The 144179-nt window shown below is 41.2% G+C and overlaps 3 protein-coding genes across 3 annotated transcripts; 1 reads left to right on the forward strand and 2 right to left on the reverse strand.

The window, feature by feature from the left end:
• Positions 1 to 12161: 12161 nt before the first annotated feature.
• Positions 12162 to 71262, forward strand: CDHR1 (cadherin related family member 1). Its single transcript, XM_032804778.2, has 17 exons — positions 12162 to 12340; positions 13084 to 13179; positions 21564 to 21709; positions 23086 to 23136; positions 27048 to 27137; positions 27833 to 27919; positions 30980 to 31096; positions 32738 to 32881; positions 37005 to 37083; positions 41542 to 41642; positions 43539 to 43742; positions 46813 to 46965; positions 49968 to 50132; positions 52223 to 52290; positions 56348 to 56576; positions 57635 to 57889; positions 70330 to 71262. The coding sequence occupies exons 1-17, from the start codon at positions 12280 to 12282 to the stop codon at positions 70879 to 70881; spliced, it is 2598 nt and encodes an 865-aa protein (XP_032660669.1). The 5' UTR covers positions 12162 to 12279; the 3' UTR covers positions 70882 to 71262.
• An 11605-nt stretch (positions 71263 to 82867) lies between these two features.
• LRIT2 (leucine rich repeat, Ig-like and transmembrane domains 2) lies at positions 82868 to 87125 on the reverse strand. Its single transcript, XM_032804873.2, has 3 exons — positions 87016 to 87125; positions 85874 to 86655; positions 82868 to 83957 (listed from the first exon to the last, which is right to left on the reverse strand). Exons 1-3 carry the CDS (start codon positions 87123 to 87125, stop codon positions 83149 to 83151), a joined length of 1701 nt encoding a protein of 566 aa, XP_032660764.1. The 3' UTR covers positions 82868 to 83148.
• Positions 87126 to 103347: 16222 nt separating this feature from the next.
• Positions 103348 to 117579, reverse strand: LRIT1 (leucine rich repeat, Ig-like and transmembrane domains 1). Its single transcript, XM_032804858.1, has 4 exons — positions 117458 to 117579; positions 113579 to 114045; positions 107242 to 107547; positions 103348 to 104360 (listed from the first exon to the last, which is right to left on the reverse strand). The coding sequence occupies exons 1-4, from the start codon at positions 117577 to 117579 to the stop codon at positions 103348 to 103350; spliced, it is 1908 nt and encodes a 635-aa protein (XP_032660749.1).
• Positions 117580 to 144179: the final 26600 nt, after the last annotated feature.

Here is a 144179-nt window from a genome sequence, read left to right on the forward strand (position 1 = left end):
AGAAAGAGAAGGCTTATGTAGAAGGTGGTGTTTCAAGCTATTTATTTTGAATGATTTAATATGAATATACATCTTTTCACTCATAAAAAGGTACAGAGGTTAGAGCAGGTGTGTGTCTAAACTTTGTCCAAGTGAAGGCTGCATTAATAACTTGCAGAAGACTGAAGGCCACAGCTAGTTCACATGAAGCAGAGCAGAAAGCCGATACCCTCTACTCCATTTTTTTGTTTGTGTCTCTCTTTAAAGTGTATACTTTAATTTAGCGCAGGTGAAAGGGACCAGATTGGCAACCAAGGAAAGCAAAATCCTGTATTTACCCACTGAACAGGTACAGCATGGGCACACTTCTCCATCACATCTGGCTAATGTGATGTGCTCTGACATGGAGTGACCACCTGTGATGCTGAAAATATACTTCATCTCCATGCCCATTCAGCCTTTGGCCTTTGTGCTGAGACTGCCAATGCAGGAGACAATTAGTGCCTCTTATGGTGATAGTGACTAATCTGGGCACTTGTTCGTTGCTCCCGAGCTCTAGTACATCTCCCTTCTGTGAGCAAACAACCATCCAAAAGAGTCTCCCTATACTCCATTACGGGAACTGCTGTTGCAGAGAGACTCTTGAGAGTGTTATTGTACCTCTCCTGATAAGAAGAGTTTTTATTTGTACCTACTATGCTCAGATGGGCTGGGGCTTCGTGGAGGTTTTCATTCAACTGCAGGAGTGTTGACTGCAGCTGTTACCGATATTACATCCTGTTTCCTCTGCTTTATTCGTTTATGTCTTCCAGGGCATTAGCCATGAGGTCCTGGAATGGGACATGCTCACACAGAAATGTTAACTGAAATATAGTAGGTATTAGAAATGGTTGGATAATTGGTGGGAGAGGAAAAAGTTTGCAAAAATATTTGGCTTTTTTTTTTTCTGGTTTCCATCAATTTCAAAACATTCCACATTTTCCAGCTCTGCCAGGTGTAGGTAGGGGGGTGTACACACAAAAAGAGTATTGGCTAGGGCAGGGGTTGGCAACTTTTCAGAAGTGGTGTGCCTAGTCTTCATTTACTTACTCTAATTTAATGTTTCACGTACCAGTAATACGTTTTAACATTTTTAGGTCTCTTTCTATAAGTCTATAATATATAACTAAACTATTGTATGTAAAGTAAATAAGATTTTTAAAATGTTTAAGAGACTTCATTAAAAATTAAATTAAAATGCAGAGCCCCCCCGCCCTGACCGGTGGGCAGGACCTGGTCAGTGTGAGTGCCACTGAAAATCAGCTCACGTGCCACCTTTGGCACGTGTGCCATAGGTTGCCTACCCCTGGGCTAGGGTTTCCAAATGAGTCTAAGAAATTAGGGGCACAAATCTATTGAAATTCAAGGGGAGTTTGGTGCCATGCGTCTTTGAAAATCCCAGCCCTAGAAACTAAGGATTTGATCCTGTTCCCTCGAAATCAATGGTCATGCTCCCACTGATATCAGTGGGGCAGAATCAGGCACTAGCAGCAGGAAAAACCTCCTGCCACTCTTGCTGGTAAAGTACCCTATAGAAGGAACTCACTGCATGTTTTCTTTATGCTGCCATTGTGTCCTTCCCTTGAGATACTTGTCTCATACTTTAAAGGCCCGAAGGCCACATTTGGGCTCAGTGGATGAAGAGCTTAGAACATGACCTTTTAGGAGCAAGAAGAAGTCAGTTAAGGGACAGATAGCATGTGTGGTGAGAGCCATCCGTCCTCAAGAGTAGTACTGAAAAGCAACACAGCTGAAGGGAACAAATCAAGACCTTGACCCTGTAAACTCTTATGCAAGTGTGTGGCTCTAAACTCTTATGCAAGTGTGTGGCTCTACACACACACACACAGACACAGACACAGACACACACACACACACACACACACACACACAGAGTCCCATTGACTCTGTTGAGGACTATGTTTTCACGTTGTGTTTTGGTGCTAGCTACCTGAGCTGGCATCATTGCCTCTCATTTTGAACTACATTGCAACTGGCAGGCTGGTTTTCTTCTCCTCTCTTGGGAGTCACATGGTTCCTGCTTGTAGGCCATTTTGTATATGTTGGTGTACTGTCACTGTTGCGTTAGTATTGTTGTTATTGCTAATAACCTAACTTGTCTCACTGATAGTAATTATTTAACAGCACCGTAGATTTACACAGAGCCTTTGCTAATAATACTCCACTAATTTTAATGTACTTTTTACCATGCTGAGGCCTTACAGTTCACTTGTCCTGCAGGAAGAGTGTCCATACAGGAACACAATGTGTTCCAGTGGAATTCCCCCTGCAGGCCAGAAAACCCTGTGTTGGGGTTTAATGCCCGAGGACAGTGTGTATCTGGTGCAAAGATGTCTCTCTTCTGGATTCTGTGTCTTTGCCCTGGCTTCTGTTTCCCTGGCTGGTGATCTGCATGTGACTATCTGTATAGATAACAGGCTCTAATTAGCGGTGCCCTTTGTATTGTGGAAAATGCATAAAATAAAGTATATTGGGCCAGATTGTCCTCTCCACATCTGTGGTCAGAGAGGATGAAAACTTGGTGGATTCAAGCAGGAAGTGAGGCAGGCTGCCTCTTCAGCACCATCCTCCCCTTCTTCCCACACTGCAGAATACCCCAGTGGCTGCTTTGCAGTGCCCAGGCTCCATGAGCAGAGAGGGAGCTGTTTTGTCCATGGAATTATCCCCATGGAAAATCAAATAATAAGGTCATGCTGACTCTCTCAGCATTCATTTCCTCACTGTTCTGAAACTCCCCTTGAGGGTAGTATCAGGGGCAGCAGCTGCCAGCTGGATCCATGCTTCCAGATGCCTAGAAGCTTAAGGGAGAGGGTCAGGAGTTTGTGAAGCAGCTCAGGCCTCTGTAGAGGTGATCGTAGCTTCTGACTTGTCCCCCATAATCTGTGTGTTTGTTGACCAAATCCTCTGCTATTTCCTTGAGTAGGATGGTAAACACTTACTACCCTCTATCCACAGAGCAATATAGAAGAAACTCTCAGTCTGATCCTGTAGGAGTCTTTCCAGTGACTTCAGCTGGCTTTGGACCAGGCCCTGTGAGTAGCAACTTGAAGATTTTCCTGTTTGTTCTGCAAGAAGAACACACATGGGGGGCAATTTAACTCTTTGTTCATTAAACCAAGCCTGGGAATTCCAGGTGACAAGCTGGGCCAAACCCATGGCACTCATATGTTTCAGAAATAATTCATCTGCTTTTCACCCATTCATGGAGCCCCATCCTGGACTCCTTGCTCAGGCAAAGATCCTACTGAAGCCGATAGGAGTCTTGCTGAGTAAGGAGTCGGCATTTGGCCTCTCTAAGGCAGCTGGAAAGAACAGAAAGCTTGTTCCAAATGCTTAGTTAATAATAATAAAATGAATGGAATGATCACGAAAGTGCTGACAAATGGAGTACATCTACTGGGGCCCAGTCTGCAGCTGCTGCATGGTTGAGCCCTCTAGGACATGGACAACACAGTGCAAATTATTCCCACTGTTGGTGTCACTAGGCATAAATCTAGGTAACTTGGGAAAATGGAAGACCACGAATGTCGATAAAGCCCTTCTGCTTAGGCTTTGATGAACCATTGTTTTTTTATGTTTAACACTTTGTGTAACCTAGTGTAACTTAAATGTGTTAATAGCTGTAAAATGTAATGTCAGCAGTTAGTTTTCTGATTGTAATAGCCAGTTCCCTGCTGTAATACACTGGAGCTAAAACTGAAGAAGTTCAGGCCACTCTTAGTACAGCCATACATGTCTCTGCAGCAGAAAGGGAGAGCGAGGGGGAAAGACAAAAGATTGCGTGAGAAAAGATATCAGCTGGATGGAAAGAGGGGGAGATGTGAAGATTAGGTTAGTTAGCAAGAAATAAGTTTTGTAGTAACCAACTTTGAATATAAAGGAAGAAACTGCTTGTTTTAAAGTGTGCAGGATTGAGATGCATTTTCTCCTCACACCTTATTTGAGCTCAATAAACTTGTGGTTTTTGCTTCTCCATCTCGGGTGTGTCTGTTGGCGTGGTGCACAATGGGGCAACGGACCCCCCTGCTGTTGACCCCCACTCGGGCACTTGGCGGGCAACAGTTCTTTGGCGCCCCAACGTTGAGGCTCAAGGCTAAAATTCAGTTTTGCCCGGAATTCCTCCTGGTGGTCAACGATCCGGCGACACCGATTTGCCAGTGCATCACGGTGACTTCACCGGGGGCCTTTGCAGAGCTGCGTCTGGCTGACCTCGAGGAAACAGATGCAACGCCCGACTCGAGTATGGTGGAGAAGCAAGCTCCCGCGGGCGACGGTGTGGAACAGTCCCAGGCGACGTGTGAGGAAACTGGTCCTTGGGATGAAAGTAGGAACAGTCGGTTGTCCGGACTCTCTGTTGTTGGACCTGGGGACGCCCAGTTTCTACCCTGCGACATGGGGCAGTGGGACACAGCAAGGGCGGGGAAGGCAAGGTGTACCCCCTAAGCATTCTAGAGAATTTGGAAGGTGTTTGTTCGATCCGTTTAACCAAGAATTAGCGTTGAAAAGGTTTTTGTACAGTAGACTGGCCTAGAGGGTCAGAAAAGGTGGCACTGAAGGATCAGTAAATTACGTACGATCCTCCATTACTCCTGTTTTTGTCAGTGGAACGGGTAGCTTCTGAAAGCTGTTGTATGGAGAGGCTTCTTGTGTAAAAAAAAAAAAAAAAACGTTAAAAAAAAATCCCTCATTTGTTAGGCTCCTGTTCTTCCCCCTGTTCTGGTGGAGTGCAAGCAATTCAACCACCCCCGCCACGCGTTGGGATGTTGCAGGACAAAGAGGACCTGTCTGAGAAGGGAGACCATGTCCGTGCCTCTCTCCCTGTTGTAGCTGTAAAAAAAAAAAAAAAAAAAAAGAAGGGGCCGTTGTGAGTGACTTGTTTACCGGGAAGACGCCCAGAGTACTCTGTAAGCAAAAGCTGGGACCAGACTACTCTACGCCAAATCCAGTAACTAGTGACTTTAGAAGCCGACATGGTGGGCTGACTTGGTCCCTGCATCGTCGGTGATGAATGCTACCTGGGTCTAGGCAGGGTTGTCGTACCACTTCCCTGCCCCTTTCCTTTCCGTTGTGGGCTACTGACAGTCTGTCATCTCACTGCGATGCAATCAGATAGCAGGCGCCGTCTCCAGAGACCAGCGACGCTTCTTTGCTGAAAGGAGGTTGTGTTGGGGGTCATGCGCCCGCCTCGTTAGCCTCTCTGTTGTGAGATCCCTGTAAGGGAAAAATCCTTAGTTTATGAGCCACTGCCGGACAGGCACCCGGTTCACCTTGGGGTGTGTGGACATGAGTTGGGACAGTACTGAACGTTCCCTCCTTCACCCCTAAGCGTACCCCAGCATATGTACGAATGTACGTACATTATGGTTCAAAACCTGCAGGTTTTAGACCCCGCATTGGAACCTATTTACACGTGTAAAGAATCCAGTAAAACAATGTCCTCTAGAGGTACGTCTTTCATTTAAAATAACGAATCATATATCTCTAGCGGAGCCGTTTAATCTTCAAAAGCCTGAGACAACGTGAGCGAAATTGTCTTTGGGAAAGGAACGGGTTAAGTGTGAAATACATCTTTGGTCCGGGATATAAAAAAAAGGTTGTTCTGCGTTCAAGGTCAAGAATCAACGCAGACTATGCTTTAAGTACAAAAAAAGAACTGCTATTCAGCCCCCAGCTGGCTGTGGAAAAAAAAAATAGAGCGAACCAAAATATGGCAGCTACATTACAGAACTGAGATTACATTTGCACAAGCTTAACTGCTCAGTAGATCAACAGTGTGCTTTTGTGACCCCGGAGCCGGTGTGGCTTGGTGACACCAAAGAAGCCACAGGCAGCCAACCTGGACTGGAATCTCTGAAAAAGACGCCGCAGGAGATTCCAGGGTGTAAAAGAACAGCCCTCCCAAGAGCGGAAGCACGTTAAAAATTCTAGACAAGCTGTATACAGGATAATCTCCTGTCCATCTCTCCCCCTTCTCTGAACATTATGTACAGAAGTGGCCAGTCTGAACGTATGTGCGTGAGTATGAAAGGGGCTTAGGTCTTGGGGGCATTAATGTTTTCCTGAGTGATGTGGAAGCATTCCCAACACTCTCTGTTGTTGTTTTATTATTTTATTAATGGAGTTTTAAAAATTCAGTTATATGGTGTGTTTTCTTTATCTTCCCCCAATGATCCTGTAGTGTCAGCCTGATCACCTGACACGAGGGACAAATTGGTAACAGAAATTTGTCACAGTTTGGTGAGCAATTAAAAGGGGGAACCCTGCAAAATTTACACCATCTATTTGTTTTACTCTTGTTATTTTGTGTTTGCTTTACTTGGTACTGTTGGTGTTGTATGTTGAGAACTGCATGAGTAAAAGTGAGCATTATAGAATAAGGAAACATTATCTGGTTTTGGTTCTGTTCTGTTTAACCAGTTACTGTTGTTTTTCTGCTCTGTTCTTTTGGACATTAGAAGTGTGGGCGGAACTGAATCTCTCGTTCGTAATTCCTCGGAGTGGAACCCATGTGTGCGAGAAAGCTCTGAGGTCGAATTGAGATCCTTCTGTCCCGTCCCCTGTAGTGGTCAGTCTATAGAAGTGGGAAAACCTGGCTTAGACTGTAATTTCCTTTGCTCTCTGTGTAATTCTCTTTTCTGTTTAAATGTCAGCAGACAGATGAGTGGGTCTCTGGGTAGACCCTCTAAAGGGGTTTAAATATATGTTAAGTAAATGGCCTTTGTCCAATGGGCCATGTATTTTTATTCAGGCGGCAAGCCTCATGAGGAAGGACTCGGGTAGTCTTGTGAGTAAAAATGTTTAAGGAAAAAGACGAGGAGGGGTGGCGGCTAGTTAAGAAGCCCACCCTCCTAGCTAAACTGGTAGTGGAACAAGTTGGTGCCCATGGAAGGGACGGTTCAGCAAGAAAAGCAGGATAGGGCCCAGGCAGGCAGGCAACAAACAAAAAAATTAAAAAACAAGTTAAAAACTTTTAAAAGTGTAGTAAAAAAAAAAAAAGTAAGTGTAAGCATGGGGATTTCAAATACTCAGGACTTACTTAAAATAGTGATTTAAGTTAATAAAAGTAGCTGTTAAAAAACAAGCAAGTAATTTAAGAAAAAGTAAGAAGTTAACTCTGTAGTTGCTGAAGGGAACAGCAGTTGGACCTTATAAAAATGCTAAAAAAAAAGTTCTTGGTGTTTTTAAAATGTTTGTAAATAAGTTCAGGCAAAAAAATTATTGGATTGCAATCATTTGATTTGACTATAAACAATTTGGTTAAATTAGCTAAAGAATGTATACAGTGCTATGTAATTAAAATTTTATTAGGCTCTAAGGGTGCTATAAGTGGTAATGTTTTCTTTCAATGTTTAAAAGCAGGAGTTAAAAGTAAAAAGCAATCAAAATTCTAGTAAAGTTAATCATGTCCCTTTTAAGGTAAAAATCTTTAAGCTGTGAATAGCTTTGAATCCAAAAGCAAGCCAGAAACTGTCTGTATTAATGCAACTTATCTAACTGATAAGGTAGAAGCCACTGAAACCTGGGCTGCCTATGAAACTCACTCACTCACTCATGCCCGTCACCCCAATCGGGGCATGGGCCGCCAACCACAGATCTCCAGAGTCCTCTATCCTGGGCCATTCGCTCTAGCTGATTCCAGGTATAATCCTCCTGGTTGCAAGAAGGGTAATCAGCTTAGTGGCTTCCTCACGGCTTTCACCACCCAGCGTCATGCATCTTCGAGTTGAAGACCCTTCTTTTTCCAGGGTAAATCTCTGTTGTCTCTGTTTGTTGGCGTCCGCCCCCGCCCCCCCCCCCTCGCCCCCCCCCGCGCCCCCCGCCCCCCACCCGCCCACCCTCCTCCTTTATCCTGACTTGGACAGGCTAAACACATACAAAAATATGGGGTAATCCTGTGTTTTGCCTGAAGTCAACAAGGGCATTTTATATCTTAGCAATGATTGTCTGCCAGAAGGGGTAGTCCTCTGTTTTTGTTGTTTTTTTTTTGTCTTTCAGATAATCAGAAAAAACTGATGCCAGCTGAACAGCATTCAGTGTACCATGCATTTACTGGCACAATAGAAATTATGTTTTGTGTTCTATGTTCTGTCTTGTGGTGTTTGTCTTGTGGCCGGAATTGTTGTGTTTAGTGTTTTCATGAAATGGTCTGGTTTAAAATCAGGCAAAAAAGTTAAATTAAAATGCAAATACTTATTTTATTCAACTTAAAATACAAAGTGTTTAAATAAATCAAAAAACTGGAATATACTAAAGTCTAATGCATTTCCTTAAGTAAAAAAAAAAAATTTCACTGGCCAAAGTATTAATTGCAAAAATTGTTATTAAACTTTGCATACCAACAGTCTTTAAAAGCAAGAACATAAAAAGTTAACCCACTCCCCATATTGTAGAGGAAATCTTTCTGGCTACCTCAGATTTCTAGCCAAGGGGCTTGGGAATGATAAAAAGCTATTAAATTAAAGGTTAAATTAAATGAACTCCTCAAAGTGGGTGTGCTTGTCCTGGCTTGTTGCTCCAAAGTTTTATAATAAAGTTATTTTAGTAAAAAGGTATATTATATATGGCATACAATAAATAATAAAACTAATGTACTGTATAATAGCAATGTTTATGTGTTCGTTATTAAAAAAAAAGGTGTATAAATAAAAAATAAAAATTTCCTTTGTAAATTAAAAAAAGCCAAAAAAAAAAAAAAGTTAGCAAGCTCAGGCTATAAATAAAACATTGACTCCATTCACAGTCAAGACTTGGCTAACAATCAAAAAAAGGAGGGCTTAAATTTGCCCACACAGCTATAAGGTTTGCAAAACACTGCCAGGCACTAATAAAATGTGTTAAGTTTCTTTTTTCACAGGTAAAGAAGCGCTACCGAAGACCCTAGCAGCCCTGCCACTCCTTAAAACCAGGAAACTGGATTAATGTAAAGGTCCACCAACAAAAGACTGCTTTGGCTCTATGCTGGAAAGGCCCTTATCAAGCCCTGCTGACTACCAACACAACTGTAAGGTGGCAAAAACTGACTGCCTGTACCCATGATTCTCACTGCAAAAAGACCCTTCCACCACGGAAGAATTCTCCTACTGATGATTAGCCATTTCTCCTTCTAGCTCCACTGTGCCTTCTGGACAACAGGCGGAAAGGACAAGGTAAAGTACTAGTAACCGCTCCCTTGTCCACTGACAAAACTACTGTGCCTTTAAATTTTTCTAAAAAAATCAAAACCATTATAGGGTGATGTGCTAGTAGCCTCTCCCCTATAAAATGCTGCACCATGACTGTTTTGGAAAAAAAAAAAAAAGGAACACTCACTCCACTGAAATTGCCAAAGTCCAGAAATCCCTGACTAGAAAGGACATTAAAAACTGACCCTGGTGAAAAAACAAAAAATTATACACTGACAGAAAAAAATTTGTGGGACTCATGCTTGGAAATGTAGTATTAATTGAATTTTAGGGTTTATTCTACAGGCTGCGCCCTGTGTCCTGAAAAGTAACTAATAATGTAACCCTCCCTCCTATGCTATTAATGTTAATGCCTTTTAAAAGTACTTAAAAATAGTTAAATAACAGGTGTATTATAGTACTAACACCAAAAAAAAAATGGTATTAAATATCATTGAGGCTGGGAAGGCATTGCAGTGAAATCTAGTATGTTTAGGAATTCAGGATTTCCTAAATGACCAGCCGATGGCCATTCGAAGTAATCTTAAGTACCAGACTTGGCCCACTGCCCTTACAGACGCATCAGGAATACCATCTAATCTGTAATCATGGAGACATATGTGGACACTTTCTGGGTGGAAGTGTGGCTTCCCAGGGCGGGGTGTGCGCCCTTATTGGAAGTGAATGCTGTCCTTATGTCCCAGAAAACGCACAGAATATTAACAAGCACATCCTGTCAGCCAAACAGGCTTTTAAACAGTGGAAGGCCCAGGAAAGGGAATCCACTATTTCTAATTCCCTCTGAAGCTGGTTACCCAACCTGGGGGGACTAGGGGAAGGCATTGTTCACCTCCTGCTCACTGGTGTGGTGTTGCGTATCGTTACTTTTCTCTTGTTTGCTTGCTGTAAAGCACTCCAGCTCCCTAGAGCTTAATTGCATGTTATTCTTTAAATGTAAGAACACTCAGCCAAAAGTTTGTTGAGTGTTCTCAAAGGAGGAAGTTGTTGGTGTCACTAGGCATAAATCTAGGTAACTCGGGAAAATGGAAGACCACGAATGTCGATAAAGCCCTCCTGCTCAGGCCTCAATGAACAATTGTTCCTCCATGTTTAACACTTTGTGTAACCTAATGTAACTTAAATGTGTTAATAGCTGTAAAATGCAATGTCAGCAGTTAGTCTTCTGATTGTAATAGCCAGTTCCCTGCTGTAATACACTGGAGCTAAATTGAAGCAAGTTTCAAGGCCACTCTTAGATACAGCATACATGTCTCTGCAGCAGAAAGGGGAGAGCGAGGGGAAAGACAAAAAGATTGAGTGAGAAAAGATACTGCAGCTGGATGGGAAAGGAGGGGGGGAGTGAAAGATCAGTTAGTTAGCAAGAAAAAGTTTTGTAGTAAACAACTAAAATATAAAAGAAAAAAACTGCTTGTTTTAAGTGTGCAGGATTTGAGATTGCATTCTCCCTCGCACCATATTTGAGCTCAAATAAACTTGTGTTTTGCTTCTCCATCTAGGTGTGTTTATTGGCGTGGTGCACACCGGGCAACGGACCCCCCTGCTGTTGCCCCCCTCGGGCACTTTGTGCCGGCAACACCACCAAGGATCAGTCCTACTCCCATCAGCAATGGCTTCCATCCAGCAAAGCACGGAAGTTTGTGAGTAATCCTCGTGAAGGTAAGCACGTGTGTAAATGCTGTGCTTTGGATCCAGACCATGGGGTATGCTTTAGAAAGAACTACCTTTAGGAAGAGAGAGATTATTTCATTCTCCATGATCAGTTGGTATTCTCTGCCTTTACTGAGAGCTGCTAGCAAGAGTGCTTAGATAGTGCAGTTGTGATGTGTGGGTATGGTGACGTGGCTACCTGTCCACTGGAAACTGGACTGATTTCACTAACGCCGTCACTTCCGATTCACTTTCAGTCCTAATGTATATAGTTCATGTCTGCCAGAAGAAAAAGTAACTTTGATCACACCAGAGTAGCAAAATGGTTTATTTAAAAAAAAAAATCCTGGGCAAAGAGAAAAAGGACTTATGTTAATTTCTTGCTAACTTCTGAGGGGATTGTTTTTTGTGTGCTGTTCTGTAAATTCAAAAACATCATTAAAATACGTTAGAGCATTCTTAAAGGGAAAGAATTCTGCATCAAGCTGACAGCTAAAAGGCTGCTTAAACATCTCCCTTTAGGAATTATTACCATTTGCCAAGTTTCTCTTATGTTTGGTTTATATGTATTTTCCAGTGTGGGTTTCTTTCCCCCCGAATTTACTGAATATTTATATATTTGTGTAGCATGAAATACACTTTTAACTGTATGAAACAGAAAACAAAGAGAAAAAAACCTATTTCATTAATATTTTCTTTGGAATGCTTTTTTTTTTAAAGTTTCAGGGTATTAATTATAAGTTATATACCAGCTATAAAAGATGAAACTTAACTGAAATCCAAACATTTAAAAAACAAATCTTTAGGCCATCTCATGAATAAAAAAAACCCATCGCTGGCTTCTGTCTATGATATTTTCTGTTGTAATTGATGACTGTCCTCCTTTAAAGTATTGATATTAAAGTATCGAAGCTTAATGTACCATGCATTTGTTTTGAGTTCCTACCCCTTTGTTTCTCAATGAACCAAAATCTAAAATAAATAAAAATCCCTCTTAGTTCTGAAAAGCAGAGGAGTAAATTAGAAAACAAGACATTTTTAAAAATTCAACTTTACCTGCCTTCTGGCTTCTATATTCAAGCAGTGAAGAATGGTTCATTAGGTAACCTAAATACAGTGCAAACAACCGACCCTGTGAGAATGATGTTGATTCCTCCCAACCTTGTATCAGAAATGAGTCCCACAGCTCCTTGCAAAGTAATTGGTCTAATTAGATGGTAGGAAGGAGCTTCTTTAAATTCCTCAGAAATTAAGACGTGTCATCCGCTTAACATCTTAACATCTGTTACTGCCTCTTGCACATTTCACCACCGCACAGGTCTGAAGGAGACTTTGCAAGTCCCTTTAGACAAAAAAAACCAAAACAAAACACCTTTGAAACAGAGAAGAAATTAGCCTTTCCTTCAGTGGGATGAAGCATGTGAGGCATTTCTCCCCATCTTTATTTCTCAATTTGGTGCATGTTTGCCTGGGTGAGTACGGCTTTCTCTTTGTTAATAAACAAATAAAAGGACATGACATATCCTACAGTAATCCTTACTGATGGATAATGTGGTCCTGAAATTGTTTCCTGAGAGACTGGTCACTGTGCACGTTACCCCCTCCTCCTGTTTGCATATTTGCAATTTCGTTTCAAATGGGCTCTTTTGATTTTTAATTATTAGTGATTAGAATGACAACTAATTTACTTTCTTTTTTTTTTCTTTAACTTTATTGTCTGGCAGCAAGTAAGTAACATTTAATTATGGCTTATTGCTCATTCAGTAGGTGTAATTTCCAAATATGTTTAAAATATTGATAGGTTATTACTTAGCCATTGGCCGGGTGTCAGACATAGACACACAGAGTGTATGGGAACTGCATACAGAAATGGTGAATGAGCGTGAAAGTTACTTTGCAACATGCCGTTTCTGAATGTTTGAGGCTCTTTAAACACATCCTGTTTAGTTCTTTTTTTCTACACTCATATTCTTTAAATGCTGCTGTGCGGTATTTATGTGAATTATTGGTACACCACCATAGGGGAGCAATTTAACATATATATAATTTAAAAGGTAAAAAGTTCATGAGTGTAATTGGATATGTTACATACCAACTCACATTATTTCCCAAGGGACTCATCATTTTTTGTACACAGAAGAGGCAGGATAGGAAATCTAAGTTACTGCAGTTTATGAAGTGCTTTTCTTTGGATTCTGCTTTGTTTTAATTGCAGCTCAGGCAAATTATGCCCCCTACTTCTTTGATAATGGAGCCAGCAGCACTAATGGGAACATGGCACTTCTCAGCCTTTCAGAAGACACACCTGTTGGTCAGTATCACAGTAAATGTGTTTAAATTCCAAAATTGCTGTCCTTTGTTGCCTGAATCATTACAGAGGAATGGGAAAGCATACAGTTTATTTTGTTACAGTATTCATTAACATATGCCCAAAATGTTCTAGTAGCTTTACCTTTGATGAACTTAAATGTTATTCTTTCTCTCTTTATAGACTTCGCTTCATTTAAAATGACTTGTTTGACTGCAAACTGCATTTTAAAATCATTATTCTTCTCTCACACACTATTGGTCACCTGATTCACCCAGATCATCCAGCATGTGTGTTGTGAGGTCATAAATGATTTGTGATATTAAGAGAGATTCTTGTCTGCCCAGGCAGATGTTTATGGGAAGAGAACAATGTTGTTGATAATTATTAATGAGAGCTTAACTGTACGTTGAAATGAAAATAAGAGAGAACACACACGAGGTTTTTCTTCAAATAATCATCATCCTTTTTATGTTTAAAGTAGAAATGGTTGAACATTTACTGTCACAATATTTTTGTGATAATTTTTTTTTGAGTAACCAGGGTAAAAAAATATTTTTTTAATTGAAAATTTTGGAGATTTTATTTCCCAACCAGCTCTACTTTAAAGGTTTTATGGTTTAAAAAAAAATAACGTAGCAATACATCCAAATGCAGCACTGGAACTCTGTTTTATGTTTACTCTTGTCTGGCTGTAGTTACTAGCTTTTGAATGAGCACCATAAAAGGTAGGCACTATCTGTTCTGGTTGGAATTAAAGTGAGTGAGATATTAAAAAGTGCCCAGCATTGGCCTAATTCTGCTCCCACTGTCATCAGTGGGGCAACACCATGCTTTGAAAAATTTCACCCTAAAGTCTCTTAGGCATGTTTTGTAACAGGAGGTGTTTGTCATGGTGTGGTTGGGAAAAGTATCCCCAGCCCCCTCTTGTTTGGAGTGCTATGTACTGGTTGCTTACACTTCAGACACATCTGCATTTCAGTGGTGGTGAAGATACAGCCAGTGGAATTTCTTTCTAACAGGAAAGGATCAATGTAGCAAAAATGATCCTTCTCTTCCTTTTGGGAGTGATGGCATAGATTCTCTTCAGTTTCTGCAGCTGTAGGACAAAGGGCCGCTCCTAGTGGGGGCAGACTACAGCAACGCCAGCGTGAGGTCTGGTCTACACTCAAGTTTTAGGTTGGATCATGAATTTTAGGTTTACATAGTTACATTGTTCGGGTCTGTGAAAAATCCGCATCCCTGAGTGACGTAGCTATGCCAACTTAAACCTCAGTGTAGATGCTTCCATTGACCTAGCTTCCACTGCTTGAGAGGTTGATGGTCCTTCAGTGATGGAAAAACCCTTTCCATCGCTGTAGGCCGTATCTACACTAAGAGGTTATGGCTGCATAGCTATGGTGCCATAGCTGTGCTGCTACAGTCGCCATAGTGTAGACATAGTCTGAGTCTTCTTTACTGCTTCCTGGGCCCTGTGACATGGGGGATCAGAGTTTCTTCTTCAGCTCTTCCCACCAATGGGAGAGTGGCAACATCAACCAGAGAAGAGGGGAAGGAATGATCATCCTTGGAATGTACCATCTAGCACATAGCTTATAGTGTTACGTGATGCATTTTCCAGTGTAATTAGCTCAGATGGAGACTGCCTGTGGTGAACCTGAGGTTCACTATAAGCAGACTGAACAGAAGTACTAGTGGCACTTTAGAGACTAACAAATTTATTTCAGCATAAGCTTTCGTGGGCTACAGCTCGCTTCTTCGGATGCATAGAGTGGAACATCCGAAGAAATGAGCTGTACCCACCAAAGCTTATGCTGAAATAAATTTGTTAGTCTCTAAGGTTCCACAAGTACTCCAGTTCTTTTTGCGGATACAGACTAACATGGCTGCTACTCTGAAACCTGTCTATAAGCAGACTGAAGCTGCAGAACCAGTGGGAATTTGCTCTCTGAATCCAGCAATCGAAGGCCAGCACCAGTGTACCCACGCCAAGCAAACCCCCAGTGCAGTCAGGAAAGCTGTGATTTGCAACAGTGGATACTACCCCTGACACTCAGGCAGAGCCCAGCTTTTCTTGTCTACACTTGGGGTTTGTTCTGGGGAAGCTACATCAGTGGCTGGCCAGTGACTACTGGAATCGAGGCAAAATCCCAACACAGACCAAGCCTATAAGAGGACTGAAAATCCATTAGTATACAATGGAGCAAAATGTGACTCTTGTGCCATTTCAGACAGGATGAAATTCACCTTGATGCTAAGGGTTCACTCAAAAATAATCAAATCACTTAAACCCCAGGCAGGGGCTGCAGGTTGGTAGGTGGTTAGGAGCAGGAGAGGGAGGTGTTTTTTTGGCTTAGATCTCAGGTGGTCTCAGAGTCCCAGCTAGAAGTGCCTCTCTGATAGGCAACTAGCTAGGCTCAGAAACTTAAGAAGATGTTGGGCAGCTCTCATAAGGGGAGACATGGGATTGCTGTCCAGAAGCCAAGAGACAGTGACCTGCCATTTAAGTGCTTCTCCAAGCCTCTCTGGTCTGAGATTTCCTTGTCTGAGTGGGTTGGAAGTATCTGAAAACATCCATTCTGGCAGTACTTCGGTATGTTCCTTTCCAGTCTTGCCTAGAACTTGGATGTGCTATGAAGAAAAATGAGAAAATAAAATCAAATTTACCTGCAGGCCAATTCAATGCATTCCTCTGTTACTAATTTAACAGATAGTCTAGATGTGTTATGGGTTGAAAAAACTCGGAATAATTTCAATGGTTCACTGTCAAACAGGAAGGAAATATCTAGTGGGGTCTCGCAGGGGACTGTCCTAGGTCCAGTGCTATTCAATATTTCCATGGATGACACCAATATTTTACGGATGACACTAAGCTGGAATGGGTTGCAAGCACTTTGGAGGACAGGATTAGAATTCAAATGACCTTGAAAAATTGGAGAATTGGTCTGAAATCAATAAGAAGAAATTCAGTAAAGACACAGTCAAAGTACTTTACTTAGGAAGGAAACATCAAATGCTGACTAGAAAATGGGGAATAACTGTCAAGGCGGTAGTACTGCAGACAGGCGTCTGGGATGATAGCGGATCTCAGACTGAATGAGAGTCAACAATGTGATGCAGTTGTGAAAAAGGCAAACGTCATTCTGGGGTGTATTAAGAGTATCATATGTCAGACACGGGAGGTAACTGCTCCTATCTCTTGGCACTGGTGAGACCTCAGCTGAGTACTGTGTCCAGTTTGAGGTACCACACCTTAAGAAAGATGTGAACAAATTGGAGAGATCAGAGGAGAGCTACAAAAAATGTAAAAGGTTTAGAAAACCTGACCTATGAGGAAGGGTTGAAAGAAATGGGCATGTGTAGTTTAGAGAAGATAAGGCTGAGGGGGAACCTGATAACAATCTTCAAATATGTAAAAGATTGTTATGAAGAGGATAGTGATCAATTGTTCTCCATGTCCACTGAGGATAGGACAAGAAGTAATTTGCTTAGTTTGCAGTAAGGGAGATTTAGGTTGATTATTAGGAAAAACTTTCTAACTGTACTGATACTATAAGCACCTGAACAAGTTACCGAAGGAGGTTGTGGAATCCCCATCACTGGTGGATTTTAAGAATAGGCTGGACAAACATCGGTCGGGGATGGTCTAGGTACGCTTGGTCCTGCCTTGGTCAGCACAGCGGAGGCTGAACTAGAAGAACTCTTGATGTCCTTTTCAGCCCTACATTTCTATGATTTTATTATTCTAAGGCTCCCCCAAATGAAGGATCCATAGGGGGCAGCTGCTTCAGTGCTAATGTGCTGTTTATTGAGCTCTGCCTGTGTGCTGAGTGCTACACTAAGCAAAGATCCTGCCGTCCCGGAGGTTGCAGCTAAAGGGCCAGATTGTGGCTTTGTCAGTTACTGTTGTATTTTCCCCTGTCTTTATATGAATAATACTCTATTTGCTTCTGTTTATGACAAGATGGGGCTGTTTGCTTGTACCCACTGATAGGATTTTGGTTGGATTTTTAATTTACTTCTTTTTCACCAAGTGGAGTCAGCATGCTTAGTATAGTTTTTTAATTGGTGTTAACACTGTGCTGGGAAGTGTTCCCAGGGTGTTAATGATATGGAGAGCTTGTGCATTCAGATATAACTCATCCAATATTAGGAGCTGAGACTGAACTGGAAGAGAAATTGCAATCAAACAATTCAATTTCAATGGCACATAACCAAGTGTATCAGTTATACCCGAAAAAACGGCTCAGGAAACAGTAGGGCATAAAGATCAATGAACCCCATTGTTTCCTATTGGGAGACCTCAGAAATCTCAGACTTGACATGAATGTCAGTGTTTCATATTACCTTCAGCAGTAGAAATTTCCTGCTGCCCTTATAAGAAAGTCCCTAAAAACTGCAGCAGGTAAAATGCTTCAATTTTCATAAGAGATTTTTGATGTGACTAGAGCATAGGCTTGCAAAGAAGATGCCAGATTGTATGGCTAATATTTGACCTACAGTGGTGTTCCCTCCGTGCATATCCTCTTTTCCCCCCAGAAAGGATGAAAACTGCAAAGGATGAAAACCTTACTGAGTTTTTGATCACTTAGTTTCCATCCTGCAGATAGTTCAGTGGGAAGGGGTGGATTTGTACAAGTTCATGTTGAAATACATTCCCACACACTTGCATAAAATTCTTCTTCTGTAGCCCTTATGCTGCATTGTCTACTGGATGATTATGTGTTTCTTGGGAGTGATATTATTATTGTCATTTATGTGTACTGGGGCAATTCCTGGGAGTCCTGATGATGGAACAGGGCTCCATTAAGTTAGGTGCTATACAAACACAACAAAAAGGAGATCCCTGCCTGAAAGAGTAGTTAGTGTATAAGACTGGGAACCAGGATTTCTAGGTTGCCACTGGCTTGCTGTGAGATCTTGGGCCTTTTTGACTTAGTTTCCCCATCTGTACAATGGGCGTATTATTTGCTGCACGGTGGTATTGTTGGGCTTAATTAAAGTGATTTGCTTTCCATAGATGAAAGGTATCACATATTGCAAATGTCAAGTGCTATTTTTATCACTAGTGTTCATGGCATCTGAAACACCCAGTATAGCTTTTTAAACAGATAATACAACTGGAACAGCTGCCACAGACAAATATGCTAGAAACCACAGCAGGATGTCTCAGAGGGGCAGAAGAAATCAGCTGGAAGGCAGAAAAACAATTATACATTTGGAGAGGAAATAGACAGGACAGAGATATGTAAGGTTGAAGAAACAGGGTGAGAAATATAACAGTGAGGCAATTAAAAAGTGGAAAGTTATAATGACACAAAAAAAGAGTGAGAAAAAGACTACATTGACATTGAAGTCATTGGAGTCAATCCAGATATATGCCTGTGTCAATGAGAGCAGAATCTGGCCTGACGTGTGTAACATCAAGACGAAGACTTTCAGAAACAAACGCATTTGAAGTCAATGGGATGTTCATCTCTTTTGAAAATCAGCTCCCGTATATAGGAAGCTAAGTTAGGATGTAGACACCTGAGTGTGACACCTCATTTTTTGAGAAAAATCTCAGACCAAGTTTTTTCTTTTTCCCCTTTTATTTTGCAGTAAAGCAAAAATAACATTGACTCCTCTGCCTTTTCCTAGTTATTTGGTGAATTACAAAGTTATATTTATAATTTTTCTGGGAGTTTTTAAATGGAAAAGCCTAAGAAAAACATGATTTGGTTTGCAGTTTTGTGCGCCTGTTTTCCAAACTCTTCGTACTCACTGGTGGTGGGTTAAGCTGGATCTTGGCGGTGTGTACTACCAGCATACCTCTTGTTCCTCTATTACTCTTTGCAAAATTTTAACTTTTACTTTAAGAAAACACCACATTTTTAGCACTTCCAATAGCAGAGATTGCCATACAGATGAGACCTGATGCACTGCAGTCTAACTAAATCTTCCAATAGCCTCTTAAAATAATCTCTCTATCCTTGTGGATAAGCAAATATGCTGAGTGTCAACTTCAGATGCCATGTTGCTTGATGTTCCACAGCCCTTTAGCCCTCTGCTCCATTATATTGTGACTTGATAGGTTTAATTTCTATATCTGAAGAGTGAGCAAGTGATCTTTGAAAAGTTTTTATTACAAAACCTGAGAAAATACAAGAAAACATTCATGGTGCATAGTTGCTATTGATAGCACCACAATCCACAGCACATCAACTGTAGCTAGGGAGCTAGTAATCTGCAGCAGCATTGTCTATCTCTGCTGTTAAAATAACCACATGTGCTCTAGTGCAGAAGTCAAAAAGATATTGAATTGCTGCATGATTTTAAGATGCAACCTTTCAGAAGTGGTGTGCTGAATCTTCATTTATTCACTCTAATTTAAGGTTTTGCATGCCAGTAATACATTTTAACGGTTTTAGAAGGTCTCTTTCTATTAGTCTATAATATATAACTAAACTATTGTTGTGTGTAAAGTAAATAAGGTTTTTAAAATGTTTAAGAAGCTTCATTTAAAATTTAAATTAAATGACAGAGCCTCCCAGACCAGTGGCCAGGACCCAGGCAGTGTGAGTGCCACTGAAAATCAGCTCACATGCCACCTTCGGCATGTATCCAATAGATTGCCTACCCCTGCTTTATAACTTAGGGTAAAAATCTTGCAAAACTCAGTATTTCTGAATGGTTTAAACCAGGAAAGAGGCAAAACTTGGTGGTTTCATCAGACAATACACACTAACCTTGTGTGAATCCTTAAATCTGGAGCCCACCTCTGCCACGTTTATTTTTAGGAGAGCACAGTTCATCTCTGTGGGCTGTGCTTGGATCATTCATGCTGCCACTGACAGAGCCAGGAAAAAAGATCTTCCTTCTCATCACCTTGCCACACAACTTCCTCAGCCATGATCCTTCCTTTAGGAGAAGGAGCAATGACTTTTTGTGGGCTGTCTGTGGTATAAGCAAATTTCACTGTTCACCCAGCTGGTAGAGTTACTCAGCTACAATACTTTTGCCACAATGTAAAAAATAAGTTTCCATAAGCGTGGTTTTGTGTACGGAACCCTCAGAATTTCAAGGGAGAAAAGTTCTGAGCTTAATTTTTAGAGTTGTTTGTGGCTCTTACTAGAAAGAATGATCTTCCTAGTGGTTAGAGCATTGGACTGGACCTCAGGACTCCTGAGTTCTTCTTCTGACTCTGGCACTAACTTGTTGTATGATCATAGGTAATTCACATAACTTGTTTGTGCCCAGTTTACCCACCTGTAAAATGGGGATAACACCACTTGTCAGGCCCAGTTAATTGATGCTGGAGAAGTATTTTAAGATTCTGGGATGAAAGGTGCTATATAAATGCAAAGTAGGATAATGGACTTTCAAGGATGTTGCCCAGTAAATGCCCCACAATGTTTTGAAAATGCAGTTCCCACAGGAAATGTCACGTTTGATAAAAAGAGTCAATTCACCACACAAGCTGGCACCATCTTCTCATGTATTTAAAAATAGAAATAATATCTCTTTTGACCATCTTGTAGGCAAATTAGACTGATTAATTTATAGGATTTATTCATTTGTGTGCAAGTGAGTGGATGGTTGGGTGTGTTGTGTAAAGAATTTAAATAAAGGGAAAGCTAAGTGGAAGAAAGGAGGTTGACATTTATTTAGTTCTGTGACTGAGTAAGCCTGTGGTCATTCTGACATCTCTGTCAGGGGAGAGTTCCATAGTCCAGGTCCAGCTCTTCTGGAAGTTGTCTTCAGCATTCACGGGGCTCCACATATTTGACTTACAGTTCCATTGTTCTAATGAGGCATAGCTGTCCTGTGAGGATGGGCAGCAGTCTTCCTGTCAGCTGCAGATGTAAGTGGGCATTTTAATGCTCCCATGGCCGACTGGGCATCCAATAGCATGGAGGACCCCAATGGTGTGGATGAGTTTAACAATCTGTGGACAGTTACCGTTAGTAGTGGGGAATGTTACAGAGGATACAAATCATTCAGAGCTCTTACTTCTTCGTACCAGCATCACCTCAGCCTTGCTTGGGTTCAGGGTTAGTCAGCTACTCTTCATCCAAATGAATTTTATGAGGGAAGAGGATTGAACTTTATGCTTTTCTGCAGCTGAGGGAAGGGGAGGACCAGTTGCCCACACTGATTATCTGGGTTTAACCAATAGGGAGAAAATTATGAATCATAACTATTGAACTGTATACTTACGATCTGGTGTTTGCTTCTGACCTTAAACTCTGTGACTCTATGAATACAGTCCTAGAAATCGGAGCTGGTTTACAAAACTTCAGTAACCATAAAAAGAAACTAAATGCATAAGGAATAGTTCATTGAAAACATATCCTGGTTGAAGTTACCATAGGGAAGTCTCATGGAATGACTAAATCTCTTTTCAGGTACACATGTGTACACTCTGAATGGAACCGACCCAGAAGGAGATCCTGTGACCTACGGAATGACCTATGAAACTGGGTCAAGAAGTTACTTTGCTGTTGACACAAACTTTGGAAATGTCACCTTGACTGAGGAGCTTGATAGAGAGGTAAAGCACAATGAAATGGTACCCATCTGCACGTTTCTATAAATGGATTCAAGTTCTTAATTTGATTAGTAGTTTTAAGGGAGAGGTCAGTTCAGACCCTGGTGTAAATGGTAACTTGAAGTCTTTCAGTCATGATTTGAGAACTTGAGTTACTCAGTCAGAGGTTATGGGTCTGTTACAGGCATGGGTAGGTGAGGTTCTGTGGCCTGCAATGTGTGGGGAGGTCAGACTAGATGATCATGACAGACCCTTCTGGCCATAAAATCTGGCCTCCAAATCATGTAAACTTATTCTGCAGTCTAATTCTATCCATATTAATATAATACAGTATATTATTGCACCTATCACCTCCTTTTCCAGTTCATTTATAACACTGCTTCTACTACAGAATCCTGGAGTACACAACTGTTAAACTCTTGCCAAGTAGAAACTTCACTGCTTATTCCTATGCTGTTTTCTGTCTAGTTCCTGTTGCAGCTAAGGTTCTCTAACTCTAGGAGATGGAATCTGAATTTCTTTAGGATTCTCCCAGATGTAGGATGAGTTGGGTTCTCTGTAATTATTTTTCAAGAACAGATTGATTATGATATCAAAAATGAATATTGCTCAGCATATATGCTCTTTCCCACATACACACAAGCATATTTTCTTAGGGGTCAGACCCTCAATTCAGTGCCATGCTGCTGCTGTTGAATTTCCTTAAATATTTCATTTGGGACTGATTACAAATAATAGAAATAAAAGTCACTAAAATGGGTTAAGAAACATGTATCCAGTTAAATGAAAGCCCTTTCTGTCAGCTCAGGAAAGTCCCACCAAACATGGCATATTAGGCAACCTTGTTCCAAGATCAGATGTTCTAAACTTCTGATTTGACCCGTTTTGGGGGCAAATCCTTTTCAGGTGAGACTGCTCAATATTTATTAAATCCCTTAAACTGCTATGCACCAAATGAGCAGAAGTTTCACACAATACCTTTTGAGTTAGTGTTTTCTTGAAAAATGCAAAGGCTGACTTCCAGCAGCTCACACATAGGAATTGCTGGATCAAATTGCATGGTCCATCTAGTCCAGCATTCTGTCTTCAACAGTGGCCAATATTGGATGCCTCAGAGGGAAATGCAAGAAATCCCACAAAATGTTGATGCAGGCTAATTTCCCCTCCTCCCCCATGAAAGACTCATCCTAATCCCTAATAGTTAGAGATCGTCTTATGCCCCAAAACATGAGGCTTTATTTCCTTTCCAATACCTACTTTGTTAGTGTTAACTGTTATAACTCTGGGTATTCTTGCGATCCATTTAAATACACAAACCCTCCTTGAATAATTTTGCTAAATACTGGACCTCTGTTTAAATGAATTGTCTTTGTTTGCAGAAGGAAGATGAAATTGAAGTTATAGTCAGTATTTCAGATGGCCTGAGTACAGTGAGTATTCACATGTGCCAAAGCACGTCAAGCTCATCGTTTCTGCATTAGCTACCTTTCAGACAGTATCTTGTTTTATAAGAAAACATGGTCCAATGAGGGTCTTATGCTACTTACGCTCTTTGATGAAATCACAGTAACTCAGACCTAAATCCAACTCCTTACAGTCATTTCAAACTGATTTTGGATTCTGTGGTCCAAGGCAAAAGTCTGACTCAAAGTAGGCTGTAAAACCATGGTATCTTTTCATACAAGGTGTCACCTCAGGCTGAGACCATAGTAGGTCTCAAGCCCAAAGAAGAGTTGGGCCTGGTCAATTTTTGAAGACCTCTAATGCAAAATTCAGTGTTGCAGGAATTAGTGTTGGAGAGTCAGTAGCTGACGTTCCTCCCTTTGAGTCACTACTGAACTTGCATGGTATGGCATTGCACTAAGAAGCTCTGTGTTGCTTGGAGTGCTCTTTTTGTTTGTTTAGTTTTGTTTTGTTTTGTTGTTGGTTTGTTGTTGTTGAAGGTCTGATTATTAAGGGCCTGATATTATTTTCATAAGAGTAATTGAAGTGACTGCACCAATATCCTAACCTAATTCCACTTGAGACCCATACATTTCCCTGTTGTTTTTGTTTGTTTTAAAGATAGGAAGGATGGTTTTGTAATTAAGGCACAGGACTGGTGGTCAGAAAACTTAGGTATTATTTCTGGATGTGCCACAAAACTATCCATGGGAACTTGGGCAAGTCACATAGGCCCAGATCTTCAAAGGTATTTCCTTCCTAAAGCCTTAGAGCTCAGGTGACTGTGGACATGATTAAGAGGGATGGCCGGGGGCATTCGTATTGTGCCTCTAGAGGTGAAATTCTTGGATTGGCGCAAGACGGACCAAAAGGAAAGCATTTGCCAAGAATGTTTTCATTAATCAAGACCGAGCTGTGTTACGGGAACTGGTAAACCAGGTAAAGACTCTTACAAAGCTGAACCACAGCCATGATGGGACGCAGATCATACAGGCCAGCCATTGGCTGCAGAAAATGACGCGGGAGGATGAATGTAAGGCATCACCTCTGGCCTTTGAGAGGACAGCCCTATGGGAGCCTGCCTCGATCAGTGATCGGCATCTTGCCTATTCCTGTGGGGAGGCCCGAAGGCGCCTACTATGATCTGCTGAAGAGGCTGCAGCAGACTACCGCCACTTGAAAGCAGAGATCCTGGCCAGATCGGGTAACCAACTGCGAGCCAGCCGGTATCTACGAGTAGAGTACCAGAAAACAAAACACCCGTGGTCGCAATGTGTATGACTATCATCCACTGGCGACGAAAGTGGTTGCGAACGGAAATCCGAGTCCGAAGAGATACTAAGAGTTCTGGTCATCGATGGATAGTATGAGGAAGGCCTACGCCAAACCTTCATGGCTTGATAAGACGCAGAATGAACCTCCACCTATATTGAGTTTGTCGCAACTGGTAGAGAAGGCAAGGACAGCTTGTGAAGCTGACTCCTACATTTCAAGAAGAGACACCCCGGTTAAACTAGTAAGCGAACCCGGAGTCTGACCCGCGACCTAATACTTCTGAACAGTAGAGGCCAACAAGACTGGGGCCCTAAGACTTTGGCAGATAGCCCGGAAGAGGAAATTTGGACGGGACAGGCTGAAGACTACAAAGTATGGACAACATTAGAAAGGAGGTGGACTGAAATTAGCTGGGGTCCAATGGAAGAAGAAAACCAGGAACCAGGACCCTCCTTCAAATGAAGAAGAATCTTCATACCGGCGTGCACGATAACAGGGGCGGAGGGGTAGCAGCAGATCCGAGTACCAGCAAAAACATCCAGAACGCTGTATAAGTCTGCTCATAGTCAGCTTTAGAGGGCAAGTCTGGTGCCAGCAGCCGGTAATCCTACTCCAATAAGCGTATATTAAAGTTGTGCAGTTAAAAGCTCGTAGTTGGATCTTGGGAATCGAGCTGGTGGTCCGCCGCGAGGCGAGCTACGCTTCACAGCCCTCCCTACGGCGCTCCCTTGATGCTCTTAACTGAGTGTCCTGGGGGTCCGAAGCATTTACTTTGAAAAAATTAGTGTGTTCAAAGCAGGCTGGTCGCCGGAATACTCCAGCTAGGAATAATGGAATAGGACTCCAATTCTATTTTGTTGGTTTTCGGAACTGCAACGTCAGATCAGACATGGCGACCCGCTGAATTTAAGCATATTAGTCAGCGGAGGAAAAGAAACTAACCAGGATTCCCTCAGTAACCACGAGTGAACAGGGAAGAGCCCAGCGCCAAATCCCTGTTCCGCAGTGGGGCGAGGGAAATGTGGCCTACAGAAGACCCACCTCCCCGGTGCCACTCTCGGGGGCCCAAGTCCTTCTGATCGAGGCACAGCCCATGGACGGTGTGAGGCCAGTAGTGGCCCCCGGCACGTCGGGACCAGGTCTTCTCGAAGTCGGGTTGCTTGGGAATGCAGCCCAAAGCGGGTGGTAAACTCTATTTAAAGCTAAATGGGGTAGAGACCACAGCACTAGTTGATTCGGGGAGTGCTATCACACTTGTCCCGGGGAAGCTCATGAAGTGTAGTCAGCTGCTGCGGCCTAAGCATATGGGAATAACATGAGTCTATGGGACAGTTGGTTATTACCCCACTATCCCAGTAAAAATCGAGATTCAGGGGAGCCAGAGGAGAGGAAGTGCGTATGAGGAGCTGGGAGCAAGGAGCTGAGGGTGAGAGGGTGTGCTGCTGGAGGACTAAGGAATGCAAGCATTATCAAACACCAGGAGGAAGGTCCTGTGGTGAGGATAAAGAAGGTGTTTGGAGGAGGCCACCAGGAGTTGTAGCTGTCATGCAGCTGTTACAGGAGGCACTATAGACAACTGTGATCCACAGGGCCCTGGGCTGGAACCCGGAGTAGAGGGCGGGCCCGGGTTCCCCTCAAACCTCCCAACTCCTAATCAGACACAGGAGAAGTTGACCCAGACTGTGGGGAAGATCACTGAGGTGAGCAAATCTGCCAAATAAGCGCAGGACCCGCCAAGGTAGAGGAGGAACTTTGTCCATTGATTTCAGTGGAAGTTTGGCACCAACATACCTTTGAGGATCTGGGCCTTAATCTCTGTATTTTCATTTTCTCCTCCGTAAAACTGGAATAATGATACTCTGCAATGCATCCTTACTCAGAGGAGTGTAGTGAGAATAAATGTTTAGGAGGCTCAGATATAATGAGCAGTGCCATAGAAATCTCCTTAAATAAAAGTATCTGGATCAAGTATACATCTTTACTTCACAAAAAATGATGCACTTTTGCTGGGAATTGATGTTAGCTACCGCATTTCATCCCAGAAGAGGTACCCTTTATGTTGGATGTCAGAGTGAGCTTTCTAGCTATAAATGGGACCAGATTTTCAAAGTTAGCTGCATGCATTTGCACACATCCAATTAATGCACCAGTGGTATCAAATGAGGTATCTGCACATCATAGCCCGCTAGGCACCTAGGTAGCCTTGCCTATGCACAGATATCTCATTTGCGTGCATGCATCAGGTATATTTTGAAGCTCTTGAAGAGTCTAGTAAGTGTGAAACTAACTTTGAAAATCAGCCCCATGATCTGTTGTTCATAGAGTGCCCTGAGAATTTGAAAGTCATTATATACATCAGTAAATAATACTCTCATGGAAAGCTTTACATTGCCTTTCTTTTTGGCGGGCAGAGGCGGGGGCGGGGGGGAATTCTTTAAGAAGCCCATGATGTTCTCTCTTTTCATTTTCCTACTGATTGATGGTAGCTTGAGGACATTCCACAACAAAGCAGTTTTTCACTGCTATTGAACTCCTTAGCCCGTCGGGATCATACTATGCAAATGAACAAGCGTGTGGTGTAATTTAGTTTATTTCAATAATTTATCATCATATTCCACTCCAGGTTGCTGAAAAAGTCCGAATCCTTGTTACAGATGCTAATGATGAGAGTCCAGAGTTTATCAACACACCTTACATAGTCCAAGTCCCGGAGGTTGGTTGAGCGTTTTTTCCATACTATAAGTATGTTTGAATGGGGAGCAGGGAAGAGAAGCTAATGTGTTTTCTGTAACATACCATCACTAATGTGATTAACTCAGAGTTTAGCTGGTTAGGTTTTGAGTGTCACTAAAGTGTATGGTTAGTGAGGAAGTCATGCTGTGGTGTTCTTCACTGTCTGAATGCGTGTGGTCTCCCATGAGAAAGCTGTGATGCTTATTTACACACTATTTTCCACAAGAAGCCTGCTTCTGCTCCCATTGAAGTCAATGGGGATTTTACCACTGACTTCAGTAGGAGAAGGAGCAACATCATAGAAGAGGAAGATTTCTCTGTCTCCTTGACCCCTACACAGACATTTCTCTCTTCCTATTTCTGCCCCAATCTTTCCCTTATTTTTAATACATTTTCTTCCTCTTTCATCCCATAATTTCCCTCACTTTCATCCCCACTCATACATGTGCCCATTTACTCTCCATCACATTCTGTGTTTCATTCTCTCCTGCCTTTCAATCACTTTTCCTTCTACCTTCTGAATCCCCCATTCCTACCTGCTTTTCTTTTTTTGGTTTCTCATTCCTTTGCTGCTTTCCAGCCCTCTTTCATTCATTCCTCATTTCTTGTCTCTCTCATCTTTTCTCTCATTATTCTGCCAGTCCCCTTGATTTTAGTAACTGTTTTGATTCACAGAACACTCCCTCTGGGAGCAGTATTTTTAAGATCGAGGCAGCGGACAAAGACACGGGTTCCGGGGGAAGTATCACCTACTTCTTGCAGGTACTGGCATTACATGTATGTTTAAAAGTAATCTCATTTACTGAGGTGTTCAGGCCCCAGGAGGATACAAACAAGGCCATGGAGCTTGTTAGAAGTGTCACCATAACAGTAGGAGTGATCCCAGACAATGCATGAGATAAATAGTTTCTAAATTAATATGCACGTCCTAGGAAAAGACTGGGGTGGTTGACTGTGGACTGGGAACTGTTAGCATTCAGCTTCAGTTCAGGATTCAATCATCTTCAGCCCTACTCATGCCTTCTCTGATCTCTCCTCAGTCTTCCTCAGCTGCTTCTAGCCACACGTGGTTCTCTGCAGTGCTTCAGCTACAGCACTCCTTCTGCTTCTCAGGGTTTTTTTGTTTGTTTGTTTGTTTTACTGTAGTATTTCTACTGGTACAACCTCTGGTGTAGATGCAGTTAGATCAGAAAGAGGTAGCTTAGACCAGTACAGATTATTTCCCTTCCTCTATGAGAATAAGCTAAATAATAATAATATTAATAATAATAAGCTACCAGTATAAGTACATTTACACCAATATAACTGCATACACAGTACGGGTGATGTACCGCTTTAACTGCGCCAAGATAACTAAAGCTGTGCAACTTTTATACTAAGTAAGGCCTTAGTGTGGGAGGAGTGAACAACATGGCTGAATTATCAGGTGGGTCAGAAAACCTCTGTTGCACTCCCGATAACTCTGGATAAAAGTCAGACAGCTGAGAAGGTCAGTGGAGAAAGAACTCTCCTGTGACTGGTTCTGGATTGTGATCTGATGGTGCAGTAGGGTCCATCTGCCAAAAAACTAATACATACAGCTAAATATTTTTCTATTACCTCCATCATATATATTCACACGTCCTTTCATTTTTGCTTCTCTCCTCCTGCTCATACTTGCAACACTGACTAACTTATCCAGTGTTTTAAGGTTCTAACAGAACATCTGTCTCCTGCCACATCATTGGCATTTTCATGTTTCCTGCTTCCTTTTCTCCTCCCCACTTATTCTTGTTTATCGGGAGCCTAGGCAAGTAGCAACTATCACTTTTGCACTATCTCAGTGAAGAGAAATACAAAGAAGGGCACTGCCTTGGGTGAACTGATAACAGATATTTGAAAGGCATGTTTGAAAGGGTTGACCACATTCCCTTGTCAAGACAATCCTGTAAAGAGAAGGTGGCTACAAGCTGAGCTACTGTTGCTAAAAACTTAGCCTGCCACTGAATAATTTTGATTCTCCCTAGTAAGAGGAAGTGGTACACATAGACTAACTCATTCATTACAGTATTTACTTAGACAAAAGTGAGTGCAGGAATCAATGTCTACTTGAGAAAATGCAAATATTTATGTAGAATTAAAGCTAATTGTCTTAACATGAGATAACTGAAAGAAAAAACATCCTAAACCAAGTGCTGTAATCAGACAAAAAAGACACAAAAAGCAAACACAATGATCTTACTGCAAAGGAAGTCTAACTCTCATTTAAATTCAATGCCACTTACAAATCCACTCTGCAATTCTGACAAGTCCCTCAGATGAGGTCACTATGTGAAAACCCATTTCTCTCACAGAAATTGAGTCTCTTACTTTTTTTCACAGTCATTTTTGTTCTGCGTTTTGCCACTCTGTTCAACTTTTGAGATGCTAGTGACCCTCATTTTCTCCTTAGCAAGAGGCAGAGCTAGCAGACAATATGTTGCATTGTTTAACGTCACCCGTAGTCAGTCACTGAAGAGGCACATTATTTACAGAGCATTGTTATAATACCATGACAATTTTCACAGGTTGTGCCTTTGTTTGACAGCACATTTCTATTTGTCCTATCTCCTTGTTAGGAGTTGCTCATTAACTCCTAAAACTTTCACCTTTGTGGCAGAAATTTTCTAGATTTGTGCTGTTTCTGAAGGTAATTTTTGTTAGTTTGAGGAAAAATTGGTTTAGTCATTTTTGAATATGAGGACACTGAACAAATGTATTTTCCCATTATAAAAAAGTGATTGATGGCAAACTTTTTGTGAACAGTGCTAGATGCAGCCAGCTTAGATGAATGTAGAAAATTGAAATTTGGCACAAACATAGCCTTACTGTTAAGAGAAGCCTTTGAGTGTCCTGTTGAAATTTGCTTCTGATATGACCAAGTTATGATCCTTTGAAAATCTCATCCGTAATTCATTTTGCATAGGGTTTTTCACTAACCTCACAAAATGTGCAGCGAAGAAAGGCCATGCCATACATGTATATATGACTAACATATCAGTCTAGCAAAAAGTCCACTTAAAGTGTGCATTGGTTGAAGCAAAAGGCTCCACGAGAGCTATTGGCTCACTCCCTGAGAGCTCCCAAGTATCACATAACAGCGGCATGCTCTCTCTCACGTGTTGGCCTTTTACAATATACAGGATAGAACGTTCTAGTAGTGGTGTCTACTTAAATATGTCAAGATTTTCAACACAACCAGTGAATTTTGGGTGCTTCAATGTTTGGTACCCACCATGAGACACCTTAAAAAGCCCTGATTTTCAGAGGGTAAATGCTCAGCACCTTGTCAAAATCAGGCTTCTTTAAAACACTTCAGATGAGGCATCCAAAATTCAGCAATCATCTTTGAAAATCCTGGCCAGTGTTCCTGATAATGGATTGTACATGAACAATTACCAGTTTTTTGGAAGCCAGTAGAATTTTGAAGTTCTGAAGAGGGGGACAACTTTTTTGTGGGTTGGGGTTTTTCTTTCATCTTTTTATTTTCTAAAACAAAAAACCCAACTAATTCCATCCAGTAAACTGTTAACAGAATATTATGGCTACATAGTTAAATATTAAAGGCTGGGAAATGTCTAAGTTAAGGTTGCTGCATTATTCTGAATGAGAAAATTGTGATCTGTTCATAAATTGTTCCTGAATGCAACGAGGTGAAATTAATCACGTGAATCATTCATTACAGACTGTTTACCCACCTCTGTTTATTATTCTAGTCTATATCTTTAGCAAGCTAAATAAAAGTCCAAATACCAGTCTTGTTTCCATACCAATAACCTTTCATCACTTCTCCTTTTATTCTAGAACATTCGTACTAATAAGTTTACCATAGACCGACACAGTGGTGTTCTTCGCATCAAAACAGGGATCATGCTAGACTATGAAAAATCAAGAACTCATTTTGTCACCGTGGTAGCAAAGGTATCAAGCTCTTTCCTGAAAGAAGAGGCAGGAAGGGGAAGGACTTTAACTGTGGAAAGCCACAGCTGAGGGTGGCCCAAAGAAGAATGGGGAAGAATTAGACCCAGAGGAGTATGCCTTCAGAGTTACCCTCATTCTGGCTAGTGCGGTAATCCGCAGTGTCTGCGCTGTAGTAGGGAACCCACCATTATGAAGGCATGAAGCAATATCTAGGAGTCGGAGTTACCAGCACATAAAGTAGAGTAATTAACAGCAGTACTGGCAGTGTTTGTGTGCATCACTGCTCTTTGTCAGTACAACAGGTGGAGAATAGTCATGCTGCAGAAAAGAGATGACACATCTCTTCTTCAAAAACCTTATATTTTCTTTCCTCTCGTATGGGCTGACTAATGGACCATAGTTATTCATATCCTTTAGAGGCAGCTGCACATTCCACTCTTCTCCCCACTACTATAAATCCTATGGAATATGTGCTTGTGGCACTGCTGTAGACTCATAACAGACTGTAAAACTATTGAGTCTGAGGTACAGAGACTTGCAGAAATGTATGAGACCTGTAGTTCTGACAGACAGACATGTTTGGGCAGGTACTATGAGGTGATACGACTTCTGCTAGGCCACAAAGAACATTTTTGAGGACCTACTAAGTGCTCTTGTGTTTTGTGAGTAGAGGTTGGCCTGGGCATCATTTAATTTTTTGAGGCCAGATTTGAGCCGGGGAGGAGTTTGTGGCAAAATGTGGTCCAAATTCACCTGTCTTTGTTATAGTGCAGAGAGGCTGGGATTGGGGGAGAGTGGACATATCCCTGCATAAAAGTGCTTTATTCTTGTTACAGTGGGGATGCAAAACAATTCACTGCTTTAATAGCCAGCATAATTATTAAGGGGTTAAAATCTTCTCATATACTGAGTCGTCTCGCTAATTAGCTCTGTCGTGTCAGTAGCACAAACAGAGTTAATTACACCGTGGCCACTTAACAATTCCCAGCTTTATGCTCTTCCACACCTTTGACTGTATCACAAGAGTCCCTCGGAGACTTTGATCACATACAGAATGTAATCTTCCCCAGCAATGCACTTCCTGGAGCAGTGTCTTTTGTTATGCCCTACATTTAGCATGAAAAATTATAGATATTCCTCCAGATTTGGCCTCTTCTTCTCGCTCACCTGTTTCCTGCAAAGAATGATTTTCTTGCTCAGGTGGCATTGATAAATAGGAGCTCAAACACAAAATAACACATGTGATTCCATGTACTGGCACAACCAAGTTTTAATGCAAAAAATTACTCCAGGGAGACTCAGTACTGTCTGCTTAATAAAAGAGGGAACCAAACAAACCACAAATAGAGGGAATAGGACAGAGCAGAGTTTTCTATAACTCTTGGCATTCATTGATTAGCTCTAAAGCTATCTGTTTATCTGTTTCCACCTGTTATTGACCATTGTCTTGCTAAGATTAGAATAAATATCTCCACAATTCTTGTTATGATGATTCTGGCCCTGCATGTATTGCAGAAGATGCATTAGTTTTGGGAGTGCACTAATCAGGAGTGTGTGATTTCTGTGAGCTGATAAATCTCCAATCAGGAGTTCCAGTGGGTAAATTTCAGCATAATGACTTGACAATGTGTTCTGTTGTAGGATGGTGGTGGGAAGCTCAGGGGAGACAACAAGGTGTTTTCAACCACAACCACAGTCACTATCAATGTGGAAGATGTTCAGGACACCCCTCCCATGTTCATTGGGACTCCCTACTATGGCTATGTGTATGAGGACACCCTGGCTGTGAGTATCACTTTCACCCCTACAGGAGACCCAGAAGCAATGGAGAAATGACATGACAAACCAGTGGGGCCGGATGTCACAGTGGTTTACAGCACCAGCCTTAGAATTCTGGAGACCTATGTTCACACTCTGACTTGAATTTTAAGTGAAATGAGTCAGGTAAATCTCATGCTGGTACTTATTTGTGTCCATCACAAAATCACAGAGAGCCTGCTCTAGCTCTCTTTGAAGCCAAAGGGATTTTTTACTTTTACAAGTAGGATCATGATTAACAGCGACTCCATGGTAGGGACTTGCAGCACTTCTGAAAGTGGTTGAGAGCTCAAATGAGCGATCCCCATTAACCCAACCAGCCCTGCAGGGACCTCTGACTATTGCTGGAAGTGGAGATCTTTGACCTAAATGAACCTGTACTTACCATCTGAGAGGTCTGTTTTGGAGCCATCAGCTAGGGTATGGGCCAAGGAAAACTCTATGACTGCGCTATAAGCTACCAGATCCCAGACATCATCTCCCTTGGAGTCACTAGGGAGGAGGTGACCCTGGCATGCTAATAACATGGGCTCTTCTCTGCTGAATGATGGCTCCGGAGGTGGAATGGGCCAAGCGGCCTTAACAGCCTGCAGAGTCAGCTGACAGCTCTGACACCAAACTGTCAATTGGGCAAATAACTTGCGTGTGGAGAGAGGAGGTCAGTGGCTACACAGCAAGTATGCGGCTGCCGCTGAGGAGATATCTCCATCAGGTTCCAATTCTATTCCATGGCCACAGAGCCCAGGCAGACTGTGGAGCTTCTGAGTGCTCCACGATATGGAAGAATCCTGAGCAAAAATTCAGGTACATGTAAACAGAAGGGGTATTAACCATAGCATCTAGTCCAAAGGGTATTAGTCATAGCCATAGTCCATCAAGTCCACTATCCTGCTTCCAGCTGTGCCTTATACTGGATGCTTCAAAGAAAAGTGAAACAAACCATATCTGTAGCCAATTGTTATATATGAAGGAGGTGGAAATTCCTCCCTAAGCCGAGTGCAGACCTGCTTTAATTCTTAAGCATGAGATTTTGATTTACCCTCTCTTAGCACGTATGACTGCAAATGGTATTAATAGTCATAAAGTTACTGAGTTGTAGACTCTGACTTCTAGTGGCAGTGTGGCTATATTCTGTCTACCTACATTTCCCTTGCAGTTTTAGTAGATGCAGTTTTCTTTACTTTCTGTCCTAAATTATAATTTAGCATTGCTCTCTGCTGTTAAATAGTTGCTGTAGTTCTTTACCTAAAGTGCTGCGTTTCAGCAGGGTTGTGAGGTAGAAGGGATTACTGTATATATTGTAGGTAGTTTTTAAGGCACTTTGCAATCCTTTGGATTGAGAGAGGCTATAAAAAATGTGATATATACTAATTTACTCTATGAAGTTACCAAGTGATCTTGAAAGGCCCATATCTATCAAGTGCACAGAGTACATGGTATTTACTGTGGAAACCATGGATTAGTAAGTATTAATTACATCCAGTCTGAGCCCTGCAATTTACACTATTATGATGATATAATGATGGAAATACTAGTGTCCTTCCCCGCATGGCTTCAGCCATTACAGCAAACTTTTCACACATTCAGCTTTAGTTCCATGAAGTTGCTCCTTTTTTTTTTCTGGGTGGTGCTGTTCTTGGCGTTAAGATTTTTAACCCAAGACAAAGTGCTCTATCTCTATCCATGGGACTGCACTGGAGTTCTTCCAATAGCCGTTCTTTAAATCTATCTTCCAGCAGAAAAAAGTTAGAAATAGAACACTGACATTTTCTGTGGCTATTTATCCATCCTTTTTCTCTGTGAATGTCTCGTTCATCAAGACGGCAAAGAAATCAAGTAATTCTTTGAGGAAGGGTTTTGCCAGCACATGCTGTAAACTGTGTTATTGCTATTGCTCTGACAGGACCTTGCCAGGGTTCGAAGTATACAGTTGTTGTCATGAAAATATTTCCAATCACTATTTGCAACTATTTAACATTATCTCATGGTTCCCTTGTTCTATGTTGATGTTGATTGAAATTTACAAAGGGGCCTAGAATGTGCCACCCTGTCTCATTGTGTTGAGTATTTTTACTCAGGGAGCAGTCCCAGTTCAGTCAATAGGCCTACCTGTGTGAGGCAATTGTGCAAAACTTATTGATGTTGGTAACCATCTGCCTCACAGCAATGTTTATTAGGCAAAATGAAAGACTGTTCAAATTTTAAAGACAGCCACAAATGTTCCTTGTTGTTTCATAGCACTTACCAATCACATTGCCTTGGGATCCATAGGTTGCTTCTGCTGTCTATCTTGATTTTATTGGAGAGAACAGAAAGGGCCATCTACTGCTTGGTGAATTACGTGGCAATCAGATGTTGCAATTCAAAGCACTGGAAACCTGTGGAGTAGTTACCAGAACATATATGTTTGAGGTCTACAACAGCTGAGTGGCATTTCCAGGATCAAATCAGAGGACTTGAGCCTGCAAGATGTTGGGCATTTCAACACTTTTGATATCATTAGGAACTGAGAAAGGACCTTGCAAGACAAGTCCTAAGTGAGGAGTTTTAGGAAATGAAGTACCCTCATTAAATGAGTATAATGTCTCTGTGAGGAGAGGAGAGGAGAGACGAAATAGAGCTGACTTCCTCTTCTTAAAATCAGAGGTGGACACGAACCAAAAGTCTTAAAACTGAGTTCTCTCAACCTTTTGGATGGCCAGGGAATTCCAATCTGCACCTGAATTTTGTAAGTGGCTCCAGTCTCTGCAATGTCATGAGCCTAACTAAAACCTAGAGGGTGAACACTCCCAAAGTGTGACTTAGAAGCTTTCATCCAAATGTATGGCTTGTGCCCATCTCTGGTTCTTTTTTATCAGGCTCTGTCCACTTACCATGGTGGTCTGTTCCCTAGAAAGTAAAGAGCAACAGTACTTAAAACCATTGCAGAATAGAATTCACTGCCTCGGTTTGGGCTAATGTACTCAGCATTGCCATGAAATGCTTACATGGGTTTAGTAACCATTCCACAGGGGAGCAGAGCAGCATTCTCTGATTCCATAGTTGCTCATAAAAGGCTGTCGGAAAAAGCAGAAGAGCAGGTGGGAAAAGGACAAGGCAGCATAGTATTTTGGCAACAGAAAGGATTAACAGTTGTGAGCCAGAGTTTCACTTTGCCACAACTGTGTGACCCACAAGCCAGAAAAGTTGCTTCTGCCTTTCCTGTGGATCCTTACATTTTGCTGACACTAAAATGATTGGCATGATCTTGGCTCAGGATGCTGCAGTGGGGATGCTCTCATTCTCAAAGAATGGCACAGATGGCACTGAATATAATCATAACCATCATCACAAGGAAAACCTTAAATAGGCCTTGCAGCAAGGGCTAGTTGCAGCTGATTTCCTGAGCACAGGCTATCGCTTGTTTCAACTAATGATTAGGACATCGCCTAGGTCTCCTTCAGTCAATCCCTGAACTAACTTGGTCTTGGTCAGCTATATTGCCTGACCAGCTAGCCTAGCCCATAAGCCAGAAAACATTCCATCTTGGTAATGAATAGTCCCAGGTCAAGCGCTTGCAGTCCTGTGACATGCCTATCTCCCGTTCACCAGATTCAATGGCATAGACATCCCCATTTTAATCGCCACTTGACTCACACACGAGCTGACCTGTCAGCACACAGCATATCAACTCCCAGTGCAGAACAGGAAAGCGTCTACAAGCAGTACAGGCCTCACAAGGGCCTGGAACAACCAATCCCTCTGCTGCAGCACATGGATGGGCAAGTGGGAGTTTTACTGGTAAAAGAGTAGAAGCAAAAGAGCCCCAGATCCCTTAATAGGGGGAAGGTGCCTGCCCCAAAGGCTAATCCTGAGCACACTCAGGGCCTGTAGATCAACCAGTCAAATGGCCTGATACAAAGTCAAGCTGTGACTTATTTTCTGGCAGGAGCATGGGCCCCTGCTGTCGTCCTCATGCAGCCACAGCAAGAGCACCTATCACCTAGTTATAGGGGAGGAACTGGCTGGAGTGGATTTTATTAATATTCACTAGCAATTTCACTGCTCTTTGCTCTCACTGCCTAAGCTGTAATTCCTCATTTCTCCTTAGGACTCTGAGGTACTAACAGTCGTTGCTCTTGATGGTGACCGAGGAAAGCCTAATAATATTCATTACTGTCTCGTGAATGGTGAGTAGACTGTTGGCATGAAATCCTAAGGGATGTCAAAGCTAGACATGACATTAAATCAGAACGTAGCATGCTAGAGTCTAGTAAAGCTGAAGATAACTCTCATGAAATAGAGTCAGACACCTGAATCTATTCCTGGCTCTTGTCTAGCTGGGAGCAGCCCAGAGATTATTCACTGAGGTTTAGTATTTGCTTCATGGAGCTACACTGCTCATCTTGGAATCATTTGTTTTGCTTATTTATTGTTTAAGAACCAATATTGTGCCTGGCACTTTACTAGACATAAATGAACCCTGCGCTAAGGGACTTTCCCATCTAAACTGGTAGCCAGCAGAAGAACACACTGGGAGACCCATGCAACTTCAAGGCCAGCAGATTTTATTCACGTTTCCATGTACATTGTAGTGAGGTTTCACTAGCAGGAAGAGTGGGAGCAGAAAGGAGAGGAGGGAACCAATCATGGTTCTGGAGTGGGAAGAGATAGAGACTATTCCAGCTACTCAAAGCCCTGGAGGTGGGGGAATAGGTATGGTAGGAAGAACACTGCCTTACTTCCTCGCACCCCCATGCAAACACCGGCCTCAATCAAGAGAGGCCCCTATTCTACACCTTGAGTTTGTGCTGTCAAAATGGAAGGAAACCATAAATGCTATTGTTAATTATTTATGAATAGTAATTATTATTACACTTTTTGTTGAAAATCACTTTTTTGTTTTAAAAAGGAAACTCTAAGCTTCAAAATATGCTGTTTTACAGAATGTATGTAATGTCACACTCTGAGTTACCAGTTTCCCTATGGTAATTGGGCAATATCATGATGTATTGTTGCTTGAAACAACTATTAACTTCAGCTTCTTCTCAGTCAGGCTTTACTTTTCAGGCTTATGAATCTTAATGATTTACTGCCACATACATCTGTATCATTCAGTGTGGTGTCTAATGAACTTTAATGAAGTTGCAGGTATTGCAGATATTCACAAAACAAGGCATTATTGGACATTTTAAAATGAGCATTAAAGTCAAATTAGAGAGAAGAATGACTGGGCTTTCATGTAATCAGCCTTGATTTCTGAAGAGGCAGCTCTTCCAGGTTTGAGTTTTTCTTTTCAGTTTGATTTCCTTACAGTAACAGTGACCTGTCCATGAGTGCATGGACTTTGCCACAAAACCCAATTCGTGGCCAGATTTCCATACATGCTACAGAGCAGGGAGAGGAATATCCGGCGTAAGTCTCCCTTAGCTCTTTTCCTGTGCCTTCGTTTCCTACCTGCTTTCTTCATGAAGCAGGCTACCTTTATCAGAGGAGATGGGGCAAAGATGAGGCAGCAAGCACCCAAGTGATTATTATATTTCCAGAAGCTGCCTTCTGCTTCGCTCCGCGAATTAGCCATGTCAGAAAGGGAGCATAGTACAAATGATGCAACTGATGCTCTGCCCAGACACATGAAAGAGTGGGTTTGCTGAAATCAGTACATAGCCCTACCAGCTCCCTCAGCCAGATTCTGCCTGTGAGCCTCAGTGGGTGTTCAGGTCAGAATTTGACCCTATATCCACAGAAGGCCTTTTTACACAGTATCATCTTTTAAGAGGTTGAGTTTTTAAATGTCCAGATATGTAAGGCCCCTAGAGATACGTGCTGCAGAAGGAATGACTGTTTTCTGGTTAGATTGTCAGACTTCTCACTTTAGCTGATATTAGCGAGAGAGGTTCTTGTTTTTGCAGAGGCATTATTAAGTATTTGCTAATTAAACAGAGAAGGCTCATTTTTATTTCTGTCTGCGTATGAGATCAATACATACAAAAGTGACTGGTAATTTTGAATATCCAACTTCAGACACCTTAATGGAAACTGAATTTCAGCACTTTGTGAAAATCACACCTTTTTAAGGCATTGCAGTCACGGAACCCAAAATCAATGGTATCCAAAGCACAAATCACTGTTGAAAAATTTGTCCAGTGAATCCCATTCCCATTTTAACCCCTCTTTCTAACACAGAAGTACTGCCTTGTTGAGTTTATTGTGCGTCTGGAGGATAGTGTTACATAGAAGGAGAAATGCTGTCGACCTTGCTCTGATCTCCTCCCTGATGTAGAATCCCTTCTGTATATTGTGCATATCTCTCTGATCTTTCTTTTGCTAACTAACTGTTAGGAACCCCACATCCCTTTGAAAACAGATGGCATAGTTTTGGAAACGTTGAGAAATATTTAGCCCCAGGTGATATATTTTATGCATTTTCCTCTACACTTTTGCCTTTGGTTAAAGCAAAAGTCTGTAGACACAAGACAGCATAAGCTTATTTGTACCATGTAACACATGAAAATATGTCAGTATTTGTATAATAGACTGATTTGAGAAGTTTGTCCTGTCTGCTATTTTATATTTTATGAATATTGGCTACTGTGCAATGATTCCTGCACCGGCAACTGATGTTAATACGGCGTACACTATGATGAAACAGCTTCAGGGTATATTTCCCTCTCAGATCCAAAACTGGACCTATGGTGTGTATCATGAAGCAATCTACTGCAACACTCAGTTGATTAAATGGTGGAATTAACATGAATTTGATCATGACCACCTTGAGACAGGAAGCATGCATCGTGCAATGAATTTCAAGAGTGATACAAGCAGTCTGATGCAGGTAACTAACATCTTTGTGGAAGCAAATCTATGGTATTTCAGTCATCAGCCATGCTCTAAGAGTGAAAGTATATAACTGTGGCATTAGAATTCACAAACTTATGAATAAGGCAATGAATGGTTTGAAATGGATGGGAGCTAGTGATTCCATGAACAATGATGTTCTCCAGAAGATGAGAAGAGATGCTTCTTGGAGAAAGCTCCAAAAGGATTGAAGCATTTGAAGATGTAGAGAAGGCACACAGAGAAAACAGTGGAAACACAGAATGCTCTGGCAGGCAGACATCATGAACAGCATCCAATCACCCTTCCAGCTCATGGATACTTATATTACCCAAGGAAAAAAATATTCAGATACATTTCTCTTCTGGGAAAACTATTTAATGGATTTCTCCCAACTACTGATGGATTACATAGCAGCAAAGAGAGAAGAAAACCAGTCCATGTAGCTTGAGATATTGGTAAAGATTATTCCACTTGACTTCCAGTATGGTCATGTGAATTATGCTAAATAGAGTTGTGTAAATGTAGCAGAAGACAGACTTCTGCAGGAAGAGAAGCCAGATATATATTATAACCTAACTGATAATGGGGGAGCAGTATACCAGACTGCCAGACTCTTTAGTGTTATATGGCATGAGCATCAAGCAATCACTCAACAAGCACTGTGGGAAGCATCAGCATCTCTGCACAAAAGTATTATCTGATTGCACATTTATGTTTTTTTGCAGTGTTGTTGTAGCCATGTTGTTCCCAGGGTATTAGAGAGACATGGTGGGTGAGATAATGTCTGTTTTTGGACCAGCTTCTATTGGTGAAAGAGAAAAGCTTTCGAGCTAGATGGAGTGCTCCAGAGTTTGATAAAGCCCAAGGGGTGTTTCATTAGACATTCAAGAGTTCATAGTGTTATATAGGAATTACATAAGAGTACATTATTATACTTTGTAATTCGCATGATATAGTCATACAAGATATTCTACAGCCCTCTTACCAAGAGTCATTGCTGTTATATAAATAGGTTACATATATCATCATTGTGTTCAGTGATTGTAAAAAGACAATTACATTTGTATCATGGGTACTTTAGACTTATGCTTCTGGGCAAGCAGATGTCAGAAATATATGTTTTATTATTAGGGGGTAGAAAGTCTTATCTACAAAACTTCACAACTCAATCCGCTGCACAAATAATGACAAATATTTTGAGGTATTACATGGTACAAATGAGCTCAGACTGTTATGTGATGAGCTCAGACTGTCGTGTTTTAATCAAAGGCAAAAAAAAGTATGGGAAAATGCATAAAATATCGCCTGGGGCAAAATATTTCCCAAACTTTCTAAAACAGTACTATTTTTGAGTACATAGTTGCATTATCAATTGTATTTAGAAGCTTTCTGCCAATTTGGGTTAAAAATTAAATTGTTTCTATGAGTTATGGCTGTATGTATGATCTTTTTTTTTGCTCAATAAGATTTAAACATTACATGATACAGAAAAAGTGCACCACTTCAAGCATCTACATCCACCCTGGTGATGACCACCAGCTATATGTCTGAAATGTGGTAGCAATGAAATTTTTACCTCCTTACTATCCAAAGTGAGTTCAGGCCAATAAGTTACTACTCCTTGCAGAGACTGCATTAGGATCCCTACCTCATAGTCCATTGTCACCTAGTGGCTAGACAGGAACTACAACTTCTGTTTTATACAAAACACTGTACATTTTACTGCTCATGTTTTTTTAGAACTCTTCTTTTTCAGGAAGTTGGAAACTGTGATCACCATAATCAAATGTCCCTTTCTCTGGTGACAGGAAGTGAAGGATCTTTTGAAATAAATAATACAACTGGAGCTATTTCTGTTATAAAAAGCCCAAGTAAACTAAAGAAAGAAGTGTATGAACTAAAAATTCAGGTATGCTCCATAGTTTCTGTGTGCCCATGATCTACTAGCCATCAGTGTCAATGTGTGTTAAAAACAGGTAACATAAACCAAGTCCTAAATGCTACATGTTGTATTTGTATGTTCAAAGGTCAGATCATCACCTCATATAAATCAGCATAATTTCCCATTGTTTGCCCAGATATTCAAAGTGCCCCAATTACCTCTTGGAAATAAAACCTAATAGTCACAAATTAATTCCCAGCTCTACAGTCTTCATTCCATTAGGTGGTTATCTGCTCACTCTCTATTTTCAATTTTTATTACTGAGTATGGAAATTAATGAATTATTAAATCCATATCTGCTGGAGTGGATTACTGTTAAATCTATAATCATTGAGAGGGTTAGGATAAATGATGCTGAATAGTGGATCATAGCTATTAAATCCATATCCACTTGACTGGGTCTCTAACACAAAAGTTTGACACACACGTCCAAGGTTAGAATTGGAAAGAGAACAGAATTTTAAAGAGACGGGATATGAATGTGACATGATGCCTAAATTTACACAGGATTCTAACGATCAACGTTTTAATGGCACAGGGTCACATCATTAGGCTCTTATCAATTTTTCCTCACACAAACATGCATAGAAAGCAATGGCAATTTTCCTGAATAAGAATTAGATTAAGTCTTTAGAAGGGCCTTGTGACTTAGCCCAAAGACAGATAGATAAATGCTGAATTATTTTATACTAAAAACAATACTAAAGGGCCAGATTCTTAGCTTGTGTAAATTGGTGGGATGCTATCGACTTCAAGCTGAGAATCTGGCCTCTACATGCTTGGAGATTTAAGACATAAAATCCTCTAGAGAAATTCATATTAAAATCATGTTGCATCATGCTGTACCATCAATTCAATTGATGCAAGTGGAACAAAGGTTGAAATATTGGGCCATAATTGGTGTTGGTTAGAACACCATTTGACTGAAATGAGTGTACACCAAGGATTAATTTAACCAGCTGGGGTTTGATTCCTCAGTTACTGGTAACCAATTTCTTACACAAACCAGCAGCCAGAGTTTCCTCTGTACTGGAAGAAACATCAGAGGCACAGTCAATGAGAGAGTATTGATTGGGTGAACCTCAACAAGTCTGGTGGTTCAGTTCAGTTCAGTTTGGTTGCCTTTCCATGGGGTCAGCAAAACAGGGCTATAAATCTGAAAACGGTCTCTCCAGAAGGAAATTTCTTGTACTTTCTTCTTCCCATATGCCCCCCAAATACTCCAAAAGCACAGTTCTTCTCACAGTGTTTCAGCACTCATATTCTCTGCCACAACCAAGAAGAGCGTAGGTACCTGAAAAATAACCTGGAGGAAAAGTCCAACCTTTTTGGAACTTAAAAGAGTTTTGGGTTCCTGTTCACCTTGCACCTTCATTCTGGGCAAAAGTTCAGATCATCTCTTATTTTATGTCAATTGGATAATTCGTCCCTAGAGAGCAGTTTTCATTCTAGGACAGAGCTGGATTGTGGAGCTCTTTTCTGAAGACTTGGCCTCGTGGCCAATGCAGGACCATTGGTTTAGTTAAGCTTTTGGATGGCTGAGCACAAATACGACTTTCTGCAAATTTGTAGCTCTCTAGAGTGAAATCCTGACCTCACTGAAAGTCAGTGCGGTTTGACTTCAGTAGAACCAAGATTCCACCCATAAGCTTCAGATCAAGGTTTCTAACGTGAATTTAAAGATATAGACAAATGTAAAGGCATCAGGTATACTAAACTCATGTACAAAATTACCCTTAATATCAGTGTGATTTGTTCACACAGATTAAGGCCCTCTGAGGGCATGAGAGAAGAAACATTTTAAATGAACTGATAGTTCTCCACAAAGAAAGCACTACAGTTTGTTTCTTTTACCTATCACAGGCATCAGAAATAAGTCTAGATGGTGATGTGACAGCATATGCTTTTGCCACTGTGACTATAAGGGTTGTTGACCTCAACAACCACCCACCAACTTTCTATGGAGAAAATGGACCCCAGAATCAGTTTGAATTGACAATGTATGAGCACCCACCTGAGGGTGAAATCCTGAGGGGCCTGAAAATTACTGTCAACGATTCAGATCAGGTGAGTTTTTGTGAAGAGTATCTATCTAGTCTGGCTGTCTAAGGGTTTTTCTGCAGCACCCTTCACTGTAATATCTGGGCACCTAAATTTTGGGGAGGAGCAAGGATAGGTTATTAGTATTGTAATACAATTGCCCATTAACAGTGCTGTGAATACCTAAAAGAGAGGTACGGTCTATTGGCCTAAACCCCATGAGTTCTAACCCCAGCTCAGACACTGACTCCTGCTGGGCCTAAGGCCTTGTCTAAACTATGCGGGAAAGTCAATCTAAGCTACGCAATTTGAATTATGTTAGTTGCATAACTCAAGCTGATGTAGTTTAGACCTACTTACTGCGGGGTCCACACTATGCTATGTTGATGGGAGACGCTCTCCCATTGACTCCCCTTACTCTTCTCATTCTGGTGAATTACAGGAGTCAATGGGAGAGCAATCTGCGGTCGATATAGTGGGTCTTCACTAGACCTGCTAAATTGACCACCGATATATCAATCACCACTCGTTGATCCCCCCAGTAAGTGTACACAAGCTCTTAGACATTTTAGGCCCTATTTACAATCTCAAACTAGTTTTACCACTAGTATAACTCCATTGAGTTCAGTGGAGTTGCACATGATTTACAATGACAGGGGATCAGCATCAGACTTGTCACCTCTCTCACTTAGTTTATCCATTTGTAAAATGAGGATAATACATTCTTGCATAATTCCTAGAGGTAATAGGAGGACTACTTAGCATTTTACAACTTCAAAATGCTTTACAAATAGTAGCTTTATTACTGCTGTCTCCCACAGACTTATGGAGACAATACAGTCCTTGTCCCTTTCATTGCTTCTGTTAGTAAAACCTACAACGTATCATTCTTCTGGCTTTTATCCTTTAACATGAGTTGAAGTGCATGGTTTGATAAAGCTTATACCCCAAGAAGAGCATCCTATAGCCAGACAAGGAAGAAGAACAAAGACTCCATGAAGCCCACTTGGGACCTTACCCTGTAGTTCTAACTGACCTAAGAAGCACTTAGATACTATGGCAATAGTTGCTGTAGGAAACCCTCAGATAGCTACTGTACCACTGGCCTCCATTTGAGTTAGCCTGAGGTTTAGGGCGTGACAACATCCCAGAACTGTATTCCGTTAACAGCAATGCTCTTATGTCACTGTACTCAGTATTGTGCTGTTACTATGGTATTGCAATCAAACCCAATGGCTTCCCCCTGCTGCTCTGCAGCAAGCAGATAAATGACTATTTATGTATGAGTGCCAAGTCAGTCCTGTCATTGTCGCTGCTGCTGCAGCAACAGAAGGAAGCAAACTGAAAAACTGCTATGCTGGCTTTTTCTCTACTTGGAGTTAAAAAAAAAAAAAAAAAAAAAGTCACATAGGTTACAACCAGACTATAAAATATACAGAAAGTATTGTACCTATATCAAATACATTTCTGAACATGTTTACTGCTGCACAGTGTCACACAATGTTTTTTTTCTTTTAAAGGCCTAAAGCCAAATTATTCCCCTTCTGCACACACACTCATTTAAGGCAAAATGTAAAGTAAACAATGTTTCTTACTTTACATACCAAGTCCTTGGCTCACTTTGCTTAGTGGTGGCATGGGATGGAGCCTCTAATTTTTGCAAAGCCTGAGGAGTATGGAGTGGAAGCCCATCTGGAGTCCTATGCATAGGGGATCTTTGCCTGGCTGGGAAGATAGCATTCCACATTGCCACTGCTCTCACTCATTCCATGCACATCAGTCACATCCAGCTGGTATTTGTATGTGTCACTCCACTCTCCACTGCAGGCAAAAAGGAGCCAATGGGCTTTCCTTTAATTGTGGGAGTTTGGATTCCAGTGCCACACAAGCCGCTGAGCTTGAACCTGAAAATATTCAGATTTGCTTTGGGGATTAACACTGGCTTTTTTCCCCTTTGAAATGGGCAAGTACTGAAGCAGTGACTGCCCAGGCTTAGTCCACCCATGTGTACATCAGCAAGTGGGGGCTGTCCTGTTTCTATGTCACCACTACTAGAAGTACTGCATCCTGGAGGGACATCAGCATCAGCCAATCAGTGATTGTGGCTGGTGGCGACAGTTGGGAATCACAGCTGTTGAGAGATTGGTACCTGCTATTAGTTAATAAATCACATTCAGCTCATCTTGCCCCATCCTTTATAGGAATGCATAAATGTCTGCCAGATTAATGGCTAAAACGGCTATTTGTATGAACCTTCCTTCTTTTGCCATTCCCCTGCCATGTTCAGATAAAACTTGACAGAATTGTTCTGGTGTACAATAGCTTGATCCTTTATCACAGTGCATGGCAGAATGCACTAGGTTGATGCCTTTTGTGTATGGTTATTGTTCAGTGATTTCACTTGTTTTCCACTGTTCCACCACTGGGTCATCCTTTACCTCCAGTCACCTGTTCTCTGCAGGTTAGAGGGAGCTTCCTAAACCAAAAACAGTGAGACAAAGCAGTGCAGCACATAAAAAGCTTAATTACTCTATATACACATACCTACAGCACTGACTAAGCTCACTAAGTCCTGTCCAGCAATGCATCAATCACACTGCATAGCACAGGATGGATTCTCTGGAGACCCTTGCTTCTTTGGTTGTTATAAAATCCTGGTCAGGAAGATGGAAGGGATAAACCTTACTAGACTCACCGATCTATGTGCTCCTGGTTCCTTGGAACACAACCAACTTAGGGGACACAAGCCTTGAAGCTTAGTCAAAGCCTCTTTCTCACATGAATTACCCACCTAGCCAGCCCTAGTGCAGTGTTTTTCCTTTGTAATTGGAGGGATAATTAATCTATTTTTTTTAAAAAAGCCACATGTGCTCTGTGACCAGAGCTGCAGCGATTACTTTAGTAAGCCTCTTAGCACTCTCTTACCCAGGAGATGGAGAACAGAAGGTTCTAAGCAGTCAGACACACATTCTAATTATACATGTACTGAATAAAAACAGAGCCTATGCCATGCAACAGTAAATGCAGCCTTGCTGCTGAAAGCAAAGCAACATCACTTTGTACTGCTTTTACTTTCATACCTATGCTTTGTTCCCAGGGGGCCAATGCTAAATTCAACCTCCGGCTAGTTGGACCCGGTGGCATTTTCCGAGTTGTTCCCCAAACCGTCCTGAATGAGGCTCAGGTTACCATAATAGTGGAGAACTCTGCTGCAATAGATTATGAGAAGTTCCAGTTGTTAACCTTTAAGGTATAGTATGTTCCTTGCCTGCTCCATTTAAAAGGTTCATATACGTGAGGGTTTTTGACTTCTGGTTTCAACTGAGGCTGTCTAACTGAATGCTAATGCTGTTATAGCCCTGTAAATGAAGCTCACCAAGCCAAATTCTTCCCTCAGGTCATTGACTGCTGTGGTGTTTAATGAGGTAACTGAGGACCATGGGCTATCTTTGGCCCAGTGAATGCAAGGAGTTCTAGCTGTTACATTTGTATAGAAATTTCATTTTGTGATGTTTCTGAAGCACTGTAGACTATGCACATCAGGGTGACTATTTCACTTATGCCAATAGCTCATTAGATGCAATCCTGGCCCCACAGATTTTAGTGAATCCAGGATTTCACCTACTCACGCTTAGCCACATGGTCTTGCTTTACAGTATGTTATTGCTGGAACTGGTGGAAGACCCCAGCTGATGCATAATTAGTTTTCTATTGTAGTTCATTGCCTTCAGTGCCTTGTTACTCGTAAAATATTTTATCCAAGTTACAGTTCGGTACTAATGGGCTCTGAATCTTTTGTATACAAAGAGACAGTTTCTGTAATGATTAGAGGGAGTAGTGTGGGAGTCAGATTTCCTGGGTTCTTTGCCCAGGATTTGCCATATGCCCTCAGCAAGTCACTGCACTGCTGTGTTTCAGTTCCACCATTTGTCATGTTTGTAAAGCACCTGGTGCTCCTTACATTCAAGGTGCTCTGGAAACACAGCATATTATTATTGTATTCAGATGGAAGCTTCATGGCCAATTCTAAAGCATTGCCCAAATCAGTTATAAGTAGTGCAGATCTATTCATGGTAAGTTACTAAAAGACCACTAAAGAAATTACACAGCTCGTGAAAACCTTGAATTCTATATTGAACCAACCAGCTCATGAATATTGAAAGAATTCAGGTGAATGCTATTGCAATGAACACCAAAAGTAGTAATTACAAATGAAGAGGATTTTTTTTATTCCCGCTGAGATTTCTCACTTTATTTGGATAAAATGATTTGCACAAGTGTTTTAAAATGAACTGCACAGATTTTGCTGAAAATGCAAAGCCTGTTTCTAAATCTCCTATTGGGAAAGGAAGGTGGTGAGAAAATCGGATATCCAGGTTTGAAATGTGGCAATTTTTTTTCAAACAACTCACTGGCTGACTTATAGACTTGACAAGTTCAAGCCACTTGCTACCCCCACTACCAGAGTAAGTTCTTTCAGTTAACATTTTAGACAAGATTTGGGCTGGTTTCTGTTCTAATGCCTATCCCCAAAAAGTATCAGATGGGTAGCTGTGTTAGTCTGGATCTGTAAACGCAGCAACAAAGTGAATACCCACTTCATCATGCATCTGACGAAGTGGGTATTCACCCACGAAAGCTCATGCTCCAAAACATCTGTTAGTCTATAAGTGCCACAGGATTCTTTGCTGCTATCCCCAACAGTTCATCAAAACTGTCATACCTTCCCTAATCAGTGATTAACTCCTTCCCTGCTAGTTTCTGTGCCCATTAGCATACCGTAGAAATCAATGACACATTAGTCTGCCCTTAGTGTATACAGCAGCATGCCAGGTCCATTCTCCAGGATGTGGGTGGAAAGCACGACACCCTTGGAGTGATCTAGAACTGTTTGACCAGAACGCATTCTGAGGAATTGATAAAGACAATGGCTCAGTGGAGAGCTTCTTCCCTCCAGTTCTCACAGTGATTCACCCTTTGGGGCATTTGCTAGATTCTCCAGTTCTCCTGGATACCCAGTTAGCAGCACAGTGGCCAGAAACATCTTTTTTTTTTCAAATGACTGTACAAATGAGCCCACTCCTCTAGGCCTGGAGCCCATTGTAACTCAGGCATTTGACATCTCTAAACTGGACTGTTACAATTTAAACTTACAGTGGGCTAATCTAGAAAGCCACTTAGCAGCTCGATCAGGTGCAGCATGCAGCTGTTTGCCTTTTCAGAGGGGCAGAATGATAACACATCACACTGACTAGTGCTCTGTGTAGCTGTCCTGGTGCAGTAGTTATTTCAACATGAAATTCAAGGTACTGGTCACTATCTAATAAAGTCCTAATTGCTCAGGCCCGGTAGTCACAAAGGCTGTCTTTTCCCCTAAGCTTCACCAGGACATCTACACTCAGAAGGTATGATTCAGATAGGTTGAAGCTCAAGGGAATTTGGGCTAGGAGTTCTTATTAGTGGAACTTCTGGAATTTGATCCTGCTTTAAATACATGACTCCCAGCCTGGCTGTATTTATGGCGAGATGTAAAATGCATTTCTTGTTCTAGTCTTTTCAGTGACACCGGGTTCTGCAGGCCCTGATATTTTATCTAGTAGCTGCTGTCTCCCATCCTGAGTCCATCCAAGGAAGTTAAGTCACCTTCTGTGAATAGCTGCAGAACACTGGAGTGATGCACATTATGTGCATCACTCCAGTGTTCTGCAGCTATTCACAGAAGGTGACTTTAGCCTCTGTGTCTGCAAAATGTTCACCAGCATATCGTGCTTCTGTCATTTTATTCATTATTCAAGCTAATTCAGTGTATTTGAGACATTTTTTAAAATCTGGAACAGTTCTCTACAGATATTTGATTTTCAATACGCACTCTCTGAGCTATGCTGGAAACTGATTAGTCAGACAGTCAGGCAAGCATTTCTACTGTAAATAATGACACATACAGATTTAAAATTTGGTTTCTGCACATTCTTGGAATTCCCTTCCCACAAAAATTCAGATGGATTGCTGAAACTTTCAAGGAAAGCAAACACAAAGTGGGCACGAACATAGCTGAAGTTTATTTTAAAATGTTTATCAATTTAAGAAATGAGTTTGATTTTTGCATAATTTGCCCAGTTACACAAAGCTTGCTGTCCTTCTTGTGATGTTGGTTTCCATTCTAACTGGGATAAAATGCACCTAGGAATAGTGATAGATGCCTCCCAAACACTTGCAATAATAATAGTAGAATTCACTATTTTATCTTCTTAGCTTCTTGCCATAGAGGTGAACACTCCTGAGAAATTTAGCTCAACGGCGGATATAGTGATACATCTCTTGGACACCAATGACAACGTCCCAAAGTTCTCATCTGACTATTACATTGCCAGGATTCCAGAGAATTCCCCAGGGGGGTCCAACGTAGTGGCTGTAACAGTAAGCTTTATTCAGTCTTCCAGAGATGTATCTGATCTAACTATCTGTCTATGGAAACTGCCAAAGCATGTCAGTGGCTCTGTCCTCCTAATAACTTCTTATTCTTTATAAGCTCTATTCTACTCCCATGCTGAATTCAATGGGAGTTTTGTCATTGACTTCAACATGGGTCGGAGTCATTCCTGTGTTTGTTGGCTGCTCACCTGCTGAAACGTCTTTAAATCAATGAGTAAAACAAAACCTGCTCTTGCAGTCTCATAACTAAGTGCATTTGGAATCAAGGCCATGTGGACTCACAGCTATCACCATACCTAGAGTAGCAGGTATATTAAGCTCTAATGTGTAGAGCCACTCAGTGTCTGATATTGTTATGTTAGCACACAATGCTCAGCAAGGTAGCTGTTGTTTCAGCAAAGCCTTTTCAGACAATGTGTCTGAAGTGCCATTTTTATTTTACTTTATGTGGTTTTTTAAGCCACAAAAATGTCCTACACTCCAGCTGAAAGATTCAGTAGTAGCTGAGCGAGGTTGGCATTGTTGTAAGAAAGACTTGGATTTGATTGAGGTTGAACAAAAAGAAAGGAGGGTGGCTGCTAGTGAATTTCTGGTCCCATCTTCCATAGATTGTCAAGGTGACATGATTGCTACATGCATAATTATGCTGTTCATGAGCAAGGCTATAACAAAGCACCAGATCTGGAAAAGAATGACCCCAATGTAAGAACTGCTTTCGTGTGTTCAGAAATGGGAAGAATTTGTTTATACATTTACCAATATCTCACACTGCCAGAGGAAGAAAAGCAAAATGTCAGAGATCCTGTGAGCACTGAAGAAACATTTCCAGCCCAAAAGGAATGTTATACATCTGTTTAACACAACCACTAGAGTCAGAGCTAGAATCCATAGATCAGTAAGTCACACAAAGCTGAGGCTGTTGACAGCCATGTGTAAATTTGGGAGTGATACAAGATCCCATGGGGCTGGGCACCAGAGGCGTAGATGCCTGAGGCAGGATGCTAAGGGAGCCCAAACTAGTCTGTGTGCCGCAGAGGCAGTGAAATGACACAAATGCTACTGATATATATGCTAACTGCATATCCTGGAGGTGAAAACACTAAACTCTATATAGGGAAGAACATCAAAACAAGGAAGAAGAGGCTCACCATGGGATACACTGGCACCAAGGCAGCACAGCATAGAGATTATTATGTTCCTTACTGTAGCAGTCAGAAGAAGAACAGTGTCCAACATTGAGGTGGTCTGCAGAAAATGTTAAAAAAAAAAAAAAATTAGCAAGGGAGGGAGCCAGTTATACACTCAACAGCGCCCCTGCCTACATCACATGTCTCTGCATGTAGAGGTAGATGGACAGACATACTGATGTAACAAAAAATTCCCCATAGATACCAAAGAACACAGAAATAGCTCCCTCTAGCAAGTCCACTGCTTCTCCCAACCCTGAGCCCATGGAGAAACTAATAAGAATGCAGAACAAAGTTGCAACATCTGAAGAGATATCTGCAACACAAGGTGGGCCCACAAGCACAAGACTGATCAAAACACCAGCCAGAATGAAATAATGTTATGTACAAATATCAACTAAATATAGCACAGTAGAGAGTCTTTTTAAAAAATCTCTGTGTTGTTTAAAAGACAGTTTTGGCCAGGGACAATGCACTCATATTTAGCTGATCTCTAGTAAAGTTTGAGAATGAGTTGTTTGTTTGGTCAGTGCACTAACGCACTCCTTACTCCTATGAAAGAAAGGATGTTACAAGACAATGTCAAATGCCTAAGAATGGAGTCACCCAATAAGCATTATAGATTTTACTGCTTATGTTCATGTAGAGTGCTTAGGATGTGGTTGTATGAAAAAGCTTTGCTGTATCACTCATTACCATTTGATTTTGTAAGATTTTGGCAACTTCCAAAATGCAAATTGTTAATGAAAATTCCATAAATATACTGACAAAATATTTTAAAGGGGGAAAAATCTGTTTGGCTTTCAGAGTGCTGTTATTAGGCACAACAGGAAAATATACTTTACTACAGATTAATAAATCAGGACTCCTTTGAATTCTTTTCTTAAGGCTACAGACCCAGATTCAGGACTCTGGGGAGAAGTCAAATACTCCATATATGGAACAGGAGCTGATCTGTAAGTAAAAAAGTTAACCTTTGATATACATTAAAAAGAGAAATCACTACTGACAAAATAAAAAGGTTAAGACAGCGGCTGGCATCTCAGACTAATCCATGTTGAGATTATCTGGGGGGAGGCACTTACCCTATGTCTTTTTCCTGAGTTGTTTCTGTTAAAATATTTTCTCCTGCAAAGAACAGGCAAAAACTTGTTGTATGAGTCTATGGCGTTTTACCCACGTGCCCCTAAAGAAACATAGGGCAGCTAAGTGACAACGCATAGCGTCTGTTCAAACTATCATTTAAAAAAATACTTTTTGCAGGAAGAAGAATTGTTTGTGCTGGTTATTGTGAAAGTTCTGTGGGCCACACACACCCCTGTTTAGCTGCAAAAACGGTGCCATTTCAACACTCAACCCAATGTACACAAAAGACCAAAAATTCATGGGAACCATCTGTACAAATTCCCACAACATTCTCTGAGGTCTGACACTGTTAGCACTTCTAGCATTGGTGGCTGGCACCACTGGATATTAGAACTGTTGCTTGCATGTAACACTAGTAGCAGCAGGGCACGGAGGAATGGAACAGATGTTCACCGGGTCTCTAATAGATACCCAGTTCCTGCTTCCTGTTGTAGGAGAGATGAAAATGAGCACCCATTTGATCAGATCTCCAACCCCACCCCAGTTATTGCAAATGTAATTGGCTGGGGCTCCTAGCCATCTCAAATATGGCTGGTCATCTCTCACAGTTCTGCTGAACCTCTCACCCCTGTGACTTAAGAGGTTGGAGAGAAGAATTTGCAAATGCATATGTTGTCCAGACTTTCATCCCCCTCTTCTGCAAAATTTCATTTCTTCTATACATTCCCCATCTGGTTTTAAAGCTCTGCTCCCCACTTTGAGTAGGATGCTAATTATGGCAGTCAAATACAGACGGGGGTTTATTGGGAAACATCCAAACAAGAGCGCACATACAGGAGCTTCTAAATCATGGCTTATTTTGAGCTTCTCACTAAATCCTCAAGCAAGCTGTTAATTGGGTAGAAGCAAGCAAGCAAAGGCCATCCAATGCACTCAGACCTATTAAGTTTAAAATGTAACAGCTGGTGTCAAAAAACTTCTGAAGGCTTGGGAAAAAAAAGATGTTGTGGGGAAAAAAAAGTGTGTGCAAATTTATTCTGATTCTCACACTCCTAAAGCTAAAATAGAATTTAATCAGGGAAATGAGGTTGCTGTGAGGGGTTTTTTGTTTCCTAAACATGGAACTTTTTTGGTTAAGGCACTGGATTGAGACTCAGGAAATCTGGGTTGAATTTCCAGCTCTGCCACAAACTTCCAGCATGAGCTCAGGTGCATCACTTAGGCTTGTGCTGTGTTAGGGCTGTGATGTTTCTGCTAGAACAGTTAAATTGGTACATCTCCTAACATGGATGTAGTTGTACTGGTATAAAGGTACATTATACTGGAATATTCCCCCTCCCAAATAGGAATGGCAATGTCCGTATGTGAAAGGGTCGACTCACCGCTGGCACCTCCTCATGGCGGGGTATGGTATAGCAGCACTCTGTCCACTGGGGTCTCCTGCCACTGGCTGCTCTGCCTTTGTGTTGGCCTGCCTCTTCCTGTGACTTGGCCCTCTGGTCAGGTCACTTCAGAGTCTCTCCCCTTCCAGGGTAGTTGGTGAACAAAAAGCAGGGGGAATTAATGCAAATAAATGGAGTTAGTAAAGGATAGAGGGGAGTGACTCCATCTCAGCATGTATCCAGATCTATCCCTCCCTTCCCTCAGGCAGGGGCCATCAGGTAGTGGTTGTCTGGGAAGCTCCTGCCTTCCAGGGCCGGCACCAGGCACCAGCAAAGGAAGCAGGTGCTTGGGGCGGCCAATGGAAAGAGGCAGCACGTCCGGGTCTTCAGCGGCAATTTGGTGGCGGGTCCCTCAGTCCCTTTCTTCCTCTTTGAGCTGCCACCAAAGTGCCGCCAAAGAGGAAGAGAGGTAGCGAAGGACCCACCGGCAAATTGCCACTGCAGAATGAAGCAGGACGGTTGAGCTGCCGCCAAAGTGCCGCCGATCGGCTTTATCTTTTTTTCTTTTTTTCTTTTTTTTTTTGCTTCGCCACTTGGGGCTGCTAAAAAGCTGGAGCCAGCCCTGCTTTCTTCAATCAGCCTTTCCTTGGGAGCTGAGGGTTGAAGATCTGTTTCTTTTGACCTGATCTGACAAGTGAGCAGTTCTGCCCCCCTTTCAAAGCTCCTCCTCCAGCCTGTGCATTTCTTGCAGATTTTACCAGGTGGGGGTGGCTGAGCCCAGACCAGTTCCTTAACCCCTGGTTGTCCAGTGTGGGGTTTGTCTACCCCATCAGACAGTATAACTCTGCCTTATACCAGTATAGCTGAGCCCCCACCAGGATGCTGAACCACTGTAACTATATTGGTATAGCTAAAGTGATACAATTTTTGTGTGTAGACAAGGCCTCAATCTCTCTGTGCCTCAGTTCCCCATCTGTAAAATGGAGATAATAAAACTACCTTTTGTAGTTCTTGTCTTTTTAGACTGTAAGCACTTCAGCACAGGGACTGTCTCATCCCATGGATTTGCACCGCACTCAGCACAATAGAGTCTCACTCTTCATTAGAGTTTGTGGGTACTATTGTAATACAAACAACTCATAAGCATAGATAATAACAATGCCAATTTTATAATAATTATATATTGAGCTCAAAATTGGAATGCACAAAAATATTTTATTCTATTTTGCATTAATTACAGGATATGTAAAACCTTTCATTTTTACAAAACCTGCATTTGGGGCCTAAACTGACAGGGTCCTTTGAAAAGATAGGATGTTGGCATCTTTAAGTGAAATTCAATCTTTTGCCTGTCACTCTTGCCAGTGGCTCAGTAATTAAAAATGCATAGAATTGAACTCACCCTGGATAATTCTGAATATCTGCAACCTCCCAGTACCAGTTTATGAAACAGTGATTAGTTTTTGGAGGACACAATTGCTCTGCACATTTTAGGGGGCTTAGCGGAACCATTTAGTTTACTCATTCTGAGACGCTAACTAGGAGTCAAATATTGTATGCAACACACTTTCCTCTGCTATTCAGCTGGGATCAATCAATCTTATTTTATTCAGGACACGATCTAATACATTGTACTTATAACCTGAATAAATATGCAGTTCTCTAATGTTTCTACACAAAGAGATCACATTTGGGAAAAAGCCATCACACCGAGCATTGCATGAGTACAAAAGCTTTTACGAAATGCTACTGAAAGGGCTAACACACAAGGAATAAAAGAACACCACATAATAATAATTCTGTTTTTTCAAAAAAAAAGGACAAGCAAAAATATGTAGGGTCAGTGATTTGGGATCTGTCAGGTTTTAGGTCTGTTTTCGGAACAGGAGAGGCCTTGTATAAGGCTCTCAGCTGCATAAATTCCAGCATTATACCACTACCACATCTTTAAATACTCATCTGCATTAGACCATAACTGAACTGTACTGTACAATAGACTCCGTTCTCAGCTAGGCAGAGTTTACACTCAGTGCAGCTGAGAAGAATGTGGAGGAAAGCTCTCTGTAGTCCACCTTTCCACTACCTCTCTCCTGGGCTGAGGCATCCAGCATAACTTAGAGCAGTGGCCAAAGATCTGGTGAAGTGTTATGTACTGCACCTTTTCTGTGTCTGGTGCGAACCCTCACCCCCAACAAAGCCCTGCCTATCCTGGATGCACCATCCTGCATTGCAAGGCAGGGAAATTGTTGGCATAGAACAAGCTATGCCAGCTTTGTGCCATACAAGCTTTCCCAATGTCAGAGGAAACCCTCAACTGCTTTTTTAGGGGGCCTATGTGTTTGTCCATTGACTGTTTAGCCTTTAATGTAAGCCATGTGACACCACTGAGCCTATGCAGAGTGAACAAGACAAGATATAAATTAACTTGAGCTTGCATCTGTTCTGGGTATCAATATCTGACCTCAGCAGTTCAATAATCTAGACTAGGATGTGAGCATCCCAAACATGAAACTCAAAATGCTTGTTTTTTATGCATCTCCTCCAGATTTCTAATCCATCCATCAACAGGAATTATTTATACCCAGCCATGGGCCACATTAGATGCTGAAATCACTGCAAAGTACAACTTCTATGTGAAGGCAGAAGACACAGATGGGAAGTATAGCTTGGCTGAGGTATTTATCACTGTGCTAGATGTCAATGACCATTCTCCGGAGTTCAATAAGAACATCCAGGAAAAGACTATGATCATTGGATCACCAGTGAAAATAGAGGTGAGGAATGAAACAATATCTGCTTTGAACATCCTACCCCAAAGTCTGCATATGTGGGATGAGGGTGAACAAACACATTTGTTTCCCTCTAGTATATTTTAGTTTGCCTGTTGGGTGTGGCAGTGAGGAACAGAGATCTAAAACATGGACTGATAATATTTTACATACTGTTCAAAAGGGTAAATGCATCAAAAGAAATGTAATTCTGTAAAAAATAGTAAACCCAAGTTACATCATTTAAATTATCATTTGCACATAATGTGCTGTATAGTGCTAGATTTTAAAATAAGTCCATCACCATTGGCACAGATGCCTTGGAGTGAGTAAATGTGCATGGGGATTGAAACTGGGCTACTCTTCAAAACAGAAATCAAATCCATTGTGTGGGGATACTTGCATCTGTCCGTGTAGTTACTTTGGTTCTGTAATGAGAGGGCTTCAGTGTCCAAGTAGCATATGTAATGCTATGGTGTGGAATATGAAAAAAAAATGCAGATATCATGTACAGTTAAATAAGAATCTCCCTAAAATATATTTTAGCAAACATAATTTAGCAAGTCTGACAAAAATATACATATGGTTAGCAAAAGTAAATATTGAAGTATAATAACAAAAACAAAAGTAGTTTGGTGGTGTGCAGAGCTTGCAACTGTTCTGGGTACCAATATCTGACCTCAGCAGTTCACTGTCAAATTGTTTTCTATCAACTTCACCTGTAAGAGTAAAGTGTTCTGTCTAGTCTGGCTGCAGGGAAATACCCATTAAATTAGTACAAGATGCCTGCTATTATAAAGTGAATAATTTATAACCATCACATCCATGGATACATAATATTTGGACTTTCTTTCTTGTTTTCTTTAATCTAAAATAAAAATTGTTCAGATGGAAAGGATTGCTAATTTGTCATCTAAGGTCACACAGTAATATCTCAGTATTCTCACAGCAGATGCTTTGACTAGCCCTAACGTGGACAAATACATGCCCAGGAACTTTTACATTCTCCCGTCACCCAAATTCATCAGCAATACATCTCTCTTTTCAACATTTCTCCTGAACAGGCTATAGATCAAGATGCAGAAGAACCCAACAACATTGTAGATTATTCCATTATGCAAGCAGATCCAGCCAATGTATTTGATATAGATCAAAGCACTGGGGAAATAAAGCTGAAGTCCTATATCAGGTCCCTGGATATCATTCACAACATCACCAAAAACAAAGACTGCATATGGTCTGTGGTAGTCCAAGCCAAGGACCGAGGCTCCCCTTCATTTAGCACGACGGCAGTGCTGAAGATTGATATTACAGAAGAGGTAAGCAGATATTGAACTGAAGTGACCAGCCTTGGAGATGTTGGGTGGAACCAAAGAGGAGTTTCCACTCACACCATTTCTAAAGAGCACTGTTTAATATTTCAAGAGTTGATAATAGCAAAAAACTAAAATAAAAGCCAGCCATCAGTTTTCCCAACAGATATTTGGTCACTCCATCGTTTAATGCCTTTCCAGAACCCTGAGGCCCAATCAAGTTCTGTGGACTCAGAGGCCTAAGAAAATCCTGACTGGAGGAGAGGGGAAAGGGCCAGGGTGGGTTAGAATCTGTCTGGGAGATTAGTTCCTTTCAACTGATGTCAGACAGTTAAGGATCTATGTGCCTCTGAGACCAAACTTCAATCAGACTACTACATTTCTGAGCTGTTGGTCAATAGAGATGAAAGGGAATTGGACTAAAAATTGCCCTACGGCTTGGAGAGCAGGTGATCAGAACTGGGATTGTGGGGGCAATCAGGACAAAGACTAACTGTATAACTGTCTCTCCCCTGTGACAGCAGCATTGCCTTCTGGGTGTAGTAACCTCCATAATCTCAGTGTGGGTAAAGGAAGAGGTGAATGCATAGAAGGTACTTGAGAAGGCAGAGAACTCAGAACGTTCTCCCAGCTCCTCCAAGGAGCTCCACACTTAGCCTCTGCTGAAGGACTGTTTCTAAGAACTTTTAGATACCAAATTTAATTTTATAAATATATTAACATATATAGAGATCAGTCTAAGGAATATCTGTGTGGATTTCCTATGACTAAAATATTTTCTTGATCTTAAAAAATAATTCAGTATCAGCAGCATTCTAAAAGGTAAGCAGGCGCCTGCAGCAGAATGATCTTCAGAGCATGAGAACCAGAAAATGTTACTGATTGGAAGTTGACTGGAGACAAATAAATGATCCAGTTTAATTTCATTGTTCAGCAAAAGTGAAATGCAAAAAGTAAACATACAAATGCATGATTAAAAATAAATTAGTTTTTATGTATTTTAATAATCCTCAGTGGTATTAGTAATCAAAACAAAAAGACTTTAAATATACAGTATTACGCATTTGTTGGCAGTGTCCCTTCAGTCCGACTTGTTTATATGTTAAAATCAGGCTTGAAGTGTGCTTTCATTTATGATAAACCCCTTATACTCTGTACTGGGCCCTTAAGGGAGGTGTCAGAGAGGTGCAAATGAGCTTTGATGCAAAAGAGACCGACCTCTTGCCTTTTACTATCTCGACCACATCCACAGGGCATAAATGCAAATCTCTTCATGCTAACAGTGACTGGCCTTCTCTTGCTTTTGTCCAAAATGCAGCCAAAGTTCTGTATCCTTTAAATATTAGCATCTCTCTCCTTTTCTCATTTTTTTCTATTTCCCCTCTCATGTTCCCGTGATATCAATCACCCAAGGTAAAGGGATTTGTGCACTACTGGAGGCTCCCTGTGCACATATTCTGAGCCCATTGATTGTTATCCATCTCATGACAGATAAAAGGCTTCATCAGAGAGAACTCATTTTAACTCTCTCTTTAAAAATGATGAACCAGATTCTGCTTTGAGCGATACCTGTGTAAATCTAGAATAACTCTACAGATACTCTGAATTCATACCACTACCACTCCTAGAAGAATCTGGTCCAACATGTCAGATGTTTGACCGTTTCTGAGTTGTGAAATATTTCTACAGCAAACAGGATAAAGTGCTGAACCCCCCTGAATCAAACTGCAGTTATCTGTGGCAGCTTATCGTTGGTGATAACCTGTGCCTTAATTAGAATAAAGATTTTCACTTCCATATTTAATACTAGGTGACATGGAACTACGTAATATTGAATTTTGAGCCACCCATTAATTCTAAGAACATTTCCAGTTCTTCTAATGTAAAATAACCATTAACCCATCCTTTCACACAATTACCAGCCATAGAATGTGGATGGACTTAGCTACTGACCTCATAGAAATGTGTGCCTGGCTATTAGTCCAGCAAGCTACAGCTGCTGAGCAAGATACATCACCGAAATCCGGGCCTTGACATCAGTCAGCATATTGGAGGTACCGAGCCAGTGACCTCACAGGGACCTATGACTTGTCATCAGCACAGCAAGCTAGACAAGCTGAGCGAGATTAAAAGAAATGGGAATGCGCTGGTGAGCATTCCCCCTGCTCTGCTAAAAGTAGTGGGAGAGTTCCCTCCTGTCTATATTCTGTGGATTGGGAACTGAGCTCCCCCATGTCCCTTGTCCATCTCCCTCTCTTGAACTTGGGGATATCAGCTCCCCAGACCTCCCCATTCTTCTCTCTGGTTACTGGCTGGCAAAAGGAGGACTCCTCCGGTGAGAGAATCTGAGGAGAGAGTGGCAGGAGAAGCTGTTGGTTGGCTGGTTATCTAAAGGTTCCAAGAATTCCTGCCAGTGGGTGAAACAACTTTGGTTCCTAATAAGAGAATGTGTCCATTTGGGAGTTCCCTGCCTGCCACCTGTGAAAAATATCGGTCCCTCAGCAAGTTTATCCTCCCCTCCTGAGGTGCAGAGAGGGATGAAGAGAGCATCTGCCACTTCCAGTTCCCCCTGCTCCTCCAGGAGTAAAGGCAAACCTGCCACTAGCTTTTTTTACCCCAGGCAAAATGCAGGGGCAACAGAAAAGTCATGTGAGTGTCCTCTCCCCTCCTGGAATTCCCTAGTGGGGAGGGTTGGTGAGCAGAAGTGGGGAAAGTAGCTGGGAAACCAAAGGATGTTGTTCTGTGTATTTCTACACCCTGCATGTGCTCATGCACTTTGGGCCTGCTATATTTTCTACATTAATGACTTCCTGCTAGTAGGCTGACCAGAAAGGGTGGCGGGTAATAAGCACCTATATAAGACAAAGCCCGAAATATCAGGACTCTCCCTATAAAATCGGGACATCTGGTCAGCTTACCTGCTGATATTGTGTATCCTCCATTCAGTCCAACTCCAGATAGAATGATTTTCAGTGTTCCATCTCCCAAATATTGCATTTATGGATTTCAGTTCCCTATATTCCACTTAGAATTATAGAACTGGAAGGGACTGCAAGAGGTTATCTAGTCCAGTCCCATCCCGTGCACTCATGACAGGACTAAGTATTATCTAGACCATCCTTGACAGATGTTTGTCAAACCTGTTCTTAAAAATCCCCGATGACAGAGATTCCACAATCTCCCTAGGCCAGTGGTTCTCAAACTAGGGCCGCTGCGATTGACCAAACCTGCAGACGCGGCAGGTAAACACACCGGCCCAGCCCGCCAGGTGCTTTCCCTGAACAAACAGCGGCCCTAGTTTGAGAACCACGGCCCTGGGCAATTTATTCCAGTGCTTAACCACTCTGACAGTTAGGAAGTTGTTCCTAATGTCCAACCAAAACTGCCCTTGCTGCAATTTAAGCCCATTGCTTCTTGTCCTATCCTCAGAGGTTAAGAACAATTTTTCTCCCTGCTCCTTGTAAAAACCTTTTATAACAACCTTCATAATTAGCCCACTCAGGCAGGAGCTACAAAACGAATTTTGTAGCACTCCCTACAGAAAAATCCTTGCACAGTGCTTGATCACTTCTTACATCACTTGTAGTTTTTCAGTGGTGACCAGAGTTACTTGCGAAAAATACTCTCAGATTCAGCCTGTGGGGGAGATTCAAATTTCCAAATACAAAATCTGCTGTGGATGGATTCTCTTTCTCTTTCTTTGTGACCACCTCTGCTAAGTTTCTGTCCTGTTAGCGCACGGAAGCCTCCATCTGGGTTGTCTCTCTTTTCTCTGAGGTTATAACTGTAGAAAAGAGTCCATACAGCATCTAAAATCTAGTATGGACAATACAATCTTAATCATGTAGAGGAAACAGTCTTTTGTTAGGATTATGCACCAGCTACACACAGGCTATAGGTGAATGTGTCTTTTCTCTCTCTTCTCTGTGCGTACGCTATCTCTGTATGCTGAGTGATTTTTTTTTAACTACTCCATTCTAGATGCAGAGTTTTTCTGACAGCATAACTAGAGGTTTCTCACAGTGTTAATCACACTGAGTAATTAAACAGGCATATTTTTCTGATTAACATTTACCATTGCAATTAGTGCAAGGCTGTGCCCTTCATGATAGATGCCTTGAGGCTAAGTGTGTCAGTAGAGCACATCAAAAAGACCTTTTGCTCTTTGAATAATACAGCAATAAAAAAACCCAGAAGCTGTTTAATTTAACTGAGTCTGGTTTTATGGATATTGGTATTGATTGGTGCCCAGTGCTTTTCTTTATCTCCTATCCTTGCTCGACAGACTAAGAAACATATGCTGAAGAAGCAACTTTTTTCCTTTATTTTTTTTCCATTATGTCTGCTTAAAATTTATTCTCTAGCGCCAATATTTTCAAATGTGAGTGACTAAAGCGAGGCGCCTAAGGCTCAGTTCTGTAGGGTGTTCCACATGGATGGATCCCTGCATACACACAGAACCTCATTAACTTCACTGGGACTCTACAAATTTATGGGGCTATTTGGACACAGCTTTTTGCAGGACTGGGCATAAGTCCATATTTAGGCTCCGAAAATCAGTGATATATTTGGGCATTCAGCAGCTTGGGCATTTATTTAGACATCTGAACTATAGACGATGATGATGATGACAGAACAAATATATAATGGATAATATGAAAAAGTACAGGAGATAAGCCTATACATTAAGCATGAGAGACAAGACAGGGTGTAATAAGGTAGAAATTTAAAATGGAAACATTTTTATATAGGAATTAAGAAAGAGGGTTTTTTTAACACCAGGATGATCCGGGAGAGAGAGAGCCTTCCACAATAGCTAGATATTTATAGCATTAGTATAAGTAAAGAAGTTCTTAAAATCAGTTTCCACAAATGTAAGGTGAGGCTAGCAATCAATGAATGCCCAGTGATGTGACAGAATTTCTCTCACCTGGATTGACCTTACCTTTGGAAAAGGCCACTTAGATTGTCCTTTGGAAATAGCTTAATGATGAGTAGTTATTATAAAGTGGCATGCACCAAGATTGCTCTTGAACAACTCTTTTGTCATAAAGCACATTATCTTTTATTTCTCTGTGCTTTATAACACACCCTAGACACCTTTATCCCAGACTAGTTTCCACATCCTGAATGTGTCCTATTGCCTGGGGAAACTGACAAAGGAATTGTATTGAAGCTCAGTGATGCCTCATCCACCGACGAGTTTTCATCATGATGAGCAGGACGGTACATGCAATGTTCCCAACATTAAAATAGAGATAGGTCTGAACTAGAACTCAAAATATGAACTCCCTAGAATTTTAGGGAAGTTCAGATACCAATATAAATTTTACTGCTCAGGTTCATCTCTGTGTCAGTGTGCATTTAATTCCCCACACATGAAAAAATTCTACCCCGAGTTTCTTAACCATATATGAAAGTTTGATGAACTTCGTGTCAGTTAAACCCTGCTAAGTAGTACATGACCTGAAATGAGTTCCATTAATTATGAGTGTTTGTCAAAATCAATTTTGTAGCATGACACTGAAGGTTGCATAGTATAGGAACAACAAAGGGAGAAAAAGTACATATACTGAAGAAAGAATGAGGCGTCTTTGTGGCACCTTAGAGACTAACAAATTTATTTGAGCATAAGCTTTCATGGGCTAAAACCCACTTCACTGGATGCATGCAGTGGAAAACACAGTCAGAAGATGTATATACACAGAGGACATGAAAAAATGAGTGTTGCCATATTAACTATACAGAAAGTAATCAATTAAGGTGATCTATTATCAGCTGGAGGGAAAAAAAACTTTTGTAGTGTTAATCAGGATGGCCCATTTCCAACAGTTGACAAAAAGGTGTGAGTAACAGTGGGAAGGGGGGGAATTAGCATGGGGAAATAGGTTTTACTTTGTGTAATGACCCATCCACTCCCAGTCGTTATTCAAGCCTAATTTAATGGTGTCCAGTTTGCAAATTAATTCCAATTTTGCAGTTTCTCGTTGGAGTCTGGTTTTGAAGTTTTTTTGTTGGAGTATTGCAACTTTGAGGTCTGTAATTGAATGACCAGGGAGGTTGACGTGTTCTCTGACTGGTTTTTGAATGTTACATTCTTTACGTCTGATTTGCGTCCATTTATTCTTTTGCGAAGAGACTGTTCTGTTTGGCTAATGTACATGGCAGAGGGGCATTGCTGGCACATGATGGCATATATCACATTGGTAGATGTGCAGGTGAACGAGCCTCTGATGGTGTGGCTGATGTGATTAGGTCCTATGATGGTGTCCCCTGAATAGATATGTGGACGGAGTTGGCAATGGGCTTTGTTGCAAGGATAGGTTCCTGGGTTAGTGTTTTGTTGTGTGGTGTGGTTGCTGGTGAGTATTTGCTTTAGGTCGGGGGGCTGTCTGTAAGTGAGGAATGGCCTGTCTTCCAAGATCTGTGAGAGTGAGGGATTGTCCTTCAGGATAGGTTGTAGATCCTTGGTGTTGCACTGGAAGGTTTTAGTTAGGGGCTGAAGGTGATGGCTAGTGGCATTCTGTTACTTTCTTTGTGGGGCCTGTCCTGTAGTAGGTGATTTCTGGGTACTCTTCTGGCTCTGTCAATCTGTTTCTTCACTTCAACAGATGGGTATTGTAGTTGTAAGAATGCTTGATAGAGATCTTGTAAGTGTTTGTCTGCGTCTGAGGGATTGGAGCAAATGCAGTTGTATCTTAGAGCTTGGCTGTAGACAATGGATCTTGTTGTGTGGTCTGGATGAAAGCTGGAGGCATGTAGGCAAGTATAGCAATCAGTAGGTTTTCGGTGTAGGGTAATGTTTATGTGACCATCGTTTATTAGCACTGTAGTGTCCAGGAAGTCGATCTTTTGTGTGGACTGGTCCGGGCTGACGTTGGTGGTGGGATGAAAGTTGTTGAAATCATGGTGGAATTCCTCAAGGACAACTTTTCCATGGGTCCAGACGATGAAGATGTTATCAATGTAATGCAAGTAGAGTAGGGGTGTTAGGGGACGAGACCTGAAGAAGCATTGTTCTAAGTCAGCCATAAAAAATGTTGGCATACTGTGGAACCATGCGGGTATCCAGAGCAGTTCCGCTGACTTGAAGGTATAAATTGTCCCCAAATCTGAAATAGTTGTGGGTGAGGACAAAGTTCAGCCACCAGGTTTGCTGTGACATTATCGGGGATACTGTTCCTGACAGCTTGTAGTCCATCTTTGTGTGAAATGTTGTTGTAGAGGGCTTCTACATCCTTAGTGGCCAGGATGGTGTTTTCTGCAAGGTCACTGAAGAGGTTGCTATTTATTCTTCTTTCTTGCATTAATCCCATCAAATGGGGTCCACTCTATGAGACCACTGCCTCTGAAGTGCTCATTCAATGCCATATCTTCTGTCATTCCTCATGCTAACATATCTTTGTTTATGACATCCCACCACTTCTTCTTAGGTCGGTCTCTGTCCTTTTCCTTGATCTGTTGGACTCTTTTACCCACATAGTTGTCAGGACTCGACTTGACCAAGCCATCTGAGATGACACATTCCTCATTTTTTCCTTTCTGGGTGTTACTTTGAGCATGTCTCAAACATACACATTCCTTACATGATCTTTCTTGCTTACACCATGCATCCATCTCAATATTTGCATTTCTGTGCAATAGATCATTTGCTCTTGTTTCTTCTTTGTTGCCCAACATTCAGTGCCATGCATTAAAAATGTACGAACCACCATTTTAAAGACTTTCTCTTTTAATCTTACCTGTATCCTACTGTCCCATACTACACCACTTATCTGTTTCCATTTGATCCAGGCATTTATTATCCTAGTTCTAATTTGGTCCTCTGTTTCCCCAGGTCCTGGAACTCATACTTCTGGATACTTGTAAACTTTATATTTTTTATCTTGTCCTCCCAGCTAGTTTCATGGATAATTCTTCAGTGTTCACAATATTAAAATAGCATATCATAAACTCTGTTCTTCCTCTGCTTAGTTTGAACCTGTGTCTGTTTAACACACATCTCTATTTATCAAGAATCCTCTTCTAGACTATCTATCATCAGTAAACAGCATGCACTAAGCTATGCACCTTGTGCAGGTACCCAGCATGAGGCTAAACAAGAAAGGGCTCACTGTTGATCCCTGATACACTCCCACCTTTCCAATAGTTCATCTATTTTACCATGGGGAAGTTTGGATCCAGATGTAAATTTTGCTGCTCGGGCTAATCTCTATATTATCTGAAAGCCAGGAATAAATGGGATTAGCCAGCACTATCTATGTTAGCAGAACAGAGCTGTTCCAGAGGGATACAGTTTAAAGATGTAATTGCTTAGATTCTGTCTGCATGGCAATATAGCCTTGAGTTCTGTTAGTAAATCTTAACCTTTTCAGACCACTTTTTCTTGTGTGTTAAATTTATTTGCATATTAACTATTATCCCAGAATCTTTATATTAGCAAAGAGTGTGTTAAATTTTTAGGCCCATAGTGTTGGTTCTTAACTTGTGAGTGACCTGTACTCAGGATTTTTTATCTGATTGAGTGCTGGGCTGTATCTAATTATCCTCAGCATCTCCAAGTCTGTGGAATATAGGTGTCCAGGGAAAAGACCCCCTCAAACTAATAAAAGTATCTACAGAAAAGTATGTGATAAATAAAACTGGGTGATTGATAAGGGATATTTGTTATGGCACATGTTTTCTGTAAGGGACTGGGTGATGAATATGGAATAACTTTTTACAGAAGAGTTCTGAAATGGATGAAGCAATAACCCACTGAAAGATGTTTTTAACTCATTAAGAACTGTTGATTTCATAGCAGTTAGTAATAATGACTGGGTTAGAGATTCCTTTTTTACTCATCAGTCAGATAAACAGAGGATTATAAGGGAAATGCCATCGGTAATCAGGAAAACAGAACACATTATAAAAATTAATAACGGGAAAGTATTTTCCCTCCAAAAAAGAGTTTCTTTGTCTCACACCCTATAAAAGAACAGAGGTTTGGGGAGTTAGACTAAGAATGAACCCTGTCAGTATTCCACTAGGTACAGTGAAAGGGACCAAACTACCCTCTCTTCACTATCTACAGGGTTATGTCTTCTTTCTGTATTCTGTATAGTGCAGTATTAATCTTTGATTAAATAATTCCATTTGATCCTATTTGACAATCTCAAATAATTATTAAATTCAAATACACAACAGTTAGAAGATTCAGAATTTAACTCCCTAGAACTGTCTCCCATCTCACTGAATTTCGGACCTGTTTAGCATTTATATTTTTAATAGCTTGCTTTATGCCAAAACTAAAACATCACTGGTTTAATCAGATTCATCTTAGATTGAAAATATTTTCTTTCCTAAGTATTTGTTATGTTCTTCATCATTTGTATGGTTTAAAGTACATATGAGAAGATGGATTTTTCTAATTTCATATTGAAAATATTATGCATTTTGCCACTCTCATATGGTACATATACATTTTGCTAAAGTCATAAATTTACAGGAGACATGTAAGAAACAACATGTAAAAATATACTGGCATGGAATTCTCAGTCAATCAAAATGGCAGGACTGTAATAGTTGGGGTTTTAACCACTTATATAATCAGTTGCGGGTGCCTGATTTGCATAAGCACTCTGGCCCAGTTTGTGTGATTAACATACAGACCAACCTTGGGAGTGGAATGGAGCTACATAATGCCAAGGGGAAGGTGAGGAAGTATTTAGGCCCTGGAGTTTAAACATTTTGGCCTCAGATCTATCCAGCTCAGATATGATTATTAAACATGAAACATCCTCAAGTTATTATACTGGAAACGAAATGAATTGGCCAATTAAAACTGGCCAGCTTTTTAATACTTTGTAGATCAGCACATAGGAATGGGTATGGAAAATATTACTGTAATTTCTTCAGATATGAATATTAAGCAATAGTATGCCACTGTATGTTTGACACATGAAATATATGCATACACAGAATTTAAATAATTCTAATCCCAAAAGCTTCTTTAGTATTTTCACAAACGTGAATTGTTCTGCATGTTTAAATAGCCCAGTCTTCTCACGTTTAAATAGGAAGGAAGCTAGCCCTTAACAATTCTTTCACAGCACATCAAAGGAGTTAAAACACCAGTTTTAATGGGAGAAGTTTCTTTGATGTCTACTGCTGTGATTTTCACAGTTACAATGAGAAAACTAGCCTGTGAGGAGCTGTGAATAATTATAGAGCTAATGAAACATGGCAAAAGTTTCAAGGTTGCTAAGAGGTTTATAATAATTTTGAAGAATGGAAAGCCCAAGTCTGGGACAAGGTTTACGTTGAAAAGAGTAAATAAGCTGTTGAGAACTATTTCTATTCTTTAGTTATTATCTACCTTTGCCTACTACCTGTTGTGCTGATGATTCTTGTACTGCCCAAGTGTTTTAGAAATTGTGGCATAGCCTATACGTCTGCCACTGACAATTTAGGCTTGAGTCACCTTCACAGGTCTCAACTGGTAAGTAGTATTAACAGAGAGACAAAGTGGGTGAGGTGATATCTTTTATTGGACCAACTTGTGGTGGGGAAAGAGACAAGCTTTTGAGCTTACACAGAGCTCTTCTTCAAGTCACTGAAGTTGATCCAGTAAAAGATATTACCTCCCCCATTTCATCACTCTAGTGTCTTGGGACCAACACAGTTACAACACTGCAAACAAGTATTATTAGTAGTCTTTTAAGTTCCATATTTGAACAGCGTGTATGGTGAAGATATACTATTGTGATGTACCAGGCTTTTTCTTCCTGTCCTTCCCTGTAGCTGGGTAAGGCTTTAATTAAAAGAACATGAGCATGCCATATCAGGTTAATACGGCCTCTTACAGACTGAAGTGTGAGCTAATTTTCTTGGTGTTTTTCCCTGTGTGATACTTTGCCCCGCACATGCACCACTCCTGGTCATTTAAAAGGGAATTTCATTTTGTGTGTTCACTAATGTGAAGCTTTCTAGCTTGTGTAGAATGATATTAAGGAGAGCCTGGTATGTTTTTGTTGCATGAGTTTGTATATGATGTAGATACTTGTATGTTTATGAGCAACTCGGACTCTCATTCCAAGAAGCTGTGCTCCTACTTGGTTAGACCTGTGAGGACACTCAGTAAGCCCTTACCCTCATGCAGGTGTAACTGTTGTTGGGGTGCTGGGGATCATTTAGATCACATGAATCACCAGTTGCATGATGCTCTCCCATGAACATGTGCCAATGCTAGGGGAGAACATGAACAATGAAGAGGTGGGAAATAATCCGACTGCTCTAAAACAGTGAATAGAAATCTTTTGTGTTCATCATCTATCACAGTTCTCCTGGCTGTGGAGTTGGTGAAGGATGGCAAAATGTGGGATTAGTTCACACAGTTGGCAATTTTTATTTTAGCTGGTACGTAGGATAAAGATTTACATCACACATGGTTATCTAAAATTAAGCATTATGTGTCTCCAGAGTGCTATGCCCAAATTTACAAATTACCAGTTTCTTTGGAATATAATGGTGCACAGGTTGATAAGTTCTCTTTATTTTTGACATTTCCAGATCAAGTCAAGGGTAAAATCCTATATTTTAGGCCTCAAGAAGCATCCATGGACAATATTTGGAATTTGCATGAGTGGCGTCCTTTCCACCATTTCTGTAACAATGGTGATCTCCACTATCACATATTGGAAAAGTGTGAAAAGATCCAGACTTCATCCTCAGGGCAAAATCCGAAAAATTATACGGGGACCTCCAAAGCACTCAGTGTGCTGAGCTGCAAAATGAACTGTTCATTCATTTGTCCTTAATATGTCATATATAGTGCACATTAGCTCTAATTTAGTTTTTTTAAAACAGAAATCTTGGTCAGCTCAGGTCTGTTACCTCAAACAGTTTTGTTATGTCTGTAAAAGAGTACTGGAAAACAGAATGCAACACGGATCTGCTAGAGACTTATTGTGTACATTGCAATCAAAAAAATGTGGTTGCCTCAAAATACCTTTAATGCCATATTCAGTAACAGTCCCATAAACTGTATCGTGCAGATCTTCTCAAAAGATTGTATTCCACGTATTGGGATTCAACAGTATTGTTCTTTCTTTTAAATTAATCCTAAAATACAGCATCACAGTTCAGCTGCATATTGCTGAGCTAATTCTCTTAAATACTCCAGTATCACACAGGATTGATCCAAATCATTGCAGTAACACCATGTAAGCTTCGGTGTTTGGCCATTACAGTACAATACTGTAGGGATTTCTTTTTGTCCGGTTTGATATTAAATCTAAATGACCCAAATTCAAAGGTAAAATAATCAAAATGGTTATTTATTTATTTACAAAAAGACAACTTATCTTGGTCAACCCTCATAGTTACATATTTTGGACAAATGAAATTATAGAATCTCTGTCTGTCCCATAGAGTAAGTCACATGTTCTCTTTGTACTCTTTTACAGACTCTTCACAAAGGGCCAATGGCCGCCTTTTTGATGCAAACTAAAGATAACCCCATGAAAGCCTTAGGAGTGCTAGCTGGTGTCATGGGCATAATGGTGGTGATCACAATCATGATCTCTACTGCCATGTTCTGGCGCAATAAGAGATCCAACAAAATCATGCCGGTGAGACGTATCATAAAAAAGAGACAGATCCACCAACCCAGGACGGTCAGGATGGAGTGGCTGAAATTCAAGTGGTCCAGCAATCCTGCTGAGAAGTTTGCCATTGAGGATGACACAAAGAGTCTGCAGAATGAGAACAGCAACAATAACGTCCAGGTGCCCTCTCTGCCACCTACTGCCCCAGCCCTGCCCCCTCCCCCAGTTTTAGCACCCAAGATAAATACCACTGAGTGGAGAGTGACCACAGTGTCAGGCTCCCTAAGCCCCAAGTTTATAAACAAGCCAGGGAAGAAAAGGGGCCTCAGCAGCACCCATAATGCACTGGTGTCAGAGCTCAAACAGAAGTTTGAAAAGAGGAACATAGCCAGCAACAACCCCCATATCTAGTGCATCTGCAGCAGCCACTCATGGAGATCATACAGCCATGCAGTGTATGGAGAGACGTGCGTGGTGTGATTGAGCTTTTCCATTGCTTTCAATACAAAAGGAACTAAAAGCAGTTCCCCACTGCTACAATCACCTGTTACTTTGCACAAGTATTACATGCTAGTATATTTTGCAATGGAATTAGTTCACATATAATATCGGTGTCAGTTGCTAGAATTTTATTCAGATCATTTCTAAAAACTAGTTTCCTCCCTGCACTGTATGACCAAGGTGCTAATTGTCCTGATGGAGGCCATAATTTTCAGGAGGGGCCAGTGATTTTGGGGATGTCCAACTTAAGGTTCTTTCAAGAGACATGATTGTCAGAGGAGCTATGCACCCTCACCTAGCCACCATGGTGTCTAAAACTAGGCATTTAAAATCACACCACACTTGAAAATGTTGACTTTCTTGTAGAAACAGCAGCATATCAGCATAGGAGGCTATTTTTTTTAATTTAGGCAAGCTGTTATTCTCTAAGTAAATACATTATGAATGGATACTTACACTTCTGGGTGTACGCCACATTTTGCAACAGCTTGTAAAGCAACGTGCTTAGAACTTAAGTATCCTTGATCCCAGATATGAACAGCTAGGCTTTGAGAAGTTTTTCGTTCTCATGCAGCTTACTCTGGATTTTGCCAGAGCAGCTTTGACATAATGCTTTCCTCCATTTCCCAGCCAAACATCCCTGCCAAAGGAAAGTCCCACTCATTCTTTCCAAAAACGGTTGGTGATGGGTCCAAATATGGAAACTGTAGCATCTGCAAGAGGTGGGGCTAGTGCAAATGCAATGCTGCTCCCTACAGGTAGGGCACCCAACAATGAGGGAGAAGCAAGAAGTGATTAAAGCAGGAAGACTGAAATGTAAAAACTGAGCAAAAAAGATAGACATGAAAAGTACAAGCAGCCTCCTGGAAGCTGGGTCCATCAGTCAGGAGCATGTCTTTAAAAAAAAAAAAATCCTTTACCTACATCTTGGGAAAGTGTTCTTCCTAGCATAGAGTCTTGATGTGACATGTTTCAGCATCTGTCATGGACTGCTGTAGGGGGCTGTCAGGTGACATAAAATTTCCATTTTGGCCCAAAACATTAGTGTCCTAATTATGCTGCAGTTAAAAAGCTACTCTTATTTGCATCTGAAGCACCTATTTTTTTCTGTAGTTTAGCATGGCAATAAAGGGTCTAACCTAGGCTTACCCTCTTTCATTAGTATTGTTAAAGGAAAGCTCTTTACTCATTTCTGAATGGGTGAAATTAACAATGCAGAAGGGAGCAGGTAAAGCTGTTTTTCTGTATTCCTGAAATGAGCACTGAAGTACAGTCTGTCTTCTGCTTTGGATCAATCCAGCAAAGCAGCTGTAACTGCAGTTTAATTAGATGCTTAAGGCGGGTTAACAGTGCCATTGCCTCATTGATTTGTTAAAGAGCAGCTGGCCAGTACTACTGAGTATACACCTTGTTTCCAACTCCAAGGATGAGGCCAAAGGTGACACTTTTAAAAGTATGCCCTCCCGGACACAGTCATTCTGTGGGACATTGTACCACAGTGTGCTAATGCTTTGACACAAACATCACAGTGTCATATTACATTGGCCCCAGAAATATTTCAGACTCCTCTTGGTGTCATTGAAGCATACAGGGCTATGCCATGAAAATCAGAATGGGTGGCAACCCCAAGCCAGAGAAAGGTGAAGTATTCTGAATAACCATCTCTCTTCTAACCTACTATTTTGTTGGATTATATTCCATCTGCTGCTGACCTATAGACCTGCTGGACCAATTGGTCTGACCTACTATGTCTTCACTACCCGCCATATCGGCAGGTAGAAATCGATTGCTCGAGGATCGATATATCACGTCTCATCTAGATGCGATATATCAATCCCCGAACGCGCTTATATAGATTCCGGAACTCCACCAACCCGAACGGAGTTGCGGAATCGACAGGGGGAGCCGTGGACATCGATCCCGCGCAGTGAGGACGGTGAGTAATTCGATCTTAGATACTTCAACTTCACCTACGTTATTCACATAGCAGAAGTTGCGTATCTAAGATCAATTTTCCCCCATAGTGTAGTCCAGCCCTTAGTTCTTGGGTCCATAGATCCCTCCTTAACTCCTTTATCCCTAAACCATCTTATAGTCCCTTTTCTCTACATCTGTCATCCCTGCATGACTGCTTATTGCATCACATTTTCTCCATCAGGGAAGGTGAGATGAGCCATCTGCCCTCGGGCAATGTCTATGCCACGCCCGAAATGACTCAACAGATAGTGTCATAGAGCACTGTGGTTCTCTATATGTTTCCTCCTGTCTGCCCACATCTCTCCCACCCCATCAGCTCAAAGACAGCATGGTTTGCACACGGCAGCTGAGCTCCCACAGTCCCTAAAAGGATTGGAATGCGTTGCCTCAACTAGAGCCTCAAATAATTGTCAAAAATCTTGGCCCACAATCATGTATTGATTCTTGGCAGCAGTACCAGGAATTATAAGTGAACGTGTAATCTTCAGTAGGCTGTTCCTATAACCACACTTCACTGCCTGCTTTTAGGCCCTGTTTAAAGCCATGTATTCTTTTCAGCAGCACAATGAGGCCTGTCTCACTAAGATTCAGACCTTTGTAAAATAGCCATTTGAAGTCACTCTGTTGTAGGTTTGACAGTTTGGTTCAAGCAGGTACAATGAAACTTAGTTTCGCTTTCAAAGTACTCCCTTTGGGTCGATCTGTCTAGAAAAGACAAACACTATGTCAGATGCTTTGGCTGAAGCTCACAGCCGTAGATGTGCACGATAACCAGAGAAAGCAGTGGCACAGAAAACCCTTTTGAAATGCACTTAGAGCCAGTTTAACCAGTTCCCTTGCAAATATATTATAAATCTTGGCTGTGATTTCCACCCATTTCCACCAATGTGATGCCATTGGCTAGCACCTGGTTTAGCCTGGCAGGCAGAGAAGCAGTTCCATCCACACTGTGAAGGCTCCAAACTATTACTACTTCTACTAATTTCTGGATAAATTTCTCATAAAAGGAGGGAATATTTTATATTTCACTTTTTGAATTGAGGCAAGTGGTATTTCCAAAGGGCTAGAGACAGGTATACAATATACTGTAAGAAATTGCAGAGTGATATACATAGTACTTTGGGACTATGGGCCTGAGTCTATTCCATTATATCGCTACAGTGACACTGACCTAAAACTGGTATAGAGGCTGCAGAGTCGTACCTTATATAAAAACAATGCGGAGTCCTTGTGGCACCTTAAAGACTAACACATTTATTTGGGCATAAGCTTTCATGGGCTAAAACCCACTTCATCAGATGCATGGAGTGAAAAATACAGTGAGCAGTATAAATATTACAGCATGTGAAAAGATGGGAGTTGTCTTACCAAGTGGGGGGTCAGTGTTAAGGAGGCCAATTCAATTAAGGTGGAAGTGGCCTATTCTCAACAGTTGACAAAAGGGGTGAATATCAAAGAAGGAAAATTTGTTAGTCTCTAACGTGTCACAAGGACTCCTCATTGTTTTTGCTGATACAGACTAACACAGTTACCACTCTGATACCTTATACAGCAATAAAGGATAGGATTTCTGCCTCTCTACCTGCAAAGCAATAGTTTACAGCCACCAGTGTACTAATTACTGGAGCTATTTCTGTTTGAATTCTTACATTGAAGGGTGTGGGAAGATTTCGTCACTGAAGTCTAGAAATGAGGATTACGGCATACCAAGTGATACCAGTATGGATGTTTTATTATGCAAAACAATTAAGAAGCATTTGAGTGAAGTAGAACTGTGCAAAGAATGGTTGAGTGGAGAAAATGTAACTTTGAAACATTTACTTAAAACAGAGTTTAATTGGGTTTTTGCTATTCCTCACTAGGCAAATTTATAGAAATGGAGCATGTTTTAAAAGAAATAGTGGCTTGAAACAGTGGTGACAACTGAGACTCATAGCACAAAATACTACAGGCAAAATTCTCTGCTGGCATCCCTCCGCTAAGTCAAGTGGCAAGCCTATTTTTTTTTCTATTCAGCTCTGGTTGCTATGGTCGTTGCTGTTGCTGCTGGCAACTTTTCCCCTGGTTCTTTCGTTTCTTCATCTTGTTATCTGGCACAACGCACAACAGTATATTGTTTGCTCTTGTTCTTTGGGTTCTGGCTAGACTTGAAGGACCAGTTCATCAGCTTGTATAAATCAGCCTGAGTTCAGATGAGCAAGGCCAGTTTACACTAGCTGAGGATCTGGCCCCATGTTCTGGACGATTGCAACCCTAACATCTCCACATACTTTTTCAATTTTTGCCTAAATGTTCAGCTTCTTTAGGGCACCATTTACTAAACAACAGTGAGCAGCGTTTGCACAGCTCTACTCTAGAGTCCAGGCCCCACTCCCACGAATAGTGAGATAACATCATAACCGCACAGGGAGGAGCACTCTGTATTGGTATACAAATGTCTGTGATCTTGAAGTAATGATCTGTACGTTTCATTTGTTATATTTCTGAATCTGTTTATACAACATTTCATAAAGTACCAAAAGCTAATAACTATTGTCTTCATGATGATGTATTTTTGGCAGTATTTATTGTTCATTCTAATATGATGAAGCCCTGTAAGGACCATTTAATTAAATGAGACTTAACAGGAATTATAAGATAATAGTCTTAAAGAAACATTTAAGGAAAAAAAAGATTGTTTATTATATATTGTGAGACTTTTTTCCCAATGAATACAGCTGTTACCAGCTACATTGTATTCCATATGTTTTTATTAATAAAATCCACAAAAGATACCCAGCGATTATGGCATCCGTGTTTTCTGTTTCTCTTGGCAGTGGAATCTTTCCTATTTTTTGCTGCTTTTAGCTTAAGTTTTAGGACACTATAAAAAAGGCAACATCATGGTTGTCCTTTGTGCATCTGCAAGTCGGACAGTTTTTTTAATGACAAAAATGAGGTTCGAGGAGGAAAGGATTAATTCTGCAGCACCATTCATTGGAAAGTGGTTCTCTTCTGCTGCCTGTCAACAGCAAAATTTGCAGGTTAAGCTCCACGTTGCAGAATCTTTTCTGCAGGTGATAAATAGGAGGGTGAAGGGCTTTGTAAAGCTAGCTGAATTCTAAAAGGCAGACCTGGGAGCTAGGAAAAAAACAGTTCTTGATGCAGACACTGAGCAAATTTGATACAGAAATGAAATTACTACTATGTAATTATATTTGGAACCCCCCGGCCGATGTACTTGTGATAATAGGTGTATGTGTGGAGGTCCAGTTTCACAAAACCAGTTTATTTATTAAAAATATGGATTTTTTTTTATTCTTTTTTAATGACCTAGGCATGAGTTAATGGACTTTACTCAGTGTTTATTATTGTTTCATCTGTCTCAAAGTGGAACATGATAAATGGTTTAAAAGTGGTCTGTAGTATGTATATTCTATATATAGCCCTCTGTACCTGTTTTATTTCCTGTAACCTCCTACACTAATATTGCATTGATATAGCCTACATGTCCCACAGTAGCATAACAACAGAGGGTCTGTTCTTTGACTTCGGCAGTGAGATGCCACCATCCAAAGAGTTAACTGATGAAAAGGGCAGAAATTTTGGCAGTGCTGCAACATCACAAGCAGATATTCTCTAGCATGCTGGGTTTTGCTCATAAGATTGACCCTGTAGGCCCAGAGCCTGCCTTCAGCAGGGTTTAGCGACCCACTGACCAAGTACAGCAGCAAATTTGTAAAAAAATTATGTAATATACTAGAAATTAGGATAATTAAAGGGTCTGACAGTTCACAGATCTCACCACTTGTTATGTTGCTAAAGAGAGACAAGACTATAAAGTTTTGTGTTGAGTATATAAAACTTAATGATGTCACAGTACTTGACACCTATCCTAGGCCCAGAATTGTTGACATGTTAGATGCTTTAGGCACTGCAAAAATACCTCACGTACTGTGGCCTTGATTAAAGGCTCTTAGCAAATACCTTCAGACAGTGAAGCATGGAGAAAATCCACTTTCATTACCGATAGGGACTTTGAGTTCTTACCTTTCGGGTTAATTAATGCAGGGGCCACCTCTCAATCAAGTGTTAAATGCATTACAAGACTTTGTGGCGGCTTGTATAGTATATATATTGCAATAGTTAGCAATGATTGGTCAGATCATAAAAAATAGTTGGGAGTTGTGCTACCACTACTCAAAGATTCAGGTCTTACTGTAAGGGTATCAAGATATAAAATAGGAGCTGCCAAAGTTCCTTACTTAGGACATTGGTATGGGAGATGGCCAAATTTTTCCTGCTCCCTGGAAGATAGAACCTATTGTTAACTGGCCCAGTCTTTCATAGGTTTGGTTAATATTACCACCAATTTGTACCTGGTTTTAGTGACATTGCTAGCACAAACTTGTGCAAAAAAGTGAAGACAAATTAAATAGTATGGACAAAGGTATGTCAGGAAGGTTTTGATAAGGTAAAAAAAAGCCTGTCAGAAAAACCTGTTCTAGCCAGGCCAAATTTTGACAAAATGTTTGAACTGTGTACTGATGCCTCAGACATTGGTTTGGGGCAGTACTAATGCAGTCAGTGGGAAGTAACAAAGAGCATCTCATTGCTCTCTTGAGTAAGAAACTGACACCCACTGAACAGAGGTAGCCAGTCAAAGGGAAAGACTGTTATGCTGTAGTGTGGACAGTCAATCAGTTAAGGGCCTTTCTAGTTAAGAGAAAATTTAGGGTCCAGACAGACCATTCTCCATCAAACCAAAGGTACCAGTTCCACACTATTACATTGGAGCATCACCCTCCAAGAATATGAAATGGGAATTCTGCATATTAAAGGGAGAGAATGTAGTAGCAGATGCCTAAGCCAGACAAGAGGGTTATGAACCACAGCCCAGCCAGTGGCTAACTCTACCACATCATTGTACAAGGTGAATGAAGTAAGAACCCCTCAATACTAACTGGCAAATGGTTCACTTGTTAACAGCAGCTCCTATTAGGCCTCACAAATTCACGCTGCCCAACACAGTGCTGTCATAGTATGCTAGCCATTAGCATTATTGTGACTATATCATATGTACTGATTACATTTAAAAAGGCATGTATATCTCCTGAAAATACATCCATAAGAGTTTGTATCACAGTGTTACTCCCTAGCAGAGGTAAAGAGCTGGTTTTACCAGCGAAAGGGGTGTATATTCATGATTAGGTTCATATGTAGATTAAGCATTGTACATGAAAACACAATGGCCGCCATATTTGCATTTCAAGTCAACATGAAGTTGTGAAGACAACATGGAGCCAGCATACTCGAGACCAAACAGTGCAGTGCCATCCTGACTGTAGGGTAAAGACAATGCGTTTGAGCAATGCAAGGAGAAGCAAAAAGCCATTTTGTTACCTATTTGCTGAGAAAAGCCATTGTAGGGCAGGAAAATATTCATAAAAACTTGGATCCTGGTTTTGACTGAAAACTCCCTCACAGATTGAATCCTTGGGAGAAAATCTTTATAAAATAGAAGAGGTAGCCTTTAATAAGCATAGATGTAGGATTGCGTTTTATGTTTTGTGTTCTATATGTAACCAGTTGGGTTTCTACTCATTATCCTTTCTCAGCATCTCTTAAATCTTAAGCTTTTTGAATAAATTTATATTTTGTTTTACTTAAGTAGATTACAGTGCTGTGTTGCCATAAAACACCTGATCCTGAGTTGTACCAGTCAAGCTGTGAGTACACTGTCTCTTTGAGGACCGCTTTCATGGTAATTACACTAAGTGCTCAGTGACAGGGGCTGGGTACTACAGAGGGATGCTTCTGAGGAGTTCAGGAGATGGGGTACACCAAGTGTTAACCTGCAAGGCAAAGTGGGGCGGAGCAGAGCCCTGAGGAGAGCACTTCAGTTGCTGAAGGGCTGGCAGTGTCAGGGAGCTGACAGATAGTTACAACAAGAAAGGGTCTGTCTCCCTGGAGGCAGGGAGCGGATGTAACATGGTAACTAACAGTCCTGGACACCCTGAGAAAGTGTCACAGAATACTTTTAAAGTGCAAAATTCCCTTTTAAAATGTTTACATTGAGTGCTAAACCCAACACATGTGGACTTGGGTGTTTTGTCTGACTAAGGACCATGCTCCCCTACACAGAAAGGGAGGAGAACATTTTTGATCAGAACCAATAGCCACAGATATCCATGGGAGTCTTTCCACTGATTTCAGTGAGAAGTGGATCAGGCCTTTGCAGCTGAGTTAGGTCTGCAGGATTTGAACTTAAGGCACCTGCGAGTGAGTTGAGTAGCCTAGATTAGAATTGAGTACCCTCAGCTAGGCTTCCAAGTGTGAAAGTTAGACCCACGGTTTAATTTCAGGACATAAGGGCTAGATTGCACCTTTTGGCACAGCCCCAAGAGGCACCTTTGTGAGGCACAATTCTCTTCCTGCTTTTGGAGATAGTGGTCTGCTAGTGCATATGCTAGCAGAAATTACAGCAGCTGGCACACTGGGGGCAGAGCCAATGCACCGTGTACAAGTTGCCTGTGCAGGAGTATAAGAGGGATTCTCATTCCTCTGCACAGTGGTGTAGGTAAAGTCACAAGCTAACCCTTATGGAACAGCTCATCATTAGATAGCATAGGACTGCAACATCAAGCAGAACAGACTTGGTCATTAGCATGTTCAACTGTATTGGCCAATGTTTCTTTTGTAGGAGGTTAGCTAGTCTCTGCCCTCTGGAGGGAGGGTCATTCATTTTGCATTTATTTTAAGTAAATCCCCTTTTCAAGATGTATTTTATTGCATGCGTCATTGAGACATTTACAGTCCCAGTCATTTTTTAAAAGAACTCCATGTGACAAAATCACTTTGGTACGTGCTCTGTGCCTCAGTTTCCCTGCTCCATCTCCAGCCACTTCAGTGGCCCATTCTTAGATAGGCAGAGTCCAGTGCCAAATAATGTTCACTCCGGGGGCAAATGAAAAATCCAATGCAACAATCAGTCAGCCACCTCACATTGAGTCTTCAGTTCGAATGACACGCTCATTGGCCTTCATTCCTCATGTGTTCACACCTGCTCCAAGGAAACCCAGGCCTTCCTACTCTGGGTTCCACTCCAGGGACACCACCACAAGCAGCAATCCACCTGCCTGGACCCCTTTGACTACGTGGACCACTGCCTAGATCAACGTGCCTTTGGGCCTTCCCCACAGCCTCTTCCGGGCCTCTCTACCTCTTCCCTGAAGAAAGCCTACTAGCTCTTTCTGCAACCCATCTGGCTCTACTATGGGAGAGCCTTCCTACAGGTCTCACTGTTAATGTGGCTCTCCTCTAGGAACCTTCCTCCCTGCAAATCCCTTTTCCAACCAAGCTAAGCAGGCTCACTCTTAAAGGAAACCTCAACATTCACTGCCTGAAGAGAATGTTACCTTAGTGGAGGTGGGGGCTGAGCCCAACCCCTTTAAATGGCCAGCCCATCCTAAGATGTTCCTTCACTCATCAGCTGTGCAGTATAGATGTTGTAAGTTGACATATAGGAAATTTTAGTGAGATCATGTAATATGACCTTATTTAATCACTAGCCATACAGGTTTCTTTTCAAATATGGCAAGTAGATTAAGAAGACCAAACATGCACAGGAAATGGGAAAAACTCTGGGTATTCTGAAAATCAATATTTTATTTTAAAACTGTATTTTACAACTAAGAATTACTTGACAAGCCTACAAAACCACTTAAAACAAACTGGAAAGTAAGAGTCAATGAACTAAACAGTTATAGACAAATATTTGTACAATCAACTATGACATTAATAAGCATTAGAGAAGAAAATGCAGCCTCATATTAAAAAAAAAAAAACTATGAAAGCATTGTTTACTTCTTTTTACTAAAGTATTACCATAAAACCTAGGAGACGACAGAGTGAATCTCAGCCGATCTTATTAAGATCTATCTAAAGCATGGTTTTTAGCTCTGCTTCGTTTTCTGAGGACTTCTGCAGCAACCCATTTGCAAATAGACCAGCCATCACAAATCAAAGTGTAGGCCAAAAATCAAGGGTCTTCCAACTCCTGAGAAACACAGCTGTAATTACATTGTTAAAAGGTGTGTAACTGATTTTTCTTACAACGAAAAACTTCTTTAATTTTCAAATGCAAGGACATGCATTACCTGGATTGTAAGCTCTTTGGAGCAGGGGCCATCTTTCTGTTCTGTGCACACCCAGCATCTAGCACAATGGAGGTCCTGGTGCATGACTGGGACTCTCATGTGCTAGCACAATACAAATTAATAAATGCATTTCCTTGGGACAGGAGATGTTTTTTTCTCCTATATTCTGTGCAAGGCTGATCATAGAGTTGGACCTCACTGTATGGATAACCATAATTTATAAATTTAATGAGTCCCCCTTTTAAAAACATACTCTGTTTCAAAGATTCTGCAGGGAATTCAGAGCTGCTTCAGTAGGAACAACCACTGCTCTTCCAGAAGTTCCACGATCCAGCAAACTCCTGCAGTCTGTGGTGTGTCTGACGCCCTTTCTGTAAGTACATTGAAATAAGGAGGGTGATGTCATTAATAATTCCCTGCCCGTACAAGTACCATGGATAGCTGCACAGTTGGAATTCTATTTATTGATTCGGAGTTAAAGCTGTGAGCAGGATTGCACTACCAGACTAGTGTAAAGGGGCCTTAATAGAAATGAGTAACAGATTCTGTAGGAGAAATATGGTCCCCACTGAAGTCAATGAGAATTTTGCCAGGATTTCCCGGTGTATTTCAAATATATTATTTGTGGATGCGTGTAGGTTTGTATATGCATACAAAAGGAAAAGGAAAATGGGAGAAACCTGAGCTTTAGCAATCTGGACTTTTGAATAACTGTCATGGCTGAAAACACAATTATTTGCCTAAATAATATTGCTGGATTTGATCCTTAATAGAGCTGGCTAAAAAATTTTCATCAAAACTGTTTTTTCAGTGGGAAAAAAAAGCTTTTTGAGAGAAATGAACATGTTTGTGGAAAATGTAGATTACTTAAGGTTTGGCGTTTTCTTTGGAAAACCATAAAAAAAATGTAAGAAATTTCAGAAGACCTAAAAAAAAGATTCCTACATAAGACAACTGGCATTTTTGCACCAGCTTTAGATTAGATCTTAACTAAAGACACATAGACCCAGAGCCTCAAGATACATACCTTTAAGGTTCTGGGGCTTAGTTAGTAACCAGTAATGCAGTTGTTGATGTAACCCAATAATAGCACAGCTAAATATTTAACTTAACACTTTGTTTCAGACAATCAGAGACTATTCCCCTTTGAGGACTAGCTCCCTGTGATGTTTAATGTTACAAAGTGCAGCTGTTTTTCAGTCATCTATGTGCAAAATAGTTCTTAAATTTCCTTCGAAATGGAAAAAAAAAGGTTTTATTTTCACATGGCGATAACTCAAAAACTCTTAACACGTTTTTTTGCCTGTGATCTTATCCCAACAAAAAATAACAAAAACATATCAATTTGCACCAAGACCAAAGCCCTGGAAAGTTAGTTATAAGCAAGAGAAACAGAGTTGTAAGGAAAGTTATCTTGAAAGTGCTAGTGTTCACTGTCCCCAAATGCTGCATACATATGGATACTCCAAAGAGCACAGGATAAAAGCATGTATTTAACAATGAGAGATCAAAAATAATTCTTTTCCACTTCTGAAACTCTGTGGTCAATTAAGCTATGCAAGTGAGAGACTGACTTAGAATTTCATTTCATCGTTGGGTATCATTTTGTCTATCAGCATTAAGCTGCAGTAAGGGCTGAAGTGACTCAAATAATTAATAGGCTGGGGATATATATATAGATATAGATATACATACATATGAAAATACTAGAATAAATTTCTCAGTAATTTCCCCAAGGGTTGTCCATGTATGAATAATTTGTTAAGATTACAATGCCATGTATCTGCCCTCTATTTAATTGAATTTCCCAAGTAGCTGGAAGTATGTATATCGGCTCCCCTGCCAGCAATGTGCATGCCATGCATTACGCTCCTGCTTACCAATACCCCATTTTTCCTTAAAGTTTCAGATGTTGCCAAAATCCTTTGAAAAACAAGGTTGTATGTCTGCATAGCACGTTCCCAGTGTTTATGTAACATAGAGCCCTAGGTTTATGTACATTTTTGTTGGTCCTTCTATGTTTAACTTGATCTACTCTAATATGGGATTGAATTTTTATCAGCTAATAGAGATCAGCACTATTTCTGTGATTAGGTTTGTGTTTGTCGGGCTTCTCCTTGTCCTCCGGAGACCTTGGCTTTCTCTTGTCTTCACTGGAGTCTCGGTAACACAGCCCCTCCTCGCTGCCAGTTGGCAAGCTGTCAAAGGTGTTTTCTTTGTTGCCTGCTCTCAGGTTCTTCTGCCCTTTGCGATTCTTGTGGCAGAATCCTGCGCACTTCTCCATGCAGTTAAGCCGGGTTTCTGTGGTGCACGCATACATCCCAGCAGGGACTGCCAGCACCATGGCACACACGATGATGATGATATGGATGAGCTTCTCCCTCTGCTCTAGTTCACTGATGTCACTGCCTGTGATAAACACAATGCATTGGCCCTTTCGGGGTGTCTGACTCCTTAAGGTGACACAAACCTCATACTTGGTAGCTGGGAGCAAATCATTGACTGAGTATGTGTTGGTGCCCGGGCCAATGTAAATCATCTCCTTCTTGGAGTCGTCATACTTCCCAAAGTGGAGGGTGTACCAAGTTTCTCCTGGATTCTCAGTCACTGCATACCACTCCAGCGTAATTCCATACACCGTCTGTTTGGCTATCCTAACATCAACATAGGCATTCTCTTCTGAGACAGAGGAAGAGAAAGATGAGGAAGAAGCTACCATTCTGGGAGCCTGGATTTTCAGGGAGATTATAGTAGAGGTGTTGCCAATGAAGTTGGCAGCTGTGCAGGTGTAATTGCCCTCATCCATAAGGTGAGCTGAAGGAATCACCAACTCTGATTTCACTGTATCTTCACTGATGTGTGTAGTGGACACTGGAGAGAAAAGGAGATCAAGAGCAGACATGTCAGGCTTTACTACTCACCACCAGCTATGTTATAGGCACAGGGACTCTAGGAATTCACTTCATCCCCTGCCTGTGAGTTACCCTGAGGGAAATAAGGACTTCTTGGTAGATAGGGCTCAGGAAATTATGACTCAAAATCCCAAACAAAAACTAATCTCAGACATAAAATTTAATGAAAATATTGTGGCTGTTTCTTTTACCTACCCCTCCATTTTCTAACCAGTCTAACTCATTGAATAATATCCCATCTCATGGGAACAGCAAGATATCACACGACAGATGTGTGCTTTGGGGAGGAGGGGAGAAATAGGTCAGGAACATGGTAATCCACTTGCTTCATGAGAAATGCAGAACACAGGTGTTGTGACTACATTAAATACAGATGAACAGCTAGGCCAGCAAAAAGTTACGTATTACCCAAGGTGTAGACATAGTGTATTGCTACTTAGGCTGTCCAGGCTTAGATATATACACAGCTAAGATCAACATTTAGAGGAAAATATCATGATATGTTTTTATCATTTTCAGATTCTTTGGTTGAAATCACTGTTTCCCTAGCTCCTTGGAAGCTAGTGATGATATTCAGTATCTTAATCACATTTCTCCCATTGCCTTACTGGTTGTTATTGTACATTTGCTCATTAATGTGCTGGATTGCTGACATACACACATACAGATTTTCTAAATACAGGTGAAATCATTAAAAAATTGAGGGGGAAAAGCACAAAGAGCTCCTATTTTTATCTCTCAGCAAAAGCTTCCTTATTCTTACATGCTCTGCAGTTCAAATGGCTTACATAAGTGATAATAAATCAAAGAGAAAGTGTTTTAATGGACATGGACATGTATGCTGGGCTAAATTCTATCATCCATTATACCAGACAAGGCAAATTTCAGCCTCAAAGGAATTTGTTGAAGAAAATTATGAGCAACATAAGGTGGATTGGATGGAAACTGAAAAACAATCTTAACAATAGCATTTGCTACTAGTTGAAAATATACTGTCTAATCTATTTAGATTAGTGGTTATGGATATATGACAAGAGAGAATATATAGAATTGATGTAATATGTGGCTTGTTAAGGGAAAATGACAAATGCTGATAAAACGTTAAAATAAAAGCAGATAATATTCTGGGATTCATGATTAACACTATTTCGTTTATGTGTCAGGAGTCGTGGTGCCACTCAGAATTCTGTGTAGAAAATTGGATGCATTATAAAAAATGATCTTATGAAAATGCATAAATTGTACTACTGAAGGCAGTCAGTAAGAGATGGAATCTCTTAAGGATCTAAGCTATGGGGGAAAAAAGAGGAATGGTAATGAATTCTGGATTGTAGTTTTTGGAGAAGAGATGACCTCATTAAGAGAGAGAAAATCCAGAAGGGAATAGAGCAAGCAGACTCTGTGACCTATTGTTTTATGCAAGAATCAGGGGAATATATTTTGGTATGTAGAAAAACTTGTAGGTTTTCTTTATTAGTTAGATAACAGAGTTGCTGTATTGTCTGTGTGAAAAGCCATAAGACCATAAGAAATGTTAGGAACAGGAAAAGGCCTATAAGCACCTGCCCTTGGATAATCTATCTTTTTTTTCACAGTCTCCTGTTTTTCACCATACTTATGATTACAGAAAAGAGAGAAGCTTGTTGGTGAAAGTCGCTGCTTCTCCCTTCGCAAATTGACTCTGAAATCCTACTTGAAATAGTTTTGCTGCACTTAGTCTCCATGACTGCTCTGCACCATTTCTGACCTGAGCCTGCTAACTGTGTTATTTCAAATAATTGTAATGGTTAGGTGCTGTATAAATGACTTACTAGTAGGCAAGGAACTAACTCCCACTCCTTACATTATAAATAAAAAATAGACACCATTGCTTACCATTAAATGCTCTTAAATGTTTTAGGCCATAGGTCCACCAGACTGCTGGGGAGGGGCTGCCCTGTACCAAGCAGACCATAGTAACATTCAATCCCACATGCACAGTCAGGTTGGAGTCAAGGGATGAGGTTATTGGCTTCATGCAACTGTTGAGCTCCACTTCATGAAAGAATTTCCCTGCCCTAAATTTAGGGCTTGAACATGTTAAATAAGAATTCATGAGAATAACTGGTGGGCTAACAGATTTGATAAACTGGACAAATCCCCTAAGGCGACAGTCACAGATCCATGGGTTATCATGTAAAGCCAGGACAGCGTTGGAACTAACTTCCATCTTCCTCTCAGACTGCTGGGTTTTCTGGTACACAGGCCAATTATAGAAGACATCCCTGGATATGACATTAAGCTGATTTGAGGATAAGTCTAAGTACGTCAGGTTGGGCAGATACCTGAGTGCATTCTCTGGAAGAACATCCAGTCTATTGTGCTTTAGATCCAATATTTTTAAAGCTGGAGTGTCTTGAAATGTTGTCCATGGAACTGAACTTAACTTGTTTCCCTGCAATCTCAGCTCTGTCAGATCCTTCAGGTATTCTAAGCTCTTTAGGTGCATAACTGTGATATTATTAAAATTCAACCAAAGATATTCCAAGGCACTGGCATTGGAGAATGACCCACGAGGCAGTTCTGTTAGATGAGAGTTTTCTATTCTAATTTTTCTGATGTCTTGAGGGATGTCTCCAGGTATCTTTCTCAGGGATGTAGACATGCACAGCAAACTCCTAGAGAGGAAATCAGGAAAGCTTTAGCTAACACACTGTGCTCATGGGTAACAAACTGTTCTACCTAATATGTACAGGAGGAACTGGAAACAGGACACTCTCATAAGCACTGTATTATTGGATATGGTTAACCTTCCTCTCCCTGCAAAAGAAAAATTTAACCCAATAAAAACTATCTTAAAATACATATCCCAGATACCTTATTATTTACTCAAACTAGTAATACACAAACAATATTAGAGCTATCCACAATATACAGCCATCTATTATTGGCTAGTATTCACAAGACTGCCCAATCCACACTAAGAATTTCCAAAACACTCTTCTGAAGATTATTATTAAGATGCCAACATTTCTTACCTTCCAAAGCTATCACTGGAGCAGGAGCATCCTATAACACAATAAGAAAGGGCTGAGTTTATCCTGTAAAAGGCCAGAAGAAGAAAAATGATGCGACGAATGGGGTCCATATTCTTCTTTAAGAAAACACAGGGTGTGTACCAGACATGCCAGCAGCTTCCAAGTACCAAATCCTATTAGCCATAATCTTTCTTGACGCAGGAGTAAGCCCTGCCTGAGACCACACCACAAGGGATACATGTAACATGGCTAATTTTCTACCTCAAATCTCCAAAATCATCCATGGAACCGTGAAAATATTAATATCTCCTGGGTAATATCTCCGTAGGCCAATGAAATAGTGAAGTGAGTGCTATTTAAACTGGATGATAACGTTTAGACAAAACATCTTTCTCTGAAATATTCAGCAGTAGCCAAAAATCGAACAGCTTCTGTTTCTCTCCACACAGAAATGTTTAGCTAATAATTTTAAACTCCCTTGGTTGCTAGAATTATAATGGTGATCATCTGAGTAGAAACTCCATATTAAAGGCCAGACTTTATCCCCTTTCCTCAGATTTAGCAGAGAGTCATTCCAATTAAATGAATGGGACTATTTGCAAAATAAAGTACTATACCTTATGAGCAAAAAAAATCTGTCCTTAAATGTAGCAGTTCTTCAGGAAAACTTGAATATTACACTATTTTTTCCTGAAACTAAAGTGCTGTTATAGACAAAGGTGGCAGACCTAGAGGTGGGGTATGGGCTAGTGCAGGGCAGGGGTGGGCAAACTATGGCCCGAGGGCCATAGCCGGCCCTTCAGACATTTTAATCGGCCCTCGAGCTCCTGCCAGGAAGCAGAGTCCGGGGTTTGCGCCACTCTGGTGCTCCAGCTTGGGAATGGGGTTGGGGCTTGTCCCACGCCACGCATGCCGGGGCTCCCGGAACCAACTGCATGTCCCCCCACCATCTCCTACATGGAGGCACAGACAGGTGGCTCTGTGTGCTGCCCCTTCCACAGGCACCACTCCGCTGCTCCCAATGGCTGGCACCTGCCTGAGGGACTTCATCCCTGACCCCCTCTCAAGTCTCAATTCCCTGCCCCAGCACTGAGCCCCCTCTTTTCCTCCAAACCCCAGCCTGGAGCATCCTCCTGCACCCCGCCCCCAACCCCTCATATCCACACCAGCTGGAGACCACACACACATACCAGTCCGGAGCCCCTTCCCCCACCCTGACCTCCTCATTTCTGGCCCCACCCCAGACCCTGCAGCCTGAGCCCTCAGCCCCCTCCCTGCATCCCAGCCCCCAGTTTCATGAGCATTCATGGCCCCCATACAATTTCCATACCCAGATGTAGCCCTCAGGCCAAAAAGTTTACCCACCCCTGGGCTAATGCCTCCACAATGGTAATATTATAGGGGTTGATCTATGTTCCCAATCCATGTGTTGTTCTTAAGTGAGTTGTTTCATATGCTCAAGCTGGGAAGGGGTCTGCAACTGTTTGTTAGGGGTGGAGGTGAGAGCAGGGCCAGAGGGGCTGAAGCAGTCACCATGGCAGTCAGGATCAGGCCAGGAGCAGCTACTCTCATGGAGAAAGCGGGTCTGCAAGACCCCACTTCCCAACCTGCTCCCTCCCAAGTCTCAGTAGCTCCCCTCATTCGCCATGCAGAGCACCCACTCTGTTCCCTCGCCTACCCCTGACACCCACCTTCTACTCGTTGAAGAGCACCCACTTCCTAACCCTGACACCCCAACCTCCCGCTGTGCCCCAGTTTCTCCCCATGCCTCATACAGAGCACCCACACCGACTCCCCCAAACCGCCTCCCATTCCCCAACTGTCCCTGTTCCCGATGATTAGCACATTTCGGTTTCACTGTGCACCTTCACCCCTAATTTGTTGTTATAATTGTCAGCCTTCACCTGAAGGTTTCAGAAAGATGTATTCGTGTTCTCCTGAGGACATCTAGTGTGCACAGTTCTTATTACAGTTTGCAGCAGGCATCATTGTCAATGGAAAAGAGATTAGCCACGCTACCAATCAGCATGAAGCTGGGTCACAAATTGAGATTAGAGTGAACCTACTTAACCTATAACCTTACAAGACCAGGATAGAAAGGTATTTATAGTTTTCCACTGGCAGATTAGATCTATACATGGCTTTCAGGTATTTTCTGATAGCACAGCAGTTGTCATCACTGTAAACATAGTGTCTGATCTTGCAGCTTTTTAATGTCACGTGGAGTTTAGCATTCAATTTCAATGGGCAAAGGACCAGATCTATACAGTGTATTGTTAGAGCAACCACACACATCTTTTTCACTGGGTGTGCTCAATGATTTATGGAATGATCCTAACATGTAGTTATATTAGGGTTCCTGTTGGGCTATGTCATTAGCTAATCTATAAGAAGGATTTAACTTCCATTGCACTGTACACCCAGTTATACTCTGTGGTGTAGAACTTTGCGATTTTTCAACTGAAATAATATATTTTTACATATTAATCAGTGATCATTGAAAGGAATTAGTGTATGAGAAAGGCACAAACAACAGCTCTAAATCCTCCGTAACAGTCCACATTTTTGGCCTTATCTCCCCAATGCTTACTACTGAGTGTAGTGCTAACTCCAAGGAATAGTCCCATTGACCTTGTAAATGCTATGCTCAGTGCTAAGTGTCTTCAGAATCATGCCCTTAAAGAGGCAAAGCCTCTACACTCCTATCTGATATTAAGGAGAAAGGATGATACAGTTATAAGTATGGGTGCACTGGTGCCAATCAAATAACTCCAGGGGAGTCATAGCGATTTAAAACTTGTGTCCAGGAGTGGCAAAACAAGCCCATTGCTCTCTGGATATATTAATCTAAGCATTAAAATCATAGAATATTAGGATTGGAAGGGACCTCAAGAGGTCATCTAAGCCAACCCTCTGTTCAAAGCAGGCCCAATCCCCAGATAGATTTTTACCCCAGTTCCCTAAATGGCCTCCTCAAGGATTGAACTCACAACCCTGGATTTAGCAGGCCAATGCTCAAACTAGTGCATAGAGAATATTGACAAAAAAATTCAATATGCAAGTACAACTCTGAAAGACAGCTGAGATATTTTATAAAAACAACCAGACAACTAAAGATTAATGATGTCTCAGATCCTGGCACACTCTTTCATGGGAGTAGTGATGGGTCTTTTCATATAAGTAAGATGAGAAGGATTTGGCCATGTGCCATTATCCTTCTTTTAGTAGTAACATGTATGAAAACTGGGGCGGGGGAGGGAAATTTTCTGATCAGTAATTTGCAAAGTTAGTCTATCGCAGGACTTGACACAGCTTGCTGAGCATACTTACATAGACATTACGGTGATAGGCACTTTGGAAATCCTGCTAGATTGAGATTGATTCCAGCATTTAGGGACAGAGGCAGTCTGGAACATAATTTAAAGATAGATAAAAAAAAGTAGTGAGAAATATGGACTCTGAGCCTCAGCTAGTATAAATCAGTTTCACTCTGTTAAGGTCACCAGAATGACACAGATTTACACCAGCTAAAGGATCTGGCCCTTGAAGTCTACTTTTAAAATCACTTTTACAAGCCTGGATGTTGCTGTCCCAATGTGTGGATAGAATCCAAAACAGTCTTCACTTTGCCCTGTTGACAGCAATTTCAGTCTCAGCTGCAGCTGTTCCAAAGGCTGGTGAGCTTCATCTCACCAAGAATTTATTATACTACAGGAAAATGGAGACTGTCCATGGTAATTTGAAATTCATTATTCCTTGCAAATATTTCTAGCATCACTTTAAACTAGTTTAAGTAAAGGGTATAAGAAAAGGCTCCTGCATTTGGTAGCTAAGCAGGGAGTGCTGTAGCGACAACACATGCAATTCTTCATAGCAAGAAGTGTCCTCTGTTCAGCAATAATCCTTCCATCCTATTAAGAGGCTGCATTAAGGAGCTCTCAAAGGAGACCAGTACAGACTCCTGGACTAGCAGAATGCTGGTTTTCAGTGGTACTGGGCTAAAGAAGAGGGAAACGGTGATACTATCAGGGCATCAATTGCTTTACTACAGTTCGTTACTATAAATATCCTAAGAGCATAATACCTTTATAAAAATATTTGAGAGTAGTGGGAGCATATTGATATGATGCATGGAACTGGATTATACACTCCCCTACATAGCAGGTGAAATTCACATGTTGGCAGATGGTCAGTGCAAGCCCTTTCATACCAATTAACCCCAGCTGTGGCTAGGCCAAGCAGCTATGCAGGGACCCTCTCTGCTTCCTGTGCACTAGGAAGAAGGGCTTTGTGTTGGTGTTGAATATGTTGGTGAGAAGAGGGCTGTAGGGACCCAGTCAAAGGAGGACCCACTGGATCTGCCCTTTTGCTGTGCAACAGCTGAGATGTCCTCTTTCAGACGAGAATTAAAACCAGTGTCCTGGCCACTTGCTATCATTAAAGATCACACAGCATCAAGATAAGGAATGTTAACCCTTATGTCCTGGCTGAATCCCAGCCCTAACAATTATATTGTCTACCTAAATTCTCCTACAGGTTCAACAGACTATGGTATTCTTCAGGACCTTCTATCCTCAACTATTGTACTACAGTGGTTCTGTGAGTTATGAAGAGCTTCTTCAGACATACTTACATTTAAGCGATCCACATACACCTCTCACTTTCCTTGCTGTACCTTGTGAAGCTTAGGACTCAGTTATGGCTCTGAAGAGCCTAAGTCATGCCAGGGAGGAGAGAAGGAAGTACATGCTACTCAAGCGGCAGTGCTTGAAAGTAATAAACCATTGCAAGGCATAAGACTAATATATATCTATATTCTTAGGAGAGATGTGGAAAGAAGGCACCTTTTGCAACACCTTCATCAATCCTAACTTCTAGTGGACCAACATGAGGGAAGGGTCATAAACTAGTACTCACTTATTTAATATCTGTATATTTGAGATCCATGATAAAAGTGCTAGCAATGTATGGAGTATAGGTATTTATTAACAACCCCGTAAACAGCAATCACGTTGCTTTTTCTGTACTACTTTTTCTGGTCAGGCCACAGACAAATCATAATGTGAGATGCTCAGAAATGTGCAGTTGTTAACTTTCAGAATAACGATTGTAACTAGTAAACTATCCCCAGCTTTAGGTTATTTGGCCAGAAGTAAATTCAGCAATTTAAATAAATACATTAAAAACAGAGACAGAAAATTGCCGTCTCTCTGGTCTCATTTCTTCACCCATTAGTTCTCACGAAACTAAGCCTAATGCACAAACAGGCCAGAAGATTCCTTTTCAAACTAATGTTCCCAGCTGCTGTAAGCATTATAGTAGAGCAGAACCAACACAATAGTTAAGTTTGATAGTAGTATAAAGTTTAGCAGACAATTTTTCTAAGTGCTCAAAAGTCTACATACGTACTCTTGAGGATAAGTGTTAAACTTAGAAACTTATGCTTAATAAAATGTTGTAGCTAAAGTGATCTGTTGGCCAGAGAGTCAAACTTAAACAAATAGTATATCCACATTCTCAGTGGTAAATCTTTGTATCGGACTGTTGTCAGTTCAATATAGTTGCAGGCAGCCAGCCACACTAGTTAATTCCTGATGGCATGTACCACTGGTCATCCCCAGAGCAGGACTGTCCTGTGCACTGAATGTATCCTGGGCAAAATATAATACAGGATCATGTAATTAAAGGTTGTTTCATAATGCACACAAGAAGTCCAAATAAAGCTTGCATGGTAAAACAGTCAGGCTGGGTTTTCCTGAGTTGACACTGCTTGATTTTTGCAACCCTATAATCCTTTATTTTGTATTTCCTATTTTTTTATGGTTTAATTTATTGATCAGAGCAACCTTAACTAATGTTACATGAAGTTTCTTGTTTGTGAATTATTATTATTCATTAATGTGACATCCCAGCTAATACCAAAAATGCAGCATGGGTTGACTAAAAAAATTTTATATATATATATATATATATATATATATATATAGCATTGCAGTTGCAGAGCTAAACACATGGCACTGCTCATTCTCTCTCTCTCTCTCTCTCTCTCTCTCTCTCTCTCTCTATATATATATATATATATATATATATATATATATATATATATATATATATATATATATATATAGTTGATACAGGATCTTTCCAGATAATATTTCTGGAAATATTGTGAAAAGTGGTCAAAAAAATCTGCAAATTCCCCAAATAAGCTTCAAAAAGACCACAAAAAGTCCCGACAGAGCTCAAAAGCAGCTCCTTTTAATGAAAGGAAAGAGAAAAGAGCATAAAACTTCACCATTGTACCAGTGCCTAATAAAATCAGGGCTCACGTCCAACCTGATGATTTGGCTGCAGGAGGAGTCCATGCGAAGTTCTTCTTCTTGTGCTGTTGGTGGGAGAGTTTCTGTTTATCAGTGCGCTGTTCAGTGTTATCTTGAAAGTATTCTTTGAATCAGAGATGGCGAAAGTAGGCTTCCAGATCGCCGAAGAAATGTATCATGTTCATGGGGGTAGTGGGGCAAAAAGAGAGTCTCCGACATAGGACAGACTCTTCTGTTGGGTTGAGTTTTATAAAGTTTTTCTCAGTGAAGCAATTTATCAGCTGTTCAGTTCTCTTCATCGTCAGTCAAGTTTGCTGGCCTCTGGTTCTGAGTGAACTTGAGTCCTAGAAGTTTGCTCCATTTAGAGCAATACTGTATCAAGAGGAATTTGGTATCGCACAGGAGTGAATCTCTCTGACATTGCTGCTGGGAATAGTTCTGACACATGAGATTCAAAGCAGTCAGTTGCTGCAATTTTTCCATGCAACGTAAACATATACAACTTTGGAGGAAGATTTTCAAAAGTACTCAGAGTTGAACTAATTTCACTCCCACTGCAGTTATTTCCAGTGACTTGATCTGGAGCAGATTTAGGCCTACACAGAGCACTTTTGAAAATCCCATCTTTGTTCAACATCATCAACACATGTACACACCTGGCACTTGCAGCTCTACTCGCAATCTTTCAGAGTCAGACAACACTGCTAATACGTTCCGTCTTAGATCATCAACACAACAGAATCAAAATAGACAGTGAGATGTGACCAGTTGTACTAGAGAAAGAATATTACAAAACAATTTACAAAATTTGCATTATCCTCCCTGATTCATTCATAAGGGGATGGGCTTCATTACTCTCTTCAAGCACCATAATATGAGGAGAGACCCTCCTCTCACACTGAATTAGTGAATATACAACATGGTTTCCTAACACTTCACTTTAAGTTAAATTCTGCCCTCTGGTGCACATGTGCATGGTTCCATTTGAATCTACGCAAATATGTCCAAGGTAGAGAGAGAGAGAGTGTGTGTGAGTGTGTGTTTTCTCTCTGGAGATAATTTGCAGACTTTTGTGATCATTTTTCACCATTTAAGGTAATTTTGAGACACTTTTTGTGCTATTTTAGAGGGCTTTTTATACTTTATTTTCAGGCACTTTAAACTTTTTTAGAGTACAGCTGAATATTATTATCTGAGAGTTTCTAGCCCTTTTTGGACCAGTTTGGGGGCACTTTGAAATGGTTCTTTTGGGGGAGCTTTTTACCTTTTCATTTGATTGTACCCATTAAACACTTTTTTCAGACCTCTTTGATGCTGTTTTGACTTTTTAGTGTATTTTTCAAGCATTTAAAAACAAATGATGACTTTTCATATAACAGTTTTTCGTTATTTTGTGACTATTTTGGGCCTTTCTTTGCACTCTTCCATTGAGCTTCATTTATACTTACATGACACTTTTTTGGCCATTTAAACACTTAAAAGAAACATTTTTGGATCATTTTTCCAGAGGTTAAAAGACAATTTTAGTTACTTTAAAAAAAATGGCTTTTAGATCTTGACGTTTTTAGTACATTTTAGATGCTTTTTAAAAAAAAACAATTTTGCCATTTTTAGGGGCATTGTTTTAATCATTTACTTGCACTTTGGAGGATGTTAGAAACACACATTTTAAAAATAGTTGGAGGCATTTTCCATGCTGCAAGGGTGCCCTTTTTTATATACTTTGGAACAATTTTGAAAAAGTCTTTACAATAGCTTTCCCACCCACCCCCCCTTCTTTGGCATTTTGGGGATATTTTTTTAACTTTATTTTAATCATTTTTTGATGCTTTGGGGGCACCTTTTTTGATTGTCTTTTACACATTGTGTCCTATTTTGACACTTTTGTTTCTTTTTCAGGCAATTTGTAACACATTGAACTATTTTACACTTTTCAACATATGCCAGATCATTTTTAACCCAATTCCCAAAGTGATCCTAAATGTCAAAGAGAGAAATTTGTCAAACACATCACCAAAAAGTGTCATAAAACTTTTTAAAAGATCCAATATATGTCAATCACTGGTCCAAAATGTCCACCAAAAGGATGAAAATTACAGAAAAAGTGTCAAAGTTTTATAATAGCATCCACCACCTTCTAAAATTGGTCCAAAATGTACCCCAACACCTTACAAAAAGACTCCACATCCTTTTATAAATTGTGCTAGAAAGCTGCAAAGAGTGTATAAAACCAAATTTTTAAAGGCATAAGTTTCCCTAAAGTGCTATATGGGCCAGAAAGTATTTTTAAAGGATCCAAAAAGAGTCTGAGAATAGTCCCAGGGAAAAAAAATGCTCAGAAATGTGAGCTGCACCAACTATAGAGTTGATAATGCTCCAAAACTGCTAGCCAAGTATTAAAAAAAATTGCTCAAAAATTTTGTCCCAAGTGTTTGAAATCCCTTAAATAACTATTACATGTTTAAAAAGTCCAAAACTTCCCCAAGAGTGTCATAATCATCCAAAACATGTTTTAAACGCTCAATATAATTAGTTTGTATATGTCCTCTGTGCAAAATCTCCAGAAATTTCAGACGTGGAATCTCAAAGGTGGTTTAATCAACGTTGTAAGGTTAACGTTGATTTTGTAAAAGTTCTCCTCTAAAAGAGATTACAAAGGAGAAACAAAAGCAAGGCAAATGGAATCCAAAGACAAATTCCAAAGTAGATTCAGTTCTAGATGGCAGTAATGATGATTAGTGGATAAATCAATTTGCAGAAACATTTTAGGTCTATTAAAAATAGTACTCAAAATAACCAACTAAGGAAGCATGTTAAATGCTAATGTGTCCAAATCAGGGGAAGTACCAAAGGATTTATTTTTATTATTCTTTTTGAAAAACTCACTGATATGTTGGAGACATTCCTCCCAACAAATTTTAAAAAAGGCCCTCCACCAGTCTTTGTACACTCTCACCTCAAACACACACCCAAGTGTGGTTCAGACATATACGGGGGCCTTTTCTATACCATTGTCAGGGCTGGCTGATGGGCAGCCTATGTGCACTAACCAGATACCAAGTTGCAGCCAGGAGACAAGTATCAGGGTGGGAGGTCAAGCCAGGTCAGGATACCAGGCAATCAGGGCCAGGCACCAAGTTGCAGTTGGCAGGCAAGTAGCAGAGTTGAGGTTGAGCCAGGACAGGATACAAGGGAGTCAGGGTCAGGCACTAAAGACAGCAGGCAAGTAGTAGAGTTGGGAGTGAAGCAGAGTCAGAAGCCAGAGTCTGGGATTCACAGCAAGGCAAGGTCAAGAGAGGAAGTAAGCAGACAGTCTGCATCATTGCTCAGACACCTCCCTATGCTGGCTTCCTAGTTTATATACCAGCATGAACCAATCAGTGGGCTGCAGGGGGCTTCACTCAAGCCCTGCTTGGTGGTACTTTCTGCAGTGTCTAGCTTCACAGAGTCCTCCAGCAGAAACCCAGCCTGAGCTTCCAATGACAATGCAGAAGCAGAAGTGGCCCAGAACCCCCATGGTCCCTTTCAACTATTCTGTTTTGAGAAATCTGTATATTACCATTAGAATTGCATTGGCATTGCAGTAGCCAGAGTGCTGGTGTAGACAAGACTTGGGTGTTCACTTCCATTTTTACTACAAGAGGCTGCTAGACAACTCTCTGACACCACATTCTACAAGCCATTACCCTCTGACCCCACTGAGGACTACCAAAAGAAACTACATCATCTGGTCAAGAAGCTCCCTAAAGAAGCACAGGAACAAATCTACACTGACATACCTCTACAGCCCCAAGCAGGGGTATTCTACCTGCTACCCAAAAATCCATAAACCTGGGAATCCTGGATGCCCCATCATCTCAGGCATTGGCACCCTGACAGCAGGATTATCTAGCTATGTAGACTCTCTCCTCAGGCCCTACGCTACCAGCACTCCCAGCTATCTTCGAGACACCACTGACTTCCTGAGAAAACTACAATCCTTTGGTGATCTTCCAGAAAACACCATCCTAGCCACTATGGAAGTAGAAGCTCTCTACACCAACATTCCACACAAAGATGGACTACAAGCCATTCGGAATAGAATCCCCAATATCGTCATGGCAAACCTGGTGGCTGGACTTTGTCCTCACCCACAACTATTTCAAATTTAAGGACAATTTATACCTTCAAGGCAGTGGGACTGCTATTGGTACCCCATGGCCTCACAGTATGCCCACATTTTTATGGCTGACTTAGAACAACGCTTTCTCAGCTCTGGTCCCCTAACACTCTTACTCTACTTTCACTACATTGATGACATCTTCATCATCTGGACCCATGGAAAGAAGGCCCTTGAGGAATTCCACCAAGATTTCAACGATTTCCACGCTACCATCAACCTCAGCCTGGACCAGTCCACACAAGAGGTCCACTTCCTAGACACTACAGTGTTAATAAGCGATGGTCACATAAACACCACCTTATACCAGAAACCTACTGACCACTATACTTACCTACATGCCTCCAGTTTTCATCCAGACCACATTACATGATCCATTGTCTACAGCCAAGCTCTAAGATACAACTACATTTGCTCCAATCCCTCAGACACAGACAAACACCTACAGAATCTCTATCAAGCATGCTTAAAACTGCAGTACCTACCTGGTGAAGTGAAGAAACAGACTGACAGAACTAGAAGGGTACAACAAAGAGAGAGTAACGTAACGCCATTAGCCGTCACCTAAAGTCCCTAATTAAAACCTCTCCAGTGCATCATCAAGGATCTACAATCTACCCTGAAGGATGATCCCTCACTCCCACAGACCTTGGGAGACAGACCAGTCCTCGCCTACAGACAGCCTCCCAACTTGAAGCAAATACTCAGCAGCAACTACACAACACACAATAAATACACAACCCAGGAACCAAACCCTGCTACAAACCGTGGTGCCAACTCTGTCGAGCTATCTATTCAAGGGACACCATCATGGGACCTAACCACATCAGCCACACCATTCAGGGCTTGTTCACCTGCACATCTACCAATGTGATATATGCCATCATGTACCAGCAATGCCTCTCTGCTATGTACATTGACCAAACTGGACATCTCTACACAAAATAATAAATGGTCACAAATCTGACATCAGGAATCATAACGTTCAAAACCAGTGGGAGAACACTTTAATCTCTCACTAACTCAATGGTCACTCAATAACAGACCTAACAGTGGCAATTCTTCAACAAAAAAACTTCAAAAACAGACTCCTACATGAAGTTGCAGAACTGGAATTAATTTGCAAACTGGATACCATCAAACTGGGCCAGAATGGAAGTGGTTGGGTCATTACAAAACCTAAACTTAATTTCCCCAGTACTAATTTCTCCCAACTGTTACTCACACCTTTTTGTCAACTGTCTGTAATGGGCCACGCTTTTAACACTTCAAAAGTTATTTTTCCTCCCTTGGTCTCCTGCTGTTAATTGATTTATCTCATTAGACCGGGGCAGGCAATGAGGTCTGAGGGCCGCATCAAGTTTAGTAAATTGTAAGGAGGGGCGGTTAGGGGAGGGGGTCATGGCCCAGCCCCACCTCCTATCTGCCCCCCCTCGGGACTCCTGCCCCATTCAACCCCACCCAGTTCCCTGACTGCCCCTGGACCCCCATCACCCCACCCAACCCCTCCTCTCATTCCTGTTGCCTGTTGCCCCCTGGAACTCCTGCCTCATCCAACCACCCCTTCTCCCTATCCCCTGACTGCTCCCTGCCACCCCTTCCAACCTCCCCTCCTCCCTGACTGCCCCAAGACCCCTGCCCTCCTTCATTCCTGTTTCCCCTCTGACCACCATCCACACCCCCACACCCTGACTGCCACCCCGAACTCCCCTGACCTCTATACATCCCCCCTGCTCCCTGCCTCCTTACCGCACTGCCTGGAGCACTGGTGGCTAGCGGTGCTACAGCCATGCTGCCCGGCTGGAGCCGGGCCATGCTGCCGCCGCCACCACACAGCACAGAGACCAGGTCAGGCCGGGCTCTGCCGCTGCACTGCCCCAGGAGCTTACAGCCCTGACGCCCAGTGCATTTCGCCAGGGCAGAGTGAGCAAGCTGAGGCTGTTGGGGAGGGGGAACAGCAGGGAAGGGTCTGGGGGTGAGCCTCCTGGGCCAGGAGCTCAGGGGCCAAGCCGGACGGTCCCACGGGCCATAGCTTTTCCACCCTTGTGTTAGACTGACCTCACATTGGTAAAGCAACCCCCATCCTTTCATGTATTTATACCTGCTCCTGTATTTTTCACTTCATGCATCTGATGAAGTAGGCTCTAGCACACGAAAGCTTATGCCCAAATACATTTGTGAGTCTCTAAGGTGCCACAAGGACACCTCTTTATTTTTACCTGAGCAAGATTCAATGATTCCATGCAAATTCCAGTGCCACGTCTAAAAAATAGCCCGCATCATTGCGCCCATCATTGGAGCTGCGGCAATTTCCCAAAAAAGGTTAATGTAAGCATAGCCACAGTGGGCCAAATCCTGCCACTGTTGAAAATACAGAGTAAGTCCACTGAATTCAATTACTTCAGATTTATACTACTGTAACAGCAAGCAGCATTTACCCTTGCATCATTTGTATGCACTGGCATGAAAATAATTAGGTGCAAAAGTGAATTCACCTGCAAAGTTGTACACAAGGGTATGTCTGCACTAGATCTGGAAGTGTAATTTCCAGCTCGAGGAAACATACCTGTGCTAGCTCTGATCAAATTAGTATGCTAAAAATGGGAGTGAAGTCACAACAGTGTAAGAGGTAGAAGGGGCAAGTCGCCCCCAAGTACATTCCTAGTGCCTCAGATGGGTGTATAGTCAAGACAGCTAGCCTTGCTTGGTCAGAGCTAGTGCAGGTATGTCTCCTTGAGCTGGAATTTACAGCGCCAGCTTGAAGTGTAAACCTACCTGATTAGGTAACACATTTGGAATTACCTTTTATTCATGTACTACAGAGAAATGCACCAAAATAGTTCCACTGTGAGTGAAGCTATTGAGGCTATTGACTCCATAGAAAAATATTACTATTTACACCACAATATATTGGAAAGAACTTTTCTTTCATGCATGAGGTACATTTTTAACCTGTGTTAGTAGTAGTGTGTCAGCACTACTCAGGTAGAGTCAAGGCACATTTTCTAGCCAAATTAACTCAATTGATCAAGTTCTACTTTGATTTACACACTGTACAATTTGATTGGCCCAAATTGTTCTATTTAGATACTAATAATTCTTCATAGATAAGTGTCAGTTTACTAAACAGGGCATGGGGCTTGTCCACAATACAAATAACAAATACTCTGCCTTCTCCCAAGTCCAACCAGCAGCTGACATGCTTGATGACGTCTTCTCTCATGGGATGGGTTGTTTAGGGTGGCTATTGATTGTTCTTGTCTACTTAAAAGTGTAGTTCCACCAATTAACAAGGAGAGGTGATGTACAATTTCTACAGAACTGAACTTTTGGGAGGGTCTAGGAGATTTATTAATAATTTCAGTCCTTGAAATATTATTCTCTTTTAAGTAAATTTTCAACACCTGAGAAGGATTTTAGTTATGCATCAACTTCTATTACAGTCAATGGGAGTTATGTGACTGAGACACCAGACACCACTTTGGAAATGTAAGGGATGGTTAGATTTCATCTTGGAAGCACTTGTGCGGATGCCACATGCAAAAACATTTTTAGTAAAGGGACCCTAGGAAAAGAATCAAATGGTGATATGATTATTTTTCTTCTTCAGGAAGAAAACAAATAGCTATTTACATGTTACTTTCATGAAGTGTCCTGTACATCTAGATCTTGGAGAAGGATAGCTCATTGGTTTGAGCATTGGTCTGCTAAACACAGGGTTATGAGCTCAGCCCTTAAGGGGGCCACTTAGGGATCTGAGGCAAAAATCAGTACTTGGTCCTGCTAATGAAGGCAGGGGGCTGGACTCAATGACCTTTCAAGGTCCCTTCCAGCTCTATGAGATAAATAAAATATATGGAGATATATATATAACTTAGTATGAAATAGATTTTGCTTAAACACAAAAGAGACAGCTTTTCAAAGGTATTTAGGCACCTAAAGATGCAGATAGACACTCAGTGGGATTTTCAAAAATGCCTAAACAGGGTAGGATCTTCATCCCCATTGATTTGAAAATTGCACAAAGTGTCTACTAGAATCTTTATATACCTATAAAAATCTGGCGCATAGCTTTTGAATTCAAATTCCACTAGTTCTGTAGAAAATCAGTTTGCATAGTGGTCTGAAATGTAAACCATGATTTAGACAACATTGGTGTTTTTCTAATTTATGCCACATGAGATAGACTGAATAAGATGATATGTCTTTTCTATCTCTTACTTCTATAATTCACTTATATGAGACAAAGACATACTTGTTTTAGAGTAAAAAAAAAGTTCAGTTGTTGTATTGATATGACTCAAGTGAGACAACAGAAAGCAAAAAAAAACACACAGAAAAAAATGCACTTGTTTTAAACATCTGTTTATTCAAAAGCAAAGTGTAAAAAGTGTTCGAAAAACTTAACACACTCATGAATATATGATGAAATATTTCTTTCCCCTGTCAATTATATATGAACAATATTTTGACCCAAATGATATATTCCCAAAAATTAGTGTTTATACTCCCCAGATACTCTATTTCTTCAGTAGTGTTGTGCAGTGTGTGATGACCCTTGGCAATACAGCAAGATCACAATCATGTAATATAGTAGCCACCTATTACCACTAGTAACCTGAGGAAAACAACTGCTTCTGCTCACTTTAACTGGATGAGCTAACTCACATGACACATGATGATGGCAGGCAACTGAGAAAGTAAATGCATATCTCTTGCAGTCTAGTCCTGTAAATCTTACTCATGTGAGTAATCCTTTGATCTTTTCAGCTGAGTACATGTTACTCATGTCAGGAATATTTAAAATATTGTGCCCTTGATTCTTCAGGGCCAGACTATCCATTCATTTACCCTGTGTCACTATGCTGATTTCAGTGGAGTTACTCCAGACTAAAGTCACTTCAGCTTGACACTAATGTAAATGAGAGCAGAATCTGACCCAGTACAATTAAATTATTTGCCAAATATTGTATTGTAGATAATCTCACTGTATAAAAACCCATTTACTGCAAGAATATCGTCTTTGTGAAACATCTAAAACCACCATTTGAAACCTAATAAGTACAAATAACAACATTAGTTAATCACATACTTCATCAACTAATCTGCCATACTAAAATACTAATCTGACATTGCAAAATGTTATTATTAAATGTAGAAATCTGTGAGGTATGTGGCATTAAGTATTAAATACCAAGATCACACTTACATAATTTATTCCCTTGATTGCTACTCTTTACTATTTTTCCTCAAATCAATACATTAATATAATAATAAATTATGATTGTCACATTTTATAGTTAATTGTGTATTTGCTTTCATGATCTATTAAGCATCAAGCTTTTAATTGTTTTGGGAGTACCAAATGAGTCTATGAATCTTCACAACATTTGTAGTTAGATTTCTATTATCATTAGAAACAACTTCATTGTTTATCAACCTAAAGGAATTCAACATAGTTGATATTAAAATATTTAGTGTACAACAAGCCAGATATTCAAACAACAATATGCAAGAATGTATTTGACAACATTACTTAATATTCTCATATTCAATCAGACAACTTCATTTTTGATAAAGGAACGCTATCCCAGGGGAATTTAGGAACAATATCAGAAATCTTTTGCACCTATCTGATTAGATGCAACTCAGCAAACAAAACTGTGCAAAATGTTCCAAAAGAGCAGAGTATAACCAGTCTTTTCACATTGCTCTCTTGAACATGTTGGGATACATTACTACTGACATATTGACCTGCAACAGCATATTCTGGTGTATGATCTACAGGGTAAAGAGTCATATGCATTTGTGTGTGCATGTGTGTCTAACATGCCAACAATCAGCCTAGTAATATCAGCAAAAGTACTCATTTGGTTGCCCCTCTGTCTTTGGTATTGCTTCTGAGTCCACACTAGATCGTGCAGACAGCAGCCTGTTAGACTCATCTGGGGTGTGTCTAGTCAAGTATTCTCCTTCCACTCCTTTAGTTTTGGCCCCTGGAGACAGACTTTCAAATGTGACATAGGACTCTTGAACTTCCTTGGGTTTCCTCACTAAGCATTTTTTGCAGCGCCTTTTCAATGCCCCACAGCAGACCACTAGGGTCAGAGGCACAGCAATGACACAGGCTACACTGATCACCACCACATTAATGAGTTTTTGGGTTCCACCAGCACTGGCAACTTCATCTGTGGAAAATATGATGCATTGCTCCTTCCTGGGGATCAGCCCTTTCACACAGACACACACTATGTATTTGGTCTTTGGCATCAGCCCATCAATGGTGATCTTAGTCTTACCTGGCTCCACACTGATTCTGCGCATTTCCCTTTCTCCAAAAATGGCATAGAGGACACTGAATATGGTTGTGTTCTTTGCCTGAGGAGCTTTCCAGGCCAATGAGACACTTTGATCTGTGTCTCCTATCACTCTGACAGACCTCACTATACGTTCTGGCTCCTGTTGACCAGGGGGTAGACTTAACAGAAGATTTCTTGGATTGCTATTCTGCTCCTTAACCATATTCTGTGCCTCATTCTGGAACCCTAGATTCTCTTCTGTGTTAACACGGACTGGTCTGGCACCTAATGTAGGTGAAGTTGAGGTTGTGATAACATACCTAGCCACCAGCTTATCATTGTAAGCAGCTGCTTCCATCCCGCTCACCTTCCCATTCCATACTCCTTTAGAGTTAGCATTAGGGTCATCAGTGTCTTCAGAATCAGTGATGATGAGGGATATGAAAGCCTCTGTAGCTCCCAGGAAGTTCTTTGCTTTACAAATGTACTCTCCAGAGTCCAGATAGGAGACTACAGGCAAGCCTAGAACAGACCAGCTCATTCCATCACTAGAAATTTCTTGGTGCACTGAAAAAAACCCAAACAAACACGGATATTATGTAAAATATTAAGAAGATGGATTCAGAAAAATTACTATTATACATAGCAGAATGATCATTTTGTTAACCAAAATATAAAATCAAAATAAACCTCATGAAAGGATATTGGCTGTTAGATTACCGTCAAGATCACTGTAGTTGATCTAGTTCATCCATACACCCTCTTCCTAAAACTATGATGAATTTTTTTCAGGGCAAAGCCAGAACTGGAAAACAAGCTAGGAAAGATTTCCCCATCTTTAAAAAAATTTTGTATATAAAACACTGCAAGCATGTGAATGAATGAGAGTGAAGAAAGTTGTGTTTGCAAGAGTCGATATACTTTTCTATTTATGATTCACATGAAAGAAAATCACTGCTCAAGAGGAGACTGTCTTTCAAGGTCCTCAGATGGTAGCTCCTAGAATGAATAAACAAGAGACAAATGGATGGGAAATAATATGCTGTTTGCTGTAGAATTAAAGTGAATATTTATACCCTGTTACATACTGAGCATCTTACAAAAATACAGTCATGTCAAGACCCAGCCTTTTGGAGAAGGAATCTTGCTAATAAAAATTGAATCAAACCAACTAAACAAAAAGTTGAAGGCTTCTCCACCTTGCGGGATAAGTATTCACTTGAGCGGCGAGGTTCAGCAGAAAACAATTTCCAGTCTTCCTCTGACCATTCTAAAATACTCTTACAGCTAGAATGAGAGCAGTTTTTCCTTTCATTCTTTCAGAAAAGTTAATATTTCAAGCTGTCATATTATAGTGTTCATGAGGTTCTCCATCACTGAGAGGTACTGTATTTTTTCAGACAACTCTTCACTGAAAGGTGGTAACACCATTTTAATGTGGCACAAAATATATCAATCTTGACTGCAGCTAGAGTAAACTTAACATACGCTTTCTAGAATGCATTCTTTATTTTGCAGGGAGGGATTTTTTGTTTGTTTTTAATGTAGGAGGCATGTTTTCAGCGTGATATGTAGGCATTATCATTGGTAGCAGCTGCACCACATCATGCACAACAGAGTAATGGCTCGTGAAGATCACAAAAAAGGGACTTCTATTACAAGTCATTCTATAGCTGTGAAAAAAATTATATCCATTCCCTGTCTCTGTGGCACTGAAGAATCTCATAATACTTGAAGGACACACAACACAAACCTATTAATTTTGTATAGATCTTATAAAAAAATTATTTAATAGGCTGGTCCAGTAAGCTAATACCATTCAGGGGATCACAGTTAGCTTTCTGAACTTGCACCCTTAGGGAGAAATCCTGGCCCCAATGACATGAATAACAAAACCTCCTATGACTTGAATGGGTCTAGAAATTCACCCTTCATTTCCACGTTCTGGAAGACCTGTGCCCACCCACATGCCAAGGGAATATCTCTTGTTGTTCTCTTTAGAGACTAACTCTGCATTCAGATGGTATCACATGCAGCCTTTCTTGTGAAAGGAAAGATCACCATGAAAGGGGGCATTTAAAGGGAGCAATGACTATCCTGAAGAATCCCCACTTTAAGTGGGAAAAGCATTCAAAGTAGAGCAGGTCTGAATTTTTCCACTGGAAAATGCCAGTTCATCCAAAGTGAAATGTTTGCAGAAATAATGTTGATTTCAACGCAACTGTATTTTGCGTTGGAGAGGAGATGAGGAGAGGCAAGAGAAGAATTTTGACCTTTTTTAAATCAAAAAATCAATTTTCCATTTTGAAAGGACTTTTTTTCAATTGTTTTTCAATATTATCTCTTTTTTTTAATAAAAGTCAAAATCAGAATGAAACATCTCAACCAACTCAAAATAAATTTTGGGGAGAGGGGGTTGTTTTGCAGGAAATATTGAAATGTGATCATTTCTGTCCATTTTGAAATGGAAAAAAGACAAAATTGAAGATTTCTCTGAGAAATGAAAAATTTTGTTCCCACCGAACTCCAATTGAAAGTCATTTTAATTTTGAGGGTGAGACTTAATGAGACACTATATTACATGCTTTACAGTCTTGCTTATTGCATATGCTTTCAATAAGCTTTAGGGGTTTAGTGACTTTTTTCCTCGCAATATTTGTTTCATTATCTTACCAGGGCTTTTATTATTCCTCCAGTCTTCCTGTCACCTGCAAATTTGATCTTGGTTGATTAACATCAAAGAAACATCTGAAAGAGCTTTATTAATTGTTTTGATAGCAGTTCAACATTGCAGACATTCAAAAGCACATAATGGAACCTCAGCCAGCCCACAACTAGTTTTTTAGGAAGACTGTTTAATATGTAATTAAAACTAATTTTACACTGCCTCTTATTTTAGTTTCACTCTTGTGATGCAAATAGGTGTGCAGACCACCTAAAAGTACTTTGCAGAGAACAGCTTGAGATACACTATTGCAGTACATTTGTTGTGGAACAAAGAAAACATAACATACTTGATATGATAGTTTATTATATCAACATTAATATATTCACATTGAAGTATGGGTTAGTTGTATGAGCTTCAGGAAAAAAAACCCCATAAATACTGTAGAAAGATCCAACATTAACATTCACCTCTTACTAACTTCCTGAGGGATAGCTCAGTGGTTAGCACATTGGCCCACTAAAAACAGGGTTATGAATTCAGTTCTTGAGGGGGCCATTTAGGGATTGGGGCAAAAAAAATAGTTGGGGATTGGCCCTGCTTTGAGCAGGGGGTTGGACTAGATGACCTTCTGAGGTCCCTAATATTCTATTTTCTTATTCAGCGTGAGGCATATACTTCTATTTATTTGGAAGAGCTGAAGCTAATATTTGCTTCGGGGTGTGCAGAAAACACAAGCGTACTTTCCAATCACACAGTGTGAAACAAAGAGCCAGAACTCACCTGTGCCATTTAGCTGATTACCATCAGCCCGTCTCCAGCTGAGTTCAGGAATAGGTACCCCAGTAGTACCACACCGCAGTAACACAGTGCTACCCAGTATGGTCTTCACTTTGGCTACAGAGGTATGTACAACAGGGCTTTGACATTTTCTTAGTTCAACTTGACTGAAGAAGACTCCAGCAAGACTCCGTGGGGTAAAGCATTTCAGTCTTGGCTCTATAAATGCTATGTTAGGAGACTGGAAGTTTAGGAAATGGACCATTTCATACAAACTGCAGTCACACACCCAAGGATTGTCCTGCAAACCTGTCAAAAGAAATCATGATAATCAACATTTCCATTGCTATTTTTCACTTTATATTCATTAACGAACAAGTGGTGAATGGTTTATAGTCTGTTTCCAACTAGGGGCATTTGTGGCCCTGCATATGGAATATAGCCTTGGAGTCCAGAAACCTGGGTCTTAATTCTCACTGTATGGCTTGGACCACTCTGAGCCTTACTTACCCCATTGGTAACATGGCGCTAACACAGATTTATAAACTGTTTTGGCATCTGTGGATGAAAAAGTACTATGGCAGTGCAAAGTATGATTATTCATACAATCAAAACAGATTGTTAGGAGGAGAAAACAGCCTTTCGTTAGTTAACATCGCAGTCAGCTTCTATATCTTTGGCTTGAAAAAAAGAATTGTCCTGCTATTTTTGAGTTGCTGTTTTGAAATTTTGATTTTTGTCTAAAGTTTATTTGTCTCCCTCTAGCTCAAAACTGGCTATTTGGGTACTACACCTTTAAATTTTCCACATAGTTATATTTCTTTGGAAACTTGTACACCAGCTATATTTGAAGAAAACAGTTGACATGAAATCAAGCAGTTATTAGCAGTTTTGTTTTAAATAGTTTGGGAGAGAGGCCTTCCTCATTAATGTCAAATGATGTAAATAAGAAATTTTTGCTGTCACTTCAGTGGGAGCAGGAGCAAATACTAGGTAAAATGCATGAGCACTTTCCCATCCACTGGCTGGTTGTAGCGTACAAAGAACAGATGGCTCCTTTTAAAATTCAGAGAATCTTTCCTTAAGATAAATTAGTAGAGGCCTCTGTTTTTAGATTTGTAGGACAAAGGTTCTAGTGCAGGTGTTTGTGGTTTGCTATAGAAAGGTAACAACCATTCAATATTGAATGCAACCAGAGTCCCATTGTATGATTGATTATAACCCCTTTTATATCTCAAAAAGAAAGAAAGACCTTCATGCTTTCACATTTTTCATATTATCAATCTCACAGGCAAATCACACATTTCCTGAACATTTTGATTCAATTAAGTAAGATTAAATACCTTTAATTTTATTCCTTTTCCAGTTTCACAAGATATCTAATTTTGATTAATTTCCCTCTGTCTGTCACATTATAACAAAAACTGTGAAACATGGGTGGATTTAAACAATATCCGTTAGAAAAAAAATTAAATATCAAAATCACAATAAAAACAATGCATATCTATGAATCAGAGTTAAAGTTGTTGTATTGTGGTACATTATGTATTTCTTTACCCTTGAAAAGAGTGATTTGTTTGTTTAAGATGTAAGTAATATAAGGTCTCATGTCCTTAACTGTTCGTTTCTTTGCTTTTAAACTCTTGGGCTAGGCAAAAGAAGTGATAGATATATACATTCTTGTTACTTACTTACTTTAACTGGTTTTAAAATAAAGTTATTGGGGTTTTTTTGCTTTGGAATTAAACATACTTTATTACTCAAAAAATAATAATGTTAGAAAAATAATGACTTTGAGATCTTTAAGGGTTCAATTCAAGAATGCATTCCTAATTCGAGAAAGTACGTAAGCATATACTTAACTTTAAAGTTGATGGGACTTAAACACATGTCTAAAGACAAGGACATGCTGAAGTGCTATCTTGAATTAGAATCGACTTAAGCAGGAGTTTAAATACTTTTGTGAATCAGAGACTAAAGTTGAATACCTAAAGTAAAGACCTACATGATGGGGTGCAGTGCAGGTGCTACACTGGATTTTGACATAGCTGACCATGGGAGGATCACTGCAGATTAGGCATACCCTCAGGCAACCTCCTCTCTTCTGCCGACAGTTCAACAAGCTGTCATGGAAGGATGGACATAACGTTCTACTAGCACACCTTTGACGTGCAGATGATTCTATACCTGCAGTGGTGCTATGGCCTTGCCTACAGTGACATATTTCATGGCATTTCCAAGCATTGTACTGGTGGAAACAGTTTAGGCAGGGCACAAGTGTTCTTACCCTGATCTGATCTAACACTACTCAGAGCAGGTCTACATGATGCAATAATCAACATAGTTTTACACTGTTTACACTAACACTTCCAGCATTTATGTCACTTAAGCAATGGCACTGCTGGTAGCACATCCCTGAGATTCTAATTTAGACACAAAGTTGCAGAAATACCAAGGCTTCCAGTGAATAAAAGGTCTGTGAATGCTACACAGTTAGTATAAATGCAGTTCAGATCACAAGCAACTGACATCTCACAGACATTATTAAAAAATATTCTGCTGAAGAAGAAATGCTGCCTGTCTCATTCCATGCTATCAGTGTTGGGAAGGTGTTTGAAAAGTGGTGTGCCTTAGCGACGGGACATTTTTTACAAATTTTAAACTAAATACATTAAAACTCAGGGAATGGAGGCTGGATAGGAGCAAGGTTGGGGAAATATATAAAAAAAGAGTCCATAAACATTGTCACATTTCTAAACAGCTTTATATTGGCTGCACCCAAACCCCTTGTGAGTTTGCTGTCTGCAAATGTTCTAGCAAGTTAATTTACAGTCAAGAATGTTTAGAAACCTAGCAAAAGTAAGACAATACTACAAAAGTTATCTGGAATAGTCACAGAAGTTAACTTCGTTTTCTGATTCTCAGTCCCTTCCTGAAATCAAACTCTTGATGTATGATCATTCTATTTGTCCTCACTGGACACCTTCACTTTTCTCCTCTGATTAACATATCCATATCTGAGAGATATACAAATGTCTTATCTAAACTACAGTGAATCCAGTTGTTAGATCAGCTCTGCTACTGTTTTTCTGAACAACGTGCGCACAGATATTTTTCTGTGAGTTGTGCTAACCAAACCGTACTGTATAGACCCCATGGGCAGGTTGCAGTATAGTTTTAAATATGGTGATAGCTTGATTCTTTAAAAGGCTTTTCTCATGTTCTTGCAGCTCAGCCCTTGGCTATGGACCACAGATGCCTCCTATGTCTGCATGTACTCCTTGGTTCCTATAACATACAAGGAGACTATCTATTTATCTACTCAGTAAAAAGGACTAATGAAAAAAATGATCTGAAACCCATGTTCAGTGTGCACTGAAGGGCAAAAAAAGCAAGCAAAATGCCAGAATGCAAAAAGAATTGGATGAAGATACTATAATGCTACTAAGAAAATAAATAGTAGGCCATCATCCAGAATGCTATGTTCAATTCGGCCAGGCCTGTCTGGAAAAAAATAGTAGAAATGTAGGGAGTACCAATATTGGCAACAAAATAATTAGACAAGAAAAAACATCCATATGAAGAGACTAGAGATTGAAAAGATTGGGACCTTTGACAGATGTATATAAAATAATGGTGGTACAGAGCAGTGGTTTTCAACCATTTTGGACCACAACTCAAACAATGGCAAAAGCACAACCCAAACAATGGCATAAGAATTGTCCCACAATCCACCATGCCCTACAATCCTGTGGAATTTAGACCCTGGATTGATTTTGTGGCCATTTTGTGGATTACAGATCATGTGAGAGAGGGGGCAGCTGTTGCTGCTAAAATGAGGGAAGACTGAATGGGAGGGAGGATTGTTGCTAGAGAGGTTTGGTGGTTGGTGGATGAGTAGCCTTGGTACAGTTGCAGTGGGAATGAGGGACTTTTTCTTCCTTTCTCTTTCCCCATATGCACACAACACTCATCTCTGAGAGGTGAAAAGCATTACTCCAAGGGGCTGTGAAACTGGCTATACAGCCTACAGAGAGACAGTTTCTCCAGCCACAGCGCCAGGCCCTGTGTGGGCTAACAGGCAAAAGGGGCCTGAACAGAGATTAGGATTAGGATTAGGTCTTTCCTTGAAGTCAATAGGAGTAAGGATAGTGTTGGAATTACACCCAGAATTGACCCTGATGGTTCAGAGATGGCTAGATGAGCATTTTTATAAGACTATTACTCCACCCTTCCCATCTCCTTAGTATTGTAATACCTGCAATAGACCAGCTATGACCAGGAACACCTCATTTGCTCATGGGCCTTCCTAGTTCTTGCCTTTTTTACAACCCAAAAGGAATAACTTCCACTGACAATCTTTCTCTGGGAGTGAAAATAAGACATGACCATAAAATACACACTTTTTTCTCTTCTAAACTCACAGTTCAACCATTTGTTTGATCTTATGGCAATATTTTCCTTTTTCAGTTCAGGACACAAAGCCTCATGTGAGTTTAGTTCAGTAGATACTATGACAATGTTTTTGCAGTAAAAGTACAAACAAATTAACAATGGGAAACACTAATTTAAGCTCAAATAACCAATTCTACTGTATTTCTATTTTTCAAACAAAGATATTTGGGCTTTGGCGTAGTTGTCCAGACCTCATCTCTTTCTCACACACACACACAATCTCCCCTCTTAAGCTCCACACTACTAATAGCTTCACTATTGCCCATCTCCCAGCCCTTCCTGTCTCCCCTGCAGCTTTTTTCTGGAAGGTGATCCAGATTCTTAGCTTCACATTTAATGAATCTATGTATCTGTGTGACACATGAGCCAATGCAGCAATTGATGATCAACCACACTCACAAACTACTCCTCAAGCCCCTACTCTATTTTTGATGCCTCATCCAAGCACTTCTTATATAAAAGAACATCACAAAGCTGACAATGAAAGACATGAATATCCAGAAAGCACTAAGCCTTTTCTAAAAACATTTTTATTATAACATCCTAAAACCAAAGGCTTTGAAGAGAATTCAGAATGATGTGCTTCATGGAATTAAAGGGAATGACTGAATCCTTGCTATTCATAGATTTTTGCGCTTTCAGTGAGAAAGCCATGGCCAGGAAGGAAACTTAGGTCTAGCTGTGCATCTCAATCCCTGGACTAAAATCCATGGACTTCACACACTATAATCACTGCTGTATGTGCACAGAGGGGAAATCTGGAGTGGGATTTAACGGTCAGTGAGTTGGTCTATACATTATAGTATGACTCTACCCCATTATCTCCATATATATTTCTCTGGACAGATTTCTTAAGATCCTACCACAAGAAAACTACACAGATGATTGTGCAAATTTCCACAAAAAGAGATCTATGCAATATATTGTTATAGCCAACATTCCATAACGTGAAAGGGACCATGCAATAGCAAACATGTATTTTGTTTTGTTAAGAATTTATTTAGCACTTTGCAAAATGCACCAAGACACCATTTATTTTTACTAGCTAACCAAACATTAACAAAAGGTACTAAAAACTGGCCAGCCCACAGCTTGATTCTTTCTTCTAAAAATGTGTGGGTTTCTTTTAAGAGTGACCTTAGTGTTAGAAAAACAAGCTCCACATTTATCCACAGAAGAAGATTAGCAGCATTGTAAGCTTCTTCACACTGTGGGGACCATCGCTGGGAATAAGAGTAACTCATGCCCTCTCCAATGAGGTTGTCAGCAAGAGTGTGAATTGATGTCAAATATTATGGTTAAGTATGCAATATGGACATAAAGGGTCACATTCTCAGGTGTAAGATGAAGTCAATGTCACTCCATCAGTTCATACTAATTGAGGATATGGCCCATAACCACTTGGAACTGCCTGGAGACCACCACTTTAGTTCATGTAGCCTATCAAACAACCAGCAGATGACAACAACCTTGAGCCACCCTGAGATGGATTTGAATAAATGATCTAGAGATAAAACACTTGTAGCCAAGCCAAACTTCTCAGTATGCTCGTTGCAGAATTTCATTCTGGGCTACTGCACTGGAGGTAGCTTACAAGACAATCATCTGTAACTCGATTTTCTAATGCAAAGCCACCTCCATCAAAAATATGTCATTCTAGAATTCATGGCTGTTCAGATAGTGTATGAACTGTAGCTGTCCTCACTTTCAACAGGGAATCTATTAGCCTGCAGGGGGACTCTAGGAACAACAATATATTTTTATTAAAAACACACTTTCTTCCTAGAGTGAATGAGCAATATTAAGGTACTGCTCTTGTATGTTGCATGTTTGATATTCATCTCAAGTGCATTCTAATTTGCCCTATTTTTTTTAACTCTCTTACCTAAGATGATCTTGGAATTGTCATTGGGGAAGTAAGGAACTGCCTGGAGGTTAGCCCAGGTTGAAATAAGCTCTTGAGGAAGAGTCATCAATTTATTGCTAGATAGATCCACGTAGGTGATGTTCTTGATGTAACGAGCAGCTTCTGCTGGTACTGAAGTGAGTTCATTATTGCGTAAATCCAGCAGCCGTAGCTGGGGCAAGTCTGCAAGAACTTCCCATGGAAATAAGATTAAGTCATTCCCGTCCAGTCTCAATTCCTGTAACCGGCGGAGACCCCTAAAGGTAATCACACTGACACTAGCCAAAGAATTGTAGGGCATCCAGAGGTATTCCAGGTTACGGAGAGAATGGAAAGCTTCTCCTGGTACTCTCCTGATGGCCGTCTTTTCTATTCGAAGTTTAGATGTATCACCTGGTATGTTCACAGGGGTGAGTGTCATTTCTGGGTCATTGCACAGCACAGTTCTGATTGGAAAAAACAAATATTAAATAACATTTCTATAGTTTGAAATTTTTTTACTTTATTCTAATCTCTGATTTGTACATGCTTTTCTCTTTTTCAGTCCCTTTGTTTTCTTTTCAACCATTCTATACATATACGACTCAGCTATGTAAAAAAATCAAAGCAATTTAGATACATAGGATCAAATTCAATCTTTTTGTAAATGAATTAAGTGAGTTGCACTTATTTATGTTAGGAATGAATCTGGCTCATGAAACCTTTCTTCTTTTTATTTTTAATTGACTTTCTGAAAATTTTGACCATAACATTCCTGCACTAGAGAGTATGTCAGTATATGTTAAAACACAGTTTACCAGTTTACCAGCCAGAAGATATTTAGCTAAAGAGCCAAATATTAAACAAGCCTCTCTGAGGTAGGGGTCAGTGGTGTTGTGATAATTGATCCTACAAATTTACCCTAATTGTGAGCTCAGCTGTGAAAAGTGAGTGAAAGTTCATAAAGTGCAACAATTATCTACGACAATCAATGTTGATGGGAAAAGGTGCAAAAAAGAAGCAAAAAGACTGAATTAGTCCAAATAAGGCGGCTTATTGATATAATTCAAGGACTGTGTTAAGATCATACTTGATAAACAAGAAAAGTATAGAACTGGAAATCTATGAACCGAAACTGGTGTGTTGGAAATTAGGTCTAACTGGTTGACAAAATAAAGAGAGGATGGATTATTCCACCCATTGCCTTTTTTTGGGCCCTTCTAAAAGAGACTTTGAGGCAGAAAAGGGGAAACTTTTTTACCACCACCATGGTTGCAGTGGAAGGATTGTTATCATGACACATGATCTTGATACTCCAGTGGGGACACTTGGGCATTATTGCTGCACCAGCAAAGACCCCACTCTGGTACATGTGAGATCTTGCTCTGTTTCCCCTACCCTCATGTCCTCCTTTCTGTCCCTCATGCATCTTCCTCCCATTCTCTCTCTGTCTCTCAGTTTTTCACTTGACTCTGAAACCAACTGTACTGAACAGCACCAGTCCAGCAAGATGAGATGGCCTATCCAGCTCTGCTCAGCCTGAGAAGGACCAGTGAAGGAGGAGGACCTGACCAGACCAACCAGATGATATTCCTGACAGAAGAAGTGAGCTGGTATCCAGAGCAATAGCTGTCATGGCTAATCTGTCCAACCAAAGCATCCATCTATGACTGACCAGCTGCCCAGTATCCTGAGAATATCAACAAAAGCAATATTTCCCATATCTTTACTATTCTATCTTCCGCGGGGGGAGGTCTCCCCAGGCAGGGTTAGCTGCCGTGGTGGGGTGGGGAGGCGGGGGAAGTCTTCCCAGGCGGGGTTAGCTGCCATGGGGGGACAGGGAGAGTCTCCCAGGGCGGGGTTAGTTGCCATGGGGGGACGTGGGGGAGAGGGGTTAGCGCAGTTGCTGTCTACGGTGGGGGAGTATCTGCTGCGGGGGGGACTCCCGGGTGGGGGGGGAGTTAGCTGCCGTGGGGGGCGGGCGGGGTTAGCTGGGTGAAGGGTGCAAGTTGGAAGTTTCGCCTAGGGCACAAAACTTCCTTGCACCGGCCCTGCAGACATCTTAGAAACTACAATACAAAATGCACATCAGTTCACCTGACAACAAGGGGAAGCGGGGAAAGGCAAATTCTTAGCATGAAATAAAGTTTAATTTATAAAAATTAAGCATGTTGTACTTCATATGCTAGAAAAGGTACTATGAGGGAAACGTAATATGATAATCTAAGGACCATCTCCTAATAACTGTGGCTGGTTAATAAATGGAATATTATAAAACCAGATCATTTTTAGCTGAAAGTGACTACTACTCTACTATAGGTGCAAATAAATAACATAGCTAAACTGCTCTTGCTAAATGAGGCTTCCTAGAGTTAAATGTTTTCAAGCTTCTAGATAAAATTGTTCATTCATGGCAGGTATACAATATAGTTACTTTCACTTAGTACTCCTACAATGGCATTAAATCTGTGATGGAAGATGCAAACACAACCCCAGGAGGTTGAGGAAAGAAATGCTTCACCTGACTCTCAAGCAACAGGGTGCAGTCAAGACTCAGACCAAAACTGATAGGCTCTGGAAGAAGCCCTTAACTGAGGGCCAGGGGTTTGGGGAAACACTAAGAACAAAAAGAAGAAAATAAGGAGACAGAAAATTCTTCTCAGTAATGCATTTCTTTTCTGTGAATGGCACAGAGGTTCAATAATATGAGAAGCTATTACAGTGTAGCAATGTGCACTTATGCTATGGATGATATTTCCAGATGATACTATTGAGCACTGAACTGTTTTTCTAAGGGATAAACCCCTTCTACTACTGGGAAATCTGCTGTTTTTTCACTGAATCATAATATAGAGAAAATGACAACAATTATTCACCTTGGGGAACGGTAGACACCACACTTTTTAACAATCACTGGAAGGTAATTCCACTATGGCTTCTTTGGGATAGCACTGATTATTTTTTGTTGCGTTCCTTGTCAATAACTACAGGCAATTTCTGTTACCACTGTACTTCTCACATAGAAAGCTACTGGTGGTACTTCTATCACACCTGGACAGTCTTGAGGAAAATTTTACCGACATTCAAAATCTAGGTGGCAGTTTTTAATTTCTCTTCGTTGAATTTCTCCATTAGAACCCTGTCTAGAAGAAATATGTATTCCAAAGAAAAAGGGATTGCTTTCTCTCCCTCCTTCTCTTTTTGTATTGTGAATATATCGTATAAAAGCTTGTCCTGCGTCCCATTAAGTCAAATCATTGCTTAATTACTACATTTAAAAAAGAAAGCATCCTCTACTAACATCTTAATTGTATTTCATTTAAAAAATAAAGAACTGGTCTTTGTTGAGATTTTGTGGAACTGAAATAAATCAGTCTCAGATTTTACATTTAATGTATGGAATCTGCCTTTGAGTTTTCTTCTGGTTTGGAGATTGTTTCCTTGTAAAAGAAATCCTCCGATTAAAGGATTTGTAAGTAAATGGAATAGAGGGCAGTACCCTGTGCATTTTTTAAAACACTGTACTAAGCAACCTGATTAACTCTCTGAAAGGAGAACAAGGTTAGCTAGAATTTAAAGACATCTTCTGCACATACAAAGTCCAGTATTTTCCATTTTATTCATCTTTCACCATTATACTGATGTTAATTATATTGCTTCTACCCTAGTAGAGAAGATCACCAAATGCTTTCTCTGAAATCAGATTATAGTGTGCTCAGAAGCTAATCCTTCTGCACATAAAGCTGTCGTACAAAGTGATTGGGGAAAATAACACACAAACAAATAGCCATGACACAAGCCATGGGTTTTTTTTTCCAGACATCCTTACAAAGGTGAACACAAAAACTTCCAGATGAAAAACAAAGAGAACAAACATACCTTGCTTTTGTTCCTTCATTGATACTATAGAAGGTGCAGCTACATTGGGAAGGGCAAATGCAGTGAGCTGAAGGCAGTCCTCCAAAAACTAAGCAGCAGACCAAGCCCACCGTGATCCACATTGTTACCTGCACATGAGGATGACTTTCAGATACTAGACAAAGTGAAGATTTTTGTCTATTGTTTTGTCCAGAGACTGGTCACATCTTGTTAACTTTCTTTCCATTTCATTCGCACAGTGATCTTCCAGCCCTCACTGAATCCATCAGATAAAAAAGGATAGGCAGGGGATTAAGGATGGGGACTGGAGTTATTTTCATGTAGGTGCTTATTGCTTCCGGGACTCACACAGACAAAGCATTTCTTCTCTCAGCGAGCAGCACCAATCTTGGATTCCAATAGAAAACCAGTGATTGTTGCGTGGAACAACATAGTCTTTCTGTGATTCTAACAATGACAACATAAATATTACTTTAATAGATGTTGCCAGTAACTTACTTTCCTGTAGTGATTTCTTGAATATTCAAAAATGGTTCATAGTAGTGCAGGAATCTGAGCCACTGAGAATATACAAAAATATGGAAAACTGTTTTATTGATTTGTCTTTTCCTTAAAAAAAAAAAAAAAAGACCAACAGTTTAATGATTGATTAATTTTGCCAGTATGACCAATGTTATAAAACTAAGAATGATACAGTAGCTAGAACTTTAATAAAATATTAAATATATACATTTTCCAGGTGTTTGTCCTAGTGCTAACACATTCCTTAAAGACTAACCATCCCAAGACTGCTTACTGTGCTTAAGAGCCTTTGATGAGGGACCTTGCCAAATGTTTACTGAAAGTCAAAGTAGACGTTATCAACAGGATCACCCTTTCCCACATGTTTCTTGACACTCTCAAAGAATTCTAATACATTGGTGAGGCACGATTTTCCTTTACAAAAGCCATGTTGACTCTTCCCCATCATGTTCATTGATGTGCCTGATAATTCTGTTCTTTACTATAGTTTCAACCAATTTGCCTGGTACTGAAGTTAGGCTTACCTGACAAAAGTCAGATGAAAGTCTTCGCATCCTGCAATATAAATGTAATAGAGCTGATTCTGAGCTGAATTACACTGATATAAATTAGGAATAATTCCAGAAAAATCTTGGCCCCCACGAAACTAATAAGAGCTTTGCACTGACTTCAGTGGAGCCAGGATTTCACGCAATGGTGTTACTGTTGTGAAAACTGGTGTAAATGAGATTAGGATTCTTTATTTTGTGGCACACTGCTCAGTGTTCCTGGATTCAGCAAAAAGGCTTCTACTGCTCCTACAGGACCATTTCTTTTCTTTTTACCACTAGTCTATTTCCTGTCACTTTCCACCTTCTCTACTGAGCGCTAAGATCAGAAAAGAAAAGAAAAACCTCAGGAATGAGATTTCCTTTGGTCTTGTTCACTGGCCCTTAGATCAGAAAGCATGGCCATTATAGTTCCTCCTTTCAGTGCTTTCTTAGTGAGGAGTAGCCTTGGCTCTGCCTAGTTGCTATCCAGTTGCTCCTGGGGCAAGCATCTGGGCCTAGCCCCTTGTGCTCCCCTGAGTGCCAGAGGTGAAACTGAAGTTCCATCCCTTACACATCTTTGCAAAGAAGCAGTGACTCCTTACATCCACTTATGCCTCTGTGTAACCAAGTAAGGGCTAGGCACATTCTAACTTTAAGTAGATCATGAATATTTTTTAAAAAAACATTGACTTGCAGGGTTTCTACCTGATTATGCCATGAAGGAAGGATTTGTCCTGAAGACCTTCTAGGAATGTTTTCCCCCAAAACTCAGATATCTTCCAGATCTTCTTGGATGTTGAGAGATTGAGAAAAGTGAGTGCCATTCATTCAGAGGTGGTCAAGGCTTTCCCTGACCCTCAGATCTGCTCAGCTCCTACAGAAGCACTGCTTCCCCACCAGCCGCTGCCATCAAACCCTCTCATCTGAGGTGGGGAATTATCTATGTGGTGAGGGAACCCATATAATTTGATGCACATGGTGTCTGCAGAATTTATTCCAGCAACCCATGCAGGGTTGAAGTGGAGGATAATGCTTCAAAGAAGGACCATCCCCTCAGACCCACACTTGCCAGTAGTCTTCACCGACAACCCTCCCTCTTATGGATAAATTGCTTCTGTGTCTCCCTTCAGATACATAATCAGTTCAGCACTTCATTAAAAACTTCTGAATTTATTGCAGGAAAAACTGACACATTACTGAATGTTAATGGATAAATTACAGTAAGAGAAGTGGACATTATTTCTAACAGAGAACCTTTACTAATGCGTTTACTATAGAATATTTTTACCATTGTGATACAGCATGGCCAGAGGGCAGCATAAGAGTGTTAGCAGGGGGCCTTATTCCCTGCCAAGGGAGGAAGGTTTGCTTTAGATTAACTAGAACAGCTGTGGCCAATTAGAGCACTTGACTCCAATTAGAGCACCTGACTTCAGTTAGAGCACCTGACTCCAATTAGAGCATCTGACTTCACTTAGAGCACCTGACTCCAGTTAGAGCACCTGACTCCCTGCTTCAGTCAGACAGGGGTGGTAGTTGAAGGAGAAAGGTTGGATTGGAGCAGAGTGCAGATTGCAGAAGAGAAGAGTTTGTCCAGAGAGAAATAGAAGGTTTGGAGGAGTGCTGCGGTGGATTGGGAAGCCCACAGAAACCCTAGGTAAGGGGCACCAGGCTTGTATAGAAGAGAGGCGAAAGCCCTTCACAAGCTGACGGGTATGAGAGGGAAGTAACCCAGGGGGAAGAAACCGCTAGTCAAGTGGTTCACCACAACCCCAGGGCCCCTGGGTTGGGACCTGGAGTAGAGGGCGGGCCCAGGTCCCTCCCTCTCCACTCCCCTCCTCCCAAGGACACTAGGGGAGTGATTAAGAACTGGTTCAGAGGCAAGCAATATCGCCCTGAACCTACCCCAGAGAAGAGAAAGCGCGAGACCCAGAGAACAGTACCGGCAATTTGCCACACGTGGTGTCAGGGTGGGATCTGCGCGCTGGGGACATAGTCCAGGGGGAGACATAACCCTCCCACCCTTAAGATGGACGACGTGGTCAAGGCCCTTATACATGCCACCGCGGCCCAGCAGGAGGCTACCAGGGTCCAGGCAACCGCCCAACAAGAGGCGACTAGATTGCAGCAAGAGACTAATCAGCTGCTGCTGAGTCAGGCTGCTCAGGACCGAGCCCTGCTGAGAGACCTAATAAGCCAGATGAAGACCCTTATGGAACAGAATCACCACGGGGAAGGGACCCGGACCATACGGGCTAGCCATTACTTACAAAAAATGACCAGGGAGGATGATGTGGAAGCATACCTCCTGGCTTTTGAGAGAACAGCCCTGCGGGAGGCCTGGCCCCGAGAACAATGGTCTGGTATCCTTGCCCCATTCCTATGTGGGGAAGCCCAGAAGGTCTATTACGATATGTCTGCAGAAGCTGCAGCAAACTATTCCCAGCTAAAGGCAGAGATCCTGGCCAGGTTCGGAGTGACAACGGCACTACGAGCCCAGAGGTTCCATGAATGGCGATATATGGAGGACAAGACACCCCGAACGCAGTTGTTTTGACTTGATCCACCTGACCCGGAAATGGCTGCGCCCTGAAGCCCATAGCTCTGAGGAGATGATGGAGGTACTAAATATTGGACCGGTATATGCGGGGGTTACCACCAGGACTCAGGACTTGGGTGGGTCAGAATGACCCCTCTACCTATGATGAGTTGGTCTCCCTCGTGGAAAGACAACTGGCAGCCCGCGAACTGTTCCAGACTCCAAGCGGGGAGACACGGCAACCCAGGAAGACAACCCCAAACCCAAGGCCCCGGACTGTCGAGAACTCTAGAAAAAAACTATAACCGGGAGGAACGACAGTGAGGAATGGCTCGAGGCCAGAAAGGGACCTGGGGGTTTGGGAAGAGTGGTGGGGGGCCGGCCAACTAGCCCCAGGCAGGGGTGATAACCGGAATGAGGGGACGGTGTTATGAATGTGGGGAATTGGGGCATATAGCAGCCCAATGTCCCAACAAGGAGGTGCCTATGCAGTGTAATCTGGGGAGTTATGGGGAGCAATGTGGCCTCAATCAACCTGGTAGGGGTTACATTGACCTCACATGGATTTACCAGACCAGTAAAAATGAATGGTATCAAAAACCATAGCATTAATAGATTCGGGGAGTGCTGTCACGTTGGTCTCGGGAAAGTTGGTGGGAACAGACCAACTAACTCGGGCCAAAAGCACAGGGGTAACATGCGTACATGGCACCGTGAATTTTTTTACCCTACAATTCCAGTACGGATTGAAATCCAGGGGAATACCACCAGAGTTTCTGCAGGAGTAGTCCCCAAGCTCCCTTATCCTGTTTTTGATTGGGAGAGACTTCCCTGGGTTTGAGAAAACTTTACTGACCCCGATAGAGGCATGAGAAGGGTAGCAACCCCCAGGTATGAGACAGAGGCAACTAAAGATAGCCTCGCCCCAATGTTTGCTGAATTTGCTCCAGAATTGTTACTCATCCCTGTCTCCCTGCAAGGCTAGGCGAGAACGAAGGCGAGAAAAGGTTAGGACAAGATTTTGGCTCAAAAGTTAGGTAGGCGAACCCGCCAGTGAGACAAAGTACTGGCTCGGGCTATAAACGAAAGGACTTAGAAGGTTCCCTTGTTGGTAGGCTTGGAACACCCCAGAGAAAAGGAAAGGTTCGGCCCAGTGGATCATCATGTTTCAAAGATCAGGAGGTTCCTGGACCCAAAGAAGCCCCACGGGGGAAGAGTCTTTTGGAAATATGGCCCGAAACCTACCCGGATGGGGAGTCAACTGAAACAGGGAGCGTACCCTTCAGGCCCACTTGGGCACGTGAACTGTTGGGCAGGATCAGGCTAAGACTTATATGCAAACGAAGGAGGTAGTCCTAAGTAAATGGAGTGCCTGTAGAACATAAAAGTCAAAGGCCCAAGGCCATATTACTGGTCAAACGCGATGATCTGTTTGTACAGTCTAGAGCAATATGACGCCCAGCAGATATCTAGCAGGGTCAAAAAGCTATTTTGAAGTAGAGGCTGAACTCCTATCCCACGGAAAGCGGGCCCATTAATAGATGCACCCCGTATGAGTAGTGTCTCGTTGATTCCTTCATTTATGGGGACAGCTCTAGGGAGGGGGTAGACAAGACGCTGGAAGAAGTACTGCAAAGAAGGTTACATTGAGTTCCAGGAATACGTGGCACGAAAGTCCAGCGTACCCCCATGTGCGCCCTGCCAATTTGCAAGGCCTGGCAAAGTTCTCCATTGGAGATTTTTGCCGGAGTGAGTGCTGGAGCATCTCACCCGAAACGATTTGTATGACTTTACCATGCCAGCCGTTTCCCGAACGATTCAAAGCAGGGAAACTCAGAGGCCAGTTTAGCCTGGAGTATTCAAAGTCCCTTACCTATTGGCTTGAATGTCCTGGGTTGCTAGAACTATGCCATAAGCTGTCCCATCCGAGGATTAGGCACAGTTGGGACCAGAAAGAAACACGGTGGCAGAGCATACCGAAGGAAACGTACTTAGCTGTAATTTGACTTTTTCATCCTGAAATATCCTGGGAGCAGGCTATCCCTTTAGGGAGTAAAAGTTCGGAAGGTTCACTATTGACAGTAAGGCCCCAAAGAACTCCTAAGTTATTGGATAGCGTTCTTTGACCCGGAGAACAAGAACGAAGCTAGGGAGGAACCCCACCGGTGGGACTGAGCCAGCATAGTGGCCTAAGGAATCTAAAACAGACCCCAGGGGGAAGTAGTTCGAATAGGGCCCCCTGGAATTCCTTCAGCACTGCACTGCACAAGACCTTTGGCAGCGAGACCAGGCCGCGGACCCATTATAATGCCGTGAAGGAGGTAGTTAAGCTTACAACCGGGAAGAGATGAAGCCTGTAGAAGGCCAAAAGTTGCAAAGGCAAGAAATAGTACTCTATAGTGCCCGTACTGATCTGTTGTTACAGAATAGACACTCCGAGGGAAGAAGTAGAGCACACCCTAGGTCCCATTTTTTTCCTCGAACATAAGGGCCGTACTAGAGTTAGCTCACAGTCAGGGATAAGGATATCGCATCTAGGGGCTAGACAACCACTGGATAGAATACTAAGAAGGTTTTATTGGCCAGGAATACACCGGAAGTCCAGCGTTTATTGTGCCTCCTGCCCTGAATGCCAGCTGAGACATCCGGTTAGCCCCCGACCTCACTTGCGGGCCACCAGCTAGTACCTTACCTATTTATTGATGTCCCGTTCGAGAGGATAGCTATGGACATAGTGGGCCCACTAGAAAAGTCGGCAACGGGGCCACCGAAACGTACTACTGTCATCCTTGACTATGCCACACGATATCCAGAGGCCATCCCTTAAGAAACCCCACGTCTAAGGCAATAGCTAAAGAACTACTACAGGTTTTCGCCAGAGTGGGGCACCCTAAGGAGATCCTGACAGACCAGGGACCCCGTTTACCGTTCAAAACTAATTGAAAGACTTATGTTGCTCCGTATACAAGCCATTCGGACCCCTCCGTTCTACCATCCACAAACAGACGGGCTAAGTCGAAAGATTTCAATCGAAACTTAAAAGTATGATCCGGAAGGTGGTAGCACAGGATGGAAAGCCCCTGGGACACTCTTTTGCCGTATCTAATGTTCGCATATATACGGGAAGTTCACCCAGGCCCACGGGTTTTTTCTCCCTTTGAACTCTATTATATGGACGCCACCCACGCGGGATATTGGATATCGCCAAGGAGGATTGGGAGGAACAAACCCAATCCCAGGAAAGAATATTATTGGAGCATGTGACACAGATGCGAGAGCGGATAACTCGAGTAACCCCGATAGTACGGGAGCATTTAGGAAAAAAGCACAAGAGGCACAGCGACATACTACAACCGTTGGCGAAATGCGAAGATTTCAGCCGGGGGAACGGGTGATGTGTTAGTGCCGACCACAGAAAGCAAACTCCTAGCCAGTTGGCACGGACCATATGAGATAGTGGAAGCCATTGGAGAAGTGAATTATAAGGTTAGACAACCAGACCGCCGGAAGCCAGAGCAAATATACCACATCAACTTACTGAGCCCTTGGCCATGACAGAGAGACGTGTCTGGTCACTCGAGGAGCTCTACCTCAGGCAGACGGCCCGCAGGAGCAGGTAAAGATATCTCCTGACTTAACCCCAGAACAACGGATGGAAGTCATTGAAATGATCCACCGAACAGGACGTATTTTGTACCCAACCAGGTCGAACGGCACTAGTCCAACATCATATTGTCACCAGCCCCGGAGTAAGGGTGAACGATAAGACCATATCGATACCGGAAGCTAAAAGGGAAGAAATTAGGATGGGAAGTGCGAAAGACATGCTGGAACTCGGGTCATGAAGAATCCCACAGCCAGTGGTCCAGTCCGATCGTACTAGTCCCCAGCCTGATGGCACCCTGAGGTTTTGTAACGACTTCCGGAAATTAAATGAAGTATCCCACTTCGATGCCTACCCGATACCACGCATTGACGAGCTGGTTGATCCAGTTAGGCAAGGCCAAATACCTAACCACCCTAGATCGACGCCAAGGATATTGGCAAATACCCCTGGCCAAGGATGCCAGGGAAAAGACTGCTTTTTCTACACCCGATGGCCTGTTCCAGTACACTGTCCTCCCTTTCGGACTTCCATGGGGCCCCTGCCACATTCCAAAGACTGATGGATAAGTTTATTACGACCCCATGCCAACTATGCCGGCCGCCTATCTACGACATAGTTAACATAGCCCTGATTGGGAGACACACCTGGACAAAGTGGAAGCAGTGCTGGACGCTTTGCGAAAGGCTGGTCTCACCGCTAATCCTCTGAAATGCGTGATAGGACTAGCTGAGGCCAAATACCTCGGGCATGTCGTAGGGAGAGGGGTGGTGAAGCCCCAATGGAACAAGGTGGAGGCAATACAAGATTGGCCTCGACCAATCCGCAAGAAGCAGGTCAGAGCATTTTTGGGTATAGTTGGATACTATCGAAGATTCATCCCTCATTTTTGCCACAAGAGCGGGGCCATTGACGGATCTGATAAAAGCTCGGGGCCCGAGATAGTGAAGTGGACAGATGCGGCGGAAGCAGCATTTGCAGATTTGCAGACAGCCCTATGCTGCCCATCCGGTACTCCATTGTGCCTCCAGAAATTTGAGGAAGGCAATCATTCCTGCAGACGGACCGCCTTGGAAGGTGGACTCGGTGCCGTCCTTTCCAAGTATGGTAAGGGAGGAGGAGCACCCCATTCCATTTGTACCGTCAGCCGGAAGCTCCTCCCCAGGAAAAAAACGAGGGATATTGTATCGCATGGCAGAGGAGGCATAAGAGTGTAGCAGGGGCCTTATTCCCTGCCAAGGGAGGAAGTGCTTTAGATTAACTAGAACAGCTGGGCCAATTTAGAGCACCGATTCATTAGAGCACCTTGATTCACTTAAGCACTGAACTTCCAGTCGGGATATACCCTCTTCAGCAGACAGGGTGGGTGTTGAAGGAGAAAGGTCTGGATTGAGCAGAGTGCAGATGCAGAGAGAAGAGTTTGTCCAGAGGAAAATAGAAGTTGGACGGAGTGCTCGGGGATTGGGAAGCCCAACAGAACCCTGGTAAGGGCACCAAGGCTTGTAATAGAGAGAGCAGAAGCCTTCACAGCTGCACGGGGAGAGGAAAGTAACCCAGGGAAAAACGCTAGTCAGTGTTCACCACACCCCAGGGCCCCTGGGTGGGACCTGGAAGAGGGCGGGCCCAGGTCCCTCCCTCTCACTCCAAGGACACTAGGGGAGTGATTAAGAACTGGTTCAGAGGCAAGCAATATCGCCCTGAACCTACCCCAGAGAAGAGAAAGCGCGAGACCCAGAGAACAGTACCAGCAATTTGCCACACATAGAATTCATATTTAGTTCTTCATCAGAACGAAATATCACTAGCAATTGTATTATAACCATGGGTAAAGAATTCAAAGGAATTAGAATTTCAAGGTAACGTATATGTGATGTGTGGGCTAATTATTAAGTAGGCATTTACAGTGCCATGATTTTGTACAAGGTTGTCTCACCAGTAACTAAGTGATGATTTAGATCACAAGTCTTGCAAAAATCAGATATTCTGAGGAGTGCTCAAAGGACATTTTTCCACATGCTGTTTTTATATTTAATGTTTATTGGTCTTTGAGAAGAACTTCATACAGCCCCTTATTTGTTTCTTAGATATCTGTGTGGTATGGGGGACTGTCATTAATGGCTGAGCTTCCCAGACAGAGTGCCTGGTCCAGGTGCTGTGAATCTTATGTTGTTGTTATGCACAGCCAGTTGGAACCAGACACAGAATAAAGAAGAGTCCTTAAGCACTGTTAGCACAGAGTGATCTGTGAGCAACAAATGGTATGAGCAGTGGGGTGTTTGCCAGGCCCTGCTGACATCTCAAGCAAAGAAAAATATTTGGAATCAGCCATTTCACCCAAAATTTCTTCCCAATAGGTAGTGGAAAATGTTCCCTTTGTACATATTTATTTCATTCTTTTATGTCTATATACAAGTGGAGGGTTCTGTCTTTTTTGCTACAATAACCAATGTGTTTACTCACTCGGTTGATTCATTTACATGCATGCTATGATTCCCAAAGCAATAAGCCTACCCAGCTCCTCTTTTAGCCCCTGCCTTAAGGTGAGGGGAACTTTTGTAGAGGCATGAATTGTGGGGCAGTTGGGCTCTTTCAGCTTTATTCTGTGCTCTGTTGAGATCTCCCCTATCCTTCAAGGATAGAGAGATTATTTTTTCAGCTACAAATGTACAGTTCTCTGAATAGAATACAATCCTGGGAGAGATTTGGTGGTTCCAGACACAACTAGTAGAGCATTTGACAAAAGGGCAGTGGAGCAAAGTAGGCATAGATTTGTTTCCACAGTCTGGAAAAAACTATGTACTTGTCCTAGATAATTATAGAAGATAATTCAGAAGATACTAGAATATACTACAGCTAAACAAGTGATCTGCATATCAATTCTATTTTTACTAGACATGGTCTAACACACTAGTGTCAGACAATGGGTCACAGTCTAGTGGGCATGAGTTTAAGCAATTTGTAGTGAAGAATGGATTAGACGTATCACTGCCAGTCCCTATTATCCCCAATCCCACAGGCTGGTGGAAAATGGTATCAAAAAAATAAAGCACCTACTGAAAAAGTCTGTGGGGTCAGAGTCTGGTTTGTATTTAGCACTGATAAATTATAGAATGGCACCAATGAAGCATGGTTTGTCACCAGCTGACATTTTGTTCAACAGGAAACTGGAAACTAAAACCAAAAATGCCTGCACAAAATGTCTTATGTCAGAATCACGGGGGACTTACAGCTGTATAAGAAGATACATAAGAAAAACAAAAAAATAATCAGTATGATTTGGAGTCCAGGGAGCTTCATGAAAATGACACAGTGCAGCTCTATGATGGGAAACAATGATCATAAACAGCAGTAGAGTCAAATAAGTCATATGAGCTTGTCTCCCCAGAGGGAGATATACTATGGAAAAATAGGCAACACGTTCTCCAAATCCCAGAAGGGAGGGAGGACTACATTAACACTAAGTACCTTTTAGAGCATGCCAGCAGGTTCTACAAAGGGCAGTTAGAATGCAACATGTTAGAGTGTTTTACAAATCACAAGCCTTTAGTGCACTTTGCCTGGGTCATGTAGAGAAGCCCTCAGAGTCCCTTATCTCCCTCCCCTCTGGATGTAATCACTGGTCAGCTTACTTTAATGTCCAGACTTCATCCCCTCAGTCTGATTCTTGTGGCCCTCAGTAAGACATCAATCCTTATTAAATGTAGAATTCTACTCGGAAAAGTGATTCTGTAAACATTGCACCCTTTCCTCTGTCTTTATTTTCCATGCAGCTAAACAACGTGTTGCCACCAAAGTAGCCTTCTTGAATAACAAACCTGTAGAAACTAGTCATTGACTTTGAGGTAGGGTTTAATTTTCTGAAGGCATATTCCTCAATTTTGCCTCTATTAAGACACATTTAAGTAATGAATGACAGAAAGTGTCCCTTAAATAGCTGATATTGCTATACACTAGTTATAGAAAATTGCTAATTAATTACTATGGAAGACCACATTTCTAGATGAAATAGAAAAAAAAGACCCTTTGGTAGACCTATGTAATAATCATATAAAAGTTATGTTATTCAGAGCTTGTTGAATTTGGGGCATATGTTCATTTATTTCAGAGACAGACGCATGGCAAAAGGTGAGAGAAAAGCAGAGACACCTCATGATAATACATTTCCATGATTTCCAGAATGTCCATCATTTTAAACTTTCATCGAATATTCCTCACCAAGCTCATCGTGCCACCACATATTGCCTATTATTATTTGTATATCATTGTAACTGTTGATTAGGTTAAATATTTCAAGCCAATAAAGTCTCTACCCCAAAGAAGTGAAATACAGATTAAAAAGACTGTCATATGGTTAATAGAGCAAGAATGGCTTCACTCAGGAGAAATGGAGATACGGATGGTTAAGAAGTCTCTTTTGGAAGGTTATAAGAAGGGATTTGATGGTGAAAAAGAAAGGGCCTTGGTGTATAGGGAATGAGAGAACGTTCCCAGAAGGTGCGCACCCTGAAAGAAGACGCAAAGTAGAGGGGGGAAGAGTAGAAGGATAAATAAGGAGAGAGGATACTGAGGCCTGGTCCACACTACACTGTTAGGTTGACATAAGGCAGTTGATGTCAACCTAATTATGTCAGTGTACGCACTACAGCCTTGTCCCATCAATGTAAGTGCCTTAATACACCAACATACACTGAGAGGTGTAGCACTTATATTGGTGTAGTTACAGTGTGGTAGTGTCCGTGTAGACACTACATTACCTGGTTCAGCTTTTAGCCATCTCCAGTATAGCTGTGAAATTGACAAGAAAGCCGAGTAGCTAGAGTCTCCCCACTCCGATCTGGGCTGCTGGCTCTCAGCTCCACATTGACCCTCTTTAGTCAGTGGAAGCACTTTTGATGAGGCTGTGCAACACCGATAGAAGGAGGGTAGTGTGGACATCAGCCACCACAGTAATTACTGCAATGACTGTAAGTTGACCTAACATAGGTCAACTTAGGGCTGTAGTGTAGATATGCCCTGAGAAGAGTAAGGAATGAGAGGCATGTCAGTGCTCCCATTTTTCAGTAACTCTACAATTAGCAGTTTAAAAAACACCGCTGAATCCAAAACATACAAAAGAGGTCTCTGGATGAACCTTCCTAGGGAAGTTGTGGAATCTCCATCTCTGGAAATATTTAAGATTAGGTTAGATAAATGTCTATCCAGGATGGTCTAGACAGTAGTTGGTCCTCCCATAAGGGCAGGGGATTGGACTCAATGACCTCTCGAGGTCCCTTCCAGTCCTAAAATCTATGAATCTATGAATATGAACACACTATGAGCCAATTCAGACCTCAGTTAAATTGCAAATAACTTTCAATGCAAACCAATACAATTTTTTTCATCTCATGTAACACAGATCTGTAGCTTGTTGGCAGTGCAGCCAACAATGCAGTGTAGGAGACACCTAGATCTCCATATTAATTATATTTATCGCTTATATAGTGCTTTATCCCATCACATTCAGGGCTGGATTTCCAATTAGGCACAGTAGGCCCGTGCCTACGGGTGCCAGCGTTTTAGGGGCCCTAAAAGTTAAAAGTGGGTTAAAAGATAAAAAGTTAATACATACAGCTCCCCTGCAGGTGGACGAGCTCCTGGTGCAGGTTGACAGCCATCTGGCATGTGGGGCTGGAGCAGGGTGAGCATCTGAGTCCGCCCACCTGGGGGCGCTGTGAGCCATGGCCGAGTGGGGTAACTGCTGAAGGTGCTGGGAGCGTCAGCTCCTTCCCAATATCGGTCGCACCACTGCCTCTTCCCCATACCAGGGAAAGTGAGGGAGGGGCATGGTTGGTTTGCAATTCATTTGCGGGGGCTGCTGCGCTGGGCTGTGGGAGGAATGGAAGACATCCAGGGACTGCTCACCATGGGGAGAGGTATAGTCCCCACCCCTTGCGCCTTGCCTGATGTGGGTGGGCTGCACCTCAGCTCAGGTTGGGAGCACCGTGCATGGACCCAGGGAGGCTGTGTTTATATTTCTTTTCGTTTCATTTTTTACAGAAAACACAAAGGTTGGCTGTAGGGGAGGGGCACTGAAGATGCTGTTCCTAGGGGCACATAAGGTATAAATCCGTCCCTGATCGCATTGCTACAAATACTAAAACATCACTTAATTTATCATTAATGTTGAGTAATTAATTCCCTCCACATTGTATGCTACACTTTAACTTTTTTGTTTGTTTGTTTATTTAAACTCAATGTTTCACTTTTAGGGAGGATAAAATGGTAACATTGTACAGCAATACACTGTCTTCCATTGGGCCTGCTCCTGCTCCAACTGAAGTCAATGAGAGCTATGCCATTGACTTCAGTGGAAGCAATAGAGGACCCTAAATTACAGGAATGGAGCACTTGGGTACAAATTAGGCGGAACACTGGAAAAGATGCCAGCAGGAGGTATAAAGCTGCATTCAGTAAAGGTATGAGGATTTATTTTGCATCCCTGAATATAGCAGGATCTCTTGTTCAGATTTTGAGGGTATGTATATTGGGCCAAATTCTGCTTTCATTACAACCTCAACAAACTCCTGAGCAACTTCAATAAAATCAGGGTGTGTAATTTAGAGTAGAATTTTCCTCATTGTTTTTGTTTCCCATAAAATTTAATCTAATTATTTGTCTTTATAATATCTAATTTTCCTTATAGAATTTCTGAACCCAGGTATGGATGGATATCAATAGACTTCGCTCACTTGGAATCAAAAGACAAATTTAGAAGCTAATATGACAGCTCAAAAAGTCAAACCTTTTACTACTGAGTTAATTTCCTTTAACTGGACTCTTGGAATAGATTTATTTTTGCTTTCCCCTTTCCCGTACTTGAGAAATGTAGTCTAATACAAATAAAATAGCATATATTTATAATAAATAAAAGCTGTAAAATGCCTTGTCACTATTCTGTCCGAGAGTGGACAGCTCAAGCCAGACACGAAAGCAATTTCATTAGGTAAATGAATCTTCAAGAAGCTTCTGGCAAGACACATCTTGTGAAATGGAAAAATCCTCCCCACTGATGCATGTTGAGAGCACATTAATGCATTATGTCACTCTAAATTGGATTTTGCACTTAATGCTGATGAAGAACTCTCCTCCAGACCTATAGGACTTAAGTAATTAAGTAGACCTCTAGATGTGTATTGATGAAAAAAAAAGAAAAGAAACTCTGATGCTCTTTGGCATGGAATATTAAAACCTATCCATTATGTTTCTTTTAGTTATAGTTAGCAGTGAGTAACATAAATCATTACACCATAGGAAACCAAGAGTAAGAGACATATATAGTTTATGAGACCATAATTTGATCTATATTCTTTAAAAATCAATAATCAACTCTATAGGGCCAAGCCCTGACCTCTGTGAAAAGCCCAAGACAACAGGTTCTACAAAGTAAGGCTCTGTGAGGTCCAGGTGGGAACAGACTACTCCACTCAGGCCTCAGATCACCTGCAGGGCCATTCCTTGGCCTTTACAACAGCCTCAGAACTAAAGTAAAAACAATGAGGAGTCCTTGTGGCACCTTAGAGACTAACAAATGTATTTGGGCATAAGATTTCTTGGGCTAAAACATGCATCTGATGAAGTGGGTTTTAGCCCATGAACGCTTATGCCAAAATAAATGTGTTAGTCTCTAAGTGCCACAAGGCCTCCTCATTGTTTTTGCTGATACAGACTAACATGGCTACCACTCTGAGAACTAAAGTAGTGTACATAACTACTGCACTCCAGTGGGAATGGGGATGGCTATTAGATCTGCATATTCATAGATCTACTAGCCATGCCCCTGCCCCTCTTCTTTCACAGACTTCCCCCATTCCCACAAGCAGTGACAAGAAAACAGCCATTACAGATCACAACTTCATGCAGCTAGAGCAGAATCCCGTGTAACCTCTTTGTGGCATGGATTCCCCCATATACAGAAACATCTGAAGATTTGGATCCTTACTGTCCTTTCTAGCCTTTTACAGAATATTAATTCTAGATGGAGCTAATGTACATGTTGTCAAGCAGATGAGCTGTCTGGAAGTGGTAATATCACTTCTCCCACACCTTAGAAAAGGGCATGAGATCTGTATGACTCCATCTCAGTAGATTTTAGCCATTTAGCGGTAACTATTTACTGAGGGAAAAAATAGTGATGATGATACATTCTGGGGTATTTCTGCAGTGGAAAAAACACCTTGTCTAATGAATAGGTTGATTTTTGCCTTCAGAGGTAACTTGTCAAATATAATCCCTGCATGTGTCTTACTCTGCAAAATTTCATGCATTCCCCATTCATGAGGTCAACAAACCATTCATTCACCATATACCCAGTCAGCTGTATACACTATACAAATTATTCATTTTATGCAATGAAAATGTTAAGTTAAAACTATAGCAGAGGAGAAATATTAGGCACGCCCTTGTTAATTTAAATAACTAATCCACAAGTGTGGAAAATGATTCTCTCTTTTCCGTGCGAACAAGCAAAGTCTTCGGACATTTTTAACAATGACAATTAATGATCATGATCTTATACATACATCGGACTTTTCATCCTGAAGGATCCCAAAGCAAAAGTTAGACAGATACACAAATTGCACGCAAGATTCACTTTCATTCACCAATGAAATGCAGCCACTTGTCTGGTGAATTGCAGCATCTAACAGCAGATGGCAACAGTGCACAGAGGTTTAAGCTAGAAAAATTAGAGTATTATACCTTATCAAATTGAATGTACAAAGAAAATGTCGATAGGCAGAATTGAATTACACATCTCGGAATTCTGCCAGGATACTGATGTTCCTGATTACTTTTATTCAGCATGTGAAGAGACACATACATATCTACCTAAGTGTCACTCATAAAAGATATACTCTGACATGACATAATCCAGATGTCCACACTCTGTATATTTCAGCCAACAATGTTTGAGCCTGGGAGTAGGGACAGAGGAGGAAGAGAAAGCATCTAAACTAAATATTGATGACTGGATGCATTCTGTACTTATGACACTTGCATTTGAAAGGTTATATCATTCAACAATAATAGACTAGATACTTTCAGGAGTACATGGAGTCCAGTTAAAGACCTGTAACATATTTACTATTTAATATCTATATTGCAGTAGGATAAATAGAACAAGTGTTAACTATCTCCATTTAGCCTCAACCTAACTATCATTAACTGGGTGATTTCTTATAGCAATTGCAACAGAAGTGTGTCTTAAGGAAGGACTTGAGATTGTATTGGACTTTATGGATTTCTAGTTTAATCCTTGCAGTGTATAGAAATAAGGTAGTATCCCTTTAAAAGCCTTCAGATGATACTCACTCTGTTCTGTTTTAGAAGCCACCTGAAACAATTTAGGGCAGCAATATATATCTAGCTAGACCTTGCCTGTTTCTATATAGTTGGTAAACATGATTATATGGGGCTGAATTGTGCCCCTGGGATCTGTCATATTGATGTTGCATAAAGAACAAAAGGCAAAATGATCTATGTATTTGATATACATTTAGGATATAACACCATTTTTATATTTAATTTCCCCCTAAAAAAAATCCACTCGAGTTTTTACATTTAAAAAAAAATGTTAAAACTGGACCTAGCATCCTAGGCTGCATGGTAGAGAAGGTCATGTGACAATATTATAGACTTGCAACAGTCTTTTCTGATTTGAACCCTAATAGTATTACTCTAAGCTCAGCAGAGTCACCTCAGCTTAGAAAACAGTGCTTGTTCTGCATTATCATTTTCGTAGTCAGGCACACTGGAAAAATTAAATCCTCTGTATGGTTTACTGTGCTTCCAAGTGCAAGTGGAACATACTGAGTTCTGTAGAAGAGACCCCTCCTCCACATCCCAATCTGATAATCATCAGCTTTCATATTCTGACTAACCTCACTACACTCTTTTCACGGTTTTATAGGCCATATGCATGGCCTTGTGGAAGTTTTCATTAACCTCTTGGAAATTACAAGTCAAGTCTTACACATTGGGAACTCAGGAAAATTGGAAAAAAGAGAGAGGGTAATAAAAGGTAGGAGGATAACGAGGAGTGTTTTTTGACCACGTAGTATTTTTTAAATGTTAGCTTTTCAGTGTCATGCATTCTTCTGTATTTATTATATTCGGTGATACAATGTATGGATATGTTAATGACGTGTACAGCATAGGTAATATATTCTCTGTATAAATATATTACTGCAATTGCCCTTGGACTAATTGCCATAGTGTTTGTATATTATTAGCACTCTTGTTTCAAGTATAATTTCTGCCTTTCTGGAAGGTTATTGCAGTTTTGAGAGATGATTGGGAGTTTTGGGGGGTTACACTTTTTTCATTTTGAAGAATTTACTCAAATGGCTCAGGGACAGATTCTGATACTCTGGCTTACATTGGGTGCTACCTCACTCTGTGAATAGTCCTAATGAAACCAATGGGACTATTCACAGAGTAAGGTACTACTCAGAATAAAAAAGGCTATTGGATCTGGTTGTAAGTGATTTTCCTACTGATCTTCCCCTCATTTTCACCTTCTCTAGAGTTATATAATTGGCTGATATGCAAGTGTCCTTTCCTCAGAGAAATAAAAGAGGTACAGGCAATAGTAATCTGAGAGAAGGAGAAAAAAGGGGTAAACAGTGCAGGGCAAAATTTGCAGATAAAACAAAACTACCGGTACTCAAGATAGCTAAGTTCCCGGCAGATTGTGAAGAGCTACAAAAGGATCTCTCAGAACTGGGTGACTGGGCAACAAAATGGCAGGTGAAATTCAATGTTGATAAATGCAAAGTAATGCACATTGGAAGACATAATCCCAACTATATATATAAATGATGGAATCTAAATTAGCTGTTACGACTAAAGAAAGAGATCTTGGAGTCATTGTGGATAGTTCTCGGAAAACATCCACTCAATATGCAGCGGCAGTCAAAAAAGTTAACAGAATGTTGGGAATCGTTAAGAAAGGCCTAGCTAATAAGACAGAAAATATCATATGGCCTCTATATAAATAATGGTATGCCCACATCTTGAATACTGTGTGCAGATGTGGTTGCCCCATCTCAAAAAAGATATACTGGAATTGGAAAGGGTTCAGAAAAGGGCAACAAAAATTATTAGGGGTATGGAACAGTTTCCATATGAGGAGAGATTAATAAGACTGGGACTTTTCAGCTTGGAAAAGAGTATGCTAAGGGATATGATAGAGGGTCTATAAAATCATGCACTGGTGTGGAATAGAGTAGAATAAAGAGTGTTATTTTACTCCTTCTCATAACACAAGAACTAAGGGGTCACAAATGAATGAATAGGCAGCAGGTTTTAAAATTAAACAAAAGGAAGTTATTTATGGTACACAAACACACAGGCCTGGTTCTACACTACGGTTTAAACGAATTAGCAGCGTAAACCGAATTAACCCTGCACCTGTCCACACAACGAAGCCTTTATACATCGATACAAAAGGCCTTTAAACGATTTTGTACTCCTCCCCATGAGGAGTAGTGCGCTGGAATCGGTTTTTGCCATGTGGATTTGGGTTATGTGTGCTGCATTTGACGGTATTGGCTCCGGGAGCTATGCCACACGTGCCATCTTGTGACCGCTCCTGGACAGCAATCTGAGTCGGGATGCACTGGCCGAGTAGACAGGCCTGTTTGCCAGTGTGAAGCTCTGATCAGCACGGGTGGCGATGCAGTCCCAAATCCAAAAAGAGCTCCAGCATGGACCATACAGGAGATATTGGATCTGATCGCTGTATGGGGAGACAAATCTGTTCTATCAAAGCTCCGTTACAGAAGGCAAAATGACAAAACATTTGAAAAAATCTCCAGGCTATGATAGACAGAGGCCACAGCAAGGACTCAGCACAGTACTGCGTGACAATCGTAACAGAAAGCCAAAGAAACAAATGAATGCATATGGAGGGAGGGATGGGGTACTGAGGACTCCAGCTATCCCACAGTCCCTGCAGTCTACGAAAAGCATTTGCATTCTTGGCTGAGCTCCCAATGCCTGAAGGATCAAAAACATTTTCCCGGGTGTTTCAGGGTGTAAGTCATCAATTTACATCCTTCTCCCCCCCCCCCAAGAAAAGGGAAAAAAATTGTTTCTCACCTTTTTTCAATGTCACCCTATGTCTACTGCATGCTGCTGGTAGACGGGGTGTGCAGTGCTAAACACCAGCATCCCCTTCCCGGTGGCAGATGGTGCAAAATGACTGGTAGCCTTTGTCATCATCAGCCTGTGAGTGCTCCTGGCTGGCCTCAGGTGAGGTCGGCCGGGGGCGCCTGGGTAAAAATGGGAATGACTCCCAGTCATTCCCGGCAGATGGTACATAAGGCTTGGTAACCATCCTCATCATATGAGCTCCATCAGCCCCCCCACTTCACATCTAAAGAAGATTCTGTACTCCCTGGACTATGATAGCAGCTGGAGCTGCCTCCCCCTCATTTTATCTCACTAAAAACTCAGTGTTTCTTATTGCTGCATTCTTTATTACTTCATCACACAAATGGGGGGACACTGCAACGGTAGCCCAGGAGGGTTGGGGGAGGAGGGAAGCAACGAATGGGTTTGTTGCAGGGGCACCCTCTAGAACTGCAGCAGCTCATCATTTCTGCGGGATCTCTGGGGCTGTGACCCGGAGCAGCTGTGCTCTCTGGTTCTCTAGTACACTTGCCCCATATTCTAGGCAGGACTGACTCTATTTTTAGACAAAACGTAAAGAAGGGAATGACCTGGGGAGTCATTCCCATTTTTGTCCATGCGCCCCCGGCCAACCTCGGCGAGGCCAACCGGGAGCACCCATGACAGCAGCAGACGGTACAAAAGGGTTGATAACTATCATCGCCAATTTCCAATTGCAAACGGTGCAAATTGACTGATAACCGTCATCTCGTTGCCAATTTACAATGGCAGACAGTGTAATAGGGATGGTAACCATCCCTGCTACCTTGCAAAGGCAAATGAATGCTGCTGTGTAGCACTGCAGCACCATGTCTGTCAGCAGCATCCAGTACACACACGGTGACAGTGACAAAAGGCAAAACAGGCTCCACGGTTGCCATGCTATGGCGTCTGCCAGGGCACTCCAGGGAAAAAGGGCGTGAAATGATTGTCTGCTGTTGCTTTCACGGAGGAAGGATTGAGTGACAACATTTACTAAGAATCACCAGTGACACTGTTTTTGCTCCATCATGCATTGGGATCTCAACCCAGAATTCCAATGGGCGGGGGAGACTGTGGGAACTATAGGATAGCTACAGGATAGCTAACCACAGTGCAACGCTCTGGAAATCGATGCTAGCCTCGGTACATGGATGCACACTGCCGAATTAATGTGCTTAGTGTGGCCGCATGCACTCGACTTTATACAATCTGTTTTAAAAAAACGTTTTCTGTAAAATTGGAATAATCCCGTAGTGTAGACATACCCACAGTCTGTGGAATTCTTTGCTAGAGTGCAAAACTATAACAGGGTTCAAAAAAGAACTAGATAAATCCATGGAAGACAGATCCATCGATGTCTATTAGCCAGGATGGGCAGGGATGGTGCCCCTAGCATCTGTTTGCCAGAAGCTGGGACTGGGCAACAGGGGATAGATCACTTGATGATTACCTGTTCTGTTCATTCCCTCTGGGCCACCTGGCATTGGCCACAGTCGGAAGACAGGATACTGGACTAGATGGACCATTGGTCTAACCCAGTATGGCCACTCTTATGTTCTTATGAAAGCATGTGACAATTAGGAACTGCACTCCAATGCTGACTTGCAACATTCCTGCAATTCTAGTCTTAGTTTAGAATATGCTATAAAGTTATATTGAGTCACACTCATCACTAGAGTAACTACATTCGCTTCAACACAATTACACAAGGGATGAATTTGTCCCACCATCTCCTATACACCAGAGAAGAAAGCTGATGTTTAAAACACAATGTTAGGAGTTCATTTTATATAAAGATTCCATCTGAGTGAAATTTACCCTAGGATGAATTTCATAATCTAGAGAAAGGATCCTTGTTAAAGATGTTAGGTAGGAATTAAATGGTGCAGAGGGCCTTGTGCAGGTTCTGTACACTGAAATGAATTTCTTCCTCTATGAATATATGAAATTAAGAATTTTTAACAGTATATTGTGGAAAGTCAGTAGAGCATAAAGTTTCCCTTTTTGTCTTCTTTCTGATTTTGAGTTGTTTCTTTCCTCAGTGCCTGCATTTAACTTCTCCACTGTTAACTCTAGGGATTTCTACATTCTCATTGCATAAATGCATCCATTAGAGTATTAAAAAGATATATTTATGTTTGCTTTTATCTCTTATATAATATGTTTTGAGGCTTACCCCATTCAGCTAGGGGAATATAAATGAAAAGAACATTTTGATTCTTTGGCATTCTCTTTTGCTCCAATTTGGGAAAATTACTTTTATGGTACTTCTGAAATATCTAGTCCACATTTTTTCTTTATCCAGAAAGCAATTTCCTAGCCAAGACTTCCATTTTATGATGAGATTCCATCTGGCAAAGACTATTCCAAAGTTGATTACATTTGGCTGAATGGGAAAAAAAAATCTTTGCTCAATATTGAAAGTGGCTGGAAATAGCATAGCAGGTATTGAAAATCCCATTTTTCAGCAATAAGTATTGAAAAACTCCAATCCTCTTTTATTACTTGGCTATCCATACAACAGACAATACATCAGTTATCGCACATTGGAGAAGATGACAAAAGCACTACGGATCTTTCAAAAACTTTGCTTTCATCATCAATTACATTTTATGAGACAACATAGCCTGGTCTTTACAAGTGTCACTACTACCTACTGTAAAAGAGAACTCAGCTTGAGCATTTAGCTTAGGCTATGGCTACACTAGAGAGCTTACAGCTGCACTGCTGTAAGCTCTCTAACGTAGCCACTCTAAGACAATAAAAGAAAGCTCTCCTGCTGGCTTACTTACCCCAGCCCCAGCGAGCGGCAGTAGCTATGTTGGCTAGAAATCAGGCAACCTTAAAAAAGCTGTAACATTAGATACCTGAAATGGAAACACAATGATATTTTACAGTTTATAAAATAAATTCTGTCAAATCCTCCCAACAAACTAACAAATGCAACTAAGGTCCCATAATGTCAGCCTGATACTCCAGCAGAATATATGTAACTTCCGCTGACTTCAATGGGAGTTACTCATAGTTTGCAGGAGGAGAAAAGAGTTCACAGACAGAAAGTAGGTTGGAGAAACTGAAGTGCCTAACTTTAGAGACGAGGGATACCAAAAGCATCCAAATTACCAATGGTTCTGTTCTGACACTAAATTACAAGCATATCTTTCATTGAAGGGGAGCGATACAGATCCTATAATGGGAGAATTGGGACTCAAAAGATGTGGCCAAGAAAAGTGCCTACTATCAACATAAAATGTGGGGGATCACTGGAGAGAAAGCAAGCATGGAATGCATGGGCCAGTAGGACAGATATTTTGTAAAATATCATTATGGCAGGAGTCACCAAGGGACGCTGTTCAAACATAGTGTTAAAAGTTCTTTTTCTAAACCTGTAATCAATACACAGTCTTTGAAAAAATGCTGTATGTTCATTTTTTTATGCAATGTCTTCAGATGAGCTGTAGAAAACAGCTGTCTCTGCCTTAATCTCTCTAAGACACTCTTGGGGCAGAGTAGTTCCCTGGGAACTGGTCACTGGTGTTGTGACTCAAATTCCTGAAAAGGGGGCTTGCTTGTGTGCTGTTTGTGACCACCTCTGTCCAACGACTGGTCTATAGTGTAAAGAATGTAATAATATACCCAGACTCCACATTACTGATTTCTTCTCCAATAGGAAGCTGTACTGTAATGCCCTGAATTCTACTATTGTTCTGTGCAGAGGTGACAATATATTTAATTATTGTATGAGACATATATAAATCTGATGCAAGAAAGCTATCATTTATATATATCTAAAATGTGTTCATCATACAGAGTTATTTAAACAAACAAAATATACATTTGATAATGATTACATCAGAGTTACTCAGCAATGACTAATAATAGATGTGACTGAAATATTATATCTATGCATTACATAATTAATATTTTTCAGATTATATGGACACACTATTCATATCCCTTATGAAAATACCCTATTTAATTTAACAGGACTGAAATCTACATGGCTCTATAGGAACCACTCAAAAACTTATGAAACGCAACACAGAATTATATCGCTTCTAAATTCCATAGCCAGTTTCTTCATTTTTTCCCGAAGCAGCCTACTGTATACAGAGAGTGAACTATCTGCACCATTATGCCCACTCTATAAACCAATTTGGAGTGTGAGGACTAGATCATGGACGACCTGGATGTTAATGGATTACTGTACATGCCTGGCAATGCTAAGGCACTTCTACTTGCTTGTGCACCTGATCACAGAGTTATTATGGCCCAAGTAAATGCACTAGCTTTTGGGAGGAAGCAGGTGCGTACCTTTTTGGGGTGCTTTACTAACATCTTGCTCCTACCTAATCTGGACACATCCCTATATTTTCCACCTAATTTTACTGGGCTTGATTCTGCCCAGTAAAACTAAGCATCTTTTGGCCCCACTGTATCATCCCATTGTTCTAAACTTCCTGCATGTAAATGGGTATCAATCGCTTTTTCTTCTGATTTACCCAGGGCTGGATTAAGGCAAACTGGGGCAGTAGGCACACCCCATATAGGGCTCCTCCTTGGCCCTGTTACTGCACTATGGCCATGCCCCCATGTCAAGACCTCTCTCTCTCGCTCTCTCTCACACACACACACATACACACAGCTGCACCATGGTTCTACCCCTCCTTGGTGTGCCAGTGGTAGGGACTATCCAGAAAAAGCTAGTCCACTGGGAGATCCACCGCCTTTCCTCTTTAAACAGACTGTGCTTCCCCTTCCTGGACCACATTCCCTGTGTTCAGTGCAGGGAGGGGAGGGACCTTCCAACACATCATCAAAGCCATGATAGGGTGGCTATAGCGAGGACATCCTCAAGTCCTCTGCAAAATTAGTGTTGGTGCTTGTGACAGAAGCACAGAGCAGTGGGTTTCAGTGTTGACAAATAGAATGTAATGGAGCCTTTCAGACCTCTCAAGAGCTATTGTTTCAGGCATCTGCAGCTCAAGCAAATATCATTGCATTGCTAATGTGCAGATCACAGTGTTAAGATTCTCTTTGTAACCAGATGGACTAGAAACATTGTTTTTAATAAAAGCTGCTGTTCTGAAGTCAACAGATGATTCCAGGAGCTGGGGATGCAGGTACTTGCTTATGCCTTAATCCAGCCCGGAACTTGTTAATTGTTTTCCCTTGCATGGAGTTTTTTCTGATGGCAGGATTTGTCTCCTTTTGTCAGGCCTAGGGCCTCTTAAAACAGTGGCCATGCTGCTTGCATTAGTGTAGAGCAAACCTCTAGAAGTTTTAGAGTTCAAATTCAATGCAGAAAAACAGCCAAACATTTTGATCCAAACTATCCAGCATTTTGATCTGAACTATCTAAATCTTTGATTCTGTATAATGGGCTTCCTCACAAGATTTGCAGTACTTCCACTTCCTGTCTCAGCTAGAGTTCTGAGAAAAATATCTCTCTAGCCATTTCTCCATGTCTAGTTCCTAAGAGATCTTGGTAATCTATAAATGTATACAAATGAAAAGAAAAATCTAAGCATTTCAGAGCTTCAGCATTCCTTTGAGCTTGGTGCTCAAGATGGATGCATGTTTTGGTCACATAGCTTCTTATATTACTGACACCACTTTCTCCATTCCATACCTCAGATGGCTACACATGACAGAAGGGAGATATTAGGAACTGTGAATTCTAGCATACTGTTTGTTTCTATAGCTCGTGAGTTCACGTATGTGCAAGCAGATATGTTTTAAGGCTAATGAGCAATCAACCAGTTGTGCATGGCCCTAGTCCAAAGACTCCACATCCATAAAATGGTGGGGAGAGCTAACCTAAGATTTTTGCACCTTTTAATTTCTATGACAGGCTGTGTTAGTCCTTCATACCACATCTCTTCAATTTTACTCATGGATGGTCACCATTGCTGTTCTCCCCATTAAGATTCCTCCAGGGAGAGGGAGCTCTCCAGCTCCACCTTAACAGCAAGACTGTTTACTGTTCTTCCCAACTGCAACTGCATTCCAAAGGCTTCATTCGCCTCATCTTCTGCTATTAGACCATGAAGTTCTTGTTTCACTATTATTTCTTTCTCTAAACAAGTCTTGACGGAGGCCGGGGGGGAATTAGATTAGACACACATTCAGGATCTTGTTATTTTGAGTAGAGTGACTATTAAGAGGCTCCAAACATGTTCAAAGGGTTGATACTGTTAACCTTAATACAGTCTGCACTGCAGTATCATCTTCTACGTCTTTGCTCCCTCTGCAGAGATCACATGCCTATAGACTGTCTAAAACATTTCCCCAATCACTGTTTGAAAATGAAAACCAACTAAGCTGGCCAAGTTAAATCAGATGTCTTCAGACAATGTGCTTCTTGTTTTCTCTCCTAACCGTTGCTTAGGAGCATTTCCAGTTAGAGCCAAAGCTACGGCTCATCTGTGTGACCAAACTAACTTCCAATAGGCTGGTATTCTGAGATGGTCTCTCATAAAATGTTGCAGTTTGGCATTTAATACGTGTTTTCAATACGATGAATCAAAGACAGTTGGCTGGACCTGAATCAGAGGAAAGGATTAGAAAGGCAGCTAAATAATAATATATCAATATAACTAAGGTCTTCCATGAATATAAAAATATATGTCAATCAGCTCTGATTGTTTAGAGAAAAGTCATGACTGTATCTGAGTGTTCTATTATTGTTGCACTGCACCTTTGTCACTGTGATTGCAGTGATACCTATTTTATTAATGTTGATGTGCCAACTTGGCAAACACATTTTGTCCTGTGAAGACCACAAGGAAATCTGGCAAAAGGAGCATCTCTAATCTGTTTTCTCTCTGTTCCTTACAACAGTCTACACAGATTGGTAAACTTGTGAAGTATCTTTAAATGATGAATGTTAGAAGATCAGTGAGAATTCATGATGCTTAGTTGTGGGATATAAATACATTAAATGAAAGTAAAGCAATTCACCCTTAGTGTCTGTTTGCCTCAGATACCTATCGGTATCATGGGGGTTATAGTACTTCCCTATAACAAGGGAACGTTATAAAGATTGTTAGGTGTCAAGATATTATGGTAATGGCGGCTATGTAAATACCTAAGACAGATAGAAGGTCACTAGACAAGCTGGGTTTACCCAGGGCAGAAGAAAAGGAAAAGAAAAGGAGAAGAGAAAGAAAGAAATGACATAAGAAAAGGGGGGAACAGAGAAATGCAAAGACATCTAAAGTGATCACTATTTTAAAAGATCAACATTCCTCAACAAGTACTGGTTATTTCTTAGCCTAAATATAAAGTGAAATGACAATGTCTCATATAACATGGTAAAATCACTGACTTTTT

Source organism: Chelonoidis abingdonii, chromosome 15 (genome assembly GCF_003597395.2).
Source record: "Chelonoidis abingdonii isolate Lonesome George chromosome 15, CheloAbing_2.0, whole genome shotgun sequence".
NCBI lineage: Eukaryota > Metazoa > Chordata > Testudines > Testudinidae > Chelonoidis > Chelonoidis abingdonii.

Bases quoted from the DNA above. Each gene is read 5' to 3' on its own strand.
- CDHR1 (XM_032804778.2), top strand. From the start codon at position 12,280: ATGAAGCATGTGAGGCATTTCTCCCCATCTTTATTTCTCAATTTGGTG. The intron at 32,882-37,004 runs GTGAGTATCACT...ATTTCTCCTTAG, and splicing joins TGTATGAGGACACCCTGGCT to GACTCTGAGGTACTAACAGT. The intron at 50,133-52,222 runs GTAAGCTTTATT...TCTTTTCTTAAG, and splicing joins CCAACGTAGTGGCTGTAACA to GCTACAGACCCAGATTCAGG.
- LRIT2 (XM_032804873.2), bottom strand. From the start codon at position 87,125: ATGGACCCCATTCGTCGCATCATTTTTCTTCTTCTGGCCTTTTACAGG. The intron at 86,656-87,015 runs GTAAGAAATGTT...TTTCCTCTCTAG, and splicing joins TCCAGTGATAGCTTTGGAAG to GAGTTTGCTGTGCATGTCTA. The intron at 83,958-85,873 runs GTAAGCAATGGT...TTTTCTCTCCAG, and splicing joins ACATTTAAGAGCATTTAATG to TGTCCACTACACACATCAGT.
- LRIT1 (XM_032804858.1), bottom strand. From the start codon at position 117,579: ATGTGGATCACGGTGGGCTTGGTCTGCTGCTTAGTTTTTGGAGGACTG. The intron at 107,548-113,578 runs GTAAGAGAGTTA...TTCTTTTGACAG, and splicing joins CAATTCCAAGATCATCTTAG to GTTTGCAGGACAATCCTTGG. The intron at 104,361-107,241 runs GTGAGTTCTGGC...GGTTTTTTTCAG, and splicing joins TAATCAGCTAAATGGCACAG to TGCACCAAGAAATTTCTAGT.